The sequence below is a fragment of the Oncorhynchus nerka genome, linkage group LG9a, assembly GCF_034236695.1.
Source record: "Oncorhynchus nerka isolate Pitt River linkage group LG9a, Oner_Uvic_2.0, whole genome shotgun sequence".
NCBI lineage: Eukaryota > Metazoa > Chordata > Actinopteri > Salmoniformes > Salmonidae > Oncorhynchus > Oncorhynchus nerka.
In genome coordinates this window covers 16,709,853-16,854,031 of record NC_088404.1, presented here as the reverse complement: position 1 = coordinate 16,854,031, position 144,179 = coordinate 16,709,853, and the positions used below count along the sequence as shown (strand labels likewise).

Below are 144,179 nucleotides of genomic sequence, written 5' to 3'. Positions count from 1 at the left end.
TATAGACAAGTTATCACTGCTCATTGTGTAATTATTCCTTGTGTTATCATTTTTCTATTATTTCTCTTTTTTCTCTCTGAGTTGTCGGGAAGGGCCCGTAAGTAAGCATTTCACTGTTAGTCCACACTTGTTATTTACAAAGCATGTGACTAATACAATTGTATTTTGATTTGATTTGACACACACGCGTCACAAGTGTCACCCCCTATTCTCTCAACAGTGACACTCCTGTCATGTTTCTCTCTGATGGCCCAGTTAGAAAATGGGTCTCACTTTACTTCCTGTACATGTAGAGCAGGGATTGAACCCGCTAGGCCTAGGAACACACACACACACACACACACACACACACACACACACACACACACACACACACACACACACACACACACACACACACTTTATAATTTATCAATCCTGATGTCAGTGAAAGCTTATCTGTGGGGATGGTGTGATATGCTGGAGAAGGCATGGCAATACATTTTGGCCTCTATTGTTCCTCTATTACTCCTCTATTGTCATTATATTGTTCCTCTATTGTCATTATATTGTTCCTCTATTGTCATTATATTGTTCCTCTATTGTCATTATATTGTTCCTCTATTGTCATTATATTATTCCTCTATTGTCATTATATTGTTCCTCTATTGTCATTATATTGTTCCTCTATTGTCATTATATTGTTCCTCTATTGTCATTATATTATTCCTCTATTGTCATTATATTGTTCCTCTATTGTCATTATATTGTTCCTCTATTGTTCCTCTATTGTCATTATATTGTTCCTCTATTGTGCCTCTATTGTCATTATATTGTGCCTCTATTGTCATTATATTGTTCCTCTATTACTCCTCTATTGTCATTATATTGTGCCTCTATTGTTTCCCTCAAGCAAGCGGGGAGGCCGATGACATCAGACCTCCAGACCAACTCCTTGAATGGCCTACGCCTGGAATGGCCTACTCCTTGAATGGCCTACTCCTTGAATGGCCTACTCCTTGAATGGCCTACTCCTTGACAATTTTTCTCAATATGTATTTGTTTAACTGTTACGTGTGTGTACATTACTGTATTTATACTTTGGATATTGTTTTTCAACCTGGAAGAGTAACTAAATTGCCGGATTGCATCTTTAAAAAAAAAAACAGGTAAAAAGGGGTATTTCCTGGAAAACCTCTGCTGATAATGAATATGACTGACTACCATTGATGGCAGAATGCAGGTCCACAATCAGAATGATTTATTATTAATATTAGTATTATTATTATTATTATTCTATTCTGAATGCATAATAAAATAATATAGTGGGCATTACAATATCAAATAATTTATTCTGTGTTTAACTGAATGCCTAATATAAATATAGAAATATATTTGAGCAGTGTTACCCATTTGGACTACAGCATTCTATCATGGTATGTATGGCTGTGTACATCTGAGTCAAAATGGACACGGCGTTCTGTTTCTGCAACGCAGCGCACCACACTCATCTCCAGCCTCCTGCCTCCATGCACCCCTCTCTGCATCCCATGACACCATCATCACCATCACCATCGGGCACAGTGTAAAGTGACCACGGTGACTGGCTGTACTGTGTGATGATGGACAGAAGAAGGCTAGCGGAGACCATAGCGTATTCCTTCTCCTCTCTTCTCCCTCCCTCGTTCATTCATACCCTCACTCACGTAACAGGGTGATCTTGCTGCCTGCTGGCCGACAGGGGATCTGAATGAATCTGCAGCCATTCTTAATGTTGTCTCGCTCTGCCTTTCCTCACTCCGTCCCCCATGTTTGCTCTCTCTTTACCTCCCCCTCCCTTCTTTTCTCCCATCAGCTCAGTATGGAGCGGTGAGGGGGCTGTTGCTGTGCAGATTATGGGCTGTAATCCCTTGGTAGTGTGTGTGTGTGTGTGTGTGTGTGTGTGTGTGTGTGTGTGTGTGTGTGTGTGTGTGTGTGTGTGTGTGTGTGTGTGTGTGTGTGTGTGTGTGTGTGTGTGTGAGACAGGGCGATCCGGATGTTTCTGGCTGGTTCATGACATGACAACGGTAATGACCAAACCCCCCTCACCCCACCTCTCTCTCCTCTATCATCCTCCCATCTTCCCCCTCCGTAACATCATCATCCCTCTATCAGGGGAGTGAGGGATACAGCTGTGGCACCACCGGGGAAGGTCAGGATTCACACGATGTCAGCATTCATTCAGCATAACATCAGCCGGGTGGGAGGAAGGATGACCAAAGAGAGCGAGAGGGAAAGAAAGAGAGAGAGAAATATAGAGTATTTTGACAGAGAAAGAGAGGAAGATAATTTTGTGTAAACAAGTTACAAAGGTACATGCACAGAGATGCGCAGAGGAGAAATATTCTTTATGTCTGTGAAATGCATTTGAAGGTGTTCATATCTGCTGAGAAAGAGGTGAGAAAAGGAGGAGCGAAGGAGGAGAGAGGAGAGGGAGGATAGGGATGTAGAAGAGGGCAGAAATAGATTGTCAGTCTCTTCTATGATATTCAAATGAAATGCCATTCTCTTCTATGCTATTCAAATGAATGGACTCACGTGTTCATTGATGAAAAACCAGACGGGATAAGAGTAAGAGCGACACCAGGACTCAGGATTAACAGAGAAATGCTTTGTCTGAGTTAATGTGCTCATACGCTCATTAAAAAATCAGTCATCATAGAGAAAGATGGAGATAGCGAGAGAAAGAGGCTTGCACATTTATGGCAATATGTTTGAATAAGTGGATGCAATGCATTTTTCCTTTGCGGTTGCTTGCTATGAAAAGACTATGCGGGGTGCAAGATGGAAATGAGAAGAGAGAATCTGTAGGACTAGAGGGAAATAGACTTTCATCCTTATCATCCCTTCCTGTGCAATATGGTCTATAAATACACGACAGCTATACAGTACAATACATGGTTCTGAGGAGTGTGAAACTGGGAGAACACAGACCAAATTATTGAACCAAAATGTGGAATATTGTGGATATAAATATAATATACTAAATAATGATCTCTACCAGTAAAGTATTAGAGGAAGGATTCCCCTATAATATAATGGTACCTTCCAGTGACCTGTTTTCTTACAGATGTAAGATCTTAATTTGATCACTCTTTTGTTCGTGGGCAAATAAAAAATAAACAAATAACAAAAAGTCCTCAGAAATTCCGGTGGAATAAATGGGGTCCCTGCGGAAAAAGTTTGAATACTACAGGATCCATTAGAGCCATTTGGATGGATAGGATTTAGTTTTGTTGTTTTCTTTGTCACATACCCACGGTAATAGTAGGATGCTGAAAGTGGGTAAGTGTGTGAGCTAAGAAAGTGAGAGAGAGAGAGAGTGAGAGAGAGAGAGAGGGGGGGGGGGGGCTCATCCCTTGGCAGTAGTACTGACCTCAACCCAGAGTCTCTCGGAGAGTTCTCAGGCAGCCCATTAACACCCCTATCACATCACAGCAAAGTCACAGTCTACCTGAACAGTGAAATACTCAATTATGAGGCATCAACGCCAAAGAAACTGCACAATATAAAAAATGCTATAGCTGGAAGGAAAGTAGTGTAGAAACCTACCAAAAAACTATTTGGCAACAACAAATTCAATCCCTTTTAGACAACTTCCTGGACAAAACACTTAGTGAAAGTGTAACCTAGGCGGTAGAAAGCCTAACCAGTATATTTGACCTTTCAGCTTCCGTATCAAATCTAAAAATTCCAAGCAGAGCACCTAAGAAAACTAACAACAATGACAAATGGTTTGATGAAGAATGCAAAAACCTAAGAAAGAAATTGAGAAACCTATCCAATCAAAAACATAGAGACCCAGAAAACCTGAGCCTACGGCTTCACTATGGTGAATCACTCAAACAATATAGAAATACACTACGGAAAAAGAAGGAACAGCACGTCCGAAATCAGCTCAAAGTAAATCAACAATCCATAGAATCTGACCACTTCTGGGAAAAGTGGAAAACAATAAACAAACAACCACATGAAGAGTTATCTATCCAAAACAGAGATGTGTGGATAAACCACTTCTCCAATCTTTTTGTCTCTATAACAAATAACAACAGCAAAAACATATACATGATCAATTCGAAATCTTTGAATCAGCTATTAAAGACTACCAGAACCCACTGGATTCTCAAATCACATTGAATGAACTACAGGACAAAATACAAACCCTCCAACCCTAAAAGGCCTGTGGTGTTGATGGTATCCTACATGAAATTATAAAATATACAGCCCACAAATTCCAATTGGCTATACTTAAACTCTTTAATATCATCCTCAGCTCTGGCATCTTCCCCAATATATGGAACCAAGGACTGATAACCCCAATCCACAAAAGTGGAGACAAATTTGACCCCAATAACTACTGTGGGATATGCGTCAACAGCAACCTTGGGAAAATCCTCTGCATTATCATTAACAGCAGACTTATACAGCAGACTTGTACAATGTATTGAGCAAATGTCAAATTGGCTTTTTACCAAATTGCTGTATGATAGACCAGGTATTCACCCTGCACACCCTAATTGACAAACAAACAAACCAACACCTACCTGATTAAATGAAGGTGGGGAAGGAAAGGGGTGGGGGTGTTGGAAAGGGGTGTTGGACATGGAAAGGGGTGTTGGGGGAAAAACATACGACATCATGAAATCCATGTACACCAATAAGTATGCGGTTAAAATAAGCAAAAAACACACACATTTCTTTCCACAGGGCCGTGGGGTGAGACTGGGATGCAGCTTAAGGCCCACTCTCTTCAACATACAGTACCAGTCAAACGTTTACACACACCTTTTCATTCAAGGGGTTTTCTTTATTTTTACTATTTTCTACATTGTAGAATAATAGTGAAGACATCACAACTATGAAATAACACATATGGAATCACGTAGCAACCATTTTTTTAACAAATCAAAATATATTTTAGAATCTTCAAAGTTGCCACCCTTTGCCTTGATGACAGCTTTACACACCCTTGGCATTCTTTCAACCAGCATCACCTGGAATGCTTTTCAAACATTCTTGAAGGAGTTCCCACATATGCTGAGCACCTGTTGGCACCTTTTCCTTCACTCTACGGTCCAACTCATCCCAAACCATCTCAATTGGGTTAAGGTCAGGTGATTGTGAAGGCCAGGTCATCTGATGCAGCACTCCATCACTATCCTTATTGGTCAAATAACCCTTACACAGACTGGAGGTGTGTTTTGGGTCATTGTCCTGTTGAAAAACAAATGATAGTCCACAAACCAGATAAGATGGCGTATCGCTGCAGAATGCTGTGGTAGCCATTCTGGTTAAGTATGCCTTGAATTCTAAAGAAATCACAGACAGTGTCACCAGCAAACACCCCCACACCATCACTCCTCCTCCTCCATGTTTCACGATGGGAACCACACATCTGTTCACCTACTCTGCGTATCACAAAAACACGGCGGTTGGAACCAAAAATCTCAAATTTGGACTCAACAGACCAAAGGACAGATTTACAGCGGTCTAATGTCCATTGCTCGTGTTTCTAAGAAAGTCTCTTCTTATTATTGGTATAATTTAGTAGTGGTTTCTTTGCAGTAATTTAACCATGAAGGCCTGATTCATGCAATATCCTGTGAACAGTTGATGTTGAGATGTGTCTGTTACTTGAACTCCATGAAGCATTTGGGCTGAAATTTCTGAGGCTGGTAACTCTAATGAGCTAATCTTCTGCAGGAGAGGTACACTGGGTCTTCCTTCCTGTGGCGGTCCTCGTGAGAGCAAGTTTCATCACAACGCTAGATTTGTTTTGCGACTGCACTTGAAGAAACTTTTAAAAGTTCTTGAAATGTTTCCTTATTGATTGACCTACATGTCTTAAAGTAATGATGGATTGTCATTTCTCTTTGCTTATTTGAGCTGTTCTTGCCATAATATGGACTTGGTATTTTACCAAATAGGGCTATCTTCTGTATACCACCCCTACCTTGTCACAACTCAAACGCATTAAGAAGGAAAGAAATTCGACAAATTCCCTTTTACGGCACACCTGTTAATTGAAATGCATTCCAGGTGACTACCTCATGGAGCTGGTTGAGAGAATGCCAAGAGTGTGCAAAGCAAATGGTAGCTACTTTGAAGATTCTAAAATATAAAATATATTTGGATTTGTTTCTGTCAGAGTCTAGGTGATGTGGGTAAGGCGGAGTCAAGCGCAGGACACAGAGATGAGTAATAATAGTAGCTTTACTCAGGACCAGCTTGCTTAGGGGACTCTTCACCAGGTTCATCTCTCTGTAGGTGATGGCTTTGTTATAGAAGGTTTGGGAATCTCTTCCTTTTAGGTGGTTGTAAAATGTAACGTCTCTTTTTTAGATTTGGATCATTAGCGGGTATCGGCCTAATTCTGCTCTGCATGCAACCAATAACGGACCCCACAGAGCCCTAGGACAGCAACACAATTACAATCAACCAAATCACAAGAAAATAAAAAGATAATTACTTGACACATTAGAAAGAATTAACACAAAAAAATAGGAAACTAGAATGCTACTTGGCCCTAAACAGAGAGAACAGGGGCAAAATACCTGACCACTGTGACTGACCCAAAATGAAGGAAAGCTTTGACTATGTACAGACTCAGTGAGCATAGCCTTGCTATTGAGAGAGGTCGCTGTAGGCAGACCTGGCTCTCAAGAGAAGACAGGCTATGTGCACACTGCCCACAAAATGAGGTGGAAACTGAGCTGCACTTCCTAACCTCCTGCCAAATGTATTACACACACCCACAAATAATTCAAAAACAAATTCAATTTTGATAAACTCCAATATCTATTGGGTGAAATACCACAGTGTGCAATCACAACAGCAGGATTTGTGACAAGAAAAGGGCAACCAGTGAAGAACAAACACCATTGTAAATACAACCCGTATTTATTTGCTTTCCCTTTGATTTGCACATTGCATGCACTGTATATAGACATTACATGACATTTGAAATGTCTTTATTATTTTGGAACTTGTGTGAGTGTAATATTTTTTTGTTCTTACTTTTGTTTATCCATTTCACTTGCTTTGGCAATGTAAACACGTTTCCCCATGCCAATAAAGCCCATTGAATTGAATTGAATTGAGAGAGAGAGAGAGAGAGAGAGTTTCAGTGCACAGTGGGCATTGATTGTGTGTCTGTGTCAGCATGTGTGTATGTGTCTGTCTGTCTGTCTGTCTGTCTGTCTGTCTGTCTGTCTGTCTGTCTGTCTGTCTGTCTGTCTTTGTGTGTCTATTGACTGGGCTCTACAGGAAGCAGGAAGCTGATCGACCTGGTTTGTTAGAGTGAAAGTGTCAGCACTGGTCTACAAAGTCTTCAAAGTATGTCTACACAGTAGGTCTACACAATGCCTGTCTTTCTACACTATTTTCTGAAAATAAGTCTGTCAAAATTACGAAATTACAAACCAAAACAGTCACGCACCATGATGCCTGTAAGACTGCATGTCCACAGGGGATCTGACATTAAATCACCTTTTTACTTCCTGTGCTTGTGGAGCCTGAGAAAAGCTCAAATAACACACACACACACACACTTTATATGGGTGTTTTACACAGGCAGCCCAATTCTGATCTTATTTTCACTAATTGGTCTATTGACCAATCAAATCTGCTCTGAAAAAGACAAGATGTGATTGGTCAAGGACCATTTAGTGGAAAAAAGATTAGAACTGGTCTGCCTGTGTAAGCACAGCCTTAGTAAGCTACATCTGTTTGATATTTACTGGACATATTTGGCCTGTTTACTTTTTGTATCATGCTGTGTGTCTGTCTCGGTTCTATATAGTACTATGCTACATAGAATCCGTTTAAAATGGGTAGTAGGTGCATGTGGAGGTAGAATGATTTAAAGGTTTGATATTTGCAGTGTCTTTATGGTACAGATCTTAATTTGATCACTCTCTTGTCGCAGACAATCTTTGCAGCAGGAAATGCAAATTGTAGTGTGTTTCCGACTTGATTTGCCCTAGAGAAATATGTATCATCCACAGCAAAAATGTCCATTAATTATAATCCACATAATAATTCATTTTTCCTGTTGCTGCAGGATTATTGTCCTCTTCATAAATCAAAGGTTTACATGTCTCTTTGTTATATGTTCTGTTTCATTGGTATGCAGGTGTACCTTTGAGAGCTAGTACTGTAAATAGGCCTTTTGAAGTTTTTCATTGGATTAGGGTTAGGGTTAGGATTAAGGTTAGGCCTGAGGGTTGGGTTAAGGTTTAACTGGGGTGTGGACATAAAGCAAAGCCAAGGGTTAGGGTTTCATTTCATCTCCTGTAATTGATTGAATTGGGACAGTATGGCATCAATCCCATCAAAAAATTGGTAAAACCCAAGATGGTAAAACCTGGTCTATCCGTGATTTACCATAGAACCCTTTCTGCCTTTCTATATCCTTTCACAGACCTACCACATAATCCTTCAGGAACAATCAGAAGGAACCTCTCCTCTGCTATTTCCATTATCAGCCCACCTTATTCCCATCTTCCTTCTCCCCCTCCGTCTGCTGCCTCCTCCGTCTTTCTCTCCTCATATTTCTTTTAGAATTCATCAGCATGTTTGCCTACTGGCACTTGTAGAAAAAAAGGTTCCAAAAGGGTAGTTTGGCTGTCTCGAGGTAGATCCCTTTGTGGAAAGGGTTCTACATGGAACTCAAAAGGGTAGTTTGGCTGTCTCGAGGTAGATCCCTTTGTGGAAAGGGTTCTACATGGAACTCAAAAGGGTTCTACCTGGAGCCCAAAATAGTTATTCAAAGGGTTATCCTAAGGGGACAGCCGAAGAACCCTTTTAGGTTCTAGATAGCAAAATAAATTCTAAGAGTGTACCCATGTAGAGGAATCATGTACAAGGGCCACTGTGAAAGTGGTACCCTACTTTTCTCAATGACATAACATAACATAAAGAGTTTTACTTTACATTCTTACTCTTATGGATTAGTGTTTTTAGTTAGTCCAATAAGGTCTTTAACAACATGTCTGTAATTTCCAGCAGTGAGAAATGCGAGGTTAAAGATGAATTCAATTACATCACTTAATTTCACATCATGGGCCCAGACAAGCATGCGTCTATAAGATTCCTTGTTAACAATATCCATCTAAGACATGATTTCAAAGATCCTAAATATTGGAAAATAACATTTCTAGTGATAGTAATTGTAGCTAAGAGTCTTGCGAAATTATTAACTCTTGCCAGCTTGTGTGGGTGTTTTCTGAGTGCATAGGTTACAGCTGAGGATATTCTGTTCTCAGAATCTTGTGTGTGTGTGTGTGTGTGTGTGTGCGTGTGTACTGCACGCATGTTTCTTTGTCTTTTCAACAACATTCGTGACACAAATCATTAACTGTGGACAGTTTGTGTTTTCACCCATACACATAGCGCTTCTCTTTGTTCAATAACATCCATCTTTCTGATGAGTGCTATGGCTATTAATAACCTTCTCCACTAGGAGACCAGGCATGAGACAGAGCTCAGCTGCTCAGGCAGACAAGGGACCAGCCCTGAACTGAGTTTCTAATCAATACCACCCACTTTCTAACAGAGGGCCAAGCTAGGACACTCTGTTCGTCTCTGCTGATGAAAGGCATAGAAAGGCTCCATTCCAAATGGCACCCTAAATCCTATGGGCCCTGGTCAAAAGTAGTGCTCTAAATAGGGAACAGGGTGCCATTTGGGAACCAGACAGAATGGAAGCGTCAATCTGAAACTTGTCCTTATCTGTTCCTTTAATCTGGCATAATTGGTCTGTCACAACCTTATTGGCCTTCCTCTGATGTCATAGACATGGAGAATTAACAGGTCAGAGTGTATTCTCTCTATAAAGTGCGTGCCTTGAATATAACATTTAAATACAGTCATCTTCTTCTTAAAAATGAATTTGTTCTGAAACCTTCACTAACAGGAATCAAATAGTCTAATAAGCAAACAATGACATAACTGAAAGTGAATATTGTACATGTTTTGTGTGATTTCACCCACAGAAACATAGCATTTGTTATAAATGGCCGTCTTCGATATGAGCTGGTTTCTCATCATTGGTGTAAAAAATACAAGACCGAGTCCACGTTTCACTTCAGGATTTAGACTATGCTGCCATCTAGAGGAATGTAGATATGGTAGCACCTTATTTTATTATTCCATGGTGATACTAGTGGCCCTCAGAGGTTCTGTAGAAACTAGTGGCTTTTTCAGCAGTAAGCGAGCATGGGTGTTTAAAACCTAAATATAGTCCCTTTGTGATTTTGACCTGATGAAGATCGTTGTCTTTTTTGTGCATTAAATCACCATGGGAGCATGCCAGAGTTACGGACATTCCTTTTTTCTTTGATACACGGAATATTCAAAAGTATGTGGATACCCCTTCAAATGAATGGATTCGGCTACTTCAGCCACACCCGTTGCTGACAGGAGTACAAAATTGAGCACAAAGCCATGTAATCTCCATAGGCAAACATTGGCAGTAGAATGGCATTACTGAGGAGCCAATGCCAAGCGTCAGCTGGAGTGGTGTAAAGCTCGCCGCCATTGGACTCTGGAGTAGTGCAAACGCGTTCTCTGGAGTGATGAATCACGCTTCACCATCTGGCAGTCCGATGGACTAATTTGGCTTTGTCGGATGCCAGAAGAATGCTATCTGCCTCAATGCATAATGCCAACTGTAAAGTTTGGTGGAAGAGTATTCACGGTCTGGGGCTGCTTTTCCTTATTCGGGATAGGTCCCTTAGTTTCAGTGAAGAGAACTCTTAACACTACAGCATACAATGACATTCTAGACGATTCTGTGCTTCCAACTTTGTGGCAACAGTTTGGGGAAGGCCTTTTCTGTTTCAGAATGACAATGCCCCGGTGCTCAAAGCAAGGTCCATACAGAAATGATTTGTCGAGATCGGTGTGGAAGAACTTGACTGGCCTGCACAGAGCCCTGACCTCAACCCCATCGAACACCTTTGGGATGAATTGGAACGCCGACAGTGAGCCAGGCCTAATCGCCCAACATCAGTGCCCGACCTCGCTAATGTTCTTGTGGCTGAATGGAAGCAAGTCCCCGCAGCAATGTTTCAAAATCTAGTGGAAAGCTTTCCCAGAAGAGTGGAGGATGTTATAGCAGCAAAGGGGGGACCAAATCCATATTAATGCCCATGATTTTGGAATGAGATGTTCAATGAGCAGGTGTTCACATACTTTTGGCCGTTTTTTGTATATATGTCAATGGACTGTCCTTGGACTGATTCAATTATTAAACATCTCACTACTTTTTAAGCATTTTGCGTGTTTATTTTCCTTGAAGATGGGGTTTATATAGACCAAGGGTCTTCAATAGGTCAATCGCCAGCTACCAGTTGCTCACAGCCCACCTATGAGTAGCTCGCCAAACAATTCTGAAAGTACATGCAATTTTCACGTGTTCCACCACAAACTGCCATAAACAAATCTCACAGGCATCAGATTCCGCAAGCTCACAGCTACTATCTAATCAACGCAACGTTCACATTATCCCACCCCTGGTTAGCCACAATTGGTTTAAAAAGCCAAATATAACACAAAATCTAACAATTCATTTCCAGCAGTATTGCCCATGTCTGTATGTGGCACGTGCGTTTGTCTATCACTCTGTGTGTAGCAAGTTGATGTTATAACCGACTTGTGGGTTGACGGAAATACTTTCCCTTAAACCTTCTTAATTAATTGTTAACCGCAGAGTAGGCTTACCTGACAGAAGTATATAATGAGTAGTGCTTGACTTGGGATGGAAGAAGAGCAGGAGCTGTCTTTTTCCAAGTCGGTCCATTAGACTACATTATGTTAACCAAAATTCACAAATGACATTATGCGATAGAGACCTCTGATTATTCACTGTTTATGATTTATACACATTTTCCATGACACATTTTCCATTTCTTCATGACTATTATTATAGCTTACATGACAAGTAACCATTATTGACACTGGAAAACTGCTACCACCTCCTGCCGTTGTGCCCTTGATCAAGGCACTTAGCCCCCCACATAGAACTAAAGTGTTAGTCACATGTTGTCAACATACAATTATTCCCTCCTTCAATAAATCAGGGATCAAATGGATAAGGTGGGCTACATCAAAGCAAGGTATCTAACTAGACATGTTTATATAGAAGGCTCAACTATTCATGTTTCGGGGGAGATCTATGCACAGCAAGTTATTTGTCAATTACACTATTCTTAGAATATTTTTAACGCTGTCGCAATTACATGGCTACTGTTTCTTAAGGATCCGCCCCTTTAAAAAAAAAATGTCGCCTAAAATGACATACCCAAATCTAACTGCCTGTAGCGCGGGACCTGTAACAAGGATATGCATATTCTTGATACCATTTGAATGGAAACACTTTGAAGTTTGTGGAAATGTGAAATGAATGTAGGAGAATATAACACATTAGATCTGGTAAAAGATAATACAAAGGAAAAAACAACCGTTTTTTTTGTATCATCATCTTTGAAATGCAAGAGAAAGGCCATAATGCTCTTCAGAGGCTGACCACACAGACTCTGACTAGCCTCAGGTATGGAGCTACTTTGGGGTCTGGTGGTGATGCAAGGGCTGGGGTCTGTTTGCACCTGATCTGCCTGTTTGTGCTTCTTTAAAAAGAAGTCTGATATCTCTCCCTTTCTTTTCATGTTTATTTGACCCTATGAAAGAATAAGACAGTCTATGGTTACATCTAAGCATCCAATTACCCACATTTTAGTCCAATCTCAATCTTAATTACAAATCCCCCTTATCATGACTGTACCTTAAAATCAACTACCAGCCGAAGTTACTAGTTAGATCATGGCTAGGACTACTCTGCAGTAAGTAACTTAGCTAGCTATAAGTTCTTACACCTTTACGATAGCAAACAGGCTATCTGCAACTTGTAGTAATCTTTTGAGTAACGTTAACAGATTGATAATAACAATTGTTTGTTTTGAGTTCAAGTACGAACATTTAACTGAATTAATGGATTTCAAATTGCTGAATGTTAACTTGCCGAACACTGACAGCTGTAGCCTACTAGTTACCCCACATAAGCTAAACATTCGTATACTGTAACTTACGACACTGCACTGTATGTGTGTATTACTAGCACAGATGTAAACATAATGTTAGGATAAATTGGGAACCGATCTCTCTGATTAACTCTGTTAATGGAGCCAAAGGTCTAACGTTAACTTACACAGCGACTCAACTTTCATAAAGTTTTTCAGGAAACCTAAACCCAATGCTAAACCTTAAAACTTCAAATGTGATGCTTTCGCCAATTGTGAAAAGAGCTTGTGGAGCTGTGGAAATATTATCTCTTCTTCTTCTGTATGTTCTTCTTATTCTTCTGTATCTCACAACCAACGTTAAACAGCAGCCCCGCCACTTGGTTTGGTATAAAGCTGAGGGATGGGGCTTGGAAAAGGGTCTTTATTGCACTGCCAGGTTATGTGATTGGTTAAGTATTAACATTTTGTTTTATTGTGACCTGTAGAATGCCTGGAATTTGATTGCTTTCATAACTTGTTAAGATTTAATTTAGCAGATGCTCTTACCCAGAGCGACTTACTTCTGTGTAGTGAGTGAGTAAAGTAGTGAGTTTCAGCAAACTTAACATCTGTAAATATTTGTATGAACATAACAAGATTCAAGAACTGAGACATAAACTGAACAAGTTCCACAGACATTTGCCTAACAGAAATAGAATAATGTGTCCCTAAACAAAGTGGGGGGTCAAAATCAAAAGTAACAGTCAGTATCTGGTGTGGCCACCGGCTGCATTAAGTACTGCAGTGCATCTCCTCTTCATGGACTGGACCAGATTTGCCAGTTCTTGCTGTGAGATGTTACCCCACTCTTCCACCAAGGCACCTGCAAGTTCCTGGACATTTATTGGTGGAATGGGACTCGTCAATGAAAAACGCTTTTTGACAGTCCTGTCTGGTCCAGCGATGGTGGGTTTGTGACCAACAGGCGATGTTGTTGCCGGTGATGTCTGGTGAGGACCTGCCTTACAACAGGCCTACAAGCCCCCAGTCCAGCCTCTCACAGCCTATTGTGGACAGTCTGGGAACTGATGGAAGGATTGTGTGTTCCTGGTGTAACTCGGGAAGTTGTTGTTGCCCTCCTGTACCTGTCCCGTAGGTTCGATGTTCTGATGTACCGACCCTGTGCAGGTGTTGTTACACGTGGTCTGCCACTGCGAGGACGATCAGCTGTCTGTCCTGTCTCCCTGTAGCGCTGTCTTAGGCGTCTCACAGTATGGACGTTGCAATTTATTGCCCTGGCCACATCTGCAGTCCTCATGCCTCCTTGCAGCATGCCTAAGGCACGTTCACGCAGATGAGCAGGGACCCTGGGCATATTTATTTTGGTGTTTTTAAGAGTCAGTAGAAAGGCCTCTTTAGTGTCCTAAGTTTTCATAACTGTGACCTTAAATGACTACCATCTGTAAGCTGTTAGTGTCTTAACGACCGTTCCACAGGTGCATGTTCATTAATTATTTATGGTTCATTGAACAAGCATGGGAAACAGTGTTTAAACCCTTTACAATGAAGATCTGGGAAGTTATTTGGATTTTTACGAATTATCTTTGAAAGACAGGGTCCTGAAAAAGGAACGTTTCTTTCTTTTGTTGAGTTTAGTACCAGGCAAAAGCTTGGACATACCTACTCATTCAAGGGTTTTTCTTTATTTGAATTATTATTTATAATGACGGCCTACCGGAGAACAGTGGGTTAACTACCTTGTTCTGGGGCAGAACGACAGATTTTTACCCTGTCAGCTCGGGGATTCGGTTACTGGCCCAACACTCTAACCTCTAGTGAATAGTTTAGCCTACTTAATCACCAGGTTCAAACAGAGAGCGATACTATGTTAGCTAGCTGGCTATGTTTAGCCAACACTGGAATTCTTCCAAGCCAAAGAAAGCTTTTTGTTTTATTAATTTATTGTCACTGGGGCCCAACGGTGCATCTGCTAAACTGCTTGCTGACTGTACACTCACTCTACTGCATTATTGTAGAGGGTTTACTATGACGTTAACTCTATTAGCTATGTTGACTATGGCGTTATCTAATAAGGTGACGACAATGTAGGCTGTGTGTAATGGTTAGCGCTTACATGTATGATATGAAGGTTTGGTTTGGAAATGTTTTTTCGCCTGGTCACAGACAGCTGATGTGTTGCACACTGAAGTCAACAAACAAAGGGTAAAGGTGAGAGGAAGAGAGCGCGTAGATTTGAGAAAGAATCATACAATGAACAAAGTGATCATGCTGTTTGTATGTGGCTGCTATGAAGGTGAACTGTGTTTGTGTGTGATCAGGGTTGTATTCATTCTGACGATTCTGTTGAAAAACGTTTCTTAAACGTAAGCAAACGGAACGAAACAGGGATCAACATATCTGAATTTGTCATATAGAAACTCTCGTTTGCGAGTGTTAAAATACTGATTACACCCTAGATTAGCAAGATGTAGGCAAGAGTGTTCAAGGCGTTATTGAATGTATATCTGCATAAATTAACACTCTTTATGGAGGAATTATGGTTTCAACTGTACCGGCTGATAGCAGACAGCGTGTATGGCGTTTTATGGGCGAGCAGTTTGTTGATGTCAACGTTATGAACTGAGTTCCCCATGGTGGCGGTGGGGCTATGTTATGGGCAGGCATAAACTATTGACAACTATTGACATAAACTATTATCAATGGCAACCTGAATTCACAGAGATACCATGATGAGATTCTGAGGCCCATTATAGTGCCATTCATCCACTGCCAACACCTCATGTTTCAGCATGATACAATGATCTGTACACAATTCCTGGAAGCTGAAAATGTCCCTGTTCTTCCATGACCTGCATACTCACCAGACATGTCACCCATGGAGCCTGCTTGGGATGCTCTGGATCGACATGTACGACAGAGCGTTCCAGTTCCTGCCAATATCCAGCATCTTCTCACAGCTGTTGAAGAGGACTGGGACAACATTACACAATCCACAAGTAACAGCCTGATTATCTCTATGCGAAAGAGCTGCATGAATTTGATTAGATTTATTAGGATCCCAATTAGCCAACAACAATGGCAACAGCTAGTCTTACTGGGGTCCGACATATAACGAAAAATACATTACAGACAATACTTTACAATTACATGCATTTAAAAACATGAACATGTAGTGTGTGTGTGCATCAGTTACACATACATGTCAGTACATACACACAACAAGTTGGTCACATGGGGGAGAGGCTTTGTGCCGTGAGGTGTTGCTTGATTTGTTTTTTGTTTGGTCAGATCAGATACTGACTGGTTTTCTGATCCACGGCCCTACATTTTTTTAAAGATGCGTATCTGTATTCCCAGTCATGTGAAATCCATAGATTAGGGCCTAATGAATTTATTTAAATTGACTGATTTCCTTATATGTACTATAACTCAGTAAAATCTTTGAAATTGTTGCATGTTGCGTTTATGTTTTTATCTTTATTATTCTGGTGGTCAATTACCTTATGCCATGGAAATGTGATAAGCATGATGAGTTTTCCATTTGCGAAGAGAATGAAGACTTTTATTCTATCAAGGCACGAGGAGCGCGCATGACAAGGACAGCTGGAGCGAACCTGATTGGTCGGGCTAAGCATGAAGTCATTGAAAAGGGTGAGAAAGATCTCCTACCACATTCCCATTAAAGTGAGATGAGAAAATGATAGTTAATTCAGCTATTATGTGATCCAATTTAGTCCGATTAATATTGTAAGGGAAAATATTGTGGTGTTGACACATGGTTCATTTTCATAAATTACGAACCTATAGCATTAATTATTCAAATTCTAGCCTACTTAAACACCAGGCGCAAACAGAGAGGGATACTATGTTAGCTAGCTGGCTGTGGTTATCCAACACTGGAACTCTTCCAAGCCAAAGTAAGCTTTTGGTTTGATTAATTTATTGTCACTGGGGACTGACGGTATATCTGCTAAACTGTTTGCTGACTGTACACACACTCTCAAATTCTACATGTGACCTTTGGAAAATAAAAAACAGTTCCCAAATGCCCTGTGTGACCACCCACCAACATGGCTGATGAAATAGGCGTTCTTACCACTAATTTAAAAAACAATCCTCATTTGGCTGGTGGCGGGTGTTAATTTCCAACCCTGCTAATGTTGCATGCGCCATGCTCTACCAACTGAGCCACACGAGACAACATACACATGCTTGAATGATTATGTTGTAATGTTTTAAACAACTATTCCAGACATCTGAAAGGTACCTATTCACCTCTGTGTGGCTCTCCAAAAACATGTGAGAGTTTCATATGATTCACTAGATCTAATCTCAATTTTCCGACACAGCTCAGAACAATGACCACCAATCTATATCTTAACATGGCAGTGAAGGGATTTTACATTCCCTTTTCAAGTAAATGCGTACAAGTTTGGTATGTGGAACATACTAGATCTAAGCTACATCCCAATTGCCACCCATTTCTCTACATAGTACACTACTTTTGACCAAAGCCCTATGGGGCCTGGTCAAAAGTAGTGCACTACTGCATATAGTGAATAGGGTTCCATTTGTAACACATGCATAGTGTTTCTAAGTCCTTTGTCTAATATCCATGTCTCTCTAAAGCGTGTCTGATACTTGAGCATCCGTGACTAGAGAACCACGAGGGAGGAACGTGTGTTTTTGGGTCAAGGAGGTTTGGAGGAGAGCAAAGAAGAGAGGATGTACTTACTGGGAAAGCCAGCCTATTTAGAGAACTGGTGGTTGTAATATATTTTATGTTTAGTATCTTAAGGCCAAATCCTGAAACTGGCTTGACGTCCAGGATCAATAAACGCCAACGTCTCGAGCTGTTTGCGCAGATCTTAAGTCAGAATAATACCCAGAAGTAACAACTGGTATGATACATCATCATTGATTGTTAACATTTCAAAGTTAAAATGATGTGTTTATTCCAAATGTCAATAGACAACAGAACAGAGAGGACAACTTCTGGAAACCAAGGCAAAGCGCTAGGGCTAAGTTGACATTGCCTAGGCTCTATTTTAAGTCAATGTATTTTGTGTGAGCACAAATTATGTTGTTACCCATTTGATGAACATCAGATTGATATACTTAAACTGGGTTGGGGTCAATTCAAAGTCAATTCTGTAATCTTGGGAGATCAGTTGAAATAACAATTTAACAGCAATATGTAGTGTCATTTTATTTGATCCATTTTTCATAGGTGTGACATGCATTGTAAAATAGAAAAACTTCATTGACCTGGAATTAGTCATAAATTCAGGTAAAACTAAGTATATGTTGTTCTCTAGAGCGCTAAAAAACAGGTTATGCCAGCAGCATACCACCCTACATACCACTGCTGGCTTGCTTCTGAAGCTAAGCAGGGTTGGTCCTGGTCAGTTCCTGGATGGGAGACCAGATGCTGCTGGAAGTAGTGTTGGAAGGCCAGTAGGAGGCACTCTTTCCTCTGGTCTAAAAAAATATCCCAGGGCAGTGATTGTGATTGTGACACTAACCTGTGTAGGGTGCCGTCTTTCGGATGGGACGTTAAACGGGTGTCCTGACTCTCTGAGGTCATTAAAGATCTCATGGCACTTATCGTAAGAGTAGGGGTGTTAACCCTGGTGTCCTGGCTAAAATCCCAATCTGGCCCTCAAACCATCACGGTCACCTAATAATTGGCTCATTCATCCCCCTGTAACTATTCCCCAGATTGTTGCTGCAAATGAGAATGTTTTCTCAGTCAACTTACCTGGTAAAATAACAGATAAATAACAGGTCTGATGAAATTCAGAAAGCTGATGGAGGACCCTCTAGGGAAATTCAGAAAGCTGATGGAGGACCCTCTAGGGAAATTCAGAAAGCTGATGGAGGACCCTCTAGGGAAATTCAGAAAGCTGATTGAGGACCCTCTAGGGAAATTCAGAAAGCTGATTGAGGACCCTCTAGGGAAATTCAGAAAGCTGATTGAGGACCCTCTAGGGAAATTCAGAAAGCTGATGGAGGACCCTCTAGGGAAATTCAGAAAGCTGATTGAGGACCCTCTAGGGAAATTCAGAAAGCTGATGGAGGACCCTCTAGGGAAATTCAGAAAGCTGATGGAGGACCATCTAGGGAAATTCAGAAATCTGATGGAGGACCCTCTAGGGAAATTCAGAAAGCTGATGGAGGACCCTCTAGGGAAATTCAGAAAGCTGATGGAGGACCCTCTAGGGAAATTCAGAAAGCTGATGGAGGACCCTCTAGGGAAATTCAGAAAGCTGATGGAGGACCCTCTAGGGAAATTCAGAAAGCTGATGGAGGACCCTCTAGGGAAATTCAGAAAGCTGATGGAGGACCCTCTAGGAAATTCAGAAAGCTGATGGAGGACCCCTAGGGAAATTCAGAAAGCTGATGGAGGACCCCCTAGGGAAATTCAGAAAGCTGATGGAGGACCCTCTAGGGAAATTCAGAAAGCTGATGGAGGACCCCCTAGGGAAATTCAGAAAGCTGATGGAGGACCCTCTAGGGAAATTCAGAAAGCTGATGGAGGACCCTCTAGGGAAATTCAGAAAGCTGATGGAGGACCCTCTAGGGAAATTCAGAAAGCTGATGGAGGACCCTCTAGGGAAATTCAGAAAGCTGATGGAGGACCCCCTAGGGAAATTCAGAAAGCTGATGGAGGACCCTCTAGGGAAATTCAGAAAGCTGATGGAGGACCCTCTAGGGAAATTCAGAAAGCTGATGGAGGACCCTCTAGGGAAATTCAGAAAGCTGATTGAGGACCGTCTAGGGAAATTCAGAAAGCTGATGGAGGACCCTCTAGGGAAATTCAGAAAGCTGATGGAGGACCCTCTAGGGAAATTCAGAAAGCTGATGGAGGACCCTCTAGGGAAATTCAGAAAGCTGATGGAGGACCCTCTAGGGAAATTCAGAAAGCTGATGGAGGACCCTCGAGGGAAATTCAGAAAGCTGATGGAGGACCCTCTAGGGAAATTCTGAAAGCTGATGGAGGACCCTCTAGGGAAATTCAGAATGCTGATGGAGGACCCTCTAGGGAAATTCAGAAAGCTGATGGAGGACCCTCTAGGGAAATTCAGAAAGCTGATGGAGGACCCTCTAGGGAAATTCAGAAAGCTGATGGAGGACCCTCTAGGGAAATTCAGAAAGCTGATGGAGGACCCTCTAGGGAAATTCAGAAAGCTGATGGAGGACCCTCTAGGGAAATTCAGAAAGCTGATGGAGGACCCTCTAGGGAAATTCAGAAAGCTGATGGAGGACCCTCTAGGGAAATTCAGAAAGCTGATGGAGGACCCCTAGGGAAATTCAGAAAGCTGATGGAGGACCCTCTAGGGAAATTCAGAAAGCTGATGGAGGACCCTCTAGGGAAATTCAGAAAGCTGATGGAGGACCCTCTAGGGAAATTCAGAAAGCTGATGGAGGACCCTCTAGGGAAATTCAGAAAGCTGATGGAGGACCCTCTAGGGAAATTCAGAAAGCTGATGGAGGACCCTCTAGGGAAATTCAGAAAGCTGATGGAGGACCCTCTAGGGAAATTCAGAAAGCTGATGGAGGACCCTCTAGGGAAATTCAGAAAGCTGATGGAGGACCTCTAGGAAATTCAGAAAGCTGATGGAGGACCCTCTAGGAAATTCAGAAAGCTGATGGAGGACCCTCTAGGGAAATTCAGAAAGCTGATGGAGGACCCTCTAGGGAAATTCAGAAAGCTGATGGAGGACCCTCAGAAAGCTGATGGAGGAGGGAAATTCAGAAGCTGATGGAGGACCCTCTAGGGAAATTCAGAAAGCTGATGGAGGACCATCTAGGGAAATTCAGAAAGCTGATGGAGGACCCTCTAGGGAAATTCAGAAAGCTGATGGAGGACCCTCTAGGGAAATTCAGAAAGCTGATGGAGGACCCTCTAGGGAAATTCAGAAAGCTGATGGAGGACCCTCTAGGGAAATTCAGAAAGCTGATGGAGGACCCTCTAGGGAAATTCAGAAAGCTGATGGAGGACCCTCTAGGGAAATTCAGAAAGCTGATGGAGGACCCTCTAGGGAAATTCAGAAAGCTGATGGAGGACCCTCTAGGGAAATTCAGAAAGCTGATGGAGGACCCTCTAGGGAAATTCAGAAAGCTGATGGAGGACCCTCTAGGGAAATTCAGAAAGCTGATGGAGGACCCTCTAGGGAAATTCAGAAAGCTGATGGAGGACCCTCTAGGGAAATTCAGAAAGCTGATGGAGGACCCTCTAGGGAAATTCAGAAAGCTGATGGAGGACCCTCTAGGGAAATTCAGAAAGCTGATGGAGGACCCTCTAGGGAAATTCAGAAAGCTGATGGAGGACCCTCTAGGGAAATTCAGAAAGCTGATGGAGGACCCTCTAGGGAAATTCAGAAAGCTGATGGAGGACCCTCTAGGGAAATTCAGAAAGCTGATGGAGGACCCTCTAGGGAAATTCAGAAAGCTGATGGAGGACCCTCTAGGGAAATTCAGAAAGCTGATGGAGGACCCTCTAGGGAAATTCAGAAAGCTGATGGAGGACCCTCTAGGGGAAATTCAGGAAAAGCTGATGGAGGACCCTCTAGGGAAATTCAGAAAGCTGATGGAGGACCCTCTAGGGAAATTCAGAAAGCTGATGGAGGACCCTCTAGGGAAATTCAGAAAGCTGATGGAGGACCCTCTAGGGAAATTCAGAAAGCTGATGGAGGACCCTCTAGGGAAATTCAGAAAGCTGATGGAGGAAGGGAAATTCAGAAAGCTGATGGAGGACCCTCTAGGGAAATTCAGAAAGCTGATGGAGGACCCTCTAGGGAAATTCAGAAAGCTGATGGAGGACCCTCTAGGGAAATTCAGAAAGCTGATGGAGGACCCTCTAGGGAAATTCAGAAAGCTGATGGAGGACCCTCTAGGGAAATTCAGAAAGCTGATGGAGGACCCTCTAGGGAAATTCAGAAAGCTGATGGAGGACCCTCTAGGGAAATTCAGAAAGCTGATGGAGGACCTCTAGGGAAATTCAGAAAGCTGATGGAGGACCCTCTAGGGAAATTCAGAAAGCTGATGGAGGACCCTCTAGGGAAATTCAGAAAGCTGATGGAGGACCCTCTAGGGAAATTCAGAAAGCTGATGGAGGACCCTCTAGGAAATTCAGAAAGCTGATGGAGGACCCTCTAGGGAAATTCAGAAAGCTGATGGAGGACCCTCTAGGGAAATTCAGAAAGCTGATGGAGGACCCTCTAGGGAAATTCAGAAAGCTGATGGAGGACCCTCTAGGGAAATTCAGAAAGCTGATGGAGGACCCTCTAGGGAAATTCAGAAAGCTGATGGAGGACCTCTAGGGAAATTCAGAAAGCTGATGGAGGACCCTCTAGGGAAATTCAGAAAGCTGATGGAGGACCCTCTAGGGAAATTCAGAAAGCTGATGGAGGACCCTCTAGGGAAATTCAGAAAGCTGATGGAGGACCCTCTAGGGAAATTCAGAAAGCTGATGGAGGACCCTCTAGGGAAATTCAGAAAGCTGATGGAGGACCCTCTAGGGAAATTCAGAAAGCTGATTGGAGGACCCTCTAGGGAAATTCAGAAAGCTGATGGAGGACCCTCTAGGGAAATTCAGAAAGCTGATGGAGGACCCTCTAGGGAAATTCAGAAAGCTGATTGGAGGACCCTCTAGGGAAATTCAGAAAGCTGATTGGAGGACCCTCTAGGGAAATTCAGAAAGCTGATGGAGGACCCTCTAGGGAAATTCAGAAAGCTGATGGAGGACCCTCTAGGGAAATTCAGAAAGCTGATGGAGGACCCTCTAGGGAAATTCAGAAAGCTGATTGGAGGACCCTCTAGGGAAATTCAGAAAGCTGATTGGAGGACCCTCTAGGGAAATTCAGAAAGCTGATGGAGGACCCTCTAGGGAGAAAGCTGATTGGAGGACCCTCTAGGAAATTCAGAAAGCTGATGGAGGACCCTCTAGGGAAATTCAGAAAGCTGATGGAGGACCCTCTAGGGAAATTCAGAAAGCTGATGGAGGACCCTCTAGGGAAATTCAGAAAGCTGATGGAGGACCCTCTAGGGAAATTCAGAAAGCTGATGGAGGACCCTCTAGGGAAATTCAGAAAGCTGATGGAGGACCCTCTAGGGAAATTCAGAAAGCTGATGGAGGACCCTCTAGGGAAATTCAGAAAGCTGATGGAGGACCCTCTAGGGAAATTCAGAAAGCTGATGGAGGACCCTCTAGGGAAATTCAGAAAGCTGATGGAGGACCCTCTAGGGAAATTCAGAAAGCTGATGGAGGACCTCTAGGGAAATTCAGAAAGCTGATGGAGGACCCTCTAGGGAAATTCAGAAAGCTGATGGAGGACCCTCTAGGGAAATTCAGAAAGCTGCTGGAGGACCCTCTAGGGAAATTCAGAAAGCTGATGGAGGACCCTCTAGGGAAATTCAGAAAGCTGATGGAGGACCCTCTAGGGAAATTCAGAAAGCTGATGGAGGACCCTCTAGGGAAATTCAGAAAGCTGATGGAGGACCCTCTAGGGAAATTCAGAAAGCTGATGGAGGACCCTCTAGGGAAATTCAGAAAGCTGAGAGGAAGCTGATGGAGGACCCTCTAGGGAAATTCAGAAAGCTGATGGAGGACCCTCTAGGGAAATTCAGAAAGCTGATGGAGGACCCTCTAGGAAATTCAGAAAGCTGATGGAGGACCCTCTAGGGAAATTCAGAAAGCTGATGGAGGACCCTCTAGGGAAATTCAGAAAGCTGATGGAGGACCCTCTAGGGAAATTCAGAAAGCTGATGGAGGACCCTCTAGGGAAATTCAGAAAGCTGATTGGAGGACCCTCTAGGAAATTCAGAAAGCTGATGGAGGACCCTCTAGGGAAATTCAGAAAGCTGATGGAGGACCCTCTAGGGAAATTCAGAAAGCTGATGGAGGACCTCTAGGGAAATTCAGAAAGCTGATTGGAGGGAGGAAATTCAGAAAGCTGATGGAGGACCCTCTAGGGAAATTCAGAAAGCTGATGGAGGACCCTCTAGGGAAATTCAGAAAGCTGATGGAGGACCCTCTAGGGAAATTCAGAAAGCTGATGGAGGACCCTCTAGGGAAATTCAGAAAGCTGATGGAGGACCCTCTAGGGAAATTCAGAAAGCTGATGGAGGACCCTCTAGGGAAATTCAGAAAGCTGATGGAGGACCCTCTAGGGAAATTCAGAAAGCTGATGGAGGACCCTCTAGGGAAATTCAGAAAGCTGATGGAGGACCCTCTAGGGAAATTCAGAAAGCTGATGGAGGACCCTCTAGGGAAATTCAGAAAGCTGATGGAGGACCCTCTAGGGAAATTCAGAAAGCTGATGGAGGACCCTCTAGGGAAATTCAGAAAGCTGATGGAGGACCCTCTAGGGAAATTCAGAAAGCTGATGGAGGACCCTCTAGGGAAATTCAGAAAGCTGATGGAGGACCCTCTAGGGAAATTCAGAAAGCTGATGGAGGACCCTCTAGGGAAATTCAGAAAGCTGATGGAGGACCCTCTAGGGAAATTCAGAAAGCTGATGGAGGACCCTCTAGGGAAATTCAGAAAGCTGATGGAGGACCCTCTAGGGAAATTCAGAAAGCTGATGGAGGACCCTCTAGGGAAATTCAGAAAGCTGATGGAGGACCCTCTAGGGAAATTCAGAAAGCTGATGGAGGACCTCTAGGGAAATTCAGAAAGCTGATGGAGGACCCTCTAGGGAAATTCAGAAAGCTGATGGAGGACCCTCTAGGGAAATTCAGAAAGCTGATGGAGGACCCTCTAGGGAAATTCAGAAAGCTGATGGAGGACCCTCTAGGGAAATTCAGAAAGCTGATGGAGGACCCTCTAGGGAAATTCAGAAAGCTGATGGAGGACCCTCTAGGAAATTCAGAAAGCTGATGGAGGACCCTCTAGGGAAATTCAGAAAGCTGATGGAGGACCCTCTAGGGAAATTCAGAAAGCTGATGGAGGACCCTCTAGGGAAATTCAGAAAGCTGATGGAGGACCCTCTAGGGAAATTCAGAAAGCTGATGGAGGACCCTCTAGGAAATTCAGAAAGCTGATGGAGGACCCTCTAGGGAAATTCAGAAAGCTGATGGAGGACCCTCTAGGGAAATTCAGAAAGCTGATGGAGGACCCTCTAGGGAAATTCAGAAAGCTGATGGAGGACCCTCTAGGGAAATTCAGAAAGCTGATGGAGGACCTCTAGGGAAATTCAGAAAGCTGATGGAGGACCCTCTAGGGAAATTCAGAAAGCTGATGGAGGACCCTCTAGGGAAATTCAGAAAGCTGATGGAGGACCCTCTAGGGAAATTCAGAAAGCTGATGGAGGACCCTCTAGGGAAATTCAGAAAGCTGATGGAGGACCCTCTAGGGAAATTCAGAAAGCTGATGGAGGACCCTCTAGGGAAATTCAGAAAGCTGATGGAGGACCCTCTAGGGAAATTCAGAAAGCTGATGGAGGACCCTCTAGGGAAATTCAGAAAGCTGATGGAGGACCCTCTAGGGAAATTCAGAAAGCTGATGGAGGACCCTCTAGGAAATTCAGAAAGCTGATGGAGGACCCTCTAGGGAAATTCAGAAAGCTGATGGAGGACCCTCTAGGGAAATTCAGAAAGCTGATGGAGGACCCTCTAGGAAATTCAGAAAGCTGATGGAGGACCCTCTAGGGAAATTCAGAAAGCTGATGGAGGACCCTCTAGGGAAATTCAGAAAGCTGATGGAGGACCCTCTAGGGAAATTCAGAAAGCTGATGGAGGACCCTCTAGGGAAATTCAGAAAGCTGATGGAGGACCCTCTAGGGAAATTCAGAAAGCTGATGGAGGACCCTCTAGGGAAATTCAGAAAGCTGATGGAGGACCCTCTAGGGAAATTCAGAAAGCTGATGGAGGACCCCTAGGGGAAATTCTATGGGGAAATTCAGAAAGCTGATGGAGGACCCTCTAGGGAAATTCAGAAAGCTGATGGAGGACCCTCTAGGGAAATTCAGAAAGCTGATGGAGGACCCTCTAGGGAAATTCAGAAAGCTGATGGAGGACCCTCTAGGGAAATTCAGAAAGCTGATGGAGGACCCTCTAGGAAATTCAGAAAGCTGATGGAGGACCCTCTAGGGAAATTCAGAAAGCTGATGGAGGACCCTCTAGGGAAATTCAGAAAGCTGATGGAGGACCCTCTAGGGAAATTCAGAAAGCTGATGGAGGACCCTCTAGGGAAATTCAGAAAGCTGATGGAGGACCCTCTAGGGAAATTCAGAAAGCTGATGGAGGACCCTCTAGGGAAATTCAGAAAGCTGATGGAGGACCCTCTAGGGAAATTCAGAAAGCTGATGGAGGACCCTCTAGGGAAATTCAGAAAGCTGATGGAGGACCCTCTAGGGAAATTCAGAAAGCTGATGGAGGACCCTCTAGGGAAATTCAGAAAGCTGATGGAGGACCCTCTAGGGAAATTCAGAAAGCTGATGGAGGACCCTCTAGGGAAATTCAGAAAGCTGATGGAGGACCCTCTAGGGAAATTCAGAAAGCTGATGGAGGACCCTCTAGGGAAATTCAGAAAGCTGATGGAGGACCCTCTAGGGAAATTCAGAAAGCTGATGGAGGACCCTCTAGGGAAATTCAGAAAGCTGATGGAGGACCCTCTAGGGAAATTCAGAAAGCTGATGGAGGACCCTCTAGGGAAATTCAGAAAGCTGATGGAGGACCCTCTAGGGAAATTCAGAAAGCTGATGGAGGACCCTCTAGGGAAATTCAGAAAGCTGATGGAGGACCCTCTAGGGAAATTCAGAAAGCTGATGGAGGACCCTCTAGGGAAATTCAGAAAGCTGATGGAGGACCCCTAGGGAAATTCAGAAAGCTGATGGAGGACCCTCTAGGGAAATTCAGAAAGCTGATGGAGGACCCTCTAGGGAAATTCAGAAAGCTGATGGAGGACCCTCTAGGGAAATTCAGAAAGCTGATGGAGGACCCTCTAGGGAAATTCAGAAAGCTGATGGAGGACCCTCTAGGGAAATTCAGAAAGCTGATGGAGGACCCTCTAGGGAAATTCAGAAAGCTGATGGAGGACCCTCTAGGGAAATTCAGAAAGCTGATGGAGGACCCTCTAGGGAAATTCAGAAAGCTGATGGAGGACCCTCTAGGGAAATTCAGAAAGCTGATGGAGGACCCTCTAGGAAATTCAGAAAGCTGATGGAGGACCCTCTAGGGAAATTCAGAAAGCTGATGGAGGACCCTCTAGGGAAATTCAGAAAGCTGATGGAGGACCCTCTAGGGAAATTCAGAAAGCTGATGGAGGACCCTCTAGGGAAATTCAGAAAGCTGATGGAGGACCCTCTAGGGAAATTCAGAAAGCTGATGGAGGACCCTCTAGGGAAATTCAGAAAGCTGATGGAGGACCCTCTAGGGAAATTCAGAAAGCTGATGGAGGACCCTCTAGGGAAATTCAGAAAGCTGATGGAGGACCCTCTAGGGAAATTCAGAAAGCTGATGGAGGACCCTCTAGGAAATTCAGAAAGCTGATGGAGGACCTCTAGGGAAATTCAGAAAGCTGATGGAGGACCCTCTAGGAAATTCAGAAAGCTGATGGAGGACCCTCTAGGGAAATTCAGAAAGCTGATGGAGGACCCTCTAGGGAAATTCAGAAAGCTGATGGAGGACCCTCTAGGGAAATTCAGAAAGCTGATGGAGGACCCTCTAGGGAAATTCAGAAAGCTGATGGAGGACCCTAGGGAAATTCTGGAGGGAAATTCAGAAAGCTGATGGAGGACCCTCTAGGGAAATTCAGAAAGCTGATGGAGGACCCTCTAGGGAAATTCAGAAAGCTGATGGAGGACCCTCTAGGAAATTCAGAAAGCTGATGGAGGACCCTCTAGGGAAATTCAGAAAGCTGATGGAGGACCCTCTAGGGAAATTCAGAAAGCTGATGGAGGACCCTCTAGGGAAATTCAGAAAGCTGATGGAGGACCCTCTAGGGAAATTCAGAAAGCTGATGGAGGACCCTCTAGGGAAATTCAGAAAGCTGATGGAGGACCCTCTAGGGAAATTCAGAAAGCTGATGGAGGACCCTCTAGGGAAATTCAGAAAGCTGATGGAGGACCCTCTAGGGAAATTCAGAAAGCTGATGGAGGACCCTCTAGGGAAATTCAGAAAGCTGATGGAGGACCCTCTAGGGAAATTCAGAAAGCTGATGGAGGACCCTCTAGGGAAATTCAGAAAGCTGATGGAGGACCCTCTAGGGAAATTCAGAAAGCTGATGGAGGACCCTCTAGGGAAATTCAGAAAGCTGATGGAGGACCCTCTAGGGAAATTCAGAAAGCTGATGGAGGACCCTCTAGGAAATTCAGAAAGCTGATGGAGGACCCTCTAGGGAAATTCAGAAAGCTGATGGAGGACCCTCTAGGGAAATTCAGAAAGCTGATGGAGGACCCTCTAGGGAAATTCAGAAAGCTGATGGAGGACCCTCTAGGGAAATTCAGAAAGCTGATGGAGGACCCTCTAGGGAAATTCAGAAAGCTGATGGAGGACCCTCTAGGGAAATTCAGAAAGCTGATGGAGGACCCTCTAGGGAAATTCAGAAAGCTGATGGAGGACCCTCTAGGGAAATTCAGAAAGCTGATGGAGGACCCTCTAGGGAAATTCAGAAAGCTGATGGAGGACCCTCTAGGGAAATTCAGAAAGCTGATGGAGGACCCTCTAGGGAAATTCAGAAAGCTGATGGAGGACCCTCTAGGGAAATTCAGAAAGCTGATGGAGGACCCTCTAGGGAAATTCAGAAAGCTGATGGAGGACCCTCTAGGGAAATTCAGAAAGCTGATGGAGGACCCTCTAGGGAAATTCAGAAAGCTGATGGAGGACCTCTAGGGAAATTCAGAAAGCTGATGGAGGACCCTCTAGGGAAATTCAGAAAGCTGATGGAGGACCCTCTAGGGAAATTCAGAAAGCTGATGGAGGACCCTCTAGGGAAATTCAGAAAGCTGATGGAGGAAGGGAAATTCAGAAAGCTGATGGAGGACCCTCTAGGGAAATTCAGAAAGCTGATGGAGGACCCTCTAGGGAAATTCAGAAAGCTGATGGAGGACCCTCTAGGGAAATTCAGAAAGCTGATGGAGGACCCTCTAGGGAAATTCAGAAAGCTGATGGAGGACCTCTAGGAAATTCAGAAAGCTGATGGAGGACCCTAGGGAAATTCAGAAAGCTGATGGAGGACCCTCTAGGGAAATTCAGAAAGCTGATGGAGGACCCTCTAGGGAAATTCAGAAAGCTGATGGAGGACCCTCTAGGGAAATTCAGAAAGCTGATGGAGGACCCCTAGGGAAATTCAGAAAGCTGATGGAGGACCCTCTAGGGAAATTCAGAAAGCTGATGGAGGACCCTCTAGGGAAATTCAGAAAGCTGATGGAGGACCCTCTAGGGAAATTCAGAAAGCTGATGGAGGACCCCTAGGGAAATTCAGAAAGCTGATGGAGGACCCTCTAGGGAAATTCAGAAAGCTGATGGAGGACCCTCTAGGGAAATTCAGAAAGCTGATGGAGGACCTCTAGGGAAATTCAGAAAGCTGATGGAGGACCCTCTAGGGAAATTCAGAAAGCTGATGGAGGACCCTCTAGGGAAATTCAGAAAGCTGATGGAGGACCCTCTCAGAAAGCTGATGGAGGGAAATTCAGAAAGCTGATGGAGGACCCCTAGGGAAATTCAGAAAGCTGATGGAGGACCCTCTAGGGAAATTCAGAAAGCTGATGGAGGACCCTCTAGGGAAATTCAGAAAGCTGATGGAGGACCCTCTAGGGAAATTCAGAAAGCTGATGGAGGACCCTCTAGGGAAATTCAGAAAGCTGATGGAGGACCCTCTAGGGAAATTCAGAAAGCTGATGGAGGACCCTCTAGGGAAATTCAGAAAGCTGATGGAGGACCCTCTAGGGAAATTCAGAAAGCTGATGGAGGACCCTCTAGGGAAATTCAGAAAGCTGATGGAGGACCCTCTAGGGAAATTCAGAAAGCTGATGGAGGACCCTCTAGGGAAATTCAGAAAGCTGATGGAGGACCCTCTAGGGAAATTCAGAAAGCTGATGGAGGACCCTCTAGGGAAATTCAGAAAGCTGATGGAGGACCCTCTAGGGAAATTCAGAAAGCTGATGGAGGACCCTCTAGGGAAATTCAGAAAGCTGATGGAGGACCCTCTAGGGAAATTCAGAAAGCTGATGGAGGACCCTCTAGGGAAATTCAGAAAGCTGATGGAGGACCCTCTAGGGAAATTCAGAAAGCTGATGGAGGACCCTCTAGGGAAATTCAGAAAGCTGATGGAGGACCCTCTAGGGAAATTCAGAAAGCTGATGGAGGACCCTCTAGGGAAATTCAGAAAGCTGATGGAGGACCCTCTAGGGAAATTCAGAAAGCTGATGGAGGACCCTCTAGGGAAATTCAGAAAGCTGATGGAGGACCCCTAGGGAAATTCAGAAAGCTGATGGAGGACCCTCTAGGGAAATTCAGAAAGCTGATGGAGGACCCTCTAGGGAAATTCAGAAAGCTGATGGAGGACCCTCTAGGGAAATTCAGAAAGCTGATGGAGGACCCTCTAGGGAAATTCAGAAAGCTGATGGAGGACCCTCTAGGGAAATTCAGAAAGCTGATGGAGGACCCTCTAGGGAAATTCAGAAAGCTGATGGAGGACCCCTAGGGAAATTCAGAAAGCTGATGGAGGCCCCCCTAGGGAAATTCAGAAAGCTGATGGAGGACCCTCTAGGGAAATTCAGAAAGCTGATGGAGGACCCTCTAGGGAAATTCAGAAAGCTGATGGAGGACCCTCTAGGGAAATTCAGAAAGCTGATGGAGGACCCCTAGGGAAATTCAGAAAGCTGATGGAGGACCCTCTAGGGAAATTCAGAAAGCTGATGGAGGACCCTCTAGGGAAATTCAGAAAGCTGATGGAGGACCCTCTAGGGAAATTCAGAAAGCTGATGGAGGACCCTCTAGGGAAATTCAGAAAGCTGATGGAGGACCCTCTAGGGAAATTCAGAAAGCTGATGGAGGACCCTCTAGGGAAATTCAGAAAGCTGATGGAGGACCCTCTAGGGAAATTCAGAAAGCTGATGGAGGACCCTCTAGGGAAATTCAGAAAGCTGATGGAGGACCCTCTAGGGAAATTCAGAAAGCTGATGGAGGACCCTCTAGGGAAATTCAGAAAGCTGATGGAGGACCCTCTAGGGAAATTCAGAAAGCTGATGGAGGACCCTCTAGGGAAATTCAGAAAGCTGATGGAGGACCCTCTAGGGAAATTCAGAAAGCTGATGGAGGACCCTCTAGGGAAATTCAGAAAGCTGATGGAGGACCCTCTAGGGAAATTCAGAAAGCTGATGGAGGACCCTCTAGGGAAATTCAGAAAGCTGATGGAGGACCCTCTAGGGAAATTCAGAAAGCTGATGGAGGCCCCCCTAGGGAAATTCAGAAAGCTGATGGAGGACCCTCTAGGGAAATTCAGAAAGCTGATGGAGGACCCTCTAGGGAAATTCAGAAAGCTGATGGAGGCCCCTCTAGGGAAATTCAGAAAGCTGATGGAGGCCCTTATTATTGATGGTGTTTTTTTTATTACTGGAGTTTTTCTTTCTGCTTGAATGTTGTATTTATATTTATATATGCGTATTTTCTGTCATTTATGTAATTCAGGGCTCATCTGTAAAAGAGACCTTGATCTTGATTGTATTCCCTACTTAACTTTGTCTCTTGCTTGACATGCATGAATGTATAAACATATCAGTAACATGTATGCCTATAGAAAGTCTACATCCCCTTGAACTGTTTTCACATTTTGTTGTGTTACAAAGTGGGATTCAAATAGATTTATTGTAATGTTTTGTCATTGATCTACACAAAATATCCCGTAATGTCAAAGTGAATATTACAAATTAATAAAAATTGTATAACTAAAATATAGTCATTGCATAAGTATTCACCTTCTTTGTTTAGGCAAGCCTAAATGAGTTCAGAAGTCACATTTGGCTTAACAAATCACATAATAAGTTCACTCTGTGAGAAATAATAGGGATTGACATGATTTTTTAATTGCTACCCCTTCCTTCCTCTGTCCCACATACATACAACATATGTAAGGTCCCTCAGTCAAGTATTGAATTTCAATCACAGATTAAACTACAATAGACAGGGGAGATTTTCAAAAGCCTTGTAAAGAAGGGCAGTGATTGGTAGATGGGTAACAATAACAAATCACATATTGAATATATATTTAAGCATGACCAAGTTAATAATTATGCTGGGGATGATGTATTAAACCACCCAGACATATAAAAAATGCAAAACAGGAAGGAAGCTGCTTAGGGATGTCACCATGAGGCCTTTGGTGATTTTAAAACAGCTACAAAGATCAATGGTTGTGATCAGAGAAAACTGAGGATGGATCACCAACATTGTAGTAACTCAACAATAATGACCTAAATTACAGATTGAAAAGAACAAAAATATACAGACTGAAATGATTGCAAAACATGCTTGTTTAATGCAACATGGCACTAAAGTAATACTGCAAAGGAATACACTTTTGCCTAAATGCAAAGCCTTGCTGTATGTTTGGGGCAAATCCAACACAACACATCACTGAGTAACTGCCTCCTCATTTTCAAGCATGGTGGTGACTGCATCATAGTATGGTTATGCTTGACATCAGCAAAGACTGGGGAGTTTTTCAGGAAAAACAATCAAAAATGTGACCAACTGGGGACAAGATCAAATACAATTTCTAGTGTGTTTAGGGTTAGCATTAGTGTTAGGGTTAGAATTAGGGTTAGGGTTAGAATTGGTGTTAGGGTTAGAATTAGTGTTCGGGTTAGAATTAGTGTTAGGGTTAGAATTAGTGTTAGGGTTAGAATTAGGGTTAGGGTTAGGATTAGTGTTAGAATTAGGGTTAGAATTAGTGTTCGGGTTAGAATTAGGGTTAGGAGCTAGGGTTAGTTTTATGGTTAGGTTATAAAGCTAGGGTTAGGTTTAGGGTTAGGGTTAAGGTTTTTGGGTTAGAGTTAAGTTTAGGGTACGGTTTAGGTTCAGGGTATGGTGAAAGGGTTGAGGGTTAGGAAAAATAGGTTTTTAAATGGGACTGAATTGTGTGTCCCCCTAAAGTTAGTTGTACAAGACTGTGTGTGTGCTCCTGCTTGTGTTGTGTGCATGTTTGTGTGTGTGTGTGTGTGTGTGTGTGTGTGTGTGTGTGTGTGTGTGTGTGTGTGTGTGTGTGTGTGTGTGTGTGTGTGTGCGTGTGTGCGTGTGTGTGTGTGTGTGTGTGTGTGTGTGTGTGTGTGTGTGTGTGTGTGTGTGTGTGTGTGTGCTCTCCGGCATGTGTTAGCATGTGCCTGTGTGTAGTGTATCATCATCTCACATCAATGAATTAAAGGAAGGGGTTTGGTCTGCAGATATATCACACAGCCCAGCCCCCAAAGTGACTCTTATCAACTGTGTGCAAGGATTCCTCAGTGTTGATCTCACCAACCCCCATTGTAACACCTCTGGGTAGCAAAGGTTATGTTGTCTTTACAGGTCTGTACATCTCATATCTGATTGGAGGTTAACTTTACAGTAATGCTGTTGGTCAACAACTCAGATGTTGTAAAGGGGTCTCAGATTCATTGTATCTTTCTCTTTTTTTGTTCCTGAACTGCTATGGTGAGATACTATTTCTTTCTTTCTCCCTCTCCCATGAGCTATGGGCCATGGCTCAAGCCATGGTCTCTTTGTCGCTCTCCCACTCTGGTCATGCTTAGAATAATGCTTTGTAATGCTTGTTAATGCTTTGTAACTTCAGCTTTATGCATTGTAAATGTAATCATTCAATTTACAAATGAATTAAATACACTTGTATTTATAATTCCATTCTCAGACATTTCTTGATTGCCTATTACTGTAACTGCACTACAGTCTCTTGCATAATGATAGATCATCTGGTGGAGTCAGATTCTTAATTTAATAGACTTTGTTAACATATTATTGAATAGTCCTATTACGAGGCACATGTGAGGTGTATATAATATGCATATATATCAAATATTACTCATTACAACATCACAATAGACACATGACAAAAGGTCATGGGCTAAAACAACAAATCGTTTTGAGGGATTATACAACAACTTTTTGCTAGTGATTAAACTGTGGTTCCCTTGACAACATGACGGGACTCTCCATGCTTTCCTAAGGTCCAGAGTTTCTCTGAGTTTTCCAGTGAGTGTGTAGTGTGTGGAGAAGTTTGAGGGGTCCCTGTGAGCCTCAGCGTCCAGCCACCACTGTCTCTGTGCCTACGCACCAGCATGCATCTTACCCAGGACCCGAAAGTTGAGATAGGATTGAGCGATCAGGGGACGGTCAACCCTGCCTTTGGGGTAAGTGCTGCATCACTCTCTGAAAACAACTGAAGAACTGCCAAATCACACTGCCTTAAGTATCACAGAATCTCAAATCTATGTGAATGCCTTCAAGTTCAGTGTTCATTGGTTCCTTGAAATATTTGGTTTCTTAAGCTGAATTTCATGATGTTGGGTCTCAATTGAACACAATTTTAGTGGGATATGGGAACTTTTTCCCACTGCATTCATGCTGGTTTACTTCAGTGCAGGAGAAAAACAAAGGGCTGAGTTATTCATCTTAGAAACTAGAGCTGAATTTAAGCTACTGTGGAATGTCATTTTCCCAGAGCATACTGAACAGACCGGGTAGCTCAATGGAAGACATTGTTTGATATCACAGCACGTAGCATAGATATGTTGTTATCAAATACAGTCATGCAATCCAAAACCAATATATATATATATAGAAATGACAAGAAATGACATTAAAATGGTAATAACACAGTTCTAACCTATAAACTGTGTGTTTGACTCCTGAGGAATCATTTAAATATTCTCTCCATACAATTGGCCTTTTTATTTATTTATATGCGTTTTCTCTCCCACTGCAAAGCCTTAATGGTAATCAATGTCTAGAAAACGGACTCAGAAAAGCAGTTAGCCAGGATGAATTAAGATGACAATAAGGATGATTATAAGGTACACAAAAGGCCATCAGATAGCTATATTGAGTCGTTTCATCTTACCGTCCAAAGCGAATGCATGCAGCCGGTATCACCGGTATCCTCCATGAACCGGTTCGTACATAAAACCTTCTCCATTCAGGCTTTCCTTTACTCAATTTAATGGTGAGAAGAAGGGAAAAACTGGGAAATATGCATACTTTCTTTATGAAACAGCACCACCATGCTAGTAGCTGTCAGCCAATCAGCATTCAGGGCTCCAACCACCTAGTTTATAATCATCCTTATAATTAACCCTAAGGCCGGCAGCATGTGATATAGAATTGTTTCATCTTAACGTCCAAAGGAAATACATGCAGCCGGCTATACACTGGTATCCCCTGTGGACCGGTTCGTACATAAAAACTTCTCCATTCAGGCTACAAAGGTGTCGATGACAAAACATTTATTTTTACTGCTCTAATTATGTTGGTAACCAGTTTATAATAGCAGTAAGGCTATTGTGGTATATGGCCAATATTCCGAGGCTAAGGGCTGTGTCCAGGCACTCCACTTTGCATTGTGCATAAGAACAGCCCCTTAGCCTTGGTATATTGGCCATATACCACATCCCTCAGGCCTTATTGCTTAATTATAAGATGATAATAAGACATGATAAAGGGGTTGTACTGTGCGTACTTATGACACACAAGTCTTAAAATGTTTTGGCATCGCTTAATAAGGCATTATAGTTATGGAGCTAAAGTATATGTTGCTGAATTACAATTTGTATTTATTTCAGACTGAATGGAGCGCTTAGTGTACACAGCTGGATTGAGAATTTATTTATTTTCACCCCCCCCCAAGCATATTTCTCCTCAACCTAACAAGACAACTAAAATAACAGCTGCCTGCACAAAATCTAAATAGCAACAATTGGCTGAGCCAAAGCAAACGTTCATGATAAATGTATGCGTGGACTAAACTGCAGTGTTATACATCTTTCTTCATGTCGTGGTATTTTCCCAGCACATTGAGTTGGGAAAATGCCAAGAACAGGCAAATCCCACCGTTAATAACCCTAAGACCAGGTACCACACATTAACATTGTCAAATCAGCTAAATCAATCAAATGAATAGCACATTATTATACAATAATCTGAGTAAAAACAATGAAGAAATGTAATTCCTACACTGTATCTCCACTGCAGTATTTCCAACAATGACTTTTGCTCTTTGCTGTGAATAAATAACATTTGGTCTAATATTTTTTACCAGGATCAAAATCTCACAGAGTAAAAATGTCTCACAAGTATAAAAGATAAACATTGAGACCATGACTGTCTGGAGATAATGTTTAAATTAAGGTTTGGAATGTTTTTCCGACTTCATGACAACAAGTGGAAAGTGTATCTGAACCAACAGCTTGTGTGTCCGAGATAGATCCCAGCATTTAGAGCGAAATGGTCCGGGGGATAGACTCCAAGTCCCCAAGTTTTGAAAAAACAAATATGGTGTATTCAGTAACAGCATGATGCATTAAACATGAATGTAACTGTTGCATTCCACATCTGTTCTGCACTAAATACTATGCTCAGAAATGGAAATGATGTTGTCTACTTAATAAAGAGAAATATCCATAATACACTATATATACAAAAGTATGTGGACAACCCTTCAAATGAGTGGATTTGGCTATTTCCGCCACACCCGTTGCTGACAGGTGTATAAAATTGAGCACACAGCCATGCAATCTCCAAAGACAGATATTGGCAGTAGAATGGCCAGAGCTCGGTGACTTTCAACGTGGCACTGTCATAGGATGCCACCTTTCCAACAAGGAAGTTCGTAAAATGTCTTCCCTGCCAGAGCTGCCCCGGTCAACTGTAAGTGTTGTTATTGTAAACTGGAAGAGTCTAGGAGCAACAACGGCTCAGCCCCGAAGTGGTAGGCCACACAAGCTCACAGAACGGGACCACCGAGTGCTGAAGCGCATAGCGTGTAAAAATCATCTGCCCTCGGTTGCAACACTCACTACTGAGTTCCAAACTGCCTCTGGTAGTAATGTCAGATAAAGTACTGTTTATCGGGAGCTTCATGAAATGGTTGTCCATGGCCGAGCAGCTGCACACAAGCCTAAGATCACCATGCGCAATGGCAAGCGTTGGCTGGACTGATGTTAAGCTCACCGCCATTGGACTCTGGAGCAGTGGAAATGCGTTCCCTGGAGTAATTAATCACTCTTCACCATCTGGCAGTCCGACAGACAAATCTGGATTTGGAGGATGCTAGGAACTGCTACCTGCCCCAATGCATAGTGCCAACGGTAAAGTTTGGTGGATGAGGAATAATGGTCTGGGGCTGTTTTTCATGGTTCGGGCGAGGCCCCTTAGTTCCAGTGAAGGGAAATCTTAACGCTACAGTATACAATGACATTCTAGATGATTCTGTGCTTCCAACTTTGTGGCAACAGTTTGGGGAAGGCCATTTCCTTTTTCAGCATGACAATGCCAATGGTGCCAATGGTACATAAAGTGAGGTCCATACAGAAATTATTTGTTGAGATCGGTTTGGAAGAAATTGATTGGCCTGCACAGAGCCCTGACCCCATCAAACACCAGTGAGCCAGGCCTAATCGGCCAACATCATTGCCCGACATCGCTAATGCTCTTGTGGCTAAATGGAATCAAGTCCCCGCAGTAATATTCCAGCATCTAGTGGAAAGCTTTCCCAGAAGAGTGAAGGCTGTTATAGCAGCAAAGGGGGGATCAACTTCATATTAATGCCCATGATTTTGGAATGAGATGTGCGACGAGCAGGTCTCCACATACTTTTGGTCATGTAGTGTAATTTGCCCATATATGGTTGTTGAGGTTGTTGAAAATCCACAGTTGGTTGTGTTAGTAAGGTGGCAAATTAGTAACTGATTGCCAAGACTCTGGACTCTTATACTTCTAAAACGGAATGAGGGAAGTGAAGGAAGTTCTAGTGGGAAGGCACATGGTTATGATTCGAGATTAGAGGGTCATTATGCTCATGTCATGCTGTACAGTAGGCTACACACCCACATGCAGTGAAAAACTCCCTTCTACCAAGCTATTAGAACATTTCTATCAATGTCTATGGCAGGGATGGGCAACTCCAATCCTCGTTGGCCTGATTGGAGTCACACTTTTTCCCCAGCCCCATCTAGCAGACCTGACTCCAATAATCATCTAATCAAGATCTTCAGTTTAAAATGCAATTAGTTTAATAAGCTGTATTTGCGAGTGATGGGGAAAAAGTGTGACACCACTCCGGCCCCTGAGGACTGGTGTTGCCCATCCCTGGTTTTGGGATGGCCACATGGTGGAGGTGGAGGGGAAATCCATTAGGTGGCAGCAAAAGATTAGCAGATCGTAGCCTGAGCATCCCGCTGAAACCAGCTGTTGGATAAGTCTACCCTTTGTGGCTCAAACAAGCAAAGACACATGGATTGGTTCTGAGAAATCCTGTTGAATTCTTTCACTGTGTTCATGTGATGAGGCATCGGAGGTACTGTTCTCAGATTAAAGGCTTTCAGAGTGATTTTAAGGCTTTTCTTGTGACAGTTGTAAGATTTCTGTACCTGTTGAACACATTGCTATCCATTTCTGCTTGAACCTTTTTCCCCAATACAGCACCTGCTTCCTCTCCACCTCTTTCCAGTGAAAACATATTCATACCACACATTTGATACGTATCATTTACCTTACCTCAATGAGAGATTAGGCATCATGATGAAGGTAGCTATGTTAGCAATAGTTACAAAAGAAGATGTAACAGCTGTTTGTAGATACAGGTGTTTGTAGACACAAATAAGGTGTATGACTGAATAAGCATTATCATGTGCGTGTCTCTAGAATGTAAGGAATATCTATACCTGCTACTGTATAATTGGTCAAATCAACTTCTTGCCCGATTAAACATTGCTAACATTACTTGAGCTCAGTCAACAAAGACTGAGCTTTTTAAACAAGATTTAATCCATAGTGAATTAGTTAAAACATTGCGGAAGAACGCACAAAGCATAGGGACGGTAATACATCTTGTGGGATACGTGTTAACATGTACCTGACTTCTTTATCTTTAGGACACTGACTGGTTTTAAGTAGCGTCGGTGGGCTATATGGCCTTGTTTACCGTCAGAATGGATTACTAGCTGCCCACACCGGTGCCATTTTCTACCATATCACCAATCACATGCTCCCATCAGACTCCGTATAGATTTCTCTTTCACGGTCGCAGGGTGCATGGGACAGAAGATGGACTCCATAGCTCAGGCCATAATAGTGACATGGATATGGATTCTTATGGGTCATTTCAGTGATTGAACAAGTACTGTGGCCATTACACAGTAGCACTAGCACATATTAGACATACCCTTTTTCTTTGTGGTAAAATAAATATATTTTGGGATGGTAGGAATACCACTTAGCCTTCCCTTCACAGGCAGATGTTTCTTGTTTTCTCTTTTAGTCTTTGGCATACTGTTCTTTTAGAATGAATTTGACATCAGAGAAGAATGTTAAAGGGAGGTAACACAATCCTGTGTGGTTGTCGTAGGACTGTTTCTGTTTTTCTCAGAAAATCACTAAAAACTGTATCTTGAGATATATGTTTTACTTTAAAAATTATTCTTAGTCTTTGAAGAGTACTATACTTTTCTCGTTAACTTTTCTTCTCCAGGAAATGGTATATGTAAGATTATAAACTGGGTGGTTCGAGCTCTGAATGCTGATTGGCTGACAGCCGTGGTACAGTATACCAGGTATACCACGGGTATGACAAAACATTTCTTTTTTTATTTATTTTATTTATTTATTTTTACCTTTATTTTACTAGGCAAGTCAGTTAAGAACAAATTCTTATTTTCAATGACGGCCTACGAACAGTGGGTTAACTGCCTGTTCAGGGGCAGAACGACAGATTTGTACCTTGTCAGCTCGGGGATTCGAACTTGCAACCTTTCGGTTACTAGTCCAACGCTCTAACCGCTATTTTTACTGCTCTAATTTCATCGGTAGCCAGTTTATAATAGCAATAAGGCACCGAGGGGGTTTGTGATATATGGCCAATATACCACGGCTAAGGGCTGGGTCCAGGCACTCCGCGTTGCGTTGTGCGTAAGAACACCCTTAGCCGTGGTATATAGGCCATATACCACACCTCCTCTGGCCTTATTGCTGAAGTATACTGTACTGTATGGCGTCATGGAAGTGAATGGTCAGTGAACTAATTCATCAAGAATTGTAGATTTTTAGATTGTTTTGGGAATTTCTTATGATAATAATAATAATTTACTTTGATGTCTATTTTTCTAGCTTGACGGGTAGCCTCAGAGGGTTATTTGTAGGTCACAAAATGTATGTCAAAGCATGTAAACTTATGTAAGTATGTACAGTATTGTATTGATTCTTGAAGAATATAACTTATAAATACAAAAATATAAGCGCGTTTTACTCCAATATTTGTAAATATAAACAAACACCATATATCCTCAAAACGTAGTTAAAACTATAATTTTGATATCATTGATGGTCAGTCCTTACACCCAAAGCTGTGTCTATGAATTTGAGAGTCGTATCATTTCTCCAGCCCCACCCCTCAGCTTTTTACCGAAATAGTGGTGGGAGACAGTTTGTTATTGTTTCAACTGTAGATTGTCAATTTTAGGCTCTGAACTATATGGAACAACGAACATAACCGCAAATGTCAACTTCCCCTCTAAAGACAGTTTTCCTCCACAGGGCCCAGACAGTGGTCAGTCAGAGAGGATTGACATGGATGGGGCTCACACGGAGGGTCTGGAAGAAGGTCAGGAGGACCAGAACAAAGGCCTAGACCTGGTCTACTCCATCAATGATAGGCCACCATGGTATCTCTGCATCCTGCTGGGCTTCCAGGTAAGGGAAGTACACAGTGCAGGTTGTACCCTGTGTTAACCACCAGGGTTGGGCTCAATTTCATTTTAATTTAGTTAATTCAGGAGGTGAACTGAAATCCCCCTTCCAATTGAAAATTAAGAATCTTAGAGGAAAATTGGAATTGGAATGTCAATTTATTTCCTGAATTGACTGAATTTAAATGTGATGGACCCAAAACCTGCTGTGAACCAGACATCTTCTTTATTGAGGAAACATGGACTTACTACGACTGTAATATGTGATTGTCTCACCTAGCTACCTTAAGATGAATACACTGTAAGTTGCTCTGGATAAGATTGTCTGCTAAATGACTAAAACGTAAATGTACATCCTTTACCTACTCCCTCTTCCCCTGTATATATATATATATATATATATCTTAGTCTACAGTTAAGTCTCCCTCTTATAACCATTTCCCATCTAGCATTTCTTGGAAATAGTTCTGCATGCTGGTTCCTAGCAGTCATATACTGTAAGTCCCCATGTCATGCCACTCCTGCTCTGCCTTTCCTTACTCACTTCGAAGTCACCCCATATTTGATGTCACCATTCCTCAAAGGTAAAAAACATAATGGACAGGAAACAGCCCATATCTTAATTAATAAGTACCACCATTGTGCCGGAGTGATTTAAGACTTTTATACATTTTAAACATTGTTTGCTTGAGCAACAGACTTCTGGGTTTTACCATTGGATTGGTCTTTTTCTTCTATTTCTTCTGCATCTGATGTTTGTGAGACAAGGGTGGACCCCGAAGAAGCCCGGGGCCGGTTATTTTTTACAAAAACGTCTGTAGTCAGAATTTTTTATACTTTCGACTCATCTGTCCATAGAACATTCTTCCAAGAGTCTTGATGATCATCCAGGTGCTTTCCGGCATTTTTTTGCAATCTTGAGTCAACTTTTTGGACGATATGGGTCCCATTATGTCTGGCGAAAACTAAACACTGCATTCCAAAGTAAAAACCTCATACCAACGGTCAGGCATGGTGGTGGTAGTGTGATGGTTTGGGGATGTTTTGCTGCCTCGGGACCTGGATGACTTGCCTTAATAGAAGAACCATGAATTCTGCTCTGTATCATTGAATTCTAGAGGAGAATGTCAGGCCATCCGTTTGTGAGCTGAAGCTGAAGCGCAGCTGGATAATGCAGCAAAACAATGATTAAAACCACACAATCAAGTCTACATGAAAATGGTTAAAAAGCAACACATTTGAAGTTGTGGAATTATCTAGTCATAGTTCAGACCTAATCCCAATTGAGATGTTGTGGCAGGACTTAAAACAAGCAGTTCATATTTGACAACCCACAAATGTTGCTGAGTTAAAGCAGTTCTACATGCAAGAGTGGGCCAAAATTCCGCCACAGCGATGTCAGAGACTGATCAACAGGAAGCATTTGGTTGCAGTCATTGCAGCTAAAGGTGGCACAACCGGTTATTGAGCAGATGGGGGAAATGACTTTTTCACCCAGGGGAATTGAGTGCTCCATAACTTTGTTGATTACATTTAAAAATATATGCATTTCCTGTTGTTGTTATTTGTAAACGCAGGTTCCTTTGATCTAATATTAGTTTTTGGTTGAAGATCTGACAACATTTAGTATCATAAAAATATGCAAAAACAGAGAAAATCAGAATGGGGCAAATACTTTCTCACAGCACTGTATCTATGAAAAGCCAAGACTCTCACGAACACGCATGTGTAACATGTTTGTCTCTATGACGCTCACAAGTTACACAATAGTCGTTAGAAGGTAAGAGGTTCTTCTACACAGAAGATCATAGGAAATCTCAGGACATTGTGTCTATAATACTGTAATAAGCTCACATAGTTGCTGTCAAAAACTCCAAACTTCACACAGTTGTCAGTGGATATGAATTTCCCACAGAGCAAACCATTCTGTACTTCCAGCCGGGAGGGGAAACGTTTTATTGGGTGGGGCCACTATTTCCTTCAATTCTACACATTTTGCCATAGGGGTGGAGTAAAATGTTTACGGTTTTTAATATGACAACTGATGATCAATGGGCCCACCCCAGTCGGTAATTCGGTTCTGCTTACTACAATTTCAGATAGCTGGCCTCTATCTAAAATAATTTAGCTGACATGGGCCTATTGAGTGACTGCTGATGCACAAACACATTTCGAATTTCTATTATTTTAACTCTGAACAATAAGTTTAGACCGACTGAGTCCCCCCCCCAAAAAAACCATTGGTTTGCAGGCCTACAAAAGAGGTGCCGCCAGTTGCCCATCCCAGACTGACAGCATTCATATAAAATCATTGTCTTATCAGGTTTTCGCTTTTGACGACCCTATTAGTTAAATTGACATTTGTCAAAACCACTCATTCAAATTGTTCTGTGTTCTACCTGTTGCTCTGGTTGTCCTGAAAATAAAATGGTAAAATACTTCATTGTGAGGCTAAATATAAATATTACTCGATAAATGAAAAGCTGATTTTTGCTTGGGTCTCGGAACTGATAGGGTTTCCCATAATGAGGAGGTTGGACAGAACATTAACATGAAGTTCTGGTGTATAGCATCGACCAGCACTTTCTGGAACACCTGAGCAGACATCAAGGATGCATAAGCTCAAAGGCTCACCATAAGGTCAGGATATATAGTATATAGTGCCCTCGGAAAGTAATCAGACCCCTTGACTTTATCACATTTTGTTACCTTACATTAAATCCTCAGCAATCTACACACAATATCCCATAATGACAAAGTGAGAACAGGATTTTAGATTTTTTTTCAAATTTATTATAAATAAAAAACAGATACCTTATTTACATAAGTATTCAGACCCTTTGCTATGAGACTCAAAATTGAGCTCAGGTGCATCCTGTTTCCATTGATCATCCTTGAGATGTTTCTACAACTTAATTGGAGTCCACCTGTGGTAAATTCAACTGATTGGACATGATTTAGAAAGGCACACACCTGTCTAGGTAGCCTAGTGTAGTGGTTAGAGCGTTGGGCCAGTAACCAAAAGATCGAATCCCCAAGCTGACAAGGTATATAAGGTCCCACAGTTGACAAGGCATGTCAGAGCAAAAACCAAGTCATGAGGTTGAAGGAATTGAGCTCCAAGACAGGATTGTGTTGAAGCACAGATCTGGGGAAGGGTACCAAAACATTTCTGCAGCATTGAAAGTCCCTAAGAACGCAGTGGCCTCCATCATTCTTAAATGAAAGAAGTTTGGAAACACCAAGACTCTTCCTAGAGCTGGCACCCCCTGCCAAACTGAACAATCGGGGGAGAAGGGCCTTGGTCAGGGAGGTGACCAAGAACCCGATGGTCACACTGACAGAGCTCTAGAGTTTCTCTGTGGAGATGGGAGAAGGAAGGACAACCATCTCTGCAATACTCCCCCAATCAGGCCTTTATGGTAGAGTAGCCAGACTGATGCCATCGGCAGGGAGTGGGAGACTAGTCAGGATCAAGGCAAAGATGAACGGAGCAAAGTACAGAAAAATCCTTGATGAAAACCTGCTCTAGAGCACTCAGGACCTCTCAGACTGGGGCGAAGGTTCACCTTACAACAGGACAACGGCCCTAAGCACAAAGCCAAGACAACGCAGGAGTGGCTTTGGGACAAGTCTCTGAATGTCCTTGAGTGGCCCAGCCAGAGCCCAGACTTGAACACGTTCGAACATCTCTGGAGAGACCTAAAATATCTGTGCAACAACGCTCCCCATCCAAGCTGATAGAGCTTGAGAGGATCTGCAGAGGAGAATGGGAGAAGCTCCTCAAATACAGGTGTGCCAAGCTTATAGCGTCATACCCAAGAAGACTCAATGCTGTAATCGCTGCCGAAAGTGCTTCAACAAAGTACTGAGTTAAGGGTCTCAATACTTATTTAAATGTAATATTATTTTTTTAAATCATTTTTTTTTTTGCTTTGTCAATATGGGGTATTGTGTGTAGATTGATGAGTAAAAAAAACTATTAAATAAATTATAGGATAAAGCTGTAGTGTAATAACATGTGGAAAAAGTCAAGGGGTCTGAATACTTTCTGAAGGCACCTGTGAACAAGGCCTTCAGAGATTAGTCAAAAGATAGACACAAACATAAAGGAGGAAGTGGATCTCGCAAACCATGAGGGTCCTATGATGTCTAAAATGGCACCCTATTCCCTATGTAGTGCACTACATTTGACCAGGACCCATAGGGCCTGAAATGGCACCCTATTTCCTATGTAGTGTACTCATTTTAACCAGGACCCATAAAGCCCAATTGGCACCCTATTCCTATTTTAGTACACTACTTGTGACGAGTCCCTATAGGGCTCTGGTCAAAAGCTGTGCACTATGTAGGGAGTAGGGTTTCATTTCCCACGTATACACGTATACTTTCTCATTTTGGATGGCAGGGTAGCCTAGTGATTAGAGTGTTGGACTAGTAACCAAAAGGTTGGAAGTTCAAATCCCCGAGCTGACAAGGTACAAATCTGTCATTCTGCCCCTGAACAGGCAGTTAACCCACTGTTCCTAGGCTGTCATTGAAAATAAGAATTTGTTCTTAACTGACTTGCCTTGTTAAATAAAGGTCAAATTAAAAAATACATTTTGACCCCAAACTCAAACCTGGTTTGTGTGGCCAAAGTGCTCTAATTTCATGTCATCTGACCAAAGCACCGGTTCCAATCTAAGTGCCAATGTCGTTTAGTGAGGTCCAGGTGTTTACATTTGTTGGACAGCATGAAAATAGAGCTCTTTGGCTACGCACACCAGTTTGGCATTGAAATGAGAATGCATGAGCAAAAAATGACCCCGTACCTACTGTAAAATTTTGCTTCCACTGGTCCTCGGGCCCTTATTAAGGTCAACCGCATCATGAACTTTATCCAGTACCAGGACATTTTAACCAAAAACCTGGTTGCCTCAGCCAGGAGGCTGAAACTTGACAGTAAGTGAACAGTATCATCCAGCAAGACAATAACACCAAACACACATCGAAATCCACAAAGAAATTATTAATTGACAACAAAATTATAATTTTTCAATGTCCATCTCAGTTTTCGGGCTTAAAACCCATTGAATTGAAGAGGACAGTCCATAAGCGCAGACAAACGGTATCAAGGATCTGGAAGGATTCTGTATGGAGGAATGATTTAAGATCCCTTCCAATGTGTTCTCCAACTCATAAAACATTATAGAAAAAGTATCAGTGTCTTTATCCTCGCAAGGTGAGACATTGATAGGTATTGAAAACAGGGGTGACAATAATTTTGAACACTACCTTTTTGATAAAAGAAATATGACTCTCTGAGCAATTAAATTAGTATAAAATAATATATATTTTTAGCATACAATATAGCTTAGTATTTGAATGACTTATTTTATACATCATTTTTGTTCATCTTTATCAAGGGTGTCAATAAGTTTGGACGGCACTGTATGTATGTAGTAACTTATATTATTAATGGTAGCGGTAGTTATATTAATTGGAGGCCTATTAGTAATTTAACAACTTATTTTGTGCTTACATTTTTGTTGTTGCTGTTAATGTAGCTTCATTGCCAAAATCCTGACCTATCCCTTTAAACCAAATGTCATTATCGACTAATAGGGTATTTTCCCACTGCACTGTGTCAACACTGGACTATCCAGTTCCAGGCATAAGCGACATAATCGGTCACTTAGGGCCCCAGTTGGGGTCTCTTGGCAGTAAGAATACACCAGGTGCAAATTCAAAATTTGGTTGTGCATCAGCAGTTTGGCCAATTTTTAGATTGGTAGTTAGTCTAGCCAGCTTTCTAAACTTGTATTAACCATGGCCGAATACCAACTGGGCACGCAGGGCCCTAACCTCCAGGGGGCCCCCATTGATTTTGTTAGTCATTCTCACTCATATTATATTAACATGGCATAAGTCATTACAAAAGGTGCAGAATTGCAGGAAATTACCTGCAAAACGGCACATTTTTGCTCTCTACCCCATGGCAAAATGAGTAGAATTGCAGGAAATTAACTGTAAAACATTCTCTACACCGTCAAGAGGGAGGCCACTAAAATGTTTTGCCATGCTTATGTTATGCTAGTATAACACAAGCATTTGCACACCTACATGCTTAAAGCCCAGGGCTAACAGAGAAGCTGAGGGGACAATTAAATGCATATCCTGTAGTCATTCAGCAAATATGTTTTCACACTACTGATTTCAACAATGTGTTTGTAAGGTCAGGCGGGTGTTTAGGGTGATTAATTCTACCACTGAAAAGAGGAGGGCCAGCTAAGACCTGGGCCAATGTTGGTGTTATCCAACTTCAATGAACGCATAATGCGAAATTTATGTGCGAAATGTGGTTTTGGCCTGGGCCAAGGGAGATCTAGGCTAAACCAAAACCTGTGAAGAGCTTTAAAGGGATAGTGATAGATTTAGGCAATGAAGCCCTTTTTCTACTTACCCAGTCAGATGAACATATGGATACCATTTTATGTCTCTGATTGAGTGCAGATTGAAGGAATTTGGAGTTAGTTTTGTGAGCCATCGCTAACTAGCTTGAGCGCAACAACTGGAAGTCTTCACGTACCATAAACATATAAATGTTATCCATGAGTTACTCTGACTTTGGTTAGGTAGAAAAAGGGCTTAGTCACTATCTCTTTAAATGTTTGGACTGAAAAAGAATGGGGAAATAGTAAAGGTGAATATAGCCTAATCATAATAGTATTAGAACAGCGTGTTCTGACATTTGTATTTGTGTGTGATATGAAGTCATGACAGGTATGTCAATATGTCTTTCAGGGGTTGTTCTGTTGTTACAGTTATCTGTTTACAATATACTGTGACTCGGACCATGACATTTCATGCGTATGCCTTTCGGTCTTTCTTCTGCTTCTGTCAACAGCATTATATCCTGGCATTTGGTGGCATAATTGCAGTGCCTCTGATCCTGGCCGAGCCTCTCTGTATTGGAAACAACAACGCCGCCAAGAGCCTACTCATCTCCACCATATTCTTTGTGTCGGGTGTGTGCACATTGCTTCAGACCACTATCGGAACCAGGTAGTTAGTCCTCTTGGCATTTCCTTAATAGCTTACCTTTCACATAAGGGCACACACATACAGTTGAAGTCAGAAGTTTATATACACTTAGGTTGGGGTCATTAAAACTCATTTTTCAACAACTCCACACATTTCTTGTTAACAAACTATAGTTATGGCAAGTCGGTTAGGACATCTACTTTGTGCATGACACAAGTAATACCAAAGTATCTTTATCCACAGTAAAATTAGTTATATATCGACATAACCTGAAAGGCCGCTCAGCAAGGAAGAAGCCACTGCTCCAAAACCGTCATAAAAAGCCAGACTACAGTTTGCAACTGCACATGGGGACAAAGATCGTACTTTTTGGAGAAATGTCCTCTGGTCTGAGGAAACAAAATAAAGGTGTTTGGCTATAATGACCATTGTTCTGTTTGGAGGAAAAAGGGGGAGGCTTGCAAGCAGAAGAACATCATCCCAACCGTGAAGCACAGGGGTGGCAGCATCATGTTGTGAGGGTGCTTTGCTGCAGGAGGGACTGGTGCACTTCACAAAATAGCTGGCATCATGAGGCAGGAAAATTATGTGGATATATTGAAGCAACATCTCAAGACATCGCAAATGGGTCTTCCAAATGAACAATGACCCCAAGCATACTTCCAAAGAAGTGGCAAAATGGCTTAAGGACAACAAAGTCAAGGTATTAGAGTGGCCATCACAAAGCCCTGACCTCAATCCTATAGAAAACTTGTGGGCAGAACTGAAAAAGCGTGTGCGAGCAAGGAGGCCTACAAACATGACTCAGTTTTTCAACTCAATATTAGAAAGGTGTTCTTAATGTTTTGTACACTCAGTGTATAGGCCTCAGTGTATAGACACAAGGATGTATAAATGCAAACACATGTAGGAGCCTACTTTAAACCCACAGAGGCTTAGAAGAACACACAGACAAGGCTGTGTGCATGCATGCTTGAGTAGACACGCAATCGTGCACACATCTGAACATACATCTGAACCCAAACAGAGATCTGAACCCAAACATACATCTGAACCCAAACAGAGATCTGAACCCAAACAGCGATCTGAACTTAACATAAATCCTTCTCTAAACTCAGCAAAAAAAGAAACGTCCTGTCACTGTCAACTGCGTTAATGTTCAGCAAACTGAACATGTGTAAATATTTGTATGAACATAAAAAGATTCAACAACTTAGACATAAACTGAACAAGTTCCACAGACATGTGACTGCCCCATATTTACCAGTTCTTGCTGTGAGATGTTACCCCACTCTTCCACCAAGGCACCTACAAGTTCCCAGACATTTCTTGGGGGAATGGCCCTAGCCCTCACCCTCCGATCCAACAGATCCCAGACGTGCTCAATGGGATTGAGATCCGGGCACTTCGCTGGCCATGGCAGAGCATTGACATTCCTGTCTTGCAGGAAATCACGCACAGAACGAGCAGTATGGCTGGTGGCATTGTCATGCTGGAGGGTCATGTCAGGATGAACCTGCAGGAAGGGTACCACATGAGGGAGGAGGATGTCTTCCCTGTAAAGCACAGCATTGAGATTGCCTGCAATGACAACAAGCTCAGTCCGATGATGCTGTGACACACCACCCCAGACCATGACGGACCCTCCACCTCCAAATCGATCCCACTCCAGAATACTGTACAGGCCTCGGTGTAACGCTCATTCCTTCGACGATTTACGCGACTCCAACCATCACCCGGGTGAGACAAAACCACGACTTGTCATTGAAGAGCACTTTTTGCCAGTCCTGTCTGGTCCAGTGACGGTGGGTTCGTGCCCTTAGGCGACGTTGTTGCCGATGATGTCTGGAAAGGACCTGCATTACAACAGGCCTACAAGCCCTCAGTCCAGCCTCTCTCAGCCTTTTGCAGACAGTCTGAGCACTGATAGAGGGATTGTGTGTTCATGGTGTAACTCTGTCAGTTGTTGTTGCCATCCTGTACCTGTCCTGCAGGTGTGATGTTTGGATGTACCGATCCTGTGCAGGTGTTGTTGCACATGGTCTGCCGCTGTGAGGACGATCAGCTGTCCATTCTGTCTTAGGCGTCTCACAGTACGGACATTGCAATTTATTGCCCTTTCACACAGATGAGCAGGGAACCTGGGCATCTTTCTTTTGGTGTTTTGGTGTTCAGAGTCAGTAGAAAGGTCTATTTAGTATCCTAAGTTTTCATAACTGTGAGCTTAAATGCCTACCGTCTGTAAGCTGTTAGTGTCTTCACGACTGTTCCACAGGTGCATGTTCATTAATTGTTTATGGTTCATTGAACAAGCATGGGAAACAGTGTTTAAACCCTTTTCAATGAAGATCTGTGAAGTTATTTGGATTTTTACGAATTATCTTTGAAAGACAGGGTCCTGAAAAAGGGACGTTTCATTTTTCGCTGAGTTTATTTCCATCTAGGTAATCCTTTTGGAAATATCTGTCTCCAGTTCTAAGTAAAGTAAAGTTCCAGACAACTTAATGCCCTAATGTACAGTATAGTGAAGACAGGTTTAGGGCCTGGGCCCACCACAGTTTAAGAATGATTCCTGTCCAAAGCCTTATGTTGAGTTTCCATGAGTTAGAGCTGAAGAGCCCAGGTGCAAGATTGGTCAGTATGGTATTATATCACTATAAGACTCGACAATCACCCAGATGAGTCTATCACATCCCAGCAGTTATGTATCATAAACATAACCTAATTGCAACCTTATTTATTTAAGCTGGTTTGAACTAATACGTGTACCCTCTAGTAGTATACAGTAATGACACTGAATATGCACTGAGTATACTAAACATTAGGAACACCTTCTTAGTATTTTTTTTTTAAATTTTAATTTCACCTTTATTTAACCAGGTTTAACCTAGTTGAGAACAGGTTCTCATTTGCAACTGCGACCTGGCCAAGATAAAGCATAGCAGTGTGAACAGACAACAGAGAGTTACACATGGAGTAAACAATTAAAAAGTCAATAACACAGTAGAAAAAAAGGGAGTCTATATACATTGTGTGCAAAAGGCATGAGGAGGTAGGCGAATAATTACAATTTAGCAGATTAACACTGGAGTGATAAATGATCAGATGGTAATGTACAGGTAGAGATATTGGTGTGCAAAAGAGCAGAAAAGTAAATAAATAAAAACAGTATGGGGATGAGGTAGGTAAAAATGGGTGGGCTATTTACCGATAGACTATGTACAGTTGCAGCGATCGGTTAGCTGCTCAGATAGCAGATGTTTGAAGTTGGTGAGGGAGATAAAAGTCTCAAACTTCAGCGATTTTTGCAATTCGTTCCAGTCACAGGCAGCAGAGAACTGGAACGAAAGGCGGCCAAATGAGGTGTTGGCTTTAGGGATGATCAGTGAGATACACCTGCTGGAGCGCGTGCTACGGGTGGGTGTTGCCATCGTGACAAGTGAACTGAGAATGGCGTTGCAGTTCTTGATACAAACCAGTGCGCCTGGAACTTACTAAAAGCACTTACATCTTTTGTCTTGCCCATTCACCCTTTGAATGACACACATACACAATCCATGTCTCAATTGTCTAAAGGCTTAACAATCGTTCTTTAACCTGTCTCCTCCCCTTCATCTACACTGATTGAAGTGGATTTAACAAGTGACATCAATAAGGGATCATAGCTTTCACCTGGATTCACCTGGTCAGTCTTTCATGGAAAGAGCAGGTGTTCTTATTGTTTTTTGCACTCAGTGTATCTCAACTGTTGTGAGACCAAAATGGGTTGGTTGTATAAGGCTAAAAATACTGGACCAGGGATGCATCCAGTGGAAGAAATCAGGCAAATAGGCACCTACATTAGCTACCCAACCAGCTACCTTACTAGCTACCCAACCAGCTACCTTACTAGCTACCCGACCAGCTACCTTACTAGCTACCCAACCAGCTACCTTACTAGCTACCCAACCAGCTACCTTACTAGCTACCCAACCACCTACCCACCTACATCATTTCTTGGCTCCAGATATCAGGAATCATTCCGTGGCCATTGAGACGACATTGGGATAATATTGGGTCGTGATCGAGTTAACTTGAGCTTCTTTGACAAGACGACATTGGGATAATATTGGGTCGTGATCGAGTTAACTTGAGCTTCTTTGACAAGACGACATTGGGATAATATTGGGTCGTGATCGAGTTAACTTGAGCTTCTTTGACAATCTGCATCTATACACTTTTAGGTCAACTGTTGGTTCTAAAAAGCCCAGGGTAGTTGTACTCTTTTAATCTTAAATCTTATTTGCTACCAGGCAGACCACTGGTAGATGAACCAGACCATTCCATCCTTAACCCATGATTGCTACTGGTTGCCTCTTTCTTTCCACAGGTTGCCAATCCTCCAGGGGGGTACCTTTAGCTTCATCACCCCCACTCTGGCCATACTTGCTCTGCCTAAGTGGCAGTGCCCTGCCCCCAGTGCCATGTCCCAGCAGCTTCAAAATGCCACTGGCTCCCTGCTAATGGACTCTGATGAGGTGTGGAAGTTACGCATGAGAGAGGTATGTTTGCGGTCTAGATCCAACAAGTGATATACAAAAAACTTCCTGAACTAATATCAATCACATAGCAATATAAATCAAGACTAAATTTTTTTTAAATGTCGGGAGTAAGTGATATATTGCTAACACACTGTCTGAACTCATGTACATACCACTCAGGACACTAAATCAATTGTACTAAGTGTCGATAGCACCTTACATCCAGCATCCAGGTATATTGGTTTGACTTATGACTTGTTAGAATATGTTACGTCTCTCCATGCATGAAATTGTCAACTGTCTCAAACTGAGGCTTCTGAGTGGTGCAGCAGTCTAAGGCACTTCATCTCAGTGCTAGAGGCATCACTACAGACCCTGGTTTGATTCCAGGCTGTATCACAACTGGGTGTGATTGGGAGTCCCATAGGGCATTGCACAATTGCCCCAGCGTGGCACAGTGTGGGCTTCGCTGGCGTGGCCCAGCTTGGGTTTGGCTGGGCCCAATTGGCCCAGCGTGGGTTTGGCTGGGGTAGGCCATCATTGTATATAAGAATTTGTTCTTAACTGACTTGCCTAGTAAAATAAAATACAGTGCCTTGTGAAAGTATTCGGCCCCCTTGAACTTTGCGACCTTTTGCCACATTTCAGGCTTCAAACATAAAGATATAAAACTGTATTTTTTTGTGAAGAATCAACAACAAGTGGGGCACAATCATGAAGTGGAACGACATTTATTGGATATTTCAAACTTTTTTAACAAATCAAAAACTGAAAAATTGGGCGTGCTAAATTATTCAGCCCCCTTAAGTTAATACTTTGTAGCGCCACCTTTTGCTGCGATTACAGCTGTAAGTCGCTTGGGGTATGTCTCTATCAGTTTTGCACATCGAGAGACCAAATTTTTTTCCCATGAGTATGAGTATTTGCAATGCCCAATGACATTTTTGGGGGTATACTGTACATCTTAATATCCCTGCGTATATCCCCCACTACAACTCTGTATGTACTATGTCTATATCCAATAGTGAGTGCTAAAAAGCTAACCAACTGTCTGAAATTACTCATATCCAAGAAACCCAGGACTCTAAATCAAACTATCTTTTCTTTCACTGAGTTTCTGTTGTTTACATGCTTACACTTCTGACTGTAAGACTTTAAAAATGCAATATGTATCCTCAGCTGCAACTTGTCACAGAGCACTTCAAATATTTGAGCCCCCATCAGGTATGAGTCACTGCCTCTTATATAAGCCTTAAAAGTCATTAGAAACTACACCTAGTCCTCAAGGGAGGCCCTTACAAATATACTTGACAATGACGATTTTAGGGCTTAGGTAAGATTAATTACCTTAAATAGTTTGCAATTCAGTGCATGTGGGCTGTGTGTTCACTGCTTCACCCAAAATATTTGATTGAAAACATTGGTAGTTTAGCGAAGACAAGTCTGGACAGTAATTCCACCCAATACATCTTTTACACATTGACAAGACAGGTTTTATGTGTTTTTTTTGTTTTACAATTCACAACACACCCTAAAACATTCAACCTAAAACGTTCACCCTAAAACATGTTGATAGATGTTTATAGTGAATGTTGATGGATGTTCATAGGGAATATTGATTGATTTTAATAGGTGGAACAGATGTGATCGTACAATGCCCAGCCAGCAGCCCCAGTTGCTTGGTATTTATTCTGACAATAGAAGCACATTACAGTGCATTCTGGATGTATTCGGACCCCTTGACTATTTCAACATTTCGTTACGTTATAGCGTTATACTGAAATGTATTAAATTGTTTTTTTTTCTTCATCTATCTACTCACAATGCCCCATAATGACAAAGCAAAAATATTTTTTTGACATTTTTCAAATATATAAATATATTTATAAAATTAAATATCACAAGTATTCAGACCCTTTACTCAGTACTTTGTTGAAGCACCTTTGGCAGCGATTACAGCCTTGAGTCTTGGGTATGAAGCTACAAGCTTGGCACACCTGTATTTGGGGAGTTTCTCCCATTCTTCTCTGCAGATCCTCTCAAGTTCTATCAGGATGGATGGGGAGCAAGGCTGCACAGCCATTTTCATGTCTCTCCAGATATGTTTGATTGTGTTCAAGTCTGGGCTCTGGCTGGACCACTCAAGGACATTCAGAAACTTGTCCTGAAGCCACTCCTGCGTTGCCTTGGCTGTGTGCTTAGGGTCGTTGTCCTGTTGGATGGTGAACCTTCGCCCCAGTCTGATGTCCTGAGCGCTCTGGAGTAGGTTTTCATCAAGGATATCTCTTTTTTTCATCAAGGATCTCTCTCCTCTGTTCATCTTTCCCTCGATTCTGACTAGTCTCCCTGTCCCTGCCACTGAAAAACATTCCCACAGCATGATGCTTCCACCACCGCGCTTCACCGTAGAGATGGTGCCAGGTTTCCTCCAGATGGGATGCTTGGCATTCATGCCAAAGAGTTCAATGTTGGTTTCATCAGACCAGAGATTCTTGTTTCTCATGGTCTGAGAGTCCTTTAGGTGGCCATGATCGGGAGTCTCATAGGGCGGTGCACAATTGGCCCAGCATCATCCGGGTTAGGGGAGGGTTTGGACAGGGAGCTTTACTTGGCTCATCGCGCTGTAGCGACTCCTTGGGGCGGGCCAGACGCCTGCAGGCTGACCACGGTCGTCACTGATAGGTGTTTCCTCCGACACATTTGTGCGGCTGGCATCTGGATTAAGTGTTAAGAAGCGTGGCTTGGCGGGTCATGTTTCGGAGGACTCATGACTCGACCTTTGCCTCCCGAGCCTGTTGGGGATTTGCAGCGATGAGACAAGATCAAAATTGGGGAGAATGTGTACTTACGGACCTTTTTTGGTACCCTTCCCCAGATCTGTGCCTCGACACAATCCTGTCTCAGAGCTCTACGGACAATTCCTTTGACCTCTGGGCTTGGTTTTTTCTCTGACATGCACTGTCAATCATGGGACCTTATATAGACAGATGTGTGGATTTCCAAATCATGTCCAATCAATTTCATTTACCGCAGGTGGACTCCAATCAAGTTGTAGAAATATCTCAAGGATGATCAATGGGAACAGGTTGGACCTGAGGTCAATTTCGAGGCTCATAGCAAATGGTCTGAATACTTATGTAAATAAGGTATCTATTTTTTAAATACATTTGCAAACATTTCTAAAGACCTGATTTCACTTTTTCATTATGGGGTATTGTGTGTAGATTGTAGAGTTAAAAAAAACATTTTAGAATAAGGCTGTGACTTAAAATGTGGAAAAATTCAAGGGGTCTGAATACTTTCTGAATGCACTGTAGATGTGCAGGACAACAGGATGTTGATGGCTGTAGATTCGTGATTCGTCGCATCCATGTCAATATCAGACTAGGTATTTTGTAATCAAATGTCATAACAATGACAAAACATTTAAAATACAATAAATGTAAACACCTGACGATAGACACAAGGAGGCACATTAGACAACAGTATGTTGATGGTTGTAGATTCATGATTAGTCTGTTAGCATGGAAATAACTGTGCATTAGCAGGGAGATTTGGTATTTGGTATTTAGGTATTTTATTAGGATCCCCATTAGCTGTTGCAATAGCAGCTGCTTCTCTTCCTGGGGTCCAACACAAAATACATGAAATATAATACAGAATGACATAATACAGAACATCAATAGTCAAGAACAGCTCAAGGACAGAACTACTTCCATTTTCTTTAAAGGTACACGTAGCCTACATATCAATGCATACACACAAACTATCTAGGTCAAATGGGGGAGAGGCGTTGTGCCGCGAGGTGTTGCTTTATCTGTTTTTGGAAACCAGGTTTTGTGTTTATTTGAGCAATATAAGATGGAAGGAAGTTCCATGCAATAAGGGCTCTATATAATACTGTACGCTTTCTTGAATGTGTTCTGGATGTGGGAACTGTGAAAAGACTCCTGGTGGTATGTCTGGTGGGAGAAGTGTGTGTGTCAGAGCTGTGTGTAAGTTGACTATGCAAACAATTTGGGATTTTCAACACATGACTGTTTCTTATAAAAAGAAGAAGTGATGCAGTCAGTCTCTCCTCAACTCTTAACCAAGAGAGACTGTCATGCATAGTATTTATATCAGCTCTCTGATTACAATTAAAAGCAAAACGTGCCGCTCTGTTCTGGGCCAGATGCAGCTTAACGAGGTCTTTCCTTGCAGCACTGGACCACACAACTGGACAATAATCAAGATTAGACAAAACTAGAGCCTGCAGAACTTGCTTTTTGGAGTGTGGTGTCAAAAAAGCAGAGCATCTCTTTATTACGGCCAGACCTCTCGCCATCTGTACAACCATTGAATCTATATGTTTTGACCATGACAGTTTACAATCTAAGGTAACACCGAGTAATTTAGTCTCCTCAACCTGTTCAACAGCCACACCATTCATTAGCAGATTCAGCTGAGATCTAGAACTTAAGGAATGATTTGTACCAAATATAATGGCCTTAGTTTTAGAGATGTTCAGGACCAGTTTATTCCTGGCCACCCATTCTAAAACAGACTGCAACTCTTTGTTAAGAGTTTCAGTAACTTCATTAGCCGTGGTTGCTGATGTGTATTATGGTTGACTCATCAGCATACATGGACACACATGTTTTGTTTAATGCCAGTGTCAGGTCATTGGTAAAAAAAAAAAAAGAGTAGAGGGCCTAGAGAGCTGCCCTGCGGTACAGCACACTTTACATGTTTGACATTAGAGAAGCATCCATTAAAGAAAACCCTATGAGTTATATTAGATAGATTGCTGTGAATCCACGACATTGCAGAGGTTGAAAGGCCATAACACATACGTTTTCTCAACAACAGGTTACGGTCAATAATATCAAAGGCTGCACTGAAATCTAACAGTACAGCTCCCTAAATCTTATTATTATCAATTTCTTTCAACCAATCATCAGTCATTTGTGTCAGTGCAGTACATGTTGAGTGCCCTTCTCAATAAGCATGCTGAAAGTCTATTGTTAACTTGTTTACACCACCCACCACTGCGACCTGTATGCTCTAGTCGGCTGGCCCTCGCAACATATTCGTCGCCAGACCCACTGGCTCCAGGTCATCTACAAGTCCATGCTAGGTAAAGCTCCGCCTTATCTCAGTTCACTGGTCACGATGGCAACACCCACCCGTAGCACGCGCTCCAGCAGGTGTATCTCACTGATCATCCCTAAAGCCAACACTTCATTTGGCCGCCTTTCCTTCCAGTTCTCTGCTGCCTGTGACTGGAACTAATTGCAAAAATCGTTCATCTCCCTCACCAACTTCAAACATCTGCTATCTGAGCAGCTAACCAATCACTGCAGCTGTACATAGTCCATCGGTAAGTAGCCCACCCAATTTACCTACTTCATCCCCATACTGTTTATATTTATTTACTTTTCTGCTCTTTTGCAGACCAGTATCTCTACCTGCACATGACCATCTGATCATTTATCACTCCAGTGTTAATCTGCAAATTGTAATTATTCGCCTACCTTCTCATGCCTTTTGCACACAATGTATATACTCTTTTTTTTCTTTCCACTGTGTTATTGACTTGTTTATTGTTTACTCCATGTGTAACTCTGTGTTGTTGTCTGTTCACACTGTTATGCTTTATCTTGGCCAAGTCGCAGTTGCAAATGAGAACTTGTTCTCAACTAGCCTACCTGGTTAAATAAAGGTGTAATAAAAATAAATAAAAAAATAAACAGAGAAATAGCATTTTATTTGGTCAAACACAATTTTTTTTGCTAAGAGCTGGCAGCAAGCTGATAGGTCTGCTGTTAGGACCAGTAAAGGCCGCTTTACCACTCCTGGGTAGCGGAATTACTTTAGCTTCCCTCCAGGCCTGAGGACAAAGCCTTTCCTCTAGGCTCAGATTAAAAATATGACAGATAGGAGTGGCTATAATCACCTACCATCCTCAGTAGCTTTCCATTTAAGTCGTCAATGCAAGGTTTGTCACTATTGATCGACAACAATAATTTTTACCACTCTCCCACACTAACTTGACAAAATTCAAACTTGCAATGCTTTTCTTTCATTATTTGTTTTTTTTACTCATGAATACAATTGCTTACTGTTCGTTGTGGGCATTTCCTGCCTAAGTTTGCCCACTTTGCCAATGAAATAATCATAAAATAAATGGCAACATCAAATATCAAATTTTGTGATGAATAAGCCATCTGTTTTGATGAAAGATGGAGTTGAATTTGACTAATATGAAATAATGTGATCATTACAATTAGAGCGTGCTAGCTAACTTACTCTTACAGTAATTACATACAAAAGCACATCCCAGGATGCCCCCAATACAGTGGCAAACCGTCATTCAGAGCCCCACCTGTTTAACTATTAAATAAATGAGTCACATATCAGTTTGCAAACACTGTAAAAACAAATTAATTGAGTGAAAAAAGCCTCATACAACCATGGTCTCTTTCTTGCTATATTGAGTAACGCAGCTCCAAAGTGCAGGTGTTCCAGCCTATCTCAGTGCTTTCTGTGGTGGAGGGGCAGCCAGCAGAAAATACAGAGCGTATATATTGGTAATCTTCACTAGTTGCGCTGTGATTGGCGCAGTGTACTGTCACTCATGGGGACACTACGTCACTGCAGAATCTACAGGGCGAGCTAGGCAGTTCCAGCCCCCTTGGATGCTGCAATAGATGTAAATTAGAAGTGCCCATCCAAGAAGGCTCAAGGTCATTGGCCACAGATAAAATTGTCAAATCGCGTTATATCTATCGTAGCTTTGATTGGACTGATCTTGTCAACATCATATTTCAAACCTTAGCTAGCAAGCTAGACAAGCAGTTATCATCATGAATCATGTTGACAAATCTACTGGCAAATCCTTTTCAATCCTTGTCATATGAAAATAAATTCTAGATTAAATGTAGCGGTGCTCATCGGAAATCACAAATTCAACAGTAATTGGTTTTTGAAGGAAACAGTGGCTAACTGCAAGCGTTGCAAAGCAATCACTATTTTGCGTCCCATGCCTGCTATTCAGTGGAGCGGGTGTGTGTTCCAAGTTTGGGTTAAAGGATTTAAAACATCTATCTGAAAGGATATTTTTTCCAATCTTAAAAGGATAAACATTCACACGCAACACCATGCGCCAGAAAAGGTTGAATACGGTGGCCATGCTGTCAATCCAGCATGACTTCTGCCACGTTCAAGACAACTGGAAAATCTCAGACTTCAGTGAGTCCAAGTCAACTGGGGAAAAAATTTGCTCTGACTGGGAAAATACGTTTTGGATGGTCATCCAGAATTCCAAATCGGCAACTCAAGCCTCATTCTAGACCTCTGACCTGAAGATCACTGATGTCATGATTCAACCTAGGTTTTTTCCAAGGTCCCAGCTGTCTTGAAAGCACCATAAATCCAGAGGATGCCAGACTTTGATGACAAAGTTTGATGACAAAATTTGCCCACAAAAAGAACCGCCGCTCCACCTTCCTATTTGAATAAGCACAGCACAACAACGAGTCCAGAAATGTCTTGTATGCTGCAACATATACACTGCTCAAAAAAATAAAGGGAACACTTAACCAACACAATGTAACTCACAGTCAATCACACTTCTGTGAAATCAAACTGTCCACTTAGGAAGCAACACTGGGCAACAACCCAGCAGCAGGACCGCTACCTCCGCCTTTGTGCAAGGAGGAGCAGGAGGAGCACTGCCAGAGCCCTGTAAAATGACCTCCAGCAGGCCACAAATGTGCATGTGTCTGCTCAAATGGTCAGAAACAGACTCCATGAGGGTGGTATGAGTGCCCGACGTCCACAGGTGGGGGTTGTGCTTACAGCACAACACCGTGCAGGACGTTTGGCATTTGCCAGGTGAACACCAAGATTGGCAAATTCGCCACTGGCGCCCTGTGCTCTTCACAGATGAAAGCAGGTTCACACTGAGCACGTGACAGACGTGACAGAGTCTGGAGACGCCGTAGAGAACGTTCTGCTGCCTGCAACATCCTCCAGCATGACCGGTTTGGCGGTGGGTCAGTCATGGTGTGGGGTGGCATTTCTTTGGGGGGCCGCACAGCCCTCCATGTGCTCGCCAGAGGTAGCCTAACTGCCATTAGGTACAGAGATGAGATCCTCAGACCCCTTGTGAGACCATATGCTGGTGCGGTTGGCCCTGGGTTCCTCCTAATGCAAGACAATGCTAGAATTCATGTGACTGGAGTGTGTCAGCAGTTCCTGCAAGGGGAAGGCATTGATGCTATGGACTGGCCCGCCCGTTCCCCAGACCTGAATCCTATTGAGCACATCTGGGACATCATGTCTCACTCCATTGCACCACAGACTATCCAGGAGTTGGCGGATGCTTTAGTCCAGGTCTGGGAGGAGATCCCTCAGGAGACCATCCGCCACGTCATCAGGAGCATGCCCAGGCGTTGTAGGGAGGTCATACAGGCACGTGGAGGCCACACACATTACTGAGCCTCATTTTGACTTGTTTTAAGGACATTACATCAAAGTTAGATCAGCCCGTAGTGTGGTTTTCCACTTTAATTTTGAGTGTCACTCCAAATCCAGACCTCCATGGGTTGATCAATTTGATTTCCATTGATAATTTTAGTGTGATTTTGTTGTCAGCACATTCAACTATGTAAAGAAAAAAGTATTTATTAAGAATATTTCATTCATTTAGATCTAGGATGTGTTATTTTAGTGTTCCCTTTATTTTTTTGAGCAGTGTATTATGTAATATGCCAGGGAGATATGTATACTGTAGCTAAGAAATTAATGCTAAGTGTATATTGTCTAGAAAGCTGTTAGTAGGCCATGTGCCTAACCCTAATAATTTGGTCCCTTTCCCCGCAGAACTTTGCCTAGTGTTCTGACTTGATGTAGCCTATAATCTGTTTTAGAGAAATGTCAGCATCAAATATGGTCTGCTTATTTTCCCCCTTAATTTATCCTATGGTTCTGACTTGGTATACAGGGAGAATACTGTACAAATAGTGTCGCTGTACATTTTGGGGTGGCAGGTAGCCTAGTGGTTAGAGCATTGGGCCATTAACCAAAAGGTTGCTGGATTGAATCCACGAGCTGACAAGGTAAACATCTGCTCTGCTCTGCCCCTGAACAAGGCAGTTAATCCACTGTTCCACTGGTAAGCTGTCATTGTAAATAAGAATTTGTTCTTAACTGACTTGCCTCGTTAAAATAAAATAAAATGAATACACCTAGTCACTACAAAGATACAGGCGTCCTTCCTATCTCAGTTGTCTGAGATACTGACTTGCCTAGTTAAATATAGCTTAAATTAAATTATTAGTATAATTTTTACATTTCAAAAGTGCTGAACAAATAGTTATATTGACTGGTGGCATTGTCATGCTGGAGGGTCATGTCAGGATGAGCCTGCAGGAAGGGTACCACATGAGGGAGGAGGATGTCTTCCCTGTAACGCATAGCGTTGCTATTGCCTGCAATGACACCATTCTCAGTCCAATGATGCTGTGACACACCACCCCAGACCATGACGGACCCTCCACCTCCAAATCGATCCCGCTCCAGAGTACAGGCCTCGGTATAATGCTCATTCCTTTGACGATAAATGCGAATACGACCATCACCCCTGGTGAGACAAAACCGCAACTTGTCAGTGAAGAGGACTTTGCCAGTCCTGTCTGGTCCAGTGACGGTGGTTTTGTACCCAACGACGTTGTTGCCTACAAGCCCTCAGTCCAGCCTCTCTCAGCCTTTTGCGGACAGTCTGAGCACTGATGGAGGGCAGTTGTTGTTGCCATCCTGTACCTGTCCCGCAGGTGTGATTTTCAGATGTACCGATCCTATGCAGGTGTTGTTACACGTGGTCTGCCACTGCGAGGACGATCAGCTGTCCTTCTGGACATTGCCATTTATTGCCCTGGCCACATCTGCAGTCCTCATGCCTCCTTGCAGCACGCCTAAGGCACGTTCACACAGATGAGCAGGGACCCTGGGCATCTTTCTTTTGGTGTTTTTCAGAGTCAGTAGAAAGGCCTCTTTAGTGTCTTAAGTTTTCATAACTGTGACCTTAAATGCCTACCGTCTGTAAGCTGTTAGTGTCTTAACCACTGTTCCACAGGTGCTTGTTCATAATTGTTTATGGTTCATTGAACAAGCATGGGAAACAGTGTTTAAACCCTTTACAATGAAGATATGTGAAGTTATTTGGATTTTACGAATTATCTTTGAAAGACAGGGTCCTGAAAAAGGAAAGTTTCTTTTTTTGGTTGAGTTTAGATCGATGAGGACAAAAAACTGTTTAATCAATTCTAGAATAAGGCTGTAACCTAACAATATATGGAAAAAGTCAAGGGGTCTGAATAATTTCCGAAGCCTTCAGAAAGTATTCATAGAGTACCCCTTGACTTATTCCACATTTTGTTGTGTTACAGCCTGAATTCAAAATGGGTTGAAAAAAATAATAATTCTCACTCATCTACACACAATACCCCATAATGACAAAGTGAAAACACATTTTTAGAAATGTTTGAACATTTCTAGATAATTTAATGAATAAATAGCTAATTTACATAATTATTAAGACCCCTGAGTGAATACTTTATAGAAGCACCTTCGGTGTTGATTTCTGCTGTTAGTCTTTTGGAGCGTTATTTCTTATACCTTTCAAGCTCTATCAAATTGATTGTTGACCATTTCTAGACAGCCATTTTCAAGTTTTGCCAATACCTAATTAAGTCAAAACTGTAATTAGGCCACTCAGGAACATTCAAATCAAATAAAAGCAAATAAAATCCAAATTTATTTGTCACAATGCGCCGACTACAACAAGTGTAAACCTTACCGTGAAATGCTTACTTACAAGCCCTTAACCAACAGTGCAGTTCAAGAAGAGTTAAGAAAATATTTACCAAATAAACTAAATAAAATAATAATAAAAAGTAACGCAATAACATAACATCAATGAGAACATATACAGGGGGTACCGGTACCGATTCAGTATGCGGGGTACAGGTTAGAGGTCATTTGTACATGTAGGTAGGGGTGAAGTGACTATGCATAGATAATAAACAGCGAGTAGCAGCAGTGTACAGAGCTGTAATAGTCCAGTGGCCATTTGATTAGTTGTTCAGAAGTCTTATGGCTTTGGGGTTCTAGCTGTTATAAGGAGCCTTTTGGTCCTAGACTTGGCGCTCCGGTATCAATGTTGTCTTGGTAAGTGATTCCAGTGTTCATTTGGCCTTGTGTTTTAGGTTATTGTTCTTCTGAAAGATGAATTAGTCTCCCAGTGTCTGTTAGAAAGCAGACTGAAATCAGGTGTTTCTCTTGGATTTTGCCTGTGCTTATACCTGTATTCCTTTTTCTTTTTATCCTAAAACAAATCCTTATTCCTTGCCGATGACAGGCATACAAATAACATCATGCAGCCAGCACTATGCTTGAAAATATGAAGAGTGGTACTCAGTGATTTGTTGTGTTGGATTTGCCCCGAACAAAACACTTTATATTCAGGACAAAAAGTTCATTTCTTTGTCCAATATTTTGTTCAGTATTGCCAAAGTGCCTTGTTGCAAACAGTATGCATGTTTTGTAATATTTTTATTCTGTATATGCTTCCTTCTTTTCACTCTGTCATTTATGTTAGTATTGTGGAGTAACTACAATGTTGTTGATCCATCCTCAGTTTTCTCATATTACAACCATTACACTCTGTAACTGTTTTTAAATCAACATTGGTCAAATCCCAAAGCAGTTTACTTCCTCTTCGACAACTGAGGTAGGAAGGACGCCTGTATCTTTGTAGTGACTGGGTGTATTTATTTTTATTTAACTAGTTAAGAACAAAGTCTTATTTTCATTGACAGCCTAGGAACAGTGGGTTAACTGCCTTGTTCAGGGGCAGAACGACATATTTGTAACTTTTCGGCTCAGGGATTTGATCTTGATCTTTGGTTACTAGTCCAACGCTCTAACCACCAGGCTACCTGCCGCCCCGTATTGATACACCATCCAAGGCCTAATTAATAACTTCACCATGCTCAAAGGGACATTCAGCGTCTACTTATTTTTTACATTTTTGAAACACATCTACCAATCGGTGAACTTCTTTGCGAGGTATTGAAAAACCTCCCTGGTCTTTGTTGTTGAATCTGTGCTTGAAATTCACTACTTGATTGAGGGACCTTACAGATAATTGTATGTGTGGGGTACAGAGATGAGGTAGTTATTCAAAAATCATGTTGAACACTATTATTGAACACGGAATGAGTTCATGCAACTTATTATGTGATTTGTTAAGCTCATTTTTACTCCTGAACTTATTTAGGCTTATCATGAAAAAGGGATTGAATACTTATTGACTCAAGAAATTTCAGCTTTTAATTTTGTATTAATAAAAAAAATATATACTAACAAAATTCCACTTTGACATTATGGGTTATTGTGTGTAGATCGACGACACAAAATCTCAATATAATAGAAATTCAGGCTGTAACAACACAACAAAATGTGGAAAAAGTAAAGGGGTGGGAATACTTTCTGAAGGCACTGTATATACATCAGGACATGTACATGGTGAACTCGTACACATTGTAAATACGTCATTAGAATGCACTATTTTAGAACGTGACCTACCACTTGCATGTCAATATCAGACTGGGATTTATTGAAGTTTGCAGTCGCCCTCTATCTGTAAACATGACCAATGGCGAAAGAGTTCCACAGGGATGCTGGCCAATGTTGACTCCAATGCTTCCCACAGTTGTGTCAAGTTGGCTCAATGTCCAGTGGGTGGTGGGCCATACTTAATACAACCAGGAAACTGTTGCGCTGGAAAAACCCAGCAGCTTTTCAGTTCTTCACACACTCGAACCAGTGCGCCTGGCACCTATTACCATACCCGTTCAAAGGCACTTAAATATGTTGTCTTGTCCATTCACTGTCTGAATGGCACACATACTGTACACCATCCATTTCGCAATTGTCTCAAGGCTTAAAAATCTTTATTTAACCCTTCTCCTTCGCTTCATCTACATTGGATTAAGAGGTGACAGGTGGATTAACAGGTGGATTAACAGGTGACATCAATAAGGGATCATAGCTTTCACCTGGATTCACCTAGCCAGTCTATGTTATGGAAAAAGCAGGTGTTTATAATGTTTTGTACACTAAGTTTATTGCTGCAGTGGCAAGTGGAAACATAACCAACCCTCTTACATAGGAAATACATTAGCTTCCAGAGAATAAAGCTAATCCAGTCTCACGCTAATCTCTTTGCCTTGTCATTCACAGATCCAGGGGGCCATCTTGGTGTCTTCCCTGCTCCAGCTAGTACTGGGCTTGTCAGGTCTAGTTGGTCTGGTGCTGAAGTTTATCGGGCCCCTGGCCATCGCTCCCACCATCAACCTCATTGGCCTCTCACTCTTCATAGAAGCCGGGAAGAAATCTGGGGCCCACTGGGGAATAGCTGCCCTGTGAGTAAAAGGCATTTTGCAATATTCCTGTGAAAACTGACTTTCACTGTTGTTGTATATTCAATGGAGGTGTGCAGAGGTTTTGAACAGGTTGCTCGAGGCTTCACTTGGCGCCACAGCACTCAATGTTCAGATAATTTGACACTTGTTCTGTGACCAATGCAACCTTGAGGTGAGCAAACCATTAATAATAAGAGGGGCCTGACAATGACCAAGCCTTCTTGTAGGTCTATATACGCTCTGTTTTTGTAGCCTTTTGAATGCAAAACCAAATATGTGACCGACAGGCTCGATTCTGTCTTATGTAACATTTTAAATAGTGTTTTTTACATTGGATAAAAGTAGAGACTCAGAGCTAGAAAATTGTATATCATACACTACAGTTGAGGAACAATGGGAAAGTAATTCTGCTTGAAAGGTTGATAAACTTTGAGAAAATTGCCTGTGAATATTTGAGTACACCTACTGGAGAGCTCTTTGTCTACTCCCATTCAGCATTGTTGTCACGATAGTCATAATGAGACGACCATGGTGCAGCGTGCATAGAGTTCCACATATTTTAATTAATAGAAACTCACTAACAAAACAAACAAGCACAAACGAAACATGCTGCTACTGGTTTGCACACAGGCAACTATCTGTAGACAAGATCCCACAAAGCACAATGAGGAAATGGCTGCCTAAATATGATCCCCCATCAGAGTCAACGATAAACAACTGTCTCTAATTGGGAACCATACCAGGCCAACATAAACCATTAATCACCTAGATGACCCACCCTAGTCACTATCACGCCCCAACCAACAGAGAATAAACAGCTGTCTATGGTCAGGGCATAACAATTGTTCACACCCTCTTAAGCCTTAACCCCCCCCATCCTTTCACATATAAGGCCATGTGCTAAACAGAGTGAGTACGGTAGTGTACTAAACTATCGCGTTTCAGGTAAGACCCAGATGCAAACAGTGTTGAAGTAACAACAGTTTATTACTAGTACAGTGGCAGGCAAAATGGTCAAGGGCAGGCAGAGGTTGGTAATCCAGATAGAGTGCAAAAGATCCAGAACGGCAGACAGTCTCAAGGTCAGAGCAGGCAGGGGTCAATAATCTAGTGTGGTGTGGCAAAGTATAGAACCAGCAACATGTGCCAGTATTGTGGAAAATCTCAATAATTATACAAATTCCTAAAGCATCTAATCCCTCTGTGCTGAATGACTACCACCCTGTCGCCTTGACATTCTTAGTAATGAAATGCCTTGAGAAAATTGTGAAAAGTCATATTCTCAGTGTCACTCAGAAGCTTCTCGACCCAGTTCAGTTTGCATATCAGCCTACCAGAGGAGTTGATGATGCCATTCTTACCCTCCATTACATGGTCTATAGATATCTAGAGGGTGCCAAATCCCATGTCAGGGTTCTGTTTGTTGACTTTTCTTCTGCCTTCAATACAATCCAGCCTTACATTCTGGCACAGTGACTCTTTTGGGACTTCTCCTTAGATGGGGGGCTGGTTTTGTGGCTGTTGGACTTCCTGAGCCATGCTCACAGCGAGTCAAAATAGGTCCCCACATGTCGGATATACGCAATACCAACACAGGCTCTCCTCAGGGATGTGTTTTGTCCCCACTCCTGTACATCTTGTACACTAATAGTTGTACTAGTTCCCATATTGACAGACACCTCGTTAAGTTCGCTGATGACACTGCCTTGATCAGCCTGTTGCATGATGACGAGGAACATCATGGCCCGGTCCTAGATGACTTTTAAGAGTGGTGTGAGGAATCCCACTTGGTCCTCAATACCAACAAGACCAAAGAGATGTGCATAGACTTCAGGAAGCGTACAACACCTACCTCTGCAACATCTATCAGAGGTCAGAATATTGACATTTTTGAGGAATACAAATATCTGGGTGTCCTCTTGGACAATAAGCTTCAGTGGAGTAAATGTACAGACCTGATCTACAAGCTGGGATCTTTTAATGTAGACTGTACTATATTGACTCTGTTTTACAAATCTTTTATTGAGAGTATTTTAACTTTTGTATTGTTGGTTGGTTTGGCAATGCCACTGTCAGCCAGATAAATATGTTGAGAAGGATTATTACCACAGCAAGCAAGATAATTGGAGTCAAACAGTCAGGCCTGGATGAGATCTTTAAGGTCAGGGCCCTCCGTAAGGCTCACATAATCATTTTAGACCCAAGCCACCCTCTGTACCTAGACTTTAAACTACTCCCCTCTGGGCGCAGGTATAGGGCACCCCTCAGCAGGAAAAACAGAACTAGACAATCATTTGTGCCAGGTGTGATATCCCTCCTAAATAGCTCGGGCTAATTCCATAAGGCCACCAGGCTAGTCTTTTTTTAATTTATTTTTTATTATTATTATATATAATTTCTTATTGCTATGTAACTGTTATGAAAGTTGTATTGTCAATTTTGTTTTGTATTTAATTTTAAATGTGTACATGACACTGCAACAAAATTTCCCTATGGGGACAATAAAGTCAGTAAGTAAGCAGGCAGGCAGGCAGAATGATCAAAACCGAGAAAAACAGGAACTAGAACAGACAGGAGCAAGGGGAAAACCGCTGGTAGGTTTCACAAAAAAAATGAACTGGCAACAGACAAACAGAGAACACAGGTATAAATACACTGGGGGACAATTGGGAAGATTGACGACACCTGGAGTGGGGTGGAGACAAACTCTATGTAAACTGGACACCACATATCCTGAGGCTGTATTTATTGTAGCTGGGGAGGCTAATCTGAAAACAAGGCTCCCTAAATTTGATCAGCATATCGAATGCGCGACCCAGGCTGGCAAAACCCTGGATCATTGTTACTCTAACTTCCGCGAAGCATACAAGCCCTCCCCCGCCCTCCTTTCGGAAAATCTAACCATGACTCCATTTTGCTGCTCCCAGCCTATAGACAGAAACTAAAACAGGAAACGCCCGTGCTCAGGTCTGTTCAACGCTGGTCCGACCAATCGGATTCCATGCTTCAAGATTGCTGCGATCACTTGGACTGGGATATGTTCCGCATATCGTCGTAAAATAACATTGATGAATACGCTGATTCGTGGAGCGAGTTTATTAGCAAGTGCATTGGTGATGTTGTACCCACAGCGACTATTAAAACCCAGAAATCGTAGATTGATGGCAGCATTCGCGCAAAACTGAAAGCACGAACCACTGCTTTTAATCAGGGCAAGGCGACCGGAAACATGACCAAAGACAAAACAGAGGAGCTATTCCCTACGCAAGGCAATCAAACAAGCTAAGTGTCAGTATAAAGACAAAGTAGAGTCGCAATTCAACGGCTAAGACACGAGGGGTATGTGGCAGGGTCTACAGTCAATCACGGACTACAAAAAGAAAACCAGCCCCGTCGCGAACCCCAATGTCTTGCTCCCAGACAAACTAAATAACTTCTTTGCTCGCTTTGAGGACAATCCAGTGCCACTGACACGGCCCGCCACCAAAACCTGCGGACGCTCCTTCACTTCAGCGAACGTGAGTAAAACATTTAAATGTGTTTAACCCTCGCAAGGCTGCCGGCCCAGACGGCATCCCTAGCCGCATCCTCAGAGTATGCGCAGACCAGCTGGCTGGTGTGTTAACGGACATATTCAAACAATCCCTATCCCAGTCTGCTGTTCCCACATGTTTCAAGAGGGCCACCATAGTTCCTGTTCCCAAGAAAGCTAAGGTAACTGAGCTAAATGACTATCGCCCCGTAGCACTCACTTCCGTCATCATGAAGTGCTTTGAGAGACTAGTCAAGGACCATATCACCTCCACCCAACCTGACACTCTAGACCCACTCCAATTTGCTTACCGCCCCAATAGGTCCACAGACAACACAATCGCAATCACACTGCACACTGCCATAACCCATCTGGACAAGAGGAATACCTATGTAAGAATGGTGTTCATCGACTACAGCTCAGCATTTAACACCATAGTACTCTCCAAACTCGTCATTAAGCTTGAGACCCTGGGTCTCAACCCCGCCCTGTGCAACTGGGTCCTGGACGTCCTGACGGGCCGCCCCCAGGTGGTGAGGGTAGGAAACAACACCTCCACCCCACTGATCCTCAACACTGGGGCCCCACAAGGGTGCATTCTCAGCCCTCTCCTGTACTCCTTGTTCACCGATGACTGCGTGGCCATGCACGCCTCCAACTCAATCATCATGTTTGCAGATGACAATACAGTGGTAGGCTTGATTATCAACGACGACGAAACAGCCTACAGGGAGGAGGTGAGGGCCCTCGGAGTGTGGTGTCAGGAAAATAACTTCACACTCAATGTCAACAAATCAATAGAGACGATTATGGACTTCAGGAAACAGCAGAGGGAGCAGCCCCCTATCCACATCGACGGGACAGTAGTGGAGAGGGTGGAAAGTTAAGTTCATCGGCGTACACATCACGGACAAACTGAAATGGTCCACACACACAGACAGTGTGGTGAAGAAGGCGCAGCAGCTCCTCTTCAACCTCAGGAGGCTGATTAAATTTGGCTTGTCACCAAAAACACTCACAAACTTTTACAGATGCACAATCGGGAGCATCCTGTCGGGCTGTATCACCACCTGGTACGGCAACTGCTCCGCCCACAACCGTAAGGCTCTCTAGAGGGTAGTGAGGTCTGCACAACGCATCACTGGGGGCAAACTACCTGTCCACCTGGACACCTACACCACCCGATGTTACAGGAAGGCCAAAAAGTGCATCAAGGACAACAACCACCCGAGCCACTGCCTGTTCACCCCGCTATCATCCAGAAGGCGAGGTCAGTACAGGTGCATCAAAGCAGGGACCGAGAGACTAAAAAACAGCTTCTATCTCAAGGCTATCAGACTGTTAAACAGCCATCACTAACATTGAGTGGCTGCTGCCAACATACTGACTCAAATCTCTAGCCACTTTAATAATAAAAAATTGGATGTAATAAATGTATCACTAGTCACTTTAAACAATGACACTTTATATAATGTTTACATACCCTACATTACTCATCTCATAGGTATATACTGTACTCTATACCATCTACTGCATCTTGCCTATGCCGTTCGGCCATCGCTCATCCATATATTTTTATGTACATGTTCTTATTAATTCCTTTACACTTGTGTGTATAAGGTAGTTGTTGTGAAATTGTTAGATTACTTGTTAGATATTACTGCATGGTCGGAACTAGAAGCACAAGCGAGTGTAGCGAAATGCTAACCATGTGCATGTGACAAATAACATTGGATTTGATTTGAAGCCCGGTAAAACAGATCAGGGTGTGACACTAAACAACCAAAGCTTTCAAGAATGGTTTATACTTTGTCTATCGACATGTCTGTATACAGTTGTCTCAGTGACATCATTGTTTTTAGGGCTTCCGAGTGGAGCAGCTGTCTAAGGCACGACATCTCAGTCCTAGAGGTGTCAGTACAGACCCTGGTTTGATCCCGGACTGTATAACAACTGGCTGTGATCGGGAGTCCCATAAGGTGGCGCACAACTGACTCAGCACCTTCCGGGTTAGGGGAGGGTTTGGCCAGTGTAGGCCGTCATTGGTAAATAAGAATGCATTCTTAACTGACTTGCCTAGTTAAAAGTCAAATAAAATTATATTGACATCAAACTTGTCGTTATGAAAGATTATACACAAAAACAAGCTACATTACATCAGCAGCCTGGTGGTCCAAAATTGCATGACTGGTGTATTTTAACACCAATAAACCCATCCATTTAAAAATGTATTTAGTATTATGTAAATCTAGCAAACCAGGCAACTGAAAGCAACTTTCTAAACAATGTTTTGGCTTATTTCTAGCTTGTTAGCTAGCTAACCAACGTCAAGTTAGCTGGATAGCCAGTTCAAATAATGGCTATATCATATAGCTGACAATGTCTTAACTTTAGCTCATTTGTATTCATTATTTCAGGAAAATAATCTCACTACAAGATCATTATTTACAAGTTAAATGGCGATCTAATTACAGAAAATATCTTACGGTTGAGAGTGTGACAAAATGAAAGCAGAGCTTTAGAACTTGGACACTGTCTCGTTGGCCTAACGTTATATCCTAATTTGTCATTGATGCAGGTCATGTTGTTCTTCACATTACCGTCTCTGGTATTTGTATTTATTATGGATCTCCATTTGCTGCTGCCAAGGCAGCTACTCTTCCCGGTGTAAAGCAAAATTAGGGCAGTTATACAATTTCAAAAACTGTAATAAACACAGAGGGGAGACAGAGAGCTGGTTTCAAGCGCAGGGCGCAGTAAGTGTTTATTGCAAAGGCCCACGGGAGAAGGCAGGTAGCTGGGTCCAGGGGCAGGCAGAAGGTCATACACAGGAGGAGGCAGGTAGCTGGGTCCAGGGGCAGGCAGAAGGTCATACACAGGAGGAGGCAGGTAGCTGGGTCCAGGGGCAGGCAGAAGGTCATACACAGGAGAAGGCAGGTAGCTGGGTCCAGGGGCAGGCAGAAGGTCATACACAGGAGAAGGCAGGTAGCTGGGTCCAGGGGCAGGCAGAAGGTCATACACAGGAGAAGGCAGGTAGCTGGGTCCAGGGGCAGGCAGAAGGTCATACACAGGAGAAGGCAGGTAGCTGGGTCCAGGGGCAGGCAGAAGGTCATACACATGAGGAGGCAGGTGGGTGGTATCAATATCTTTTGACCATGACCGTTTACAATCCAGGATAACTCCAAGCAGTTTAGTCACCTCAACTTGCTCAATTTCCACATGATTTATTACAAGATTTAGTTGAGGTTTAGTGAATGATTTGTCCCAAATACAATGCTTTTAGTTTCAGAAACATTTAGGACTAACATTCCTTTTCACCCATTCTGAAACTAACTGCAGCTCTTTGTTAATTATGTGTTGCAGTCATTTCAGTCGCTGTATGTTCAGTCATACGCATTCAGACACACTGGCTTTACTCAAAGATTGAAAAAAGTAAGGGGCCTAGACAGCTTTACTGGGGAATTCCTGATTCTAACTGGATTATGTTGGAGAGGCTTCCATTAAAGAACACCATCTGTGTTTTTTTAGACGGGTAACTATCTATCCACAATATAGTGGATAGATAGGAGTGTAAAGCCATAACACATATGTTTTTCCATCAGCAAACTATGATCAATTCATGTCAAAAGCCATACTGAAGTATAAAAAAACAGCCCCACAATCTTTTTGTCTTCAATTGCTCTAGCCAATCATCAGTCATTTGTGTAAGTGCTGTGCATGTTGAATGTCCTTCCGTTTATGCATGCTGAAACGGAAGGACATTTTTTACTGTAAAATAGCATTGTATCTGCTCAAACACAATTTTTCCAAAAGTTTACTAAAGGTTGGTAACAGGCTGATTGGTCGGCTATTTGAGCCAGTAAATGGGGCTTTACTATTCTTAGGTAGCGGAATTACTTTTACTTCCCTCCAGGCCTGAGGGCACACACTTTCTAGTAGGCTTACATTGAAAATCGTCCTCTATTTTCCTCAGTAATTTCCCATCCAAGTTGTCAGACCCCGGTAGCTTGTCATTGTTGATAGACAACAATCATTTTTTCACTTTACGGAATTCAAAATTACAATGCTTGTCTTTCATAATTTGGTCAGATATACTTGGATGTGTAGTGTCAGTATTCATTGCTGGCATGTCATGCCTAAATTAGCTAATCTTGACAATGAAAAAATCATTAAAGTAGTTGGTTTTGTGACGAATGAGCCATTTGATACAATGAATAATGGAGCTGAGTTTGCCGTTTTTCCCCAAAATGTCATTTAAGGTGCTCCAACATGTTTTACTATCATTCTTTATGCAATTTATCTTTGTTTCATAGTTTCTTTGTTTTTTTTATAGTACCTTCTTCTTTTTATTTAGTTTAGTCACATGATTTCTCAATTTGCAATCCGTTTGCCAATCCATTGTGCAGCCAGACTTACTTGCCATTCCTTTTGTCTAATCCCTCTCAGCCATACAATTTTTAAATTCCTCATCAATCCATGGAGATTTAACAGTTTTTACAGTCATTTTCTTAACGGGTGTGTAACTGGAATAAGCAATTTCATAAATGTGTCAAGTGCAGCGTCTGTTTGCTCCTCATTACACACAACAGACCAAACAACATAGGAATCACTACAAAACGTACTGTATGATCTCTTGTACACTATATTAGACCCAGCCTTTTGAATGATATTTTTCCTAGATATGGATACTATATTGTGATCACTACATCTGATGGATCTGGAAACTGCTTTCAAATACATTTCTGCAGCATTAGTAAAGATGTGATCAATACATGTTGATGATTTCATTCCTGGTAGGTTGACTGATGACCTGAACCAGGTTACATGCACTGGTTACAGTTTGAAGCTTTCTCTTGAGTGAGCAGCTTGATGAAAACCAGTCAATATTTACATTACCCAGCAAATATACCTCTCTGTTGATATCACATACACTATCAAGCATTTCACACATTTTATCCAGATACTGACTGTTAGCACTTGGTGGCCTATAGCAGCTTCCCACGAGAATGGGTTTTAGGCGAGGTAGATAAACTTGTACCCATATTACTTCAACAGTATTTAACATGAAATCCTCTCTAAGCTTTACAGGAATGTGGTTCTGAATACAATTGGCCACACCTCCACCTTTGGCATTTCTGTAGATCTTATAAACATGTATTGCTACCACTGTATCAAAGGTATTATCTAAGTGAGTTTCAGAGATAGTCAGAATATCAATTTCATCTGTTACTATGAAATAATTGATTTCATGAACCTTGTTTCTTAAGCTGTGTTAATGTGGGCTATTTTGTGCACTTTTCTTCTGGGATGCTTACTTATTTTCATTGCTTTACTAGGAAGCTTAGCAGATGTAGATGTGTTCATGTTATTTATGTTCGTGCAGGGTGAGCTGCACACAGTGGACTTCCTACTATGGCACACCAGCTCAGTGTTAACAGTATACATCTGGTTCATAGGCACATGATTACTGCATACAATAGCTGTAGGATCAGCAGAGGCATTCAGGGCAGTTAGAGGGACATAAATTAGGGTACTTACATTGTGTCTACCAATGCCCATGGTATAATGTACATTTACTGAAGATTCATGACAACTCAGTGTCACAATGATAGGGATTAACTGAGCTGGGCACGGGTCATTGATCATTCATTGTCTCTATAATGCTGTGAAAGCATCCAGGAACCCAAATGATTTAGGTGGATCCAAAACGACTTATAAGACGTGTTTTGTTTCCAAAAGGTATCAAAATTGTCAACAAAAGTTACACCCATGAAGCTGCAATAATCACGCAGCCAGTTGGGAAGAGAAAAAATCTCGCTAAAGCATTCAATGCCACAATTCAGAGAGAACACAGGGCCAGATATGATGGGTCTTTTATTAGTGTCTACAGTAGCAGAGAGTCAAATCCAGTTTCAACTGTTCAGAGCTGCCCTTCGTAATGTCATTAAAACCCACGTGGACTACGATAGAATTGATTTCCAAGTTCTGACGTGGTACATTCATGAGCAGCTTTGTAATGTCATTCACTCAAGCTCCGGGATAGGACATTGTTTTTGCACCAGGAACGGTCACACAATTGCTGCAATGGAACTCTGAGTGATCTGGTTTGCCCCGAAACAAAACATAATAGATACAGCTCCTACAGCGATGGAACCTTTCATTTATTTCTCCAGACAAACACACACTATATCAAATGAAATCAATGTTTATTTGTAACATGCACAGGACACAGAAGGCGTAAACTGTACAATGAAATGGTTCCTTGCATAGTGGAGTCTTTTGTTTAGACATATAGCTAGCTAGACAATGAGCCATAATCCCAAATCATAACGGTACTACCATGCATGAATCTACAGGTAGCTAAAGCTAACCAACTAGGTTCAATGTTAGCTAGCTAGCTAACATTAGGCTTTAACTAGCAATGCAAATGTCTCTGAGATACGAATAATATTACTACACAGATCATACACGTAACGTTAGCTTGTGAGCCAGCCAGCCAGTTAACTTTAGCTAGCTAGCTAACAGTACACCTTAACCTGCAAAGAAAATAACTTTCTGGCAAAAGTAGTAACGTATAATATCTGAAAATGTAGCTAACTAGACTCTCTTATCTGTATACATGGATGAACGCTTCTCCCTCTCTGTTACGGATGCCACGGTTGCCCTTAGTTCATAAATATAATCCGGAGACAGGTGTTTTTTTTGTAGTTCTTTGTGATATCTTTAAAAAAGCTGTGTTAGAAAGGATTACCTACACATACTGAGCAGCTCATGTTATAGACATGGCAGACCGATCTGAACTCATCTCCCGGCATGTCCAGCCCATCCATTATCTCAGCCAATCATGTATGGCTAGGGTGAAGGTTCCTGACTTTTTCCGTGGCTAAACCAACTAGGCTCATAATTTAACAATTTTATTCGTATTATGGTATCCCAGGAGGTCTGGAGGCGAAATAAATGCACACCTGTTTAGGCAAGGTGCTGGTTAGTGGAGTAGAACACTCAAAAAAGAAAAGGTGAGCCGCACACTTTAGGAGCTCAGATGCAATAATTGAATAACCTAATAACCAACATTTCTACAGACAAGCTGTCTTCATCAGCGTAGAGTATAATGGCAAACACTGCAGGTCACTAAGTTGATGGCACAAATTAGGGGCAATTAGGGGAGAATGCCAACCAGCAGTGCAGCCCACATATAGGGAGCACCGTGGCACACCGTAGGAGATAAAAAGAGAGGCAGAGAGTGAGCCAAGAGGCGGGAACAAAGCTCCCGGGGCACGGAACCAAATACGAGGAGGTGGCCCAGAAAGTTATTTTATTGTTACGTTTATTTTATGTTGAAATGTATGTTTTATGTTGAGATTCTAGTCATACAGGCGTGCTTTCTGACTAGAATCTCCCTGTCTCTGTGTCCATCCCTGTGCGCTCAAATCCAACACCCCGTGGTTTACCACAGTATTTACAGATGGCATACAAGTTTGTTTTTAAGGCACATGTTCCAGAAGGCATTTCTGCCAAAAAACGCATTTTGATAAACAAATGTTTACTTCCAAATGCCTCTCCTGTGAAGTAGTTTCCTAAAATGAGTCAAAATATGATCAGCGTGGTCTAACAAACAAGCCATTAGAACATGTGACAGTCTCTTCTAAGAGGTAACTCATAGTAAGCAAGGAGAAAACAAAAGATTTTCCCAGGAGACACAGCTTCAATTGACCCAATGTTCAGGCTTTATCTGTGTCACAATAGTTGATTCTGATTCAAGTCACACAACTTCAGTCCCGACTTCAGTAGTGATGCTATTCAACTCTCATCCCCAAATGACAATTTAAGCAAATGTTTCCGATTTATTGATCAGGTTCTTTGCCCAGCGAACGGACGACATCTGCTCCCTACCAGTTAATCTGACAAAGCTCCAACCGCCTCAGATCTTAATAAGTGCCCTGCAGACAGAACTGTCACCAGCCAACTCACTGCACCCCTCGCTCAGCCTCTCCTTCAACTCTTACCCCCCCCACCCAACCCTACCCCAACCCCTGTGAAATGTGTCTTTATTTACAGAGGGGCGGGCAGGTGGGCGTCTCTGGATAATGTCATAACTAAATGCATTACGGTGAGAGAATCTTGTGGGATCCTGTCTCCATGTCTGGCTACTAATCAGCCACATCCCACTTAGCCTAGTGCCCCTTTCCTCCCTCTCTCCTACCATCTTGAGTCCTCCTGCATGCTCAGGGGCTTAGCCGAGTCACGGGGAGGCCACTGTTGTCGTTGCTGTGCCAGACAGTGCCGGTTTATGAATGGAAGCTGCAAAAGTGACCACTGAGCTTCTAGACCAATGTCTACATTTGATACCGTTCCATTAATTCCATTCCAGCCATCCTCATTTCCTTCACCTGCCTCCACTGCTGGCAGACAGGCATCCACACCCTTCATTGGAACCTCTGTCAAGTGCCCTTTAGTGCTGGGGAAATGATTATGTAACCACTCTTTCTGGTAGTAAGGGGAATCCGTCTAAATTCTGGAAAACTGTCAATCTCTGAAGCAAAGCTGCCACTACTCTCAAACCCCTGGATGCTGTTTATCATAGTGTCCTTTGTTTTATCACAGGAAACATTTTGATTACTCATCACTGCATTCTTTACCAAAGGTTGGCTGGACCGCTTTAAAGTCACAAGCTATTTTTGTTTACAAAGCTCTGCTCCACAAACTTCCGATTTACCTAACATCAAATGACAAGTTATCAAACCCATTCACAGGTGTGTCTAGAGTGTTAGGTAAATCAACTTTTAATACCTTGTACCCTATGTTTGGAATATTCTCCAAAATACAGTACGTTTCGACTGGATGCTTCAGTGTCCCTAAGGCAAATCTGACAACTGACAACTGACTGATTTTTATCATCAAGAATGTGTTTGTTTTAATTGACTGTGTTTTGTATGTTAATATGTATATTGTGTATATTTATGCTTATCTATACTTGCCTATTGATGGACTTGTTTTGTAATGCGCAGGCCAGTGCTCGTTTTTAAAAAGAGACTTTAGTCTCAATATGACTTCCATGTTAAAATAAAGGTAAATAATGAAAATAGGGGTCACATACCTAGCCTGTGTTCTGGGAAGGTTTGCTATGGAGGCAAACACTGTGGTTGCATGGTTGGATGTATTGATAGTGAATTAGATAGGCTTTATTCCTGGAAACAGTGCTGGGAGTTGACGAGAGGATCTGCATCGTGGGGAACACCGTTGACCGGCTTCATACAGCTGTCACAATATCAGACGGCATCGATAGCACCCAAGGCCAGGCAGTGTAGTGTTAGGAAATATGCCCCAAATGGCACCCTATTCCCTATATAGTGCCCTACTTTTGCCCGTGCACCGCATAGGGAATAGGGTGCCATTTGGGATGCAAATTTAGTGAACAGGTTATCACTCATCTGAGCGCTGTTATCAATCTACAAATAGTTACCATCAGTATCCCACAATTACATAAGATAACATGCACTTGATTGTCATAATATGTTCTGGGGTTTATCTTTAATACACTATGAATTTGAGTTAGTTTTATCACCCAGGATTAGCCGTAATCTCCCTTTTGTTGTGAGCTTTAAGCAACGTCTTAACGTCTTAAATAAAGGGTGGGATCACACTCGCACAACCGCATGTAATGACATGTTATTCTTCGAGCTAATTCACTCCAAGTTGATGTGTATGAAAACATGTCAAGTCTATATATGGGGGCGACAGGTAACCTAGCAGTTAAGAGTGTTGGGCCAGTAACCGAAACGTCGCTGGTTTGAATCCCCGAGCTGATTAGGTGAAAAATCTGTTGATGTGCCCTTGAGCAAGACACTTTACCCCGATTGCTACTGCAATCTCTCTGGATAAGAGTGTCTGCTAAATTACTCAAATGTGTAAGTTATTGTGGCCCTGGGTTAGAAACCACTGGCTTAAGGTGGTCCAATGTGCGTGAGAATCCTTGTATTTGTCATCCTTCCCACAGGACAGTGTGCCTCATCCTTCTGTTTTCTCAGTACCTGAGCAAAGTTGAAGTTCCTTTGATTGCTTACAAGGATAAGAAGTGGGAAGTGTTCCAGTATCCTCTCTTTAAGCTGTTTTCAGTAAGTTACTATACCTGTTTTCTGTGCTGAAAGATACTCGCTTCATATATACAGTACATCACCGTTTTATAAACCACACTTTAATTCTGCACACGTTACAACGTTTCAGACGCAGACTGCGTGTACTTTGTGGCCCTTCGTAGCCCTTCGTAGCCCTTCGTAGCCCTTGCATAAACACCTGCAGTAAACAACGTCTGTTTAAAGAAAATGCGTTTCTTATAAGAAAATGTATGAACATTGTTACCATTCATACATCTGTTACCATAAAAACTCTATTGTTCTAAATTAAATGTATACTTAAACCAGAAATATCTTACTGTACAGACTCGGGAGAGGCGAAGGTTGAGAGCCATGCGTCCTCCGAAACACAACCCAACAAAGCCGCACCAATGTGTCAGAGGAAACACCGTACACCTGGCGACCATGTCAATGTGCACGGGCCCACCACAGGGCCAAACCCTCCCCTAACCCGGACGATGCTGGGCCAATTGTGCGCCCCCCATGGGGTCGCGGCCGGCTGTGACAGAGCCTGGACTAGAACCCAGAATCTCTATTGGCACAGCTAGTACTGCGATGCAGTGCCTTAGACCACTGCAGGTTTGGGTTTTACTAGGACGTGGCGGATGGGCGTAAGCATCTGCCTCTGGTGCTAAAAGTTGCATGTTCAAATCCGGCGATAGAAAGTAGTTTTTTCGAGTTTTGGTTTAAGCCTATCCTAAACCTTAACCCTTACCTTAACCATTCTGATTTAAAACCTAACCTTAAGATATAGGTGTTAATGACTAAATCTAACCTTAAAAATGTGGAGTTAATGCTTAAACTTAACTTTAAACACTTTGGAATTTGACGTTTTTAAAGAACGTCTAAATTTGACGTTTGAGAAACATGGATGAATGTCTGATTCTGATGTGAGAGCTTGTTGTTTAGTCCAGGACTACATTTAATCTGGGTCCAGGAAACTGGCCCACTGTGCGCTACAGGAACATAACACTTTTGGAGCCAAGCATAATATGAATGTCATTCTCAGTGCCTTCTCTTTTAACACCAATTTAGTAGCAATACATTCCTTTGGGAGTGATGATTAATGGACAGTCTATGCCAAAGGCAAGTTAAAAAATTATGGGATAGAAAAAAAGCTAAACCATAGATGAAAAGGAGTTCACAGCAGGGTTTAGTCATTCTTATTTGCACACCACAATCTACTCCTCGATGCACCTCTATAGAACTGAAATTTTGCCAGTTGGGAAGTGTCACTCAGGTGTCAACATCACAGCAAAAAGCTTGTAAGAGAGCCTAACAAGCCTAGAGTTTAGTATCAGAATGAGAATGTTCCACCCTGCAGCTAGGGAACTTCTGGAGTTCACTTGTGATAATATGGAAGAGGCACTGTATGTCAAGACAAGCACACACCTTACATTTACATTCTAGCAGCACTTTACAAACAAACAAAAACATGCCACAATGTAGCAGCATAAATACTATATGTCTCTAAACGAAGTTTAAACGACATCTAAACTAAATGATATGTCTAAACAATGTATCTAAATTGTATTTTTAAATGATATGTCTCATTGAGATGTCTAAACTAACCGATGTTTCTAAATTATGTGTCTAAATGATGTCTTAATGAGATGTCTAAACTAAACAATATGTTGAAACAAAGTTTTAACTTTTTTATTTATTTATTTTATTTTACCTTTATTTATACAGGTTTTTTCTCATTGAGATAATATCTATTTTCCAAGAGAGATCTGGTCCAATAGCAGCAGAGGGAACAACGTTCCAGACAAAACAACTTTAAACAAAACTATACACATACAGTACAACAATTAACTATTACATTAAAAACACAAACATCTTGACTAAAAAACAGCTGGCCTAAAAACATTTACACTCTTCTATGATATATACATCGATCAAGTGTTTAAACTCCACCAACAACACTAGATCATCACATTTTAAAATGTTCAGGAGGGAATTCCAGGACCACGGTGCTAAGTAACCAAAACTATTTTTACCATGACCTGTTCTAATTTTTGGTACTGTTAGAAGCAAGTCAGAAAGGGACCGTAATTGGTATTTATTTATTGACCTGACTAAAAAATAACAGAGAAACATATTTTACCCAATATGGCCTTATAAATCAGTGTATACCAGTGTTTAAGCATACGCAAGTTCAATGACGACCAGCCAACAGCGCTGTAGAGATCACAATGATGTGTTAGATGTTTCTGATTTGTAATGAACTGAGGGTTGCATGATACACTGAATCAAGTGCTCTCAGGGTAGTGGCTGAGGCCTGCGTATACAGTGGGGCAAAAAAGTATTTAGTCAGCCACCAATTGTGCAAGTTCTCCCACTTAAAAATATGAGAGAGGCCTGTAATTTATCATAGGTACACTTCAACTATGAGACAAAATTAGAAAAAAAATCCAGAAAATCACATTGTAGGATTGTTAATGAATATATTTGCAAATTATGGTGGAAAATAAGTATTTGGTCACCTACAAACAAGAAAGATTTCTGGCTCTCACAGACCTGTAACAACTTCTTTAAGAGGCTCCTCTGTCCTCCACTCGTTACGTGTATTAATGGCACCTGTTTGAACTTGTTATCAGTATAAAAGACACCTATCCACAACCTCAAACAATCACACTCCAATCTCCACTATGGCCAAGGCCAAAGAGCTGTCAAAGGACACCAGAAACAAAATTGTAGACCTGCACCAGGCTGGGAAGACTGAATCTGCAATAGGTAAGCAGCTTGGTTTGAAGAAATCAACTGTGGGAGCAATTATTAGGAAATGGAAGACATACAAGACCACTGATAATCTCCCTCGATCTGGGGCTCCACGCAAGATCTCACCCCGTGGGGTCAAAATGATCACAAGAACGGTGAGCAAAAATCCCAGAACCACACGGGGGGACCAAAGTAACAAAGCCTACCATCAGTAACACACTACGCCGCCAGGGACTCAAATCCTGCAGTGCCAGACGTGTCCCCCTGCTTAAGCCAGTACATGTCCAGGCCCATCTGAAGTTTGCTAGAGAGCATTTGGATGATCCAGAAGAAGATTGGGAGAATGTCATATGGTCAGATGAAACCAAAATATAACTTTTTGGTAAAAACTCAACTCGTCGTGGTTGGAGGACAAAGAATGCTGAGTTGCATCCAAAGAACACCATACCTACTGTGAAGCATGGGGGTGGAAACATCATGCTTTGGGGCTGTTTTTCTGCAAAGGGACCAGGACGACTGATCCGTGTAAAGGAAAGAATGAATGGGGCCATGTATCGTGAGATTTTGAGTGAAAACCTCCTTCCATCAGCAAGGGCATTGAAGATGAAATGTGGCTGGGTCTTTCAGCATGACAATGATCTCAAACACACTGCCTGGGCAACGAAGGAGTGGCTTCGTAAGAAGCATTTCAAGGTCCTGGAGTGGCCTAGCCAGTCTCCAGATCTCAACCCCATAGAAAATCTTTGGAGGGAGTTGAAAGTCTGTGTTGCCCAGCAACAGCCCCAAAACATCACTGCTCTAGAGGAGATCTGCATGGAGGAATGGGCCAAAATACCAGCAACAGTGTGTGAAAACTTACAGAAAACGTTTGACCTCTGTCATTGCCAACAAAGGGTATATAACAAAGTTTTGAGATAAACTTTTGTTATTGACCAAATACTTATTTTCCAATTTGCAAATAAATTAATAAAAAATCCTACAATGTGATTTTCTGGATTTTTTTTCTCATTTTGTCTGTCATAGTTGAAGTGTACCTGTGATGAAAATTACAGGCCTCTCTCATATTTTTAAGTGAGAGAAGTTGCACAATTGGTGGCTGACTAAATACTTTTTTGCCCCACTGTATATAACATCATTAAAATCTAAAACCGACAGTAACGTACATCATACCAGCTCCTTCCTGGCCTCAAAAGAAAAACAAGCCTTATGCCGGTAATAAAATCCTATCATCAGCTTGAGCTTCCTTGTCAAGTTCTCTACATGCACAGTGAAGCTCATCTTATCGTCAACCCACACACCCAAATATTTGTACACTTTAACTTGCGCTATAGTATGTCCAGCCAATGTAGCAATGACATGATTTGTAACATGCCTGGCATTTGAAAATACCATGCATTTTGTTTTACCCGAATTTATAATCAGCTTTAAATCATACAGATTCTGTTGTATGATGTTAAATGCTCTTTGGGCATTTTCAAAAGCTAAAGATAAACTATCACCACTTGAATAAAGAACAGTATCATCTTCATAAAAATGAACATCCGTTGTTTCAATAAGATCCCCAATGTTATTGATATACAAAATGAACAAGACTGGGCCCAAAATAGAACCTTGCGGAACACCTGAGTACACCTCTATGGACTCAGATTTACAACCATCCGCCATTACACATTGTGTACGATTTGATAGGTAATTTATAAACCAATCTAGAGCATGACCAGTAAACTAAACAACACATTTCTCCTTTCTGTTCATCCACAGGCTTTGTTTGGGATGTGTGGTGCCTGGTTGGTCTGCTTTTTGCTAACCATCTTTGAAGCCCTTCCCTCTCAGCCGGACCAGTATGGCTACACAGCCAGGACTGACGTGAACCTGGATGCCATCACCAGCGCACCATGGTTCCACGTCCCATATCCAGGTGAGATGGAGCAATATAATTTATTATTTGATTTTGTATTTGTATTCTTTCTATATTCAGGGAAAACCCATTGAGACCAGGGTTTCATTCCCAATACTGCCCTAATCCCAGTAACACAAAAAACAATACAATGTAAAACAAAACATCAGAAAAGCACTATTACCATTGAGTAGGCTTGGGTTTTTCTAGGGCGTTATGGACGGGGTGGTGGATAGGTGTAATCCATTGACTGAATATGGCTAGCGAATGGATAAACAAAGACATTGATCATGTGACACCATTCATCCCTATGTGAAGACGCAATAGCGCAAAAGCCAAATGATGTCGGTTAAGATGGAACTGTTGTTGCAGGCTAGTTTAGTGCTGCCCCCTCTCAGTGTGTAACTCACGTTGAAGGCTGACCGGAGTACTGTAGGTTGCCATTAGCAACTCAATTATCCTTATAACTTCTTCTGTGTGCCATTTTAAAATAATGATTTCAACGACAGACATATGTTGTATTAGAATCAGTAATGGGTACCATGATTGCGGTAGCAGAGAAAATAGTCTTTGGCTTAGGTGACTGGAGTCTCTGACAATTTTATGGGCTTTTGTCTGACACAGCCTATTATATAGGTTCTGGATGGCAGGCAGCTTGGCCCCAGTGATGTACTGGGCCGTATGCATTACCCTCTGTAGGAGCCGTTTTGTCCCAAGAGCAGGAAGGCGAGGAGCACCCCATCATGTACGTCAGCAGGAAACTCCTCCCGAGGGAGAAGAAATACTTGATTGTCGAGAAGGAGTGCCTCGCCGTGAAGAGGCTCCTCTGTCCTCCACTCGTTACCTGCATTAATGGCACCTGTTTGAACTTGTTATCAGTATAAAAGACACCTGTCCACAACCTCAAACAGTCACACTCCAAACTCCACTATTGCCAAGACCAAAGAGCTGTCAAGGGACACCAGAAACAAAATTGTAGACCTGCACCAGGCTGGGAAGACTGAATCTGCAATAGGTAAGCAGCTTGGTTTGAAGAAATCAACTGTGGGAGCAATTATTAGGAAATGGAAGACATACAAGACCACTGATAATCTCCCTCGATCTGGGGCTCCACGCAAGATCTCACCCTGTGGGGTCAAAATGATCACAAGAACGGTGAGCAAAAATCCCAGAACCAAGTAACAAAGCCTACCATCAGTAACACACTACGCCGCCAGGGACTCAAATCCTGCAGTGCCAGACGTGTCCCCCTGCTTAAGCCAGTACATGTCCAGGCCCGTCTGAAGTTTGCTAGAGAGCATTTGGATGATCCAGAAGAAGATTGGGAGAATGTCATATGGTCAGATGAAACCAAAATAGAACTTTTTGGTAAAAACCCAACTCGTCGTGTTTGGAGGACAAAGAATGCTGATACCTACTGTGAAGCATGGGGGTGGAAACATCATGCTTTGGGGCTGTTTTTCTGCAAAGGGACCAGGACGACTGATCCATGTAAAGGAAAGAATGAATGGGGCCATGTATCGTGAGATTTTGAGTGAAAACCTCCTTCCATCAGCAAGGGCATTGAAGATGCTTGAAAGCATTTCAAGGACCTGGAGAGTGAGGCATGCTAAGGGCTAGGTTTGCATCCCTCCGGGATAGGGCGTCCGCATTGCTGTGCTGGGCCCCCGACCTATGGATGACAGAGAAAGATAATCACTGTAAGGACAGGAACCAGCGGGTGACAAGGTCATTCGTGTCCTTTCCTCTTGCCATCCACACATGGGGGGCATAGGCAGTAATCAGAGGTGAACTTCCTCCCGAGGAGGTAATACTTGAGGGTGTCCAGTGCCCACTTCATGGCGAGGCACTCCTTCTCGACAATCGAGTATTTCTTCTCCCTCGGGAGGAGTTTCCTGCTGACGTACATGATGGGGTGCTCCTCGCCTTCCTGCTCTTGGGACAAAACAGTTCCTACCCCTGTGTCAGCTGCGTCTGTCTGGACCAGGAGGTTTTTTGAGAAGCCCGGGGTGACGAGTACCGGGTGCGAACATAGCGCATCCTTCAGGGCCTGGAACGCCACCTCTGTGTCCATCGCACCGTCTGGGGTAGTCGTGCTTTTGTTAACCTCTCTAGGGTATGTGGGACGCTAGCGTCCCATCTGGCCAACATCCAGTGAAATTGCAGAGCGCCAAATTCAAAGACAGAAATACTCCTTATAAAAATTCAGAAAACAAAACATATTTTATATAGGTTTAAAGATTAACTTCTTGTGAATCCAACCACGGTATCAGATTTTTAAAATGCTTTACGGCGAAAGCATACCTTACGATTATTTGAGAACATAGCCCAGTTGACAAATTATTACAAACAGTAACCAGCCAAGCAGAAGCGTTACAAAACTCAGAAATAGAGATAAAATTAATCCCTTACCTTTAATGATCTTCATATGATTGCACTCAGCAGACATTCATTTACTCAATATATGTTCCTTTTGTTTGATAAAGTCACTTTGTATCCAAAAACCTCAGTTTTGTTTGCATTTTCTTCAGTAATCCACAGGCTCAAACACAGTCAAAACAGGCAGACAAAAAAAATCCAAATTGTATCCGTAAAGTTCATAGAAACATGTCAAATGATATTTGTATTCAACCCTCAGGTTGTTTTTAGCCTAAATGATCTATAATATTTCAACCGGATAATAACGTTGTCAATATAAAAGATAAACAAGAAATGCACTCTCTCGGGATTGTGCATGAAAAAGCTCTGTGACACGTCAGGGTCCACTCATTCGGACTGGTCTTACTCCCTCATTTATAGGAATACAAGCCTGAAACAATTTCTAAAGCCTGTTGACATCTAGTGGCATAAGGCATAGGAACTGCAAATTGAGTCCCAAGTCAATGGATACTGTAATGGCATTGAATAGAAAACTACAAAAACAAAAATACTTCCTGAATGGCTTTTTCTCAGGTTTTCGCCTGCCAAATCAGTTCTGTTATACTCAGACACTATTTTAACAGTTTTGGAAAGTTCAGAGTGTTTTCTATCCACATCTACCAGTTATATGCATATCATATCTTCTGGGCCAGAGTAGCTGGCCGTTTAATTTGGGCATGCTTTTCATCCAAAATTCCGAATGCTGCCCCCTACCCTAGAGAAGTTAAGTCTGTGAGGGGAGAAGCTATTGCGGAAAATTTAGGTACAAATCTACTGTAGTACCCTGCTAACCTCAGGAATGACTTCACCTGCCTCTTGGTTCAGAGGTCCGGCCATCCCCTAATGGCAGCGATTTTTCACATTTCCCCTCCCGATCTGATAGCCCAGGTACTCCACCTCGGCGTAGCTCAGCTTGCACTTGTGGGGGTTCGCGGTCAGACCTGCATCCCTTAGCGCATCCACCACTGCCTGTAACCTGCAAAGATGTGACTCCCAACTGTCACTGTGCACAATTATGTCGTCCAGATAAGCAGCAGCATACTCATTGTGTGACCGCAGGACGCGGTCCATGAGTCACTGAAAGGTCACTGGTGCCTTGTGGAGCCCGAAAGGCAGATCCCGGTAGTGGTATAGCCCCCCCGGGGTGGAGAAATCTTCTCCCGGCAGGCCGCTGCCAGTGGCACCTGCCAGTACCCCTTCGTCAGGTCCAAGGTGCTGACGTATCTTGCCATCCCCAAGCGGTCGATCAGTTCGTCCAACAGGGGCATGGGTTAGGCATTGAAATAACTGACCTTGTTCAAGCCCCGGAAGTCATTACAGAAGCAGACGGTTCCGTCCGAAACCAGCACTATGGGCCTAGACCACTCACGGTGTGACTCCTCCTGTACCCCTATTTCTAGCATTGTCGCCACTTCCCGCTGGAACGCCACCCTGGTATCTGGTATGGCCGTTTACGTACTTTTTCTCCTGGATGGGTGTGGATATGATGTTCCACGAGATCCTTGCGCCCCGGCACCTCGGAGAACACGGCCGTATTACCCTGGACCAACTCTCTGAGCTCTTGTCGTTGGGTCGGGCTGAGGTCTTCCCCCATTGCAACTTCGACTGAGGGCGGGCCCTGCTGTGGCCAGGTCCACGTTATGCACAGCGCCTCGCATGCATGCCCTTTCTTCAGTAAATTCACCTGGTAAAGCCGACTACCAGCTCAATGATATCGTAGGGCCCATGCCACGTAGCCAGGAATTTATTCTCCATTGTAGGGATCAGCACCAAGACCTTCTCACCTGGTTGGAACTCTTGTGGTTAGGCCCCACATTTGTAGACACATTCCTGGGCACGTTGCACCTGGGCCATGTGCTCTCTCACCACTGGCCAAATCGCCGTCATCCTCTCCCTCATCTCCTCAACATGTTCTACTATGCTATGAAGGGGGGTTGGCTGCTATTCCCAGACCTCCTTGGCCAGGTCCAGCAGCCCGCGGGGCCGACGGCCATACAGGAGCTCAAAGGGGGAGAACCCCGTGGATGCTTGGGGTACCTCGCATACTGGAAACATCAGGTGGGGCAGCAGCTGGTCCCAGTTCCTCCCATCTCTCTCTCTCTCTCCCTTCTTTAGCATCTGTTTTAGGGTCTTGGTGAAACGTTTCACCAGCCCATCCATTTGAAACATCATATTGCAGAAATCTTTCATCACCCGAGACATGAACGCGGTGCCCTGGTCCTTCAGGATTTCCCACAGAACACCCACCTGGCTAAATAAATGGAAGCGCTCCCGTGCGATACCTTTTGCTACCGTCGTGCGTAGCAGGATTGCCTCAGGATACCGGGTGACGTAATCCACGATGACCGGGATGTATTGGTGTCCCCTTGCGGTCTTCACCAACGGACCCACCAGATCCATTGCCACCCGCTCGAATGGCACTCCTTTAATGGGCAAGGGAACCAAATGGTTTCAATAATGCACCCTAGGAGCTGTGATCTGGCACTCCGGGCAACTACGGCAGGAGTCCTCCATTGCGCGCTTGACTCTGGGCCAGTGGAACCGGTTCCTGATCCGCTCCCTGGTTTTCTCCATCCCCAGGTGTGCCCCAAGCAGGTAGGTGTGGGCAAGATGCAACACAGTCCTAACATACTGGCTGGGTATGAGTAACAAGTCTTTTGTCTCCCTACTATGCTTTACTACCTGATACAATAAATTATGCTTGATTGCGAAGTGGGGGTAGTGCCAATCACCTCTCGGGTGGGCCAGGATCACCATTCTGCCGGAGTCCAGCAGAGCGCTGGTGTCGATGCCATCAATTCGTACAGGAAACATTGGAGGGGCCGTCTCGGTGTGCGCCCAACAGGAGGTGACGTAACTCCCATCCGAGTTACCCCAGAGCTGGGGGATGCGGAGGGCATGGCCTCCTCCCGGCCGGGACAGCTCCACGCACTCATAACCTGGCTCACCGCACTCATAGCAGCGTCTCTGATCTGGGTCCAGCAGCTGCCGAGGTCATCGGTTTGGGTCACCCTCCTACTTCACAGCCTCGGCTGGTTCCGTCCGGGCCCCCTTCAGCCCCTCACCCCTCACTGTGTTGTTCGTCCCCCTCGCCGCGTCTCCTCTCTCTTCTCGGGCCCCTCTCAGCAGGTCCTGGGTGTTCTGGTGAATTTCCACAGTGGTCAGCAATTCCCCCAGGCTCTGGGGGTTCTGCATGCTCACCGTCTTCTTCATCTCGTATGGCAGGACCCGAAGGTATTTATCCAGGACGAGCTTGTCGAGCATCGGGAGGGACGGTACTTCCGTCAGTAGGCAGCCCTTGGTCAGGCGCACCAGGTCGCTCATCTGAGCATGGGGGGAAAGGGTAGAGTCAAAGGCCCAGTCGTGGACCAGTTGTACACGGCGTGCGAGATTGAACCCATAACGGCTCAGTATCTCCCATTTGAGTCCCTCATAATTCGTGTCCTGGTCAGTATTCAAATCAAAGTAGGCCTTCTCGGCCTTCCCAGAGAGGTAGGGTGCCAACAGGCTGATCCACTTGGGCTGGGGCCATCCTTCCCTCTGGGCCGTCCTCTCGAAGGTGCACAAATATGACTCCACGTCATCTTCCTCCCTTAACGGAACCAGGAACTGATTCGGGCCAGACTCCTGAGCCCTCGCTACCTCCGCAACCAGTCTGCGGTTTTGTTAGTGCTGCTCCTCCAGTGCTTGCTCCTGGAGAGCCTGTTGCTTCTGCTGGCTGAGGATGAACTGAGCCACCAGCTCCTCCATGGTAATCTGCGTACACTCAACCCCACGGCACCCGAAGCTACTGAGATGCCCGCATTCTCCACCAAATGTGGTAAACCGTGGGGTGTTTGGTTGAGCTTGCAGAGATTGACACAGAGACAGCAAGGTTTTAGTCTGCAAAAACAACTTTACTAAGACAGAAAATAAACATAACAAAGAAAATCACTTTTCCACGGCTGGTTGGCACTTTCTTCTAATTACCTCCACTTAGTGTTGTCTGTATCGGGGTGCCCAGCTCCCGTATTCCCAGCAGAGAGAGTCAACGTCGCCTCACGTACCTCCCCTCTATTACCATCCCCTGGGGTAGACCTCCTTTTGTGTGTGTATATATATCCCAAACCTTCAAGGCCTAATTTCAATCTCAATAGAAAATTAAGTATTTTACTGTGACTGTTTAAATTAAATTGGTCAAAAAGAAGCAAAAATACCTTCTTAGCAAGAGCAATTTCTCAAGCAAGTTTGGAACACTTTCTTATTGTTCTATTAAGCATTTTATTGCCTGGTAATGTATCCAGGCAGGCCAAAACTCTATCCCACCAAAACAGGCAGAAATTTCAGGCGGACTTTTCAAACAGCTCTTACACTAAAAGGGCATTATAATAATTTTCACAATTTCACAGTATTATACCAACCGCATAGTGTGTAAAACAGGAGAAATCATGTTTTTGACTGCACTGGGCCTTTAACCCTTCTTTAACCATTCGGGATGAATGCCTAATCTTAAAGTTTTAACCCTATCCTCAACCTTAAAACGTTTAAATTTCACGATTGGAGCAACTTCAAAATTTGACGTTTGGAGAAACAGAACGATGCTGAGCAGGGGGAGCAACCCAGGGTGTCAAAAACACTTCGAAATTTGACTTCTGGAGAGGAAAAATTCTGCGGTGACACTGTGAGAGATTGTTGCATAAAATAGGGTAGGTAATTGAGGCTTGTCTGTCAGTTCACCTACTGGAGTTAGCCTCTTTCATCTAGGTATGTGTCTCAAATGTTACCCTTTACCTTACATACTGCACTAATTTTGACAAGGGCCCTTAGTGGTCAAAAGTAGGGCACCATGTAGGGAATAGGTTGCCATTTTGGACGCAAACCTAGAACCTGCCAAACAAGATAACCTAGCTCATTAAACTGGCATTCCTGCAACTGCAAGTGATACAAATGCTATGAAAGTATTGGATGGAACAAAAATAAACTATTTGTCACCTACCACAACCTTTTTGAATAGAACATGACTTCCAACTAATTCTTGGTTTTCATCATTTGGCAGTTGTTTACACAGTTTAATTAGCATGCAGTATATATGTTTATGTGTCCCAGCCTCAAAGAATTTGTGAGCAAACCACACAAAGAGCAAGGAATTCATAGTTTATCTCTCCCAGTTCACCAGAAGAGGTGAACTGTAGCATTTGTACCTGTCAAAGAATACATTACAATGTTGAAAGTCTCTAAAAAAACTGTAGACAACTGTAAACATGTATATTTTGTGTGTGTATGTGTGTGCAGATGAATGTGTGTGTGATAATCTGTCTACTCTCTTTCCCTTTAGGCCAATGGGGCATGCCCACAGTGAGTGTGTCCTCGGTGTTGGGCATGATGGCTGGCGTCCTTGCCTCCACCATGGAGTCCATTGGGGACTACTATGCCTGTGCCCGTCTGTCCGGTGCCCCTCCTCCGCCCACCCATGCAATCAACCGGGGTATCGCTGTGGAGGGCATTGGCTGCATCCTGGCAGCGCTGTGGGGAAGCGGGAATGGCACCACATCCTATAGCCAGAACATTGCAGCACTGGGCATCACTAAAGTATGTCCTCCATAGACTATTTTGTGCCACGTTCAGTATAGGAATGTGATGATGACGTTATTGTAAAGCCTCCTACAGCAATTACATGAGGCTGATAAAACATGCAGGACTATCTAAGCTTTTTTATTTGGGCCCTGATGTCTCAGGACCCAAATAAGGCTGCCAGCCTGTCAGCCTGCCACAGATATCATGACTTACATACTGCACTGATTAATGATTAATTACTTGTAATGCTGTGCCCTCTTCGTTGTGCCCATCATGCCAGGTTGGCAGCAGACTGGTCCTTCAGACCGCTGGTCTCCTGATGATTATCCTAGGACTCGTTGGGAAGTTCGGGGCCGTTTTCATCACCATCCCAGATCCGGTCATCGGAGGCATGTTCCTCGTCATGTTTGGAATGATTGCAGCTGTGGGAATCTCCAACCTTCAGGTAAAAAACATGTAATAGAAAAAATGGGTTGACTGAAGTTCTGTTTAGACCAACACATCTGTGTATTGATAAAGTATCATCAAGGATAAAATACACCTGCATAGATATATGTTTATGCTTAAAATATCATTATGTATCATAAATCTCTACAAGACTTCTGTCCTTTGTCAGGCAGTGGCGTCCTGTAATTCTAAAAATGTTTTTGCCGTAATTTATGTGTTCACAATTATATGTTGTCTGTGGAGGGGGGTGACTTCCTTCTTTTCATTTATGAGTTCTTTGCCTTTTTCCATGGTGATGAATGACAAAGGGATTTTACATGCGTGTTACCTCATTTTTATTCCCCAGTGAAACAGGAAGCCATGGAAGGCCACAATATAGTCCCTTAAGCTTCTTTAAGCTACAACTTTAAAAAATTGAATTTTAATGCAGATTTGATTTTGTTTGATTTCATTTGCCAATAATTTTGAAAACTAACTTATTTCAATTTTTTAAAGTTCTTAAACCAAATCTCTTTTTCTGAGTAATTGTATTAGTATAAAATAATATAATTCCCTCATTTTTTTGAGCTTACAAGTTATAGCTCAGTATTTATATTATTTATTTTATACAGTCTTTTTTGCTCATCTTTATCAAGGGTGCCAGTCATGTCAGATCTGACTGTATTATCAAACAGCAGTGGTGGCAGGGTAGCCTAGTGGTTAGAGCGTTGGACTAGTAACCGGAAGGTTGCGAGTTCAAACCCCCGAGCTGACAAGGTACAAATCTGTCGTTCTGCCCCTGAACAGGCAGTTAACCCACTGTTCCCAGGCCGTCATTGAAAATAAGAATGTGTTCTTAACTGACTTGCCTGGTAAAATAAAAAATAAAATAAAAATAAATCACAGAAGTGTCATGAAGAGGTTATAATAGATTGCATTTATATAGAGCTTTTCTACTAACTCAGGTACTCAAAGTGCTTTGCATAGTAAGGAGGAAACTCACCTCATGGCAACCATTATTGTGCCAGAACCCTCACCCTCAGCAGGAGAGGTAAGCAGTGACATATGCCAATGAGGATTAGGTGGCCAGGTAAGGAATTTTGCCAAGACTCTTATGTTAAGTGCCATGGGATCTTAGTGACCACAGAGAGTCAGGATACCCGTGTAATATCCCATCCGAAAGATGGCACCCTACACAGGGCAAGCCAGCGGTGGTATGCCGCTGGCAAGGGAGTTTAGGGAGGGCAGCCTCTCACACTGAAACATTTTATAACCATTATTCTAATCAGCTCATCCACGAAGCACTGAAGCACCTGAACAGGGGTCTGGGGCTGCTGTGCGCTTGCTGTCAAGCTGCGCAGTAGAATGGCCTTACTGAAGATCTCAGTGACTTTCAACGTGGCACTGTCATAAGATGACACCTTTCCAACAAGTCAACTGTAAGTGCTGTTATTGTGAAGTGGAAAGTCTAGGAGCAACAACGGCTCAGTCGTGAAGTGGTAGGCCACACAAGCTCACAGAATGGGACCACCGAGTGCTGAAGCACGTTGCACATATAAATCATCTGTCCTTGGTTGCAACACTCACTACTGAGTTCCAAACTGCCTGTGGAAGCAACGTCAGCAAATAACTGTTTGTCGGGAGCTTCATGAAATGGGTTTCCATGGTGGAGCAGCCGCACACAAGCCTAAGATCACCATGCGCAATGCCAAGCGTCGGCTGGAGTGGTGTAAAGCTTGCCAAGCATTGGAGTCTGGAGCAGTGGAAACGCATTCTCTGGAGTGATGAATCACGCTTCACAATCTGGCAGCCTGACGGATGAATCTGGGTTTAGCGGATGCCAGGAGAATGCTATCTTACAACTGTGAGTTTGGGGAAGGCCATTTCCTGTTTCAGTATGACTGGCCTACACAGAGCCTTGACCTTAACCCCATCGAACACCTTTGTGATGAATTGGAATGCAGACTGCAAGCCAGGACTAATCGCCCAACATCAGTGCCAGACCTCAATGAGGCTCTAGTGGCTGAATGGAAGCAAGTCCCCGCAGTAATGTTCCAACATCTAGTGGAAGGCCTTCCCAGAAGTGTGGAGGCTATTATAGCAGCAAAGTGGGGATTTTGGAATGAGATGTTTGACGATGTTTGACGAGCCGGTGTCAACATACTTTTAGTCATATAGTGTAGTGTCTCTTTGTCCCACCTTTAATGCACCTGTTCTGACCTTACCTTCTAGATGGTAGCGGGATGAACAGGCCATTGCTCGGGTGGCTGAGGTCTTTGATGATCTTCTTGGTCTTCCCGTAACACCGGGTGCTGTAGATGTCCTGTTATTCTTTGGGCAGATCGCACTACCCTCTGGAGAACCCTGTGATTGTGGATGGTGCAGTTGCCATACCAGGCGGGGATACAGCCCGACAGGATGCTCTCAGCGGTGCATCTGTAAAAGTTTGTGAGGGTCTTAGGGGCCAAGACAAATGTCTTCAGCCTCCTGAGATTGAAGAGCCACTGTTGCGCCTTCTTCACCACGAGCTACAGTATAGAAAGCCATAAGCAAACAAGAAAATGCTCATCCTGAAGCGGTGCTCCTAGTGGTTGGGGGCTTTAATGCAGGCAAACTTAAATCTGTTTTACCTAATTTCTACCAGCATGTCACATGTGGAACCAGAGGATAAAAAACTCTAGACCACATTTACTCCACACACAGAGACACATACAAAGTTCTCCCTAGACCTCCATTTGGCAAATCTGACCATAAGTACCAGTGACTCGCTTAATACGGAAGTGGTCAGATGAAGTGGATGCTATGCTACAGGACTGTTTTGCTAGCACAGACTGTGATATGTTCCGGGATTCATCCAATGGCATTGAGGAGTATACCACCTTAGTCACCGGCTTCATCAATAAGTGCATTGATGACGTCATCCCCACAGTGACTGTACATACATATCCCAACCAGAAGCTATGGATTACAGGCAAAATCCACACTGAGTTAAAGGCTAGAGGAGCGGGACACTAATCCGGACGCTTATAAGAAATCCCTCTATGCCCTCAGACGAACAATCAAATAGGCAAAGCGTAAATACAGGACTAAGATTCAAACAGACCACCATAGTCCCTGTGCTCAATAAAGTGAATGTGACCTTCCTAAACGATTACCGCCCCGTAGCACTCACGTCGGTAGCCATGAAGTGCTTTGAAAGGCTGGTCATGTCTCACATCAACAACATCATGCTGGAAACCCTAGACCCACTGACATTTGCATACCGCCCCAACAGATCCACAGATGACGCATTCTCAATCACACTCCACACTAGCCTTCCACACCACGGCAAAAGGAACACCTACGTGAGAATTTTGTTGACTACAGCTCAGCGTTCAACACCATAGTGCCCACAAAGATCATCACTAAACTAAGGAACATGGGACTAAACACCTCTCTCTGAAACTGGATCCTGGACTTCTTGAAGGGCCGCCCCCAGGTGGTAAGGGTAGGCTACAACACATCTGCCACGCTGATCCTCAACACTGTGGCCCTTCAGGAGTGCATGCTTAGTCCCCTCCTGTACTCCCTGTTTACCCACAACTCCATGGCCAAACACGACTCCAACACCATCATTAAGTTTGCTGATGACACAACAGTGGTAGGCCAGATCACTAAAAAAGTATGAGACAGCCTATAGGGAGGAGGTCCGAGACCTGGCAGTGTTGTGCCAGGACAACAACCTCTCCCTCAATGTGAGCAAGACAAAGGAACTGATCGTGGACTACAGGAAAAGGTGGGCTGAACAGGCCCCCATTAACATCAACGGGGCTATAGTGGAGCGGGTCGAGAGTTTCAAGTTCCTTGGTGTCCACATCACCAACAAACTATCATGGTCCAAACACACCAAGACAGTTGTGAAGAGGGCAATACAACACCTTTTCCCCCTTGGGAGATTTGGCATGGGTCCCTAGATCCTCAAAAGTTATACAGCTGCACCGTCGAGAGCATCCTGACTGGTTGCATCACTGCCTCCCAAGTCATAGACTGTTCTCTCTGCTACCGCACAACAAGTGATACCGGAGAAGCTGACCTGACACTAATTCAGTAGAGTGGTGAAATGATCAGGAAGCCAGGATAAGGCTGATGTAAAATCAGACAGCTCTTGGTCAAGTCGTTATTGCTTAAGAGAATAGGATTTTTCTCAAGAACTTAACTTAAAGTTGAAGTAGATACAAATCTAATGGGTTCCTCTGCTCCCCACAGTACGTGGACCTGAACTCCTCCAGGAACTTACTCATCTTGGGCTTCTCAACCTTCAGTGGCCTGGTGCTGCCTACCTGGTTCCACTCAAACCCAGGCATCATTGACACAGGTGATTATGTCACATCAAATCAAATCAACATTTATTTGTCACTTGTGCCGACTACAACAAGTGTAGACCTTACCATGAAATGCTTACTTACAAGCCCTCAATCAACAGTGCAGTTCAAGAAGAGTTAAGAAAATGTTTACCAATAAATTAAAAGTAAAAATAAAAACAAGTAACACAATAACATAACAATAATGAGGCTATATACAGAGTCAGAGTCAGTGTGCGGGGGACAGGTTAGTTGAGGTAATTTGTACATGTAGGTAGGGGTGAACTGACTGCATAGATAATAAACAGAGAGTAGCAGCAGTGTACAAAACAAATGGGGGGGGGGGGGGGGGTGTCAATGTAATAGTCCGGTGGCCATTTGATTAATTGTTCAGCAGTCTTATGGCTTGGCGGTAGTAGCTGTTTTAAGGAGCCTTTTGGTCCTAGACTTGGCACTCCGGTACCGCTTTGCTGTGCGGTAGCAGTTAAAACAGTCTATGACTTGGGCGACTGGAGTCTCTGACAATTTTATGGGCTTTGCTCTGACACTGCCTGTTATATAGGTCCTGGATTGCAGGAAGCTTGATGTACTGGGCTCTACGCACTACCCTCTGTAGCACCTTATGGTCAAATGCCAGTGTTTAACGCTGAGCTGTAGTCAATGAACAGCATTCTCACATAGGTCTTCCTTTTGCCCTGTTGGGAATGGGCAGTGTGGAGTGCAATTGAGATTGCGTCATCTATGGATCTGTTGGGGCGGTATGCGAATTGGAGTGGGTCTAGGGTATCCAGGATGATGCTGTTGATGTGAGCTATGACCAGCCTTCCAAAGCACTTCATGGCTACAGGGCGGTTTATCATTTAGGCAGGTGGCCTTTGCTTCCTTGGGCACAGGGACTATGGTGTTCTGCTTGAAGCATGTAGGTATTACAGACTCAGTCAAACTCAGTCAGTTGAAGAAAGAAAATCCATCTGGCCCCGCGGCTTTGTGAATGTTGACCTGTTCAAAGGTCTTGCTCTCATCGGCTACCGAGAGCGTTATCACACAGTCATCCAGAACAGCTGGTGCTTTCGTACATGCTTCAGTGTTTCTTGCCTCAAAGCGAGCATAAAAGGCATTTAGCTCATCTGGTAGGCTCGCGTCACTGGGCAGCTCGTGTCTGGGTTTCCCTTTGTAGTCCGTAATATTTTTCAAGCCCAGCCACAACCGACAAGTGTCAGAGCCGGTGTAGTGGGATTCAATCTTAATCCTGTATTGACACTTTGCTTGTTTGATGGTTTGTCTGAGGGCATAGAGGGATTTCCTATAGGCATCTGTATTAGTGTCCCGCTCCTTGAAAGCAGCAGCTCTAGCCTTTAGCTTGATGCGGATGTTGCCTGTAATCCATGGCTTCTGTTTGAGATATGTACATACGGTCACTGTGGGGACGACATCGTTGATGCACTTATTGATGAAGCCGATGACTGAGATGGTATACTCCTCAATGCCATTGGATGAATCCCAGAACGTATTCCAGACTGTGGTAGCAAAACTGTCCTGTAGCGTAGCATTCGCGTCATCTGACCACTACCGTATTGAGCAAATCACTGCTACTTCCTGCTTTAGTTTTTGCTTGTGAGCAGGAATCGGGAGGACAGAATTATGGTCAGATTTATGGTCAGAGTTGGTTGAGTGCGGTATCTCAGCATTGGCCTGTGGAGGTAAATAGATGGCTACGAATAATATAGATTAGAACTCTCTTGGTAGATAGTATGGTCTACAGCTTAAGGTACTCTACAATACCTCAAGAATTCTTTAATATTAGACATCGTGCACCAGCTGTTATTGACAGAAAGACCGAAAAACCCCACCTCTCGTTTTACCAGACGTAGCTTCTCTGTTCTGCCGGGGGTGCATTGAAAATCCCTCCAGCTCTATATTATCCGTGTCGTCGTTCATAAGATATTACAGTTCTTAATGTCCCGTTTTTAGGATAATCGAAATTGTAGGTAATCAATTTTATTTTCTAATGATTGCATGTTAGCAAGTAGAATTGATAGCAGTGGGAGTTTACTTGCTTGCCTACGGATTCTCAAAAGGCAGCCCGATTGGTATCCTCTTTTCCTCCGTCTTTTCTTCACGCAAATAACGGGGATCTGGGCCTGTTCCCAGGAAAGCAGTATATCCTTCTCGTCGGATTCGTTAAAGGAAAAAGCTTCTTCCAGTTCGTGGTGATTAATCCCAGTTCTGATGTCCAGAAGTTATTATTGCTCATAAGAGACGGTAGCAGTAACATTATGTACAAAATAAGTTTAAAAATAAGTTACAAACATCGCAAAAAAACGAACAAAATAGCACAATTCATTACGGGCATGTAAAACGTCAGCCATCCTCTTATCACTGTAGTATATAGGATTAATATATGGGATAAGCTGACTGTATGCGATGACACACATACGCACCAGTCTTGTCTGGTTTCATCAGGTCAGGACTGCTTACCTTCAAATCCTCTTGGCCAACCTCAGTGTCACTGCATGACAAAAATCTGGCAGATGACATGGTTTAGGCTCCACCTGGACAGTCGGCTACGACGACCAGCCGGTTTACTAGTGCTACTTATTGACTTCACCTGTCCTCACCTCCCTCCCCCTTCACCATCCTATTAGGATTCTTACAGCACAGCTGCTGCATTGGTTAAACATGGTGGTTATTATACCGGATCTTGTTCCATGCACAAAGTACACCCCTGGGAATTACAGGAGCTAAGCCGTGTATCTGAACTATTGACTGGTGCCTCACCACCTTCCTGGATTATTGTTTACTGTACAGGTCCGTTTGATGTGTTTTTTCTCTCACTCATCTACACTCAATAACCCAAAATGTCAAAGAAAAAACATGGTTTACATTTTTTTTGTAGCAAATTATTTCAAAGTTAAATAGAGAAGTATTCACACCCATGAGTCAATATATTAGAATCAGCTTTGGCAACAACTGTGAGTCTTTCTAGATAAGTCTCTAAAACCAGGATTGTACAATATTTACACATTATTCTTAAAATAATTCTTCAAGCTCTGTCAAGTTGGTTGTTGATCATTGCTAGACAGCGAAGTCTTGCCATAGGTTTTCTAGACGATTTAAGTAAAAACTCTAACTAGGTGCCTCAGGAACATTCAATGTCATGTTGGTAAGCAACTCCAGTGTATATTTGGACTTGTGTTTTAGGTTAATGTCTGGCTAAAGGTGAATTTGTCTCCCGGTGTCTGTTGGAAAGCAGACAATCAGGTTTTCCTCTAGGATTTTACCTATGCTTAGCTCTATTCTTTTTCTTTTTATCCTACAAAACTCTCTAGTCCTTGCCAATGACAAGCATACCCATAAGATGATGCAGCCACCACCATGCTTGAGAATATCAAGAGTGGTACTCAGGGATGTGTTGTGTTGGATTTGCCCCAAACACAATTATATGTATTCAGTACATAGTTAATTTCTTTGCCACATGTTTTTCAGTTTTACTTTAGTTCCTTATTGCAAACAAGATGCATGTTTAGGAATATTTTATTCTGTACAGGCTTCCATCTTTTTATTCTGTCATTTAGGTTAGTATTATGGAGTAACCTCAATGTTGTTGATCCATCCTCAGTTTTCTCCTATCACAGCCATAAACTTTGTAACAGTTTTAAAGTCCCTGAGTGGTTTCCTTCCTCTCCGACAACTGAGTTAGGAAAGGCGCCTGTATCTTTGTAGTGACTTAGTGTGTTGATACATCATCCAACATGTCATTAATAACTTCACCATGCTCAAATGAATATTCCATGTTTTCTCTATTTATTTTTACCCATCTACCAATAGGTGCCCTTCTTTGCGAGGCATTGGAAAACCTCCCTGGTCTTCGTGGTTGAATCTCTATTTGAATTTCACACTCAACTAAGGGACCTTACAGATAGTTGTATGTGTGGGGTACAGAGATTAGGTAGTCATTCAAAAATCATGTTAATTAAGACAGTATTATTGCACACAGTCAGTCCATGCAACTTATGTGACTTGTTAAGCAAATCTTTACTCCTGTACTTATTTAAGCTTGCCATAAGAAAGGTGTTGAATACTTATGATTCAACACATTTCGGCTTTCATTTCATTATTTTGTAAAAACATAACACTTTTACGTTATGGAGTATTGTGTGTAGTCCAGTGACACCACATCTCAATTTAATCAATTTGAAATTCAGGCTGTAAATTCAAGGGGTGTGAATACTTTCTGAAGGTACTGTACATGTTGTCCATATTAGACATTCTGCTAGATTGATTTCCAGGTAAGGCACAAATGCCCCCAAAGCAATATCCTGGTTCTCTTGTTCCAAAATCATCTATTGAAACCAGTAAAGCGGAGAACCATGCAATGATAGGTGAAACAAAGCTGGTTTGTACTGTATTTCTACTGTAGATAACACAATCTTTGTATTCACAGGGGTAAAAGAACTGGACCAAGTTATAGTTGTTCTCTTCACTACGCACATGTTCATCGGTGGGTTCTTTGGATTTGTATTGGACAATACGATTCCAGGTGAGCCAATACAACAACAGTATACATCCATATGATTACATTCCACATGTGCAAGCTTAAACGCTCATCCAGACACTGATTTCACAGTCATGTTATGGCCACAATTGGATTTACATGGATTCATGAGGAAGTTGCAATCATTTAAATTTTTGCAGGCACCGAAAAAGAGAGGGGCATTAAAAGTTGGCGTAAGAAAGTGACAGAGGAAGGCAGCACGATGACAGAACGGTCCTGCTACGATATACCTTTTTGTACTAACTGTTTACAGAGGTTCAAGTTCTTCCAGTACCTGCCTTTCCTTCCATCTTACAAGTCTCCAGAACTTAGAACATAAGAATGTCTCCAGTCTTAACTGGACCCCAGGAAGACTAGCGGTGGCTAGTCTAATGGAGATCTGAAGAATAAAGAACAAAGAACTTGTGATTAGCACACTGTTAGCACCACTGGCAATAAATTACAAGTCAAGACTTTGGTCCTTTGTCAATTTCATTTTGTTATGTTGGTTGACATATACCTCAAAGATGAATGTGCCTTATCAGCCAAATCTTTGTGAAAAGAAGGCGTCCGCCAACTAACTGAAGCTTGTTGAACCTGAAACACACAAAAAAGATACTCTCACAATATCCAAACTCGTTCACTACAAAGTATTAAGTGATGTGTTGGACAAGTATACTTAGTAATATGCTAGTGTGGATATTATATGTACTAGTCACCTTGACATTGCACATTATTTCTGCAATTGATCAACTTCGCTGATAAAGGGCTATTCTTCTAAATAGTGCTTCTCAACCCTGTACCTGGGGACCCTTAGCACTACACACCTGATTCAAATCATCAAAGCTTGATGAGGGTGATGATGATGATGATGGATACCATTTGGATACCATACCAGCTTGATGATGATCAACGTTTGATGATGATCATGGATATTCCATCTGTCTTCAAACCACGTAAAGGGCTCAGACTGATTTTGCCCTGACACTACACAGTTGATTCAAATATTAAACTCATTTTTTTATTTAATTTAATTGAACTTTGATATTAACAGGGATTCCCATTGGGACCAAGGTCTATATCACCCTGCTAATACAATTTTTTTTTTAATTCAAATTTATTAAAGAAAAACAATCACATTCAGGTCCCCAATCAACATTTTTAACTCTCAACGAGGTACCATAACATTCAGTTGTAGGGAACTCAGTAGATTGTTCCATACATGGGGTGCAAAGAAATTAAAAGCAGTTGCACCTAACTCTGAGGAGACTGGAGGCCTTTCTAGATTTAGCCATCCCTGATACTGAGTATGGTAACTCGTATGTCTAATGGTTATAGACGGAGTTAAGGTATGGCAGGAGTTTTTGTAAGAGCGCTTTTAAATAAAAAGACGGCGATTTTTGTATTTTCATTTAACCTTTATTAACTAGGCAAGTCAGTTAAGAACAAATTCTTATTTACAATGATATCCTACCCCGGCCAAACCCGGACAACGCTGGGCCAATTGTACGCCGCCCTATGGAACTCCCAATCATGACTGGATGTGATACAGCCTGCCGATGAATCAACCTGCGTGACTTCAAAGAGGACCCGCCTACTTTTTGGTAAAGAATGCAATGATGTGTACTGAATTTGTCGCCCTTAATAAAACAAAGTGTGCTATGGTAAACTGCATCTAATTGCTTTAATGAAGCGGCATCTGCATTCATATAGATGATGTCACCATAGCCTAGAACCGTCTGGAATGTCGATTGAATGACCTTCTTTCTACTGTTAAGTGAGTGGCGGACCTATTTATATAGAAGAAGCCCATTCTTATTCTTAATTTCTTCACTAACTCATCAATATGCTTTCTAAAAGACAGCCCGTTGTCTATCCAGATGCCCAGATATTTGTAAGTAAGGACACAATCTCAGTGGGCACCATCCGAGATAATAGTTTGTCATTTTTTATGCGATCCGGAAAACAACATATACCTAGTTTTTCCCGCGTTCAATGCTGATTTAAGGTCAATAATTTTTCTAAATCACTTAAGGCAGACTAGAGATCACATAGAGCCTTGTACAGTTCAGAGTTACATCCAGCATCCAGCTCAGAGTTACATCCAGCATCCAGCTCAGAGTTACATCCAGAGTTACATCCACTATCTGTCTCAGAGTAACATCCAGCATCTGTCTCAGAGTAACATCCAGCATCTGTCTCAGAGTAACATCCAGCATCCAGCTCAGAGTTACATCCAACATTCAGCTCAGAGTTACATCCAGCATCCAGCATCCAGCTCAGAGCTATATCCAGCTCAGATACATCCAGCATCCGGCTCAGAGTTGCATCCAGCATTCAGCTCAGAGTTACATCCAGCGTCCAGCTCAGAGTTACATCCAATATCCAGTTCAGAGTTACATCCAGCATCCAGCTCAGAGTTACATCCAGCATCTGTCTCAGAGTTACATCAGGCAGTCAGCTCAGAGTTACATCCAGCATCTGTCTCAGAGTTACATCCAGCATCCAGCTCAGAGTTACATCCAACATCTGTCTTAGAGTTACATCCAGCATCCAGCTCAGAGTTACATCCAGCATCTGTCTCAGAGTTACATCCAGCATCCAGCTCAGAGTTAAATCCAGCATCCAGCTCAGATACATTCAGCATCCGGCTCAGTGTTACATCGAGCATCTGGCTCAGAGTTACATACAGCATCCAGCTCAGAGTTAAATCCAGAGTTACATCCAGCATCCAGCTCAGAGTTACATCCAGCATCTGGCTCAGCGTTATATCCAGCATCCATCTCAGAGTTACATCCAGCTTCCAGCTCAGAGTTAAATCCAGAGTTACATCCAACATCCAGCTCAGAGTTACATCCAGCATCCAGCTCAGAGTTACATCCAGCATCCATCTCAGAGTTACATCCAGCATCCAGCTCAGAGTTAAATCCAGAGTTACATCCAACATCCAGCTCAGAGTTACATCCAGAATCCAGCTTATAGTTACATCCAGCATCCAGCTCAGAGTTACATCCAACATCCAGCTCAGAGTTACGTCCAGCATCTGGCTCAGAGTTACATCCAGCATCCAGCTCAGAGTTACATCCAGCATCTGGCTCAGAGTTACATCCAGCATCCAGATCAGAGTAACATCCAGCATCTGTCTCAGAGTTATATCCAGCATCCAGCTCAGAGTTACATCCAGCATCCAGCTTAGAGTTACATCCATTATTCAGCATCCGGCTCAGAGTTACATCCAGCATCCGTCTTAGCGTTACATCCAGCATCCAGCTCAGATTAACATCCAGCATCTGTCTCAGTTACATCCAGCATCCAGCTCAGAGTTACATCCAGCATCCAGCTCAGAGTTACATCCATTATTCAGCATCTGGCTCAGAGTTACATCCAGCATTCAGCATTCGGCTCAGAGTTACATCTGGCATCAAGCAGCAGGCTCAGAGTTATATCCAGAATCCAGCATCTATATCAGAGTTACATCCAGCATCCAGCCAGAGTTACATCCAGCATCCAGCGTAGAGTTACATCCAGCATCCGGCAGTTAGCTCAGAGTTAAATTCAGCATCCGGCTCAGAGTTACACCCAGGATCCAGCATCCCGCTCACAGTTACATCCAGCATCTGTCTCAGTTACATCCAGCATTCAGGGATTGTAACATAATCTGTTTTTACGGAGACATGGCTAGCTGGGGACATGCAGTCAGAGTCCGTACAGCCAACAGGATTTTCAGTGCATCATGCGACAGAAACAAACATATCTTTGGTAAGAAGAAGGGCAGGTGTGTATGTTGCATGATTAACGACTCATGGTGTAATTGTAACAACATACAAGAACTCAAGTCCTTTTGTTCACCTGACCTAGAATTCCTCACAATCAATGTCGACCGTACTATCTCCCAAGAAAACTCTCCTCGGTTATCGTCAAAGCCATGTAAATCCCCCGCAAGTGCAGAGGTGGGACCAAGTCATTGTTTTACAAGTCACAAGGAAGTCTCAAGTCTTAGCACTCAAGTCCTAAGTCAAGACAGGCAAGTATCAAGTCCTAAACTTTGAGTTTCGAGTCCTAAACAAGTCATAATGTGCTCTTCGCCAAATGTAATACAATTTCATATTTTTAACAAGCGTAATAGTTAGTATATTACATTTACTCAAATCATGAATGCTTTTAAAAATATCCATATATTTATTACTTTCCAAATGAATGTTATATTTCCATGGAAATACATGGGTAGCGGTGAGAAAGACCCCCTACCCCCCACCCAATAGCGATCGACTATCGAGGATCGTTATGAGGCGCAATCGGGCGATGTAGGCTTGTACACAATCGGCCAACCTTAACACACACACACACACACTCATTCTGTGGTTACAGTAGACTGACATATGTCATTGGTTTTAGGAACAGCAGTAACATCAGGCAGGATTTAGGTTACCAACTGCCTAGCCAGTTGTAGCTCAATCTTGGGTGCAATGATCACATTCCTGCACTGACTGACTGTGTGGAGGCTCATTGATTTAACGTTACGTTAGCCTACGTGCTACACTAGCAAAGTTATAAATTATATAGCTGTCGGTTATATTAGCCACGACTTACTGTTCTTTGTGCAGCTTCAAATGTCGAACAAAGTTAGAAATTGTTGCGCCTCCTTCTATAATTTTCTTTCCGCATGTTTTGCAAGTTGCAATACATTTTTTTTTTATACAGTGTCGTCTTTATATCCAAAAATAATAATTTTGGGTATCATTTTTCCAAGGACTCCATCTGAATTCATCCGCCGACATTCCTCTGCACTGCCAAGCACAACTTTTTCTCAACCCGGGCAGCATCCCAAGCCGCGTTCTCAGACCATGTGCAAACCGGCTGGCTGGAGTGTTTCAAATCTAATTTCATTAGTCACAAGCGCTGAATGCAACAATGAAATGCTTACTTACAAGCCCCTAACCAACAATGCAGTTCAAAAAAATATATGATTTAAGAATAAAAAATTAAAGTAACAAGTAATTGAAGAGAAGCAGTAAAATAACAATAGCGAGACTATACAGAGGGGGGTACCGGTACAACCCCGCACATTGACTCTGTACCGGTACCCCCCTCTGTATAGTCTCGCTATTGTTATTTTACTGCTTCTCTTCAATTACTTGTTACTTTAATTTTTTATTCTTAACCTCTTCAGTCGACCCTCTACTTTTTTGAACATTCTGTTAAAAATCGCGCAACATTTCAGCGCCCTGCTACTCATGCCAGGAATATAGTATATGCATTTGCTTAGTCTGTGTGGATAGAAAACACTCAGACGTTTAAAAAACTGGTTAAATCACTGCTGTGGCTTTACCAGAACGGCATTTACATCGAAAAGCACAGGAAAAACTGATCACTGAAAATGGGGAAAATATATCCATGCGCTACTTGAACCCATTGATAAACGTGAACCACAATTAATTGACTGAGGTTGCAGTACCTACAGCTTCCACAGGGGGTCTAGAGTCTTGTCATTTCCCTTCGAGTTTTTTCTTGGTCAAACACATACAGGACACCGTATCTAATCCGGTCTAGGACCGGATATTTTCGTTGAGGTTCTAGCCGGACATTTTTCCAGACGGACAGCTAATGATCTTTACATCGCCTCCTAATGAATTTTATCGCTTATTAACGTTTACTAATACCTAAAGTTGCATTACAAACGTATTTCGAAGTGTTTTGTGAAAGTTTATCGTCGACTTTTTGAATTTTAAAAAATGACGTTACGTTTTGAAACGATGTTTTTTTCGTTTATCACACAGTCTACATATAACGATATCTAGGCTTTATATGGACCGATTTAATCGAAATAAAGACCCAAATAGTGTTTATGGGACATCTAGGAGTGCCAACAAAGAAGATGGTGAAAGGTAATGAATGTTTTCTATTTTATTGTGCGGTTTGTGTAACGCCGAAATGCTAATTATTTTGTTTACGTCCCCTGTGGGTCTTTTGGGGTGTTGCATGCTATCAGATAATAGCTTCTCATGCTTTCGCCGAAAAGCATTTTAAAAATCTGACTTGTTGCCTGGATTCACAACGAGTGTAGCTTTAATTCGATACCCTGCATGTGTATTTTAATGAACTTTTGAGTTTTAACTAATACTATTAGCATTTAGCGTAGCGCATTTGCATTTCCAGAGCTCTAGTTGGGACGCAAGCGTCCCGGGTAGAAGCAACAGGTTAAATCATATATTTTTTTGAACTGCATTGTTGGTTAGGGGCTTGTAAGTAAGCATTTCACTGTTTAGTTCACCGGTTAGTTAAGGTAATTGAGGTAATATGTACATGTTGGTAGAATTATTAAAGTGATAACAACCGAGAGTATCAGTGGTGTAAAGAGGGGGGGAAATGCAAATAGTCTGGGTAGCCATTTGATTAAATGTTCATGAGTCTTATGGTTAGAAGCCTCTTGGACCTAGACTTGGCGCTCCGGTACCACTTGCCGTGCGGTTGCAGAGAGAACAGTCTATGACTAGGGTGGTTGGAGTCTTTGACTATTTTTAGGGCCTTCCTCTGATACCGCCTGGTATAGAGGTCCTGGATGGCAGGAAGTTGGCCCCAGTGATGTACCCTCTGGAGTGCCTTGCGGTCGGAGGCCGAGCAGTTGCCATACCAGGCAGTGATGCAACCAGTCAGCTCTCGATGGTGCAGCTATATAACTTTTTGAGGATCTGAGGAACCATGCCAAATCTTTTCAGTCTCCTGAGGGGGAATAGGTTTTGTTGTGCCCTCTTCACGACTGTCTTGGTGTGCTTGAACCATGTTAGTTTGTTGGTAATGTGGAAGCTCTCAACCTGCTCCACTACATCCCCGTCGATTAGAATGGGAGCGTGCTCGGTCCTCTTTTTGCTTTATGGGCATTTTCAACCTATTACTATCCCAGTCTGTCGTCCCCACTTGCTTCAAGATGGCCACCATTGTTCCTGTACCCAAGCAAGCTAAGGTAACTGAACTGAATGACTATCACCTGGTCTTATGGACAATTTTTTGCTTCGCTCTGCTGCTCCCCAGATTGCAGTTCCACTGAGATACATATTTAATTGGTCACTGGAAAAGGGGATGTTTGCAAATGTATGGAATCATGCGAAACTGTGTCCTATTCCGAAAGACAGCAAAGAACCCCTTACTCCTGCCAATAGTCGACCAATTAGTCTACTCCCTACACTCAGTAAGATATTGGAGGGTATTGTGAGTAGACAAATGTGGGAGTACATGGAAAAGAATGATCTGATTACAGCCAATCAGTATGCTTATCGCAAAAACCATTCCACCTCCACTGCATTGGTTGACATGACTGACCAGTGGCTCCATGCTATGGATAATGGCAAATGTACTATGTAGGTGTACTATTTTGGGATTTCAGTGCAGCATTTGATTTAGTGGATCATAAAATAATTTTGACAAAATTAATGCATTTTGGTTTTGAGGAGGTACAGTCATATCTAACTGACAGGAAACAGTCCATCTATATCAATGGTTCATTTTCTTCCCCTAATGTGTTAAACTGTGGAATACCGCAGGGCAGCTGCATTGGACCACTTCTCTATTTAATATATACCAACGACCTTCCCTATGCCTTGGTTGAAACTCATTCTACTATATTTGCAGATGATACTACAATTTATGCAGCAAGACAATCAGTTCAACAGGTACCGCAGGTTTTACAAGGAGATTTGGAGAATATCAGGAAGTGGGTTTGCCAAAACACACTTGTTTTAAACACCAAGAAAACCAAAGTTATGTTGGTCTGTTCAACTAGGAAAAGGCCAAAACAGCATGGGATACAATTAAGTATGGGAGGAGTATAAATTGAAGAAGTGGCAGAAACCAAACTATTGGGAGTGCAGCTAGACAACTGCTTATCATGGTCGTCTCAAATAACTGATCTATGTAAAAAAAATATATAAAAAAATAAAACAGCATGCATAATCAGAAGGATTAACACAAGCAAATAACACAAGCATTAATTGAGAGTCAGGTGAACTACTGTTCAGTGGTCTGGGGAAATGCATCATCAAGTAAAGTTAGGAGGCTGCAGAATGCACAGAATAAAGCAGCAAGGATTGTTTTAAGGTGGAGATATGGTTCTTCTGTTGCAGTCATGCGCAGTGTTCTTGGTTGGTCATCAATCAACAAGGTCATTGAAAAAAACATACTTATTTTATTTTATCATATACATAATTTAAAACGGCCAAGTTCTATTCACAACAGTATTCAGTTGGTAAGAGACAGACATTCCATAACTACTAGGAATAGATTGTCCACCATCTATGTGTTATCCAGACAGAAAATAGAAATAGGCAAAATAACATTTAGATTTAGAGCAATACAGAAATGGAATAAATTAACTGAGCAAACTAGAAACCTTTCAATATATACATTTAAACATTATTTTAAAACAATTTAAATATAGTATATAGAAATGTTGTGGGACTATAGTAAATGAAGAATCATTATTTTTTAGATTGAGTATTTATTGGGTCATTATGCTAGTATATTATATATGTTTGTAATAGTGTGTTAAATGTGAAAGTGTGTTTGTATTATAAATTGTATTTTAATGTTTAAGGACTCTTGGAAGATTAGTCCAAATGGGGACTAAAAGAGATCCAAATCAAATCAGAATAAAATCACCTTGTAGCACTCACGTCTGTCATCATGATATTTGAAAGTCAAGGACCATATCACCTCCACCGTACCCAACACCCATGACCCACTACAATTCGCATACCACCCCAATAGATCCACGGACGACGGAATCGGCATTGCACTGAATACCGCCCTATCTCACCTGGACAAGAGGATTATCTACGTGAGAATGCTGTATGTTGACTACAGCTCAGCTTTTAACACCATAGTTCCCATCCAAACTCGTCACTAAGCTCAGGGCCCTGGGTCTGAACTCCTCCCTGTGCAACTGGATCCTAGATTTCCTGACAGGCCGACCCCAGGTGGTGAGGTTAGGCAACAACACCTCCGCCACACTGATCCTCAACACGGGGGCCCACCAGGGGTGTGTGCTTAGCCCCCTTCTGTATTTTCTGTTCACCCATAACTTCATAGCCACGCACGACTCCAACTCAATCATCAAGATTTCTGATGACATGACAGTGAGGAGGTTAGAGCACTGGCGGAGTGGTGCCAGGAAAATAACCTCTCCCTCAAAATCAGCAAAACAAAGGAGCTTATTGTGGACCACAGTAGACAGACCACAACCGCATGGCTGTCCAGAGGGTGGTGCCATTAGCCCAACGCATCACCAGGAACACTCTGCCTGCCCTCCAAGACATCTACAGCACTCATATCAAAGGAAGGCCAAGAACATCATTAAGGACCTCAATGACTTGATCCACGGACTGTTCACTCGGCTACCGTCTGACAGACGGAGACAGTACAGGTTCATCAGAGCGAAGACAAACAGACAAAAAAACAGCTTCTATTATCAGGCCATCAGACTTTTCAACAGCCATCACTAGCCAGGTGATGCACACTCACTCACACAAAACACACAAGCTATCACACACACACACACACCTCACAATCACAAACACACTAACATACACACACACACACACACACACACACACACCTCATAATCACAAACACACTAACATACACGCTCACTCACACAAAACACACAAGCTATCTCACACACACACACACCTCATAATCACAAACACACTAACATACACACACACACACACACACACACACACACACACTCAGCCGATGCTCGTGTCACATATTATAGAGACATTGAACTACTGGACACTTCCTGTTTCACATGGTGTATTGAAATAGTACATCCCGACAAAGCTGCTTATAATATTTCTACTACTGTACGTCCTATTTTAGTTACACTGTTTATACACACTGCATATTTATTTATATACTGGATTCTTGACATACTGTAGCTGTACCTATCATTCTTTGTATATCTTGTGTAAACTCTCCCGGTGTACATCCAGTGGGGAGAACAAGTATTTGATACATTGCGGGATCATAGCTTTCACCTGGATTCACCTGGTCAGTCTATGTCTTGGATAGAGCTTGTTTTGTACACTTAGTGTAGATGGACATTCCACCCACTTTTTATCTTGTAACATGTAAATACATTATAAGAATTTAGCTGTCATTATCAGCGATCGAATCATTTAGACAAGTTTCTAACAATACCAAGATGTCAGAATTGCATCCTGTACACAAATGTCAAGTCCATTTTCGACATGAATACTCTTAATACACATTTTAGATGCACCGATCTTAGCCCTTTACGTGACTTGAAGACAGATGTATCCATCATCATCATCATCAGGTGTGTAGTGTAGGTAAAAACAAAAATGTGCACCTCTTTGGGTTCCCAGGACCAGGATTAAGGACGCGATTCAATCCGTATCGCAGAAGTATTGCGGAAGATCCACGTTATAGCTTGAAATATAAAGGCAATGTTCCCACGTTTGCACAGACTGCATTCATGGTAAACACTGCATATGTCAGCTCAATCATAAATTACCTTTACATTTTAACGCGGATCTTCTGCGATAAGGGTTGAATCCAACCATAATAAACACTGCTCTAAACATTCCATTGTGGATTTTGTCATTGCAGCTTATTTTGTACAGTTTAATTCTTATACCGTTTTACTTTACTCTTCCAAATTACCTTTTGTATATGTTTTTGAACTGAGACCAACAAGATGGAAGGGGATTGGTTGACTAATGCATGTGTCATCAATAAACTTGATATACTATATATTCCTTATGTTATGACAAGTAAAGTAAGTAAGTAGCATTGCACAAGCCAGAGCCTATTTAAAATCAAGAATGGTCCACCACCCAAAATACATCTTGCCAACTTGACACAACTGTAGCATGATGTTCAAGTACACCCCCAATCCATCTCCTTTTGCTGAGTGCCAGGAAGAGACAAATTAGGACCAATTTTGACAGTCTTTGGTATGACTTGGCTATGAATCAAACTCCCAACCTTCTAATCACAGGGCAGACACTCTAACCACAAAGCCACTGAGTTGGCATTATGTCATGACAAGGGTTCTTAACAAATCTCTGTTTTTACATGAGACTGTAGAAAAGATAAGTGCCACTCTTGTTTAATATCATTGAAAAGTATTAAAGAGGTGATGTCAGAATTTGTTACAACATGTAGCCCATTCAAGTCACATCCGTCAATCTTCACAGGTATTTAAGACTTTCTTCCATGCTTTCCAATGCTTTTTAAGCTGCAGGAAGAAGTTTGGATTTAAAAGGATTTATCTTCTAGCACCATCAACTCTGCTTGGGGCCTATGAGCCTAGCAAAATGTATTCGGTTTTAGGAACAGTTAGGAGGATGAAAACCAGGGATTTATCAAGACACACATCATTCAGTGGGCCTACCTTGTCAGCAGTTCAGTCGTAAACCATAGGAATAAGCTAGCTTTATTTAAAACTGATATGGATAGAATTACATATAGAATCATGCCATGATTTTACATGAATTATGATTAAATAGGATATCTGTGCTGATATATTGCATTATGATGCAGTAATCATACATACTGTACCAATTTATCAAAACTATATTAGCTTATAATGAAGACACAATCCACGTTTTTATCCACAGTTTTTATACGACTAAAGTCATACCATATTTAAAAAGGTCATGACAGCTTTAATGGAAACAAGATGTTTTGGTAAAATTGTATAAATGCCAAAAGATATTTTTGTGTCAGTAAAATTAATTATGCGAGAAATGGCGGTAGAAGCGACTTCATGCACAAATATTGATATAATAACCATCATATCCAAGTAAACTTGGAGTCAGTCATGTGATGATATGGTGTATGCTCCTCCCACTATGACTCGGGAAACCACGCAGTTTATTAGGATACAGATTAAATAAATTACGATGAAATTCACAGGGTGGTGAAAGTACACAGTGACCTTGATGCTCCTTTCCAATAAATATTGATGGTCGGATCCTGGTGACATGATGCTTGACTGCAGTTTGACAGGGGTGGGGGGTGGGGGGGCAGATCAGTTGGTTTCTGTCACTGTCTCGATATACTTTGCCTTATTGTTAGTGAAAATGGACCATGGACCAAACCATTCATCTTCAAAGGAAAAGGGAATCACATTCAACGAATAATGGAACGTATTGTGTCAATGCTTATTGTGCCAATGCTTATTTGAATTTGGCTCTCCTGTATGTCAAGGCGCGAGTTTGCGTTAGCGCACGTCTTCAGCTCTTAGGCAAGGTTACATATCAAACAAACGCTCTTGGATGCAATGGAATATTTTGTCCCTGATCCCAAAATCTAGTGTGACATCCGAGAGTCTGCAAAACCTTTCATCTCTGTCTCAAGACAAATGCACAATTGTATTTTTAGAAAGTCTCTTGACTCGTCTGATTTGGTGCCTGCATAGGCCTCCAGTATCACAAGGCTAAACTCAACTAGAGTTGATTCATAGGGCATAACGGGAAGATATGTAACAAAGCAAAGTTAGTCAGGTCACAATAATAACATCAATAGAGCTAATCAAACATCCCAAAAGGCAAGCCCTACTAGCACTGGCATCTGATATCTACTCTTGACATTGACCGCATAAAACAACAGCAACAAAAGCATTTAGGGGTTTCTGACATTACATTTTTACATTTAAGTCATTTAGCAGACACTCTTATCCAGAGCGACTTACAAATTGGTGCATTCACCTTATGACATCCAGTGGAGCAGCCACTTTACAATAGTGCATCTAAATCTTTTAAGGGGGGGGGGGTGAGAAGGATTACTTTATCCTATCCTAGGTATTCCTTAAAGAGGTGGGGTTTCAGGTGTCTCCGGAAGGTGGTGATTGACTCCGCTGTCCTGGCGTCGTGAGGGAGTTTGTTCCACTTGACAGACCCAAGTAGGTAGGTAAAATCTTCTAAAAGAACTATGATTATATTGTTTCCAGAAAAAACAAACATCACAACAAATTGGATGTGGCTGTTGAGTGCAGCTGTGTCAAATTTCTAATTTCAATGTGGATCCTTGAAGTTTGCACTTGACGTCACTGGACCCCCCCAAAAAAGATACATGATTCATCCTGAAACCTGAGAAGTTAGCGGCTCAAGGTTTACAAGCTTTGAAATCAGTAGACTTGTCTTCTTTTGGCTTACAACACACCCATTCCTCAGTCATGTTTTGCCTTTCCTAAAGAAGCTACTGCTTCCTGAGGCTTTATGACCTACTCATGTAGGTTTTGCATTTTTCAAGCTAATAGGAACCAGTAAGGGAGGAAATGCAGCCAGCAGGGAGCAGGATCTATTACTGTAAATTAACCTGTTCATGCAGAGGCTAATTTCCTGAGAGACGGGGCCCTACAGATACACTACATGACCAAGAGTATGTGGACACATGGTCGTTGGTACCCCTTTGCTGCTATAACAGCCTCCACTCTTCTGGGAAGGCTTTCCGCTAGATGTTGGAACATTGCTGGGGGGACTTGCTTCGATTCAGCCACAAGAGCATGAGTGAGAAAAGACACTGATGTTGGGCAATTAGGCCTGGCTCGCAGTCTGCGTTCCAATTCATCCCAAAAGTGTTTGATGGGGTTGAGGTCAGGGCTCTGTGCAGGCCAGTCAAGTTATTCCACACTGATCTTAACAAACAATATTTGTGTTGACTTCGCTGAATTGGCCTTCCCCAAACTGTTGCCACAAAGTTGGAAGCACAGAATCATCTGATATGTCATTGTATTCTGTAGCGTTAAGATTTCCCTTCACTGGAACTAAGGGGCCTAAAGCATGAAAAACATACACAGACCATTATTCCTCCTTAATCAAACTTTACAGCTGACACTATGCATTCGGGCAGGTAGCGTTTTCCTGACATCCGCCAAACCCAGATTCGCCGGCCGGACTGCCAGATGGTGAAGCGTGATTCATAATTTCAGAGAACGCATTTCTACTGCTCCAGAGTCCAATGGCCAGCTGAGCTTTACACCACACCAGCCGACGCTTGGCATTGAGCACGGTGACCTTAGGCTTGTGTGTGGCTGCTCAGCCATGGAAACCCCTTTCATGATGCGCCCGACGAACAGTTCTTGTGCTGAAGTTGCATCCAGAGGCAGTTTGGAACTTGATAGTCAATGTTGCAACCGAGGACAGACAATGTTTATGCGCTGCACCTACCACTTCACGGCTGAGCCATTGTTGCTCCTAGACTTTTCACTTCACAATAACAGCACTTACAGTTGACCGGAGTAGCTCTAGCAGGGCAGGAATTCTACGAACTGACTTGTTGGAAAGGTGGAATCCTGTGACGGTGCCACATTGAAAGTCACTGAGCTCTTCAGTAAGGTCATTCTACTGCCAATGTTTGTCTATGGAGATTGCATGGCTGTGTGCTCGAATGTATACACCAGTCAGCAATGGATGTGGTTGAAATATTGGAATCCACTAATTTGAAGGGGTGTCCACATACTTTGTATATATAGTGTAATTCAAATGACAAAACATCTTTCTGACTGCATGCTGTCCTCATTACATTGTTCTGGTGAACTGAACTCTATGCAGGACTTAAACCCCACAGGTCTCTAGCCTTCACACAATCTACCATACAGTGTCAGGTTATTTTAGGCTGTTCCATTCTTTTACTGGCACTTGTGGGGTTCCTTTCTACCATTGGGTATCAATAAAAAAATGCTAAATTGTAATTACTTCACTACTATGGCCTATTTATTGCCTTGCCTACTCACACCATTTGCACACACTGTATATAGACTTTCTTTTTTTATATTGTGTTATCGACTGTTCGCTTCTTTATTCCATGTGTAACTCTATGTTGTTGTTTGTGTCGCACTACTTTGCTTTATCTTGGCCAGGTCACAGTTGTAAATGAGATCTTGTTCTCAACTAGCCTACCTGGTTAAATAAAAAATATAAAAAATGTGTGTGTTGAAGATATGGAACAAATTATCTTACAAAATGCAATTACCAAATCAAATCACATTTTATTTGTCACATGCTTTGTAAACAACAAGTGTAGACTAAAAATTAAATGATAACTTATAGGTCCTTTTCCAACAATGCAGAGTTAAAGATAAAATTAAAATAGAAAGAGTCTATAACGAATAGCAATAATGAGTACAAATAACATGGCTATATACAGGGAGCACCAGTATGAGTTGATGTGCAGTGATATCAGGTCATTGAGTTAGTTATGTACTGTACATATAGTAGGGGAAAAGTCACTAGGCAACAGGATAGATAGTAGACAGTAGCAGCAGCATATGTGGTGTGTGTGTGTGTGTGTGTGTGTGTGTGTGTGTGTGTGTGTGTGTGTGTGTGTGTGTGTGTGTGTGTGTGTGTGTGTGTGTGTGTGTGTGTGTGTGTGTGTGTGTTGGGGTGTCCATGTAAGTATGTATGAGTGTGTGGGTAGAGTCCAGTGTGTGTGCATAGAGTCAGTGCAAGAGAGTTAGTCAGGGGTGAAAGTAAGGCTGTACTGTCCGGTATGGCCTCCCTTCAAAATAAATAGGGGGGAACGATGTACTGGTAAAACGTGAGCCTATCACAATTAATACATGATGCCCCCAAAAAACTATTGGCTATTTCGCCATTATGTATCGCCTTTTTGTAGCCCAATTAAATGGATCAGACAACATTGTTTTTATTGATCTGTTTGTGCACAAGTTAGCGCACAAAAAAGGTCAGTGCAGGTAGTCCGGGTAGCCATTTGATTAGCTATTTAGCAGTCTTGTTTAGCAGTCTAATGGCTTGGGGCTAGAAGCTGTTCAGGGTCCTGTTGGTTCCAGACTCCTCGGTGCACTGGTACCGCTTGCCTTGCGGTAGCAGAGAGAACAGGATATGGCATGGGTGGCTGGAGTCTTTGACAATTTTGTATAGAGGTCCTGGAAGGCAGGGAGCGCGGCCTCAGAGCCAAGCGATGATGCAGCCAGTCAATATGCTTTCAATGGTGCAGCTGTAAAACATTTTGAGGATCTGAGGACCCATACCAAATCTGTTCAGCCTCCTGCGGGGGAAGAGGCGGTGTTCACAACTGTGTGGGTGTGTGGACCATGTTAATTCCTTAGTGATGTGGACACTGAGGAACTTGAAGCACTCGACCCGCTCCACTAAAGCCCCATTGATGTGAATGTGGGCGTGCTTGCCTCTCCAATGCCTGTAGTCCACGATCAGCTCCTTTGTCTTTCTGACGTTGGGGGAGAGGTTGGTTGACTGGCACCACACTACCAGGTCTCTGACCTCCTCTATATTAGCTGCCACATCATCATCGGTGCTCACTCCTACCGATGTTGTATCGTCAGCAACTTGATAATTGTGTTGGAATCATGTGCGGCCACAGGTTACCTTGGCATTCTTCGGCACAGGGACTATGGTGGTCTGCTTGAAACAAGTCGGTATTACAGTCCGAGTCAGGGATACGTTAAAAATGTCAGTGAAGACACTTGCCAGCTGTTCAGCGCATGCTTTGAGTTTGCGTCCTGGTATTCCGCCTGGCCCCGCTGTCTTGTGAATTTGAACCTGTTTAAAGGTCTTACATCGGCTATGGAGAGCAAGATCACACAGTCATCCGGAATAGCTGGTGCTCTCATGCTTGAAGTGAGCATTGAAGGCATTAAGCTCGTCTGGTAGGCTCGGATTGCTGGACAGCTCACGGCTGGGTTTCCCTTTGTAATCCGTGATAGTTTGCAAGTCCTGCCACATCCGTTGAGTGTCAGAGCCAGCTTAATAAGATTCGATCTTAGTCCTCTACGCTTTGCACAAATCTAACAGGATTATAGCCATCCTAATCACAAATAGATGTACAGGATTGTGTCCTATCGACAGATGCATAGGTTCATTAAGTGAAGAAGATCCTGCCACAATATGAAAATAGAGTTCGGAACATGAGGTATTAGAGAAAGTTCATCGTGAATATTAGATTGAATTAAGCAATTTCAATATGTTACATTGAAATATATCTGTCATATAAAATACCTATTTCCGGGATGGCAGCAATCAAACAATTGTTACATACCATACCAATCAATAATACAGAGCATATCATAAGTTACCATTTCCACCTTATTGTTATGTACAGTACACATAGGACCACTTCTAAGAAAAGAGAAACCTGCACACTACTCTTACTAGTATCACTTATTTGATTAAAAATGTATGTGTCAGCCTCTTGGCATTCGTCTGAGCTTTTGTGAGTGTTTCTTATTTGCACCCATAAGTAGGTATCGCTCCACCCACATCCGTTTAGTGCAGCGATACAGTAGGTCTGGAGCCAAAAGTAAAAAGAAACGTGTTGCCAATTATAAGAATGTGCATTTCATAAATATTCAAATAGGAGTTCATACATAAACCGTATTACACATGTCTCTAAAACCACAGTGAGGAAGACAACCTGCCATCGAATGCAGGTGAACAACACTTAAAACATTGGGCTGCTGTTGCCTTAACTACTGTACCTCTTGGGCTATGTTAAGCACCTTTATCCAGCTTTACTGTGCCCAAAAGTACATAATATTGAATTACTGCCCGCTGGCCTGGAGGTTGGCAGCTGGAATTTCTTCCTTAAACGAGTCATGATGCTCCTGGCATGGCTTCAATTGTCTGTAAGTGATCCTATTAGATTTGGGCAGAGGACAAAACTCCACTGTTCACCAAAAGGAAGAACGGGTATTATACGGAACGAGTAAAATGTGAACATGTATAATGTGGGGATTTCCAAAGGTAACTGGGAATAATTAAGCTCTAAAAGTTTAAGCCGGTGGGAGGAGGGGAACGGAATATGTCATTAATGTCGCTAATGTCATTTTCTTTGACTACATTTTTGGGAATGCACCAGATCTCCAAGATTTGCCTGTTCTTACTTTACCCACATCTAGTCTACAGTCTTGGATGTAAACAGAGTGAATGATGAACACCAACATACAAATGGAATTAACCCTTGACCCAGTGTACTGAGGGCAAAGGAGTAATCCAAGGGTTGAATGTGTGTGTTATAAACTACACTGTACATCCCATTAAACCAGTAAGGTCACTCTTTTTTATGATTTATTTTCCTTTTTTTTTAACCTTTATTTAACTAGGCATTTTTTTGGTTGCTGAGAGGAAATGCTAACTTGTAGTTTATTTGAGGTTTAAACAGGTTTCTAAAGTTTGTAATTTCCATATTGGACTTAATTTGCTGTTAACAAAACAATAATCAACCTCTACTAAAAATCCACATTCCCACATTTCCTGTTGCAGCAGGACTATTTTCCTGCTGTAGAAAACTGGCTCCAATTAAGATCATACATAAGTATTAATATCAAATCACTTCTGGGTTACAATTAAGTACCTTAAAAAGTACCATTTCTCAAGCAAGAATGTTGATAGTGAGAGGTCTGAGTTGGGAAGGGGAAATTGAAAACTAGCTGTTATTGGCAGACAGGTTTGGAACTCTTTGTTATTAACCAATTTACCGCATGGTGATGTCACCATGGAAAACTGAAACTCCCGCCCCTCCCGCCCATGCGAAGCTGATTACAAGGTCCTGTGTATATTGTATTTTCAACCATAAACTATCAGGAAATAACACTGACACATTTTTTCTCTCACTTTTACAGAGTTAGTTTCATCAACTGTTGTACAATAGGATATATAACACAGGAAAAACAGAATTTTGACTGCACTGGGTCTTTAAATCCAGCTGCAACTCTTTCCACTATCTCTCCTTGTGTCAAGATATTAACGTAGTTTACGAGCTGTGTTACCATCACCTTAAAGACATTAGACTTCGGGGCAATTGTAAATCAATGCTAACCCATCCAGCACAAATGGTATGCATCTGAAATGGCACCCTATTCCTTTTGTAGTGCACTTCTTTTGACCAGGGCCAATAGATCTCTGGTTTAAAAAAAAGTAGTGCACTAAATGATAAATAGGGTGCATTTGGGATACACACTGTGTCATAGATGCAGGGCTTTTGGCATGCACCCAGTGGAATAGAAACTTTCCACTTCACTAGAGGCACAATGTTATCTGGCTTTGCTCCAACAGTTTCAGTGACTATTATCAGTTTCAGTCACTATTATCTCTTACCGCCTCCCAAAACCTTCACACGCTAGTATCTGCCCATACGCATTGATTAGTACTGTCTACTACACCTGTTTTTCACAGCCCTCATAAGTTATACCCAAATATCTTGTTGTTTGGTAGGTCCGAATGAGAATGAATGAGGACTTAAATCACATACTGTAGAGGTAAGGGGAGAGAGAGAATTTTGAGCGAGGGAGAAAGTTAGGAGAGATTCAAGTTTCCATCAAACAAGGACATGTCTGTGGTCCGTTTCATGTCATAAATTCTTTTTAGGTTTAAAGACAACAATTGAATGATTCAAATCAAATCAAATGTATTTATATAGCCCTTCGTACATCAGCTGACACATCAAAGTGCTGTACAGAAAACCAGCCTAAAATCCCAAACAGCAAGCAATGCAGGTGTAGAAGCACGGTGGCTAGGAAAAACTCCCTAGAAAATCCAAAACCTAGGAAGAAACCTAGAGAGGAACCAGGCTATGATTCAGCTTATAAAGGAGGTAGCAAGGTTAGCACACATCAGCCGATGATAGATTCTCCTGGACTGATAGCTCCTCGGAGAGCATTGAAGCTCACAGCCTAACATGGAGCAGGAAAATTATCCTGAAGCACAAGCTGACCATTTGACACACCTGCATATATTACCACATACACTGGTGGAGAAATCTCGGGCCTAAACCACCTATAGAAAGTCTACACCCCTTTTTCCTTCACATTTTGTTGCGTTACAAAGTTGGATTAAAAGGGATTTGTCTCTTTTTGTCAACTATCCACAAAAATACTAAAAATTCTAACATTTTTCAAAAAAGATTAATGAAAAAATAAAACACTAATATACAGTACCTTGATTAGATAAGTATTCACCCCCCTGAGTCAATACAAATAAGAAACACCTTTGGAGTCTTCTTGGGTAAGTCTCATAAGAGCTTTGCACACCTGTATTTTGCAATATTTGCCCAGTATTCTTTTTAAAATTCCTCAAGCTCTGTCAAGGTCTTTGTAGTTGAATCTGTGCTTGAAATTCAATACTTGACTGAGGGACCTTACAGATGTTGTGTGTATGGGGGACAGAGGAAGAGGAAGTTAAAATCTCATGTCAACCCCTATTAGTTCACACAGAGTGAGTCCATATAACTTGTGATTTGTTAAGCTAAATGTAACTTCTGAACTTATTTAGGCTTGCCTAAACAAAGAGGTTGAATAACTATTTAACAACTATTGTTTTATTTAATTGTATTCATTTGTAAAAATGTGTATGTTTTCACATTTCAAAAATGTTTTCACTTTGACATTACGGAGTATTTTGTGTAGATCATTGACAAAAAATGACAATTAAATCTATTTGAATCCCACTTTGTAACACAACAAAATGTGAGAACAGTTCAAGGGGATGTAGACTTTCTATAGGCCCTGTATGTTGTTCGTTAAGAACTGCATGACTTGACACTGTGTACTGGTTATTACTTTCATTACAAAACCATGCTCATGGAGTTTTGGTTAGATCAGAGAGAGCGCAATGTGTGAACCTAAATTGTCCTTTTGTTTTAAATGAATGTATTATGTCATGTTTCTTTCGCAACAGCTAATGGGGATCCTAATAAAATACAAGACAAAAGAAAACATCCTTCACAAGTTGACCATTTGACAAGCACTCATAAATTACCATACAAGAAATCGCTGGCATATGTTGGTCATTAAGAACATTTTACAATGTGCAAATGTGTACAAGTCATTATTTTGTTCAAATTCTGTGTACATGGGCATTTGCATTGATCCGAGCACACTGAGTGAACCTAACTGTAAATAGATTAATAAAGGGACTGTTGGTTGTACACTACTTTATTGAATCAAAGCCTATAAAAATATTTAAAGAATGTGGAAAAACAACCTTGTTTGTGGAGAGCAGGAAAGCACATTTACTCTACAAAACAATACTTACACAGTACAAAACCAATTTGAATTTGAATTCAGTCATGGGCCTATATACTAATCCGAAGAATGTAGTCTTACACGTCACACATATCAGATGTATTTCTCGTCAAAATCAGACCTTGAAGAGTAGAAAAAGTATTGACAGAGATGACAGAGAGAAGGCAACAAGTCCTATTTCCTTGAGCATTACACCATTGGCTCTCTGTCATTATCTTTTTGCTAGCAATTGTCTGTTTTCCGAGTTCTCACACTAACCAATCGGTCTGCTTTAGGCGAACTCATCTTTAATTCAGTACTTGAACATTGTTTACCTTGGGAGTTCACAACAGTGCAGCCTCTTCAAAACGGATATATCCATTTTAAAGGGTCTGGTAAAGCTTTAGGTTGTCCTGCATCTAGACATACAGTATATGTATTTCTGGCCATATAATCACAGTGCATATGTTGGAAAGTAGCCACACGTACCAAGTTTCAAGTTGTAATGTCACATGCACAAGTACAGGGAAATGCCTTTCTTACAAGCTCTAAACCCAACAATGCAGTAATCAATATCAATGTAGTACTAAAAATAACAAGGTAGAACAAAAACACACAAGATATAACATTGAGAAATAAGAAGAACACGATAGTACAATGTGGAGGGATACTGGATCGATAGAGGTAGATACATATATTGGTAAGGTTACTAGGCATCAGGATGTACTGTATGATAAAGAGAGTAGCAGCAGCATATATATGATGATTGTATGTGAGTGGGTGTGTGTGTGTGTAGAGTCAGTATAAATGTATGTGTATATTGTGTGTCTGTGAGCAAATGATGGAGTGAGTGTTTGTATGTGTGTTGAATTATCAGTGTGTGTAGTTTGTAGGGCCCTGTGAGTGTTTGTATGTGTGTTGGATTATCAGTGTGTGTAGTGTGTAGGGCCCTCCCTGTGAGTGTGTAGGGCCCTGTGAGTGTGTAGGGCCCTGTGAGTGTGTAGGGCCCTGTGAGTGTGCAGGGCCCTGTGAGTGTAGAGGGCCCTGTGAGTGTGCAGGGCCCTGTGAGTGTGCAGGGCCCTGTGAGTGTGCAGGGCCCTGTGAGTGTGTAGGGCCCTGTGAGTGTGCATAGAGGTCCTGGTATGAGTTTAACCAGTGGTATGACCAGGAGAGGTCCTGGTATGAGTATAACCAGTGGTATGACCAGGAGAGGTCCTGGTATGAGTATAACCAGTGGTATGACCAGGAGAGGTCCTGGTATGAGTATAACCAGTGGTATGACCAGGAGAGGTCCTGGTATGAGTATAACCAGTGGTATGACCAGGAGAGGTCCTAGTATGAGTATAACCAGTGGTATGACCAGGAGAGGTCCTGGTATGAGTGTAACCAGTGGTATGACCAGGAGAGGTCCTGGTATGAGTATAACCAGTGGTATGACCAGGAGAGGTCCTAGTATGAGTATAACCAGTGGTATGACCAGGAGAGGTCCTAGTATGAGTATAACCAGTGGTATGACCAGGAGAGGTCCTGGTATGAGTATAACCAGTGGTATGACCAGGAGAGGTCATGGTATGAGTATAACCAGTGGTATGACCAGGAGAGGTCATGGTATGAGTATAACCAGTGGTATGACCAGGATAGGTCCTGGTATGAGTATAACCAGTCATATGACCAGGAGAGGGCATGGTATGAGTGTAACCAGTGGTATGACCAGGAGAGGTCCTAGTATGAGTATAACCAGTCGTATGACCAGGAGAGGTCCTGGTATGAGTGTAACCAGTGGTATGACCAGGAGAGGTCCTAGTATGAGTATAACCAGTCGTATGACCAGGAGAGGTCCTGGTATGAGTATAACCAGTGGTATGACCAGGAGAGGTCCTGGTATGAGTATAACCAGTGGTATGACCAGGAGAGGTTCTGGTATGAGTATAACCAGTGGTATGACCAGGAGAGGTCCTGGTATGATTATAACCAGTGGTATGACCAGGAGAGGTCCTGGTATGAGTATAACCAGTGGTATGACCAGGAGAGGTCCTGGTACAGTACGAGTATAACCAGTGGTATGACCAGGAGAGGTCCTGGTACAGTACGATTATAACCAGTGGTATGACCAGGAGAGGTCCTGGTATGAGTGTAACCAGTGGTATGACCAGGAGAGGTCCTAGTATGAGTATAACCAGTCGTATGACCAGGAGAGGTCCTGGTATGAGTATAACCAGTGGTATGACCAGGAGAGGTCCTGGTATGAGTATAACCAGTGGTATGACCAGGAGAGGTTCTGGTATGAGTATAACCAGTGGTATGACCAGGAGAGGTCCTGGTATGATTATAACCAGTGGTATGACCAGGAGAGGTCCTGGTATGAGTATAACCAGTGGTATGACCAGGAGAGGTCCTGGTACAGTACGAGTATAACCAGTGGTATGACCAGGAGAGGTCCTGGTACAGTACGATTATAACCAGTGGTATGACCAGGAGAGGTCCTGGTATGAGTATAACCAGTGGTATGACCAGGAGAGGTCATGGTATGAGTATAACCAGTGGTATGACCAGGAGAGGTCCTGGTATGAGTATAACCAGTGGTATGACCAGGAGAGGTCATGGTATGAGTATAACCAGTGGTATGACCAGGAGAGGTCCTGGTATGAGTATAACCAGTGGTATGACCAGGATAGGTCCTGGTATGAGTATAACCAGTGATATGACCAGGAGAGGTCCTGGTATGAGTATAACCAGTGGTATGACCAGGAGAGGTCCTGGTATGAGTATAACCAGTGGTATGACCAGGAGAGGTCCTGGTATGAGTATAACCAGTGGTATGACCAGGAGAGGTCATGGTATGAGTATAACCAGTGGTATGACCTGGAGAGGTCCTGGTATGAGTATAACCAGTGGTATGACCAGGAGAGGTCCTGGTACAGTATGAGTATAACCAGTGGTATGACCAGGAGAGGTCCTGGTACAGTATGAGTATAACCAGTGGTATGACCAGGAGAGGTCCTGGTACAGTATGAGTATAACCAGTGGTATGACCAGGAGAGGTCCTGGTACAGTATGAGTATAACCAGTGGTATGACCAGGAGAGGTCCTGGTACAGTATGAGTATAACCAGTGGTATGACCAGGAGAGGTCCTGGTACAGTATGAGTATAACCAGTGGTATGACCAGGAGAGGTCCTGGTACAGTATGAGTATAACCAGTGGTATGACCAGGAGAGGTCCTGGTACAGTATGAGTATAACCAGTGGTATGACCAGGAGAGGTCCTGGTACAGTATGAGTATAACCAGTGGTATGACCAGGAGAGGTCCTGGTACAGTATGAGTATAACCAGTTGGTTTTTGGACATGCACCACAAACTAATCTGTTTTTATGAAACACTGGGAATATTTGGCCAGAGACGCATATGGTTGGACATGACACCCTAATTAGTCCCCCTTTATTGACCCTTATAGGACTCTTAGCTATAAAAATAAATAAAAAATAGCACCATGAACTGAAAACATTGTTGTTGTGGCCATGTATCAAGGCCTCTGGATTATCTGCTTCCAGTAAGAGTACAAAGGAACACTCCCCATTCACACAGGAATATAAAATATTAGAGGCTATATAGATTTTTTTTCCATTTTCCATTAGTTTCCTAGACAGGCAATAGGTTTTCCTACATTTCCCAGAGGCCATACTAACAGGATGAGGGAGTGTGTGAATGGGACCGCAAAGATGGATGATGCGATGATTTACACAATATAAGACACAATACATTGATGTTGCTTTCCCAGGGTTGCAATTTGCTATCCTTTTTAATGTATACGCAGCCTCTTGAGTGTTTTCAGTGTGACTCAACTGGACTGTATGCATGTCTGAAACAGGTCTATAATGTATCTCAAATAACACTATAATTTTACAATTATGAAGCAAGGAAAACTGAAAAAAGAATACTGGATTCAGGAAAAAAACAAATACTACGGTATGTGAATACCCTTGCTGAGAGCAAAAGTCACCTGTGAACCAAAAGTCACCTGTCCTCCCTCAGCTGGACCAGTTGCCACCTAGATGTCTGGGTGTATTGTTTGACCTTTGACCCGACAAAGGTCCTCAGGAATCAGAATGTCTTGAATGCATTATGATAGTTTAGGGTTATTTGACTAGTGAATCACTTTCAGAAAAAATAATAAAATAGATCAAAAACAAAGAAATTGTTTTCAAGAGAGTCGGCCGGTGTTACTAAAGGTTTTCACTTTTGCTTATCTAGTATAGTCATTGTAGATTCCTGGAAAGATGATAGCAACTCCCATACATTTTGTCTCATGTTTTATTTATTTAACCTTTATTTATTTAACTAGGCAAGTCAGTTAAGAACAAATTGTTATTTACAATGATGGCCATACATGAAAGTGGTGGTCTAGTGTATATTTTCACCCACTCCCACGTCTGTCTGGGTGGCAAAACGAAGACCGGAACTTTGGAACAGGCAAAAAGAAAAGAGTGGACGATCTCTCCTAGAAACCGTCTCAACTGTACTGTTGGGCATTGGATTTACTTCACTTGGAAGTTCAGAGTGCATGGCTTGTGTTTCCATACCAAGCTCGATTCTGTCGCTATAGCGTCATAGTATTAACATGTTGTGGTAGCTACTTAGTAATCCCATTATTATTGCTTAATAAAGGAGTTGAGCAGTTTACAGTTAGGCAAGAGGAGCATAAACTTCATTCCAAGCTTAATCCTGTCGTTATAGCGTCATAGTATTAACATGTTATGGTAGCTACTTAGTAATCTAATTAAAATTGCGTAATTAAGGGGTTGAGCAGTTTAAGCTTATTCCACTGGTGTAATAACATAATACCACTGTGTCACAAACTAGGCTCACTGTAATCATTACTGTGTAAATACACACAGGGAAAAAAGCAACTTATGGTAAAGCGTTACCCAGTCTTAGATTTGACCTGTTCTATTGGCTGCTTCATCGTACCTCTCCTTCACCGTGTTCAAATCAAATTTATTTGTCACATACACATGGTTAGCAGATGTTAATGCGAGTGTAGCGAAATGCTCTCCACACACATGGTATTGCTTAGTGTAACATACAGAATGCATCACAACGTGGACATTTTGCAGGAGCACAGTAGAAACTAGCTCCATATGCCAGGGTAATTTAGTGGAAGCCTAATGTTGGTTTACGGTATGTTTGAAACTGATGAACCCTTGAAGACTTTGCTACAGTTTGTAAAAAGGAAGGTTTCATTTACAGGCACTTAGTGGACCGTAAACTAACGTATTTGATGGTTGTAAATGAACTTTCCTGTTGTCAATCACATTTCTCTGAACTATGCCAAATTTAGCCAGCGTCTCAAGAAATAAAGCTTTTGAAGTTACTGACAAATCTTAAACAGCATCAGGTCATGGGTGTTTATTTTGCCACCTTTCACTGTTTTAATTTAACGCATATTTGCAGAGAAGCTAAGGCAACATGTTACTATTCTGAATGCATACCTGCAGTGAGCTAAGTACCTGTAGTACTATTAGACAGGCAATTATTCACAGGTGAGCAGCAATGGTGGGTCTTGAATCCCTGTCACCAGAGGGTACTGTATATAGTCAGGAGTCGGGAGCGCTCCCAATGGGCCAGACCAGCCTCAGGCCCAACTAAGAGCTAGACGACTCCACACAGACTGGCTCTGACTGAAAGTGTCCAGGGGAGACAAAGCATTTACTCATCCAATCTAATTGATTCATCTATTTCCTTGTACCATGCAATGACCTGAAGGGTTACGAACCTTGAGAGCTGCTTAATACTTTCTTTCCAACTATGGACAGTAAGTACTGCTAGCCATGACATTATGGGTACAGTGGTGCATAGCTTTTCAACCACCATGCATAAACTTGAATTTACTTTATAAATGTTTCAACCATTTATTTCAATGTAATCATTATTATAATATATGCCAATTAGCAGACAATATGATTTCTGATATCATTTTGCTACAGTATAGCTACAGTAAAAGTGCAATTGAACTTATAGGGCATGGGTACCTAATTCTACGAGGTCCGGAGCCTGCTGGTTTTCTGTTCTACCAGATAATTAATTGCACACACCTGGTGTCCCTGGTCTAAATGTCCCTCATTAGAGGGGAACAAGGCAAAAATGCAGTCGAACTGGCTTCGAGGTCCAGAGTTGAGTTTGAGGATTCAACAATGAGGATGGTACAGTCTGCTTCTCTACTGTTTTTTTTTTTTCAAACATCGTATTTAATATTTTCAGCATACCACAGTTATCAACAATAACAACATAACACATACACCTCATACACGAAACACACAACAACGACGCTGAAGTCATGCTAAAAGAAAATTAAACCTGTTACAATAAGCAGATAGAGGCAACATTTTTTTTAAATCCCATCTCTGGGGCAACCATCAGATACCTGAACAGTTTAGACTAGACCAGACCTGCACATCTGGATTTTGCGTGGTGTTCCGTGTAAAATCCAATACTGCCGACGAATATCTGCCAAGACCTGGTCAGATCCTGGATGCAGCAACTGGTCATCAAAGTCTTTGATAAGGAGCCTTGTGGCTGAACGGCATGAGTCCAATATGGGTGAATGTAACTCCTCCAGGCTATTTTCCACAATTCGGCTGAGTCTTCCCTGCATTCTCTGGAGACGAGTTGTGTGGTCCAGCTCAGGAACAGGGTTACGGAGCCGGCTACTCAGAGGAAATGTTTTTTGTGCCTTTAGAAACACACTGAGCAGCATCTGGGATATGATTCTTTAAGTCTGTGACAGTAAAGCTGTCATTTTAGTTCTGCAGGGTCATCAAGGACCTATGAGCTTGGCTTCTCCACTTGACGGTATCGAGTCCAAAAGGGCATGACAGTGGAAGTTAGATGGCACTGTTGCACTGGCGTCGTGTGTGACTGGTAGGGAGGCCCTCAAAGCCTTGTAGGTTCCACCCTAGTCTTGTATGGACCGCTGCTGGTTCTCCTTTAATGCCTTGGTGTACTCTGTGGCAGTGAAGGCACCACGGAGCACATACTTATTCTTCTTTTTAGGCTTGGAGAGAGGAGTTATCTCAAAGCTGACTGTTGTGCCCTGGAGATGGGTGACGTCAGTACTGACAGTAGGGAGGATAAGGGTCTCCTGACAGTTGGAGATGTTGGGCATTTCTCAAGAGCACTGGAACCACATTCTGGAGAACCCAACCAACTTGGTTGGAATGGGGAGGTACACGCTGCCATTAGAGATAAATGATTGGGGGAGCAGAGGATTCTTTCTGGGCCACTCTATGAAGCACCTGTAAATGTATCCCACCACAATCGTGACATGGCTTCTTCGTGGTACACTCTTCAGGCAAGTGGGTTCGGCCATTCCTCCAGCATTGTTTGCCCTCTTTAATCCACTCACCTGTCTTGCTCTTGAATTCTCCCTTGATCTATGGACACCTGGGGATGTAATGCTGGACCTGGGGGTCTGCCTCTCTCTGCGGGTGCTCTATCACTGTTCTTGATGATTGTGCTGGACTAGTCTGGTTGAGATTCGCTGCTGCTGAGCCTTGTCTTGAAGCCACCTTGACAGGTCTTTCAAGTTGTAGGGATTAATGCTTGTTGTGTTTAGTTTATCCTTCAGTTGTCGGAACTCTATGAAGCTGTCCCCGAGATACTATCACTGTTTTCTGAGAAGTCTGTCGACATAGGAAAAGCACTTCAACCCATAACTGGAACGACCTTCCATTGATAGCAGCATGCTCACCAGCTGATGGACCCATAAAGAGAAGCTCTGGAACCCTTAGAATTACCAACTTTCCACCAACAGGGACCTGTTGCAATGAGAGGGCCTGTGAGTGGATCAGTTGACCTCTGTAGCTGCAGAGGTAAGGCCTGAGGGAGAGTACAATCTGGTGGTGTAGCTGGAGCTCAAGTGGAGGTAAGATGACTGTTAGGTTGTATTGTTAACATTTTAGTGATCCCTTCACGTGCCAATCCCGTTAACGGGATTGATTTGACAACACCCAGTGAAATAGCAGCGCGCCAAATTCAAAAACAGAAATACTCATAAATAATAATAATAATAATTCATGAATCATAAAAGTGTTATACATTGGTTTAAAGATTAACTTCTTGTTAATCGAGCCACAGTGTCAGATTTCCAAAAGGCTTTACGGCGAAAGCAAAATATGCTATTATCTGAGGACAGCACCCCATCAAACAAACACATGAAAATCACATTTCAACCCGCCAGGCACGACACAAAAGTCAGAAATAACTATATAATTCATGCCTTACCTTTGAAGATTTTCTTCTGTTGGCACTCCAATATGTCCATCAAACATCACAAATGGTCCTTTTGTTCGATAAATTCTGTCGTTATATCTCCAAAATGTCAATTTATTTGGCTCGTTTGATCCAGAAAAACATTGGTTCCAACTCGCGCAACATGACTACAAAGTGTCTAAACTTGATCCAAAAATTTCAAAGAACTTTCCTAATCCATCTTTAGGTATTTTTAAACGTAAATAATCTATCAGATTTAAGACGGGATGAACTGTATTCAATACCGGACAAAAACAAAGTGGAGCGAGCTTTCAGGTTGTGCGCCCCAACCACAACAGTACACTAGACTCGACCCTCGTTCTGAACAGCCCTACCTCTTCATTTCTCAAAGGAAAAACATCAACCAATTTATAAAGACTGTTGAAATATAGTGGAAGCGATAATAACTGCAAGCAAGTGCCTGAAAGAAATCTAGATCCACATAGAAAATCCATTGAAAAGAGAGTTACCTCAAAAAAACATTTTCCTGGATGGTTTGTCCTCGGTGTTTCGCCTGCCAAATAAGTTATGGTATACTCACAGACATAATTTTAACAGTTTTAGAAATGTCTACCAATTATATCCATATCCTGGGTTCTTGGCCTGAGTAGCAGGCAGTTTACTTTGGGCACACTTTTCATCCGGACGTGAAAATAGTGCCCCCTAGCCTTAAGAAGTTTTAAGTCCAATGCACCACTGTGGGCATTCATGGTGGTGCCATGGTGGGTCAGATGTCCATCTTGCATACAGTGGAGAGAACAACTATTTGATACACTGCCGGTTTTCCTACTTACAAAGCATGTAGAGGTCTGTAATTTCTATCATAGGTACACTTAAACTGTGAGAGACGGAATCTAAAACAAAAGTCCAGAAAATCACATTGTATGATTTTTAAGTAATTAATTAGCATTGTCTTTAGGATTGTCTTTTGTACCTGTAGTAGGGTTTGATTAGATATCTTTTTTTTTACAATTAAAACAAATAAAAGGAGCCAAACCAGGGAACGAAAACAGTACCAAAATTGCAGAGGATTACGCACAAAAAAAGTCAGACTTCGATTGTGGTCGTCTATTAGTAGGCAAGTGGCTGCATGGCAAAACAAATGACATGGGCACTGTGTGCCATATGTTCAATCATACACACTGTCCACATATTTAGATTTATACATGAAAAGCAAATATATACATCTAACAAATCACTCCACTAGCGCATAGCGGCTTTACACTTGGCTAGGAGGCTATCGTAATATTAACCAAGCGTTGCAGGAGTGTTTGAACCTAAGACTGGCAGAAACTGGTCCACTCTACTACTGCCGTATATACAATCGTTTTCTGGCAAGTACCTCTCTTGAATAGACATGGCACAAAATCTGTGGCACTGCCTCTCGTGGAGTAGGAATGAGAGTCCCTGACAGCAGTAAGATGGATCTTTATATACTGGGGGACTGTATCATAAATTATTTTTATGGGCCAATCCCAGCTTCAGCTGAATGACCCTTTTATAAACTGGTAGCCAATGAAGTTCACAGAGCTGAGAAGGGCAAACAAGAGCCGGAGGGCTAAGATTCAGAATTACCTTTGACATTTTATTCTGAGCTGTCTGTACCTTGTTCTTGATTAATTTAGAAAGAGATACTGTTCCAAGTAATGCATGCATAGTCAAAGTGAGGCTGCACTTACACAGCTGCAAGTGTTTTCAATGTTATTTTATAACAGCAGCGTAGCCTAGTGGTTAGAGCGTTGGACTAGTAACCGGAAGGTTGCGAGTTCAAACCCCCGAGCTGACAAGGTACAAATCTGTCGTTCTGCCCCTGAACAGGCAGTTAACCCACTGTTCCCAGGCCGTCATTGAAAATAAGAATGTGTTCTTAACTGACTTGCCTGGTTAAATAAAGGTAAAAAAAAAATATGGAAATGTGGCTTTTTTAAACCAGAAATGTCATTTTCTGGTTGACCTTTGCAGTTACTTTCTGCCCCATGCTCTCCCCTGTCAGGAACCTGTCTAGTTCACAGCCTAAGTATTCAACATAGTTTGTGGCTGTAACTGCTGTCACCAACCATGACTCTAAAGCCTGGTGATCTGCCTAACTTAATCTTAGAGCCAAATCAAATTGACTCTGTTTTCCCCAAATGAAGACAGCTTGTTGCCTGACAGCCAGATAGTGATACTTGTCAGTTCTGCACTAAGCTGGTTCTCAACTTGTCACGTCCTGACCATAGAAAGATTTGATTTTCTATGGTAGAGTAGGTCAGGGCATGACTGGGGGGTTGTTCTCGTTTATATTTTCTATGTGGGGTTCTATGTTTGATTTTCTGTGTTGGTGATTTGTAGGATTCCCAATTAGAGGCAGCTGGTTATCGTTGACTCTAATTGGGAATCATACTTAAGTAGCATTTTGTCCACCTGTGGGTTATGGGATGTTGTCTATGTATAGTTGCCTGTGAGCACTATAGGTCGTCACGGTTCGGTTATTCTTTATTTGTTTGCTGCTTAAACCTAAGTCCCTTAGCTTGTAGAGTAGTATCTGGTGGTCTACAGTATCTAAGGCTTTTCTTTACTACCTTTCTTGTGTAGCGGTATAACCCTAGCAAGGTTCAGGTCATATGGAACCCTCACTTGTTCTATTGAGAGATCTATGATATGGGTGATGCAAGGGAACATATGTTCAGCAGTGTATTTTACAAACCTGGCAGGCATATTGTCCAGACCAGTTGCTTTATAATATTTTAGTTCAGCTAAGCGCTTAGTTCTTTTGCATTGTGAAACCTTACCTAAATAAAATGAGTCCTCCAGCACCCCCTAAAGCTGTCTGCCACCTTGATCCTGTCAGATAAAATCTCCCCATTTCTGCTCAGACTGACATTACTTACTCTGGTTTTGAGCCTTTTGCTATAGCCCAGCTGTTTCAGAGAGTGCCAAAGTGTCTTTGGATTGTTCCTGTGTTATTCAATTTTGTCATGGAAGTATAACCTCTTTTCCTCATTAACTTTTCTCACCTCATTTCTCAATTTCTTGAAAATAATCAAATCAGACTGATCTGTAGACTTCCTGAAATCTAAAAAGCGCTATATCTTGTTGATGGCATAAAAAATGACATTATTCATCCATGGTCCAGACATCTGCTTCATGGGTGCAACAAAGTCAATAACATTTAAAAACATCATTTAAAAATGTCCCAAGCTTTCTCAATATCATTACACTGCAGTATGGGTGACCAGTCAACTTCATTTAAACAGGTGAAATTGTCCTTGTTGTAATTCTTGAATGATTTGACCTTGATTGTTTTATGTTGATTAAACAACTTTCTCTGTCTTTTCCTTGTGCAATAAATGATAGAGTGGTTGCTCATATCACAACCCCACTCTGTGATATCATGGACCTGTCAGAAACAGCCTCAACAAGTTCATGTTTAAGATCAAGTATGGTTAAAACAAATGTCTGCTCTTATGTACACAGACTTCTCCCCTTCAAGCCATCTTTCCACAAAATCATGTCATTCTCAATTTAAAATTCAGAATAACTAATAGAACAGTCCAGCCATGACTCAGTAAAATATACAATTTTGGGTAGAATCTCATATAAGTTTATGGTATATTGTCTAGATAATGCTGGTTATGTAACGTTTTCATTTGATAATGCTAGCGAGGCTGGGTGTGATGGGTGTGTCTTGGTGGTGGCAAGGACACACCCAAGAAACACCCACATCAAACCACAACAGCAAAGCAATTCACTCTTGGGTTCTGTCAGGACCGCCAGCATTTCTTGAGGAGCAAGCCAAAAAAACGAGGTCAAATCAGCAGGTGCAGTTCCCCTTTAAGTTAGCTGTATTGGAGTTGAGTTGCCTGATGGCTGAGGTTGTGCTATCTGTACTGGCATTGAGGCTTGGGCCTGACTATGACCAGGGGTTGACTGACTGTGACTCTCCTCCAAGAGGAATGAAGTAATGTGGTCAAGCATCTCCTGGCGCCTTTTTTGGCGCCTCTCGTACTGGAGCAGTTGGCTTCTAAGCTGCTTAGCCTTTGCCGTCTCCTCCATTTCAACTTTAGACACTGACTCCACAAGCTCTCTCAGTGACTACATGTTCAGAGTTGCCTGTTGCATAGGGGGTTAGCCCGTCAGCTCTTGTGGCTGGTTCAGCTTCCCTGCTGTGCACTGGTCGTACTGGTGGTAAGCTGGTAGGTGCATCAGCTCTGAGGAGGTTGCCAACCTCCAGGTGAAGGTGCTCATAGCCTAACCGCTTTGGTGGTTGGAGCCGTTGAACTGGACGTCCTGCCCATAAGTCTAGCAGAGAGCCGGCTGAATGTGAATGTCCAGAATCCATCCTTTTTGGTAGCCACCAAATCGATCTTGAAGTACCACGTAAGAAATGGTCCAGCTTGAAAGGACTGTATAGCTGGTTGTGTGAATGGTGATGGCCGCCAAAGGGCACCTGTCAGAGCTACTCAAATTCAGGACTTCTCTTTGATCACTTTGATCAGCTTTATTTTGCCACTACAATCGTCAGAGGACAATTGTATGTATGCTTCTGAGAATGAAAGGAAACAAGTGGCACTTATCATATTCAACATAATCACAAAAAAATTCATCAGGTTTCAAATATCCTGGCTTTACACAGTTCAACAATACACATTTCCCATGTAATGCTACCTCAAAAGTGCTATAAGTAAATTGCAGTAACGTAAGTGGCCAATAGTTTAAAGGATAAAGGCTAAATGCTACAACAATATAACATCTCACATAATTCTACAACAAATAAATAAGTAGCATTACTTGAATCAACAATATGCTAAATGCTAAAGGCTAAGTAGAAATAGGCAAACAATGGGGCAGTAGAGCAAGGGTCAAACACAATCTGATAAATTAGAAACTATAGAACAATTACATTTTTATTTAATTAGGCAAGTCAGTTAAGAATAAATTCGTATTTACAATGACTGCCTACCCCAGCCAATTGTGCACTGCCCTATGGGACTCCCAATCACAGCCGGATATGATATAACCTGGATTTGAACCAGGTACTACAGTGATGCCTCTTGCACTGAGACGGAGTGCATTAGACTGCTGCACTACTCGGGAGCCCTTCAAGTAAAAAGTAAGACAATAACATCAGATAATAACTCTCTTTTGGTCAATGACGCATACTGCTGGTCCTCAGATGATGGATGCTGTTTAAGGAATTATTTGGTGTGTGTGTGTGTGTGTGTGTGCGGTTTCTTCTACTTCTGTGGATTTTATATGGCGTTTGGCAACCTACTGGACTGGAGTGTGGACCAGAGACAGTGAAGGTCTAAATCCTACCAAATATTCTCATCTCCCTAAGGAAACTAAATACAAAATTAAATACTACATCCCCTGAAGATTTCCCCAGCAGTTCACTATTACTCATCAAATCTAATAACAATCGCGCTCTTTCCCTCCCATATTTCTGTCACTGAAATAGAACATGTTCCATCTCGTCCTGACAATGATCACACCTCCCAGTCTGATATTTTCCCACCAATTGCAATGTACTATTGAGCCTTGTGTGTCCAAATCTCAGACTTGTGAATCCACTTTCCTCCCTTCTCTCTCGGCCTGAGGACCTCCCTGCCACCACCTTTTCCTGCATCTTATACAGGTGACTTCCCTTTCTCTCCTTGTTCTACAGCTCTTGCCATTTGTTTTTAACCACTATTCTTATTAAACCCTTGGCTTCTGCTTTACTGATTGATAATTCCATCTCAACATTAGGATGTTTAAGAGCCTGCTTGGCGATAACATCCACCTCCTCATTCCCCTCTACTCCCACATGAGCTGGTACCCAGAGGAACATCACAATTACCCCCATCTGTCTCACCCTATACAAGCACTGCATAACCTCATACAATACATTATGTCTGCTCTGAGACACAAATGAATTTAAGCTCATCAGTGCTGCACAGGAGTCAGAGCAGATGACTACTCATTTTGGCCTCACCTCCTCCACCCACTCTGCAGCCAATAGTATGGCCAACAATTCTATTGTGTAAACAGATAAATGATCCATGGCTCTTTTGTCACTGCCACCTTAAACTCAGAAACACTAAAAGCTGCACCTGTCCTCCCTGTTTTAGGGTCCTTAGATCAATCTGTGAATATATTCAAGAAAGCATAATATTGTGTTGTTAAAATGTTCACATACAACTGAATCTACTCCTCCCTCAACATCTCTTACCCTCTCAAGCAACCCTAGATCTATCACTAGTTGAGGAAGAAACCAAGGTGGGATAGCAGGAAGAACCACAGAAGGGATAAACTCCCTCCCAAACAACCCCATCTCTTTCACCATGCCATTGCCTATCCACCCGAAGCTTGTATTCAGATTCCATTCATGTTCCCAGCACTCTAAGATAACCGTTTCTTTGTAGGATGTGTAACCTTATGTCCTTGTAGATTTCCTGAATATGTCATGGCTAGCTGTTGTTTTAATTTTATCGTCATCTCTCCCAACTCTACCTGCATCGCTGCCACAGAGGAGGCCGTGAGAGCGGAGAGGTTCTTAGGGCTTGGGCCAGGATTACATCTAGCTTTTTAAAAGATGTCTGAGCTGCTGTTCCATATGCTATACTTCCATAATCCAGTGGGGACCTTAACAGCATTATATATATATAGCATTTTCAACACCATTCTATCTGCCCACCCACTCCATTCATGACAGGCAACGGATCACATTCAGTATTTTCCATTGACAACTACTCTGTTAATATGTGCCGCCCATGTCAATCGAGTGTCAAACCAGACCCCCAGGAACCTAAACCCTCACACCCTCTCCAGATTCCTTCAAGTATATCCCCCCTTCCTTCTACAAAAAAAACAGTCTGTGTTTTCTCAACTGAAAACTTGAAGCCCCACCTGAGGGACCACTGCTCAACTTCACTAATCACTTAATGAACTCTCCTGGCTGTATGGGTAATATTTCTCACTATCTTCCACAGTGCCCCATAATCCACAAACAATGACCTCTAAATATCAGGTCTCACCTGCCTTCTCTATATCTCCCACTGCAGCAATGTCCACACTTTTCAGCATAGAGATATCCCAATCTCATCTGACCCCGCCTATCTTCTTAATCTTTCCACATACCTCTCCCACAGGAGTGATCCTGCCTATGTTTCCACATAACTGGTGCCAAAACTCCCTCTTAGCTGTCTTAATGATCCTCCTTACTACTGATTGTGCTAGTTTATACTGTATCAGGCATTGGTAATTCTGGGACCTTTTCAACATTCTGAAAACCCTGTTCCTACACTTCCTTGCTTCTCTAGACTCTTCAGTCCACCAGGGAACTGTGTTCCTCTTTCTCCCCCGTACCAATAGGAATCACCTACCTTGCGGCCCCTACTATTACTCCATCATTCACTATTTGTATATGCTGTATCTGAATTGAGATCAACCTGAGACAGCTCCTGTTCACTCAACTCATGAAACTGACCCCACTCTGCTTTCCCAAATACCAATCTCCTCAATCGATTTCCTACTGAATCTTCCACCCTCAATCTACACCCTGTAGATTCCTCCAAAACCTCCCAACTACATCTGCCTGCCATTGAACTTGAGATCAAAGTAAGATCCAGAGCAGCTTCAATTCCAGTTACTGGGTCAATCCTGGTTCCCCGGTCATTATTAAGACTCATGAGACATTTCTCTTCCAGTAGCTCCGCCAACACTTGTCCATTTGCATCAGTCCGTAACCCTCCCCAGAGTGTACTATGAGCATTAAAATCCCCACACCACATTATCCGTCTCCTGTCTTGACCTTCTACATTCCCAAGGGCCTTCAACTCCAGTCTTTTACACGGGTTGTAAAAGTTCACCATTACCATATTCCCACCTCCCAACCACACCTCGACATACTCCTGTTCAACTCCCTCTCCCACATACACTGCAGTTCAAAAGTTTGGGGTCACCTAGAAATGTCCTTGTATTTGAAAGAAAAGCACATTTTTTGTCCATCAAAATAACATCAAATTGATCAGAAATACAGTGTCGACATTGTTAATGTTGTAAATGACTATTGTAGATGGAAACAGCAGATGTTTAATGGAATATCTACATAGGCGTAAAGAGGCCCATCATCAGCAACAGTCACTCCTGTGTTACAATGGAATATCTACATAGGCGTAAAGAGGCCCATTATCAGCAACAGTCACTCCTGTGTTACAATGGAATATCTACATAGGCGTAAAGAGGCCCATCATCAGCAACAGTCACTCCTGTGTTACAATGGAATATCTACATAGGCGTAAAGAGGCCCATTATCAGCAACAGTCACTCCTGTGTTACAATGGAATATCTACATAGGCGTAAAGAGGCCCATTATCAGCAACAGTCACTCCTGTGTTACAATGGAATATCTACATAGGCGTAAAGAGGCCCATTATCAGCAACAGTCACTCCTGTGTTACAATGGAATATCTACATAGGCGTAAAGAGGCCCATTATCAGCAACAGTCACTCCTGTGTTACAATGGATTATCTACATAGGTGTACAGAGGCCCATTATCAGCAACAGTCACTCATGTGTTACAATGGATTATCTACATAGGCGTAAAGAGGCCCATTATCAGCAACAGTCACTCCTGTGTTACAATGGATTATCTACATAGGTGTACAGAGGCCCATTATCAGCAACAGTCACTCCTGTGTTACAATGGATTATCTACATAGGTGTACAGAGGCCCATTATCAGCAACAGTCACTCCTGTGTTACAATGGATTATCTACATAGGTGTACAGAGGCCCATTATCAGCAACAGTCACTCCTGTGTTACAATGGATTATCTACATAGGTGTACAGAGGCCCATTATCAGCAACAGTCACTCATGTGTTACAATGGATTATCTACATAGGTGTACAGAGGCCCATTATCAGCAACAGTCACTCCTGTGTTACAATGGATTATCTACATAGGTGTACAGAGGCCCATTATCAGCAACAGTCACTCCTGTGTTACAATGGATTATCTACATAGGTGTACAGAGGCCCATTATCAGCAACAGTCACTCCTGTGTTACAATGGATTATCTACATAGGTGTACAGAGGCCCATTATCAGCAACAGTCACTCCTGTGTTACAATGGATTATCTACATAGGTGTACAGAGGCCCATTATCAGCAACAGTCACTCCTGTGTTACAATGGATTATCTACATAGGTGTACAGAGGCCCATTATCAGCAACAGTCACTCCTGTGTTACAATGGATTATCTACATAGGTGTACAGAGGCCCATTATCAGCAACCATCACTCATGTGTTCCAATGGCAAGTTGTGTTAGCTAATCCAAGTTTATAATTTTAAAAGGCTAATTGATCATTAGAACCCCCTTTTGCAATTATGTTAGCACAGCTGAAAACTGTTGTGCTGATTTTAGAATTAATAAAACTGTCCTTCTTTAGACCAGTTAAGTATCTGGAGCATCAGAATTTGTGGGTTCGATCACAGGCTCAAAATGAAACAAAGTACTTTCTTCTGAAACTCATCAGTCTATTCTTGTTCTGAGAAATGAAGGCTATTCCATGTGAGAAATTGCCAAGAAACTGAAGATCTTGTACAATGCTGTGTACTACTCCCTTCACAGAACAGGCTCAAAATTGGCTCCAGATACTCAATAAGTCTAAAGAAGGCCAGTTTTATTACTTCTTTAATTAACAGTTTTCAGCTGTGCTAACATAATTGCAAAAGGGGGTTCTAATGATCAATTAGCCTTTTAAAATTATAAACCTGGATTAGCTAACACAACTTGCCATTGGAACACAGGAGTGATGGTTGCTGATAATGGGCCTCTGTACACCTATGTAGATATTTCTTAAAAAATCAGCTGATTCCAGCTACAATAGTCATTTATAACATTAACAGTATCTACACTGTATTTCTGGTCAATTTGATGTTATTTTAAAGAACAAAAAATGTGCTTTTCTTTCAAAACCAAGGACATTTCTAAGTGACACCAAGCTTTTGAAAGGTAGTGTACCTATATGGGATCCCCCACATAATAAAGGTAGCACACCCTCCTCCTACCACCCTATCTCTACAGACTGCAACCTTGTACTACAAAATCTAGAGTAGGTTTAAGCCATGTCTTCCGGAGACAAATCACATCAGGTTTGGCTGGTAACTCCTCAAGAAACTGTTTGAACTATTGCCCATTAGTCATCAAACTTCTGGCATTCCATTGAAGGATTAACACTGCTCAGCCTCCGACCGCAAGGCAATACAAGCTTCCTGCCATACAGGACCTCTATACCAGGCGGTGTCAGAGGAAAGGCCCTAAAGGTCCAAAAGGCACTAAAAATGGTCAAAGACTCCAGCCACCCTAGTCATAGACTGTCCTCTCTGCAACCGCACGGCAAGTGGTACAGGAGCGCCAAGTCTAGGTCCAAGAGGATTCTAAACAGCCTCTACCCCCAAGCCAAAAGACTCCTGAACATCTAATCAAATGGCTACCCAGACTATTTGCATTGCCCCCCCCCCCCTTTTACACTGTTGGTACTTTCTGTTATTATCTATGCATAGTCACTTTAATAACTCTACCTACATATACGTATTACCTCAATTACCTCCACTAACCGGTACCCCACACATTGACTCTGACTAGCTATTGTTATTTTATTGCTGCTCTTTAATTATTTGTTTATTTTATTTTGTATTTTTGGGGGGTATTTTTCTTAACTCCATTGTTGGTTAAGGGCTTGTAAGTAAGCATTTCACTGTAAGGTCTACCTACACCTGTTGTATTAAGCATTTCACTGTAAGGTCTACCTACACCTGTTGTATTCAGCATTTCACTGTAAGGTCTACTACACCTGTTGTATTCAGCATGTCACTGTAAGGTCTACTACACCTGTTGTATTCAGCATGTCACTGTAAGGTCTACCTACACCTGTTGTATTCAGCATTTCACTGTAAGGTCTACCTACACCTGTTGTATTCAGCATTTCACTGTAAGGTCTACTACACCTGTTGTATTCAGCATTTCACTGTAAGGTCTACTACACCTGTTGTATTCAGCATGTCACTGTAAGGTCTACCTACACCTGTTGTATTCAGCATTTCACTGTAAGGTCTACCTACACCTGTTGTATTCAGCATTTCACTGTAAGGTCTACCTACACCTGTTGTATTCAGCATTTCACTGTAAGGTCTACCTACACCTGTTGTATTCAGCATTTCACTGTAAGGTCTACCTACACCTGTTGTATTCAGCATTTCACTGTAAGGTCTACCTACACCTGTTGTATTCAGCATTTCACTGTAAGGTCTACCTACACCTGTTGTATTAAGCATTTCACTGTAAGGTCTACCTACACCTGTTGTATTCAGCATTTCACTGTAAGGTCTACCTACACCTGTTGTATTCAGCATGTCACTGTAAGGTCTACTACACCTGTTGTATTCAGCATTTCACTGTAAGGTCTACCTACACCTGTTGTATTCAGCATGTCACTGTAAGGTCTACTACACCTGTTGTATTCAGCATTTCACTGTAAGGTCTACCTACACCTGTTGTATTCAGCATTTCACTGTAAGGTCTACCTACACCTGTTGTATTAAGCATTTCACTGTAAGGTCTACCTACACCTGTTGTATTCAGCATTTCACTGTAAGGTCTACCTACACCTGTTGTATTCAGCATTTCACTGTAAGGTCTACCTACACCTGTTGTATTCAACATTTCACTGTAAGGTCTACCTACACCTGTTGTATTCAGCATGTCACTGTAAGGTCTACCTACACCTGTTGTATTCAGCATTTCACTGTAAGGTCTACCTACACCTGTTGTATTCAGCATGTCACTGTAAGGTCTACCTACACCTGTTGTATTCAGCATGTCACTGTAAGGTCTACCTACACCTGTTGTATTCAGCATTTCACTGTAAGGTCTACCTACACCTGTTGTATTCAGCATGTCACTGTAAGGTCTACTACACCTGTTGTATTCAGCATTTCACTGTAAGGTCTACCTACACCTGTTGTATTCAGCATTTCACTGTAAGGTCTACCTACACCTGTTGTATTAAGCATTTCACTGTAAGGTCTACCTACACCTGTTGTATTCAGCATTTCACTGTAAGGTCTACCTACACCTGTTGTATTCAACATTTCACTGTAAGGTCTACCTACACCTGTTGTATTCAGCATGTCACTGTAAGGTCTACCTACACCTGTTGTATTCAGCATTTCACTGTAAGGTCTACCTACACCTGTTGTATTCAGCATGTCACTGTAAGGTCTACCTACACCTGTTGTATTCAGCATTTCACTGTAAGGTCTACCTACACCTGTTGTATTCAGCATGTCACTGTAAGGTCTACCTACACCTGTTGTATTCAGCATTTCACTGTAAGGTCTACCTACACCTGTTGTATTAAGCATTTCACTGTAAGGTCTACCTACACCTGTTGTATTCAGCATTTCACTGTAAGGTCTACTACACCTGTTGTATTCAGCATTTCACTGTAAGGTCTACTACACCTGTTGTATTCAGCATGTCACTGTAAGGTCTACCTACACCTGTTGTATTCAGCATTTCACTGTAAGGTCTACCTACACCTGTTGTATTCAGCATTTCACTGTAAGGTCTACCTACACCTGTTGTATTCAGCATTTCACTGTAAGGTCTACTACACCTGTTGTATTCAGCATTTCACTGTAAGGTCTACCTACACCTGTTGTATTCAGCATGTCACTGTAAGGTCTACTACACCTGTTGTATTCAGCATTTCACTGTAAGGTCTACCTACACCTGTTGTATTCAGCATTTCACTGTAAGGTCTACCTACACCTGTTGTATTAAGCATTTCACTGTAAGGTCTACCTACACCTGTTGTATTCAGCATTTCACTGTAAGGTCTACCTACACCTGTTGTATTCAGCATTTCACTGTAAGGTCTACCTACACCTGTTGTATTCAACATTTCACTGTAAGGTCTACCTACACCTGTTGTATTCAGCATGTCACTGTAAGGTCTACCTACACCTGTTGTATTCAGCATTTCACTGTAAGGTCTACCTACACCTGTTGTATTTGGCATTTCACTGTAAGGTCTACCTACACCTGTTGTATTCAGCATGTCACTGTAAGGTCTACCTACACCTGTTGTATTCAGCATGTCACTGTAAGGTCTACCTACACCTGTTGTATTCAGCATTTCACTGTAAGGTCTACCTACACCTGTTGTATTCAGCATGTCACTGTAAGGTCTACTACACCTGTTGTATTCAGCATTTCACTGTAAGGTCTACCTACACCTGTTGTATTCAGCATTTCACTGTAAGGTCTACCTACACCTGTTGTATTAAGCATTTCACTGTAAGGTCTACCTACACCTGTTGTATTCAGCATT

The 144,179-nt window shown here is 42.5% G+C and overlaps 1 protein-coding gene across 1 annotated transcript; it reads left to right on the top strand.

Moving 5' to 3' along the window:
- Positions 1 to 34,197: 34,197 nt before the first annotated feature.
- si:dkey-106n21.1 (solute carrier family 23 member 2) lies at positions 34,198 to 101,986 on the top strand. The gene is made up of 12 exons (XM_029667429.2): positions 34,198 to 34,390; positions 40,785 to 40,940; positions 47,826 to 47,983; positions 52,332 to 52,503; positions 65,773 to 65,954; positions 79,484 to 79,601; positions 84,102 to 84,258; positions 91,970 to 92,223; positions 92,489 to 92,653; positions 96,880 to 96,988; positions 101,419 to 101,514; positions 101,670 to 101,986. Exons 1-12 carry the CDS (start codon positions 34,319 to 34,321, stop codon positions 101,846 to 101,848), a joined length of 1,818 nt encoding a protein of 605 aa, XP_029523289.1. The 5' UTR covers positions 34,198 to 34,318; the 3' UTR covers positions 101,849 to 101,986.
- Positions 101,987 to 144,179: the final 42,193 nt, after the last annotated feature.

What these genes read in the sequence shown, in the direction of transcription:
- si:dkey-106n21.1 (XM_029667429.2), top strand. Translation starts at nt 34,319, where the DNA reads ATGCATCTTACCCAGGACCCGAAAGTTGAGATAGGATTGAGCGATCAG. An exon ending in CGGTCAACCCTGCCTTTGGG is followed by an intron (nt 34,391 to 40,784) that starts GTAAGTGCTGCA and finishes TTTCCTCCACAG; the next exon opens with GGCCCAGACAGTGGTCAGTC. An exon ending in CAGCACTGGGCATCACTAAA is followed by an intron (nt 92,224 to 92,488) that starts GTATGTCCTCCA and finishes CCATCATGCCAG; the next exon opens with GTTGGCAGCAGACTGGTCCT.